This window comes from Protopterus annectens, chromosome 3.part1 (assembly GCF_019279795.1).
Source record: "Protopterus annectens isolate FY-2018-M chromosome 3.part1, PAN1.0, whole genome shotgun sequence".
In the NCBI taxonomy this organism is placed as follows: Eukaryota; Metazoa; Chordata; order Ceratodontiformes; family Protopteridae; genus Protopterus; species Protopterus annectens.
The window spans coordinates 337,522,273-337,666,451 of NC_056732.1; positions in this window are offsets into that span (position 1 = coordinate 337,522,273).

The window sequence follows — 144,179 nt, forward strand, 5'->3', positions numbered from 1 at the left end:
AAAAAGCATTATATGATAAACATCTTCATGCAGGCAACAAAAAATAAAAAAATAGCTTTATTCCTTTCTTATCTATGTCTTAATCTAGCTAGTGAGCTTGAAACTCTTGAACTGCAATACAAGACATTTTTATGTTCAGACCATTAGACTGCCAAACACAAATCAGATATTTGTATTCTGACTTCAATGGCATATTTAACTAGTGTATATCTTCTGCTTATCTGTTTTCAAGACAGTCATACTCGCACATGAAATGAGTTAAGCTGTTAAGTGGCTTTGTACCAACATGCACACAGCTATAGCGGTATATAAACATGGCTAGACTGACTTCTAACTTGTTGACATTTATTTATCTGATAAGTTGTAATACTACCACACATACTAAAAGCATACTAAAAACATTTTTTTTAGAAAAGAGATCAAAAGATTCTTCAGGGAAGTAAATAGTGTGGGAAGAAATAGCCAGGGAATTGTTGTGGCTAGGCTTGTATAGGCCCTAGGGCCAATAGCCTAGTACCAACCTTTGAACCTATGAATTGTCTTACGGTGTCAGGATATAAATTTCTGTAATCAGCTAATCAGAAATTGTGACTGAACATTCCAACAGGGATGATACTTCCTTATTACATCCCTGTTGTAACATGCACTAGTGCACAATGACGAAATCATAAACATCCTTATCTAACTTTAAACAAACATCACATAAACAGGGAAAAAATTACCACATAGGACAGACAATCAGCTCATTACTAATACAAACAATAAAGCGTGCAGCTCACACAAAATATACTTTGAGAAAAAAAAGCTTCTTGAAATAGTGTCGCTTCTGTTAAGGTAACGAGAGAAATCACAAAGTAAACAACGAAAGTAAAACTAAAACAGAAATTAATATGCAGACATATCTTATTAAAATGGTTCTCATTATATACTTCTGCATCCATAACCCTGCAATAACTATATATAAAACCATGAAGAAATTATCAGTCTATGAGAAGAACACTGCTAAGGATAAAGGTAATGGTAAAAGCAACCGTCCTATAATCTAGTCATTCAGCATTTATTCGGCACAAAAGTGCACATGTACAGTCCTTGTGAGTTGTACAAGTGTAATGTAATTGTGTAATAGGAATAATACCCTTAATGGATGGGAGTTAAGCATGAGATTTACTGCTTTGAGGCCTGATGATTTTTTCCCCTTGAGCACAACAAACTTGGCCACTCAGAAGTAGATATCAAGAAAAACAGCTGTATTGCAGGTGAAACAAATATGCAGCACATACAAATATTAGCCAGTACAACACAATCTCACCTAAAATACATAAAAACTGTGTACATAAAGGAAATGGGTAACTGCATGATGAGAGCAGCTGAGAACTAACACACCAAACGTGCACTTGTGATCAGTAGTATGACCCGGAAATAATAGCAGAACTAACACACCAAACGTGCACTTGTGATCAGTAGTATGACCCGGAAATAACAGCAGAACTAACACACCAAAAGTGCACTTGTGATCAGTAGTATGACCCGGAAATAAAATCAGAACTAACACACCAAAAGTGCACTTGTGATCAGTAGTATGACCTAGAAATAGAAGCAGAAATAGCACACTGTAAGTGTATTAGTGATCAGTAGTATGACCTAGAAATACAGAACTAACACATCATAAGTGACTAGTGATGAGTATTACAACCTAGAAATGCAAGCAGAACTAATGCACCATAAGTGACTAGTGATCAGTATTATGACCTAGAAATACAAGCAGAACTAACACACCATAAGTGTATTAGTGATCAGTAGTATGACCGGGAAATACAAGTAGAACTAATACATCATAATTGTACTAGTGATTAATAGTATGACCTAGAAATACAAGCAGAACTAGCACACCATATGTGCTCTTGTGCTCAGTAGTGTGACCTAGAAATACAAGCAACTTTTTACAGAGGAAAAAGGGATAAAGGATGATGCAAAGAAGAATGGCTATAGTGTATCTCACATAATGATGCAATAAGAGCTGTATCACTGACTAATACAGCTCATCTTTGGTTAGACCTGTTATAGCAGTTATTTCTAGTCACATGATACATGCCTTTAATTCGCCACTGAATGCCTTTTGTGGAAAGTGTTCAAAGAGAGAATTTGTTAAGCTGTTCTACTCTGCTTTGGTTGCAAAGCTAAATGGAATGGACCAAGGATATATGTTAGATTGTTTTCTAGAATGTAGTCCAAAAAGGCATGCTGAGGCTTCGTGTTGAGTTTTATTTTATTTCTTGGGTGGTAATAGAACATTTACTGGTTAACACTTAAGATTCTGTGTGTGTATTTTAACTGCTGGAGAAATAAAAACAGGTTAGAATTCTCAAACACTACATTATGTTGCAGGTTATGTACTGTGTTCATCAATGCCTATGTCTGAAATCATACAGACTGACAGTAAACTTTGCACTGAAAGCTGTAAACCATTAGTAAAATATAGACCGACTCTTTCAAGATCTTGGCAAGAAGCAGATCACCTCCCCTTAGGGAATGATGTTGAAGGACTGCTGTTCCTTAATGTAGTGGTATACTCCCATCCTGCCACAGTATATCAGTGTACTGATAATTCTTGTGGCTTTACTCCCATCCTACCACAGTACATCAGTGTGCAGATAATTCTTGCAGTGGTATACTCTCATCCTGCCTCAGTACATCAGTGTCCTGATAATTCTTGTAGTGGTATACTCCCATCCTGCAGCAGTACATCAGTGTACTGATAATTCTTGTAGTGGCTATACTCCCATCCTACCACAGTGCATCAGTCATCATCTTCTTTCGGCTGTTCCCATTAGGGGTCGCCACAGTGGATCATCTGTTTCTATTTCTTCCTGTCCTCTGCATCATGCTCTTTCACACAAACCGCTTGCATGTCCTCTCTCACCACATCCATAAACCTTATCTTAGGCCTTCCTCTTTTCCTCTTACCTGGCAGCTCCATCCTTAGCATCCTTTTCTCAATATACCCAGCATCCCTCCTCAGCACATGTCCAAACCAATGCAATCTCGCCTCTCTTGCTTTGTCTCCAAACTGTCCAACCTGAGCTGACCCTCTAATATACTGATTCCTAATCCTGTCCATCCTAGTCACACCCAGTGCAAATCTTAACATCTTTAGCTCTGCCACATCCAGCTCTGACTCCTGCCTTTTCGACAATGCTACCGTCTCCAACCCATATAACATAGCTGGTCTCACTACCCTCTTGTAGACCTTCCCTTTCACTCTTATTGGTACCCGTCTGTCACAAATCACTCCTGTCACTCTTCTCCACCCATTCCACCCTGCCTGTACTCTCTTCTTCACCTCTCTTCCACACTCACCATTACTCTGAACTGTTGATCCCAAGTACTTAAACGCATCCACCTTTACCAACTCTACTCCCTGCATCCTCACCATTCCTCTACCCTCCCTCTCATTTACACACATATATTTTGTTTTAGCTCTGCTGATCTTCATTCCTCTCCTCTCTAGAGCATATCTCCACCTCTCCAGGGTCTCCTCAACCTGGTCCCTACTCTCACTACATATCACAATGTCATCTGCAAACATCATAGTCCACGGGGCCTCCTGTCTAATCTCATCTGTCAACCTGTCCATCACCACTGCAAATAAGAAAGGGCTCAGAGGTGATCCTTGATGTAATCCCACCTCCACCTTAAATGTATCTGTCACGCCCACTGCAGTCCTCAACAATGTCACAAAACAGTACATCAGTGTACAGATAATTCTTGTAGTGGTATACTCCCATCCTGCCTGAATACATAAGTGTACCAATAATTCTTGTAGTGGCTAAACTACCATCCTACCAAAGTACATCAGTGTACAGATAACTCTTGTAGTGGTATACTCCCATCCTGCCACAGTATATCAGTGTACTGATAATTCTTGTACTGGTATACTCCCACCCTTCCACAGTACATCAGTGTACTGATAATTCTTGTAGTGGTATACTCACAGCCTGCCACAGTACATCAGTGTACTGATAATTCTGACAAGAGCTGCCATAATTTGGGCAGGAAAGAATCACTTGAGGTCATAAAGCTTATTCATTTTTATAAATGATCTTCAGGTCTACTCTTCTAGAAAGTCACCCTGAACTTAAACTGAGGTGTCCATTCTAAAGAGGTTCACAGTGGTGTTCTAGGAAAATTACTTGCTCTTGGGGAGTTTCAAGAGTGAAATATCTGATGTGAATTTTGTTGTTGTTCTTGACTGTATAAGACTGTGGCAGAACTTTCAGAGTTGTTAAGACAGCTGCATTAAAAAGGTATATTTATGTCCTAAAGAACAAATACAATGCAAATTCTTACTTCCCAGGCATTCATTTTCTTAAATCTCTTGTTTTCATTCTGTCTTTATATTCTATTATAAAAATATTGTGGCAGTTTTGAGAGTGCAGAAGAACAGAACAAAACACATTGAAACTGTTAACATACGTACAGAGCAAACAGTTCATAAGATCATAGGAGGTTACTAGGCTATTAGTTCTAGGGCCTTTACAAGCCTAGCCATGTTTTACCCTTGTTTCCTTCATAGACTGAGAGAAATAGCCTATATTAGTGCACAAATGTATGATCAGCACAGACTGCCCTTATCCAAGAGAGTCATAGTGAAACCCCTGGAGTGAATTTACGATTTCCCATCTAATTGTCCAAGTTATGCTTAAACAGAGACATTGAGGAGCTTCGTTTAACTTGAATTGGGAGTTTGTTCCAGAGGAGTTGCAGTCTCTGGGAGACATATCTTTCTCAAGAGGTCCAGCAAGACAAACAACGTTCTCAGTAGAAAAACCACTTTAATGTGAGGAGCAAAGCTTTCGGATAAAATCCTTTATCAATACTGAAAATACAAATGCAAATGCAGAGTATATATAGGTCTAAAAAAGTCATATGACCGGCAGCCAAGAAGTCACATGACCCAAACATTAAAAGAAAACATGTAGAAATAAATAAATATGCAAAGCTAAAAAATGCAACAGCATAATGCATACATGAAAACAAAAAACATTTAAAAAAGGAAGAATGTATATTTTTTATATTTTTTAAAAAAAGCTAAGTTTTAACCTAAAAATCACATGTACAATCATATACAAAAAGAGAAAATCTCATAATCTAGATCTACTCATTCTGACCAAAATAGGTTTAAGGCTGACAGTACTATTCAAACCAGGGGGTGAGTCACCCATCAATCTAATTATCCAGTTGTATTCTTTAATTTCTAATTTGTTATTGATATCACCACCTCTGGGTGAGGGTGAAACATGGTCTATAGCTTTAAATTTAAATACATGCTGTTCACCAAAACATAGCCTGTGTTTATATAAAGCATTAGTGTCCACACATCTTCGGATTTCAGACTTGTGTTCTGTGATCCTATCTTTAAGTTTACGCGTGGTTTTACCCACATAGAAAGAGTTGCATAATACACAGGTAGCAAGGTAAACCACGTGGGTGGTGACACAAGTAGCAGTTACATTGAACCTAAACAGCCTCTTACTGACTGGGTGTTCAAAGATACCTAAATGTTCATCATCATTGTCATCACAGCATGAGCAGTTATAACATTTTCGTGTGCCCATAATGCTGGATGGATGTGTTGTGATATTTGTAGGAAAATCTTTGTAACAGAGGACACTCTTGAGGGTTCTCATGTTACGATATGCAAAAATGGGACATTGCCCAGCATTGCTTTTAACTCTTCAGATGCCATCAAGATTAGCCAATTCTTATGGATAATACGTTTAATACATGGTGTTTTTGTACTAAACAGTAACGATCTTACTTTCATCTCATTCTGGATGGACACATTGGGCAAGCCAACAGCTTGTGTTTCTATGGTGTCATTTAACATAACAGGGCCACCCTCGACTTTCTTTCCTCTAGCACATTTAGTTTCTCATTATTTAAGGTGGTAGCATCATAACCACTGTTAGTGAAATCAGCTATCATCTCATTCAACTGTTCGGAGAAGCTAGGATCTTCCGTGTTAAACCTACTGGCTCTATAAAATTGAGACCTGACAGTACCTCTAAAACATGTGGCGATGCATACTACTTGCATGAGTGTACCTTCCTGCACAGACTTCTTTTCTATGGAGGCTTGTTCTAAGTGTACCACCGTCAAGACTCAAGTTGATATCTAAAAAATTAATAGTAATTTCAGATGAACACATTTTGAACTTCAAAAGATGAGATTGAATTGATGTACAGCATAAAATCATTCAAATCCTGTAACGTGCCCCAAATCAAAAACAGTCGTCCACAAATCGTTGAAAGAACTTTACATTATCTTTATATGGATTCAAACCACTAAATAAATGTTTCCTTTCCCACTGGTATAAAACTAGGTTGGCATAAGTATTGGCTACCGAAGTACCCATAGCCACACCTGTGAGCTGAAGATACAAGGATTCATTAAAAAGGAAAACATTATTTCTCAACACCACATCCATGAGAGTGCATATTTTTTTCAATTTTGTGGAAGTTGGGATCAGGACATGAGAGTAAGAATTCCCTCAACAAATCCAGGCCAATATCAGTTGGAATGACAGTAAACAAAGATACTATGTCTAGGGTTACCAAAAGGTACCTTCTTAGATGTAGAGACGCCTTCTCTATGTTATACCATTGCTTAAGCTTCTGAACAAAATCAATGGTGTCACGTAAGATAGAGTCACATTGACTAAGATATGGTTGAAGTTGATCATGCAAATAAACTGAAAGCGGCTCAGTAACCCAACCAGCACCTGAAACAATTGGCCTCATTGGTGGATCAGTGAGGGATTTGTGGATCTTAGGGATGCCATATAACTGTGGGGTAATTGGGCACGGTACGGTCAAATAATTAAATAGATCTAAGTCTATGTCACCTTGGATCTGTAGGTCATAAATTACCATATTCACGTATGAGATACATTTCTTAACATCCAAAGGGGTGATTTCCTTAAATGCAGTGTCATCACTAAGTAAACTAGACATAGCCAAAAAATATTTGTCTCTATTCATAAGCACAACTGCACCCCCTTATCAGCTTGCTTAATGACAATATTTATATTAGATTGCAAGTCTCTGTATGCTTGAAACTCTTCATAGCTAAGGTTAAAACATTTTCTATCATTATATTTCTTAATATTTATATCAAACATTTGTCTCATTTCTGCTTCACATACATCATGGAACGCTTTAACAACAGGTACATTGACAGGGATGTATGTACTAAGGCGTTTGCAGCCTTGAGTCAACATCTGTGTATTGCCAAATAACAGTTTTAGATTTAACAGTCTCGTGAACCTTTTCAGATCTGTCAGTGTCGAAACCAAATCATCTGCACATGTGGGGATGAAGTTCAAGCCCTTAGAGAGAACAGAATAGTGTGTCTCGTGTAAAATGAAATCTTTTTATTGGAAAAGTTTATTTTAGTCTGCTGCATCTGCGGCGTTTTTTTGTATGCATATGTATTCCCAGTAGTAGCACTAGCATGTCTGCCGTCTGTGAGGCTCTCAGAGGAGCTGGCAACGCCTCCTGTTGACGTTGAGGACGTAGTGCGGACAGAACCATCAGCTCCGTGTACCAAGGGGGTAGTTGACTTTAATTCTGAGTCATTCTGAGTTAACTGAACACTACTCGAACCAAAATCATCAAGAGAGTCCAAGCCATCATCACGAACATGCACAGGGACAGTTACAAAAACGCCGCAGATGCAGCAGACTAAAATAAACTTTTCCAATAAACGCTTCAGTCTGGACCATCCAGAAGCGGTTAGAGAGCATGTAATTAACACAAGAGATTCGTCGAATACACGGAATGAAACACCAAATAGAATGAACAAAAGAAAACTGGATAGCCCTTTAGGCTCAGGCAAGATGAGCCGCAAGTTTACAGAGGTACGTTAAACTTGTCAGATTTCATTTTACACGAGACACACTATTCTGTTCTCTCTAAGGGCTTGAACTTCATCCCCACATGTGCAGATGATTTGGTTTCGACACTGACAGATCTGAAAAGGTTCACGAGACTGTTAAATCTAAAACTGTTATTTGGCAATACACAGATGTTGACTCAAGGCTGCAACGCCTTTAGTACATACATCCCTGTCAATGTACCTGTTGTTAAAGCGTTCCATGATGTATGTGAAGCAGAAATGAGACAAATGTTTGATATAAATATTAAGAAATATAATGATAGAAAATGTTTTAACCTTAGCTATGAAGAGTTTCAAGCATACAGAGACTTGCAATCTAATATAAATATTGTCATTAAGCAAGCTGATAAGGGGTGCAGTTGTGCTTATGAATAGAGACAAATATTTTTGGCTATGTCTAGTTTACTTAGTGATGACACTGCATTTAAGGAAATCACCCCTTTGGATGTTAAGAAATGTATCTCATACGTGAATATGGTAATTTATGACCTACAGATCCAAGGTGACATAGACTTAGATCTATTTAATTATTTGACCGCATCGCGCCCAATTACCCCACAGTTATATGGCATCCCTAAGATCCACAAATCCCTCACTGATCCACCAATGAGGCCAATTGTTTCAGGTGCTGGTTGGTTACTGAGCCGCTTTCAGTTTATTTGCATGATCAACTTCAACCATATCTTAGTCAATGTGACTCTATCTTACGTGACACCATTGATTTTGTTCAGAAGCTTAAGCAATGGTATAACATAGAGAAGGCGCTCTACATCTAAGAAGGTACCTTTTGGTAACCCTAGACATAGTATCTTTGTTTACTGTCATTCCAACTGATATTGGCCTGGATTTGTTGAGGGAATTCTTACTCTCATGTCCTGATCCCAACTTCCACAAAATTGTAAAAATATGCACTCTCATGAATGTGGTGTTGAGAAATAATGTTTTCCTTTTTAATGAATCCTTGTATCTTCAGCTCACAGGTGTGGCTATGGGTACTTCGGTAGCCAATACTTATGCCAACCTAGTTTTATACCAGTTGGAAAGGAAACATTTATTTAGTGGTTTGAATCCATATAAAGATAATGTAAAGTTCTATCAACGATTTGTGGACGACTGTTTTTTGATTTGATTTGTTACAGGATTTGAATGCTTTTATGCTGTACATCAATTCAATCATCTTTTTTGAAGTTCAAAATGTGTTCATCTGAAATTACTATTAATTTTTTAGATATCAACTTGAGTCTTGACGGTGGTACACTTAGAACAAGCCTCCATAGAAAAGAAGTCTGTGCAGGAAGGTACACTCATGCAAGTAGTATGCATGCGCCACATGTTTTTAGAGGTACTGTCAGGTCTCAATTTTATAGAGCCAGTAGGTTTAACACGGAAGATCCTAGCTTCTCCGAACAGTTGAATGAGATGATAGCTGATTTCACTAACAGTGGTTATGATGCTACCACCTTAAATAATGAGAAACTAAATGTGCTAGAGGAAAGAAAGTCGAGGGTGGCCCCTGTTATGTTAAATGACACCATAGAAACACAAGCTGTTGGCTTGCCCAATGTGTCCATCCAGAATGAGATGAAAGTAAGATACGTTACTTCGTTTAGTACAAAAACACCATGTATTAAACGTATTATCCATAAGAATTGGCTAATCTTGATGGCATCTGAAGAGTTAAAAGCAATGCTGGGCAATGTCCCATTTGCATATCGTAACATGAGAACCCTCAAGATTGTCCTCTGTTACAAAGATTTTCCTACAAATATCACAACACATCCATCCAGCATTATGGGCACGAAAATGTTATAGCTGCTCATGCTGTGATGACATTGATGATGAACATTTAGGTATCTTTGAACACCCAGTCAGTAAGAGGCTGTTTAGGTTCAATGTAACTGCTACTTGTGTCACCACCCACGTGGTTTACCTTGCTACCTGTGTATTATGCAACTCTTTCTATGTGGGTAAAACCACGCCAGAACTTAAAGATAGGATCACAGAACACAAGTCTGAAATCCAAGATGTGTGGACACTAATGCTTTATATAAACACAGGCTATGTTTTGGTGAACAGCATGTATTTAAATTTAAAGCTATAGACCATGTTTCACCCTCACCCAGAGGTGGTGATATCAATAACAAATTAGAAATTAAAGAATACAACTGGATAATTAGATTGATGGGTGACTCACCCCCTGGTTTGAATAGTACTGTCAGCCTTAAACCTATTTTGGTCAGAATGAGTAGATCTAGATTATGAGATTTTCTCTTTTTGTATATGATTGTACATGTGATTTTTAGGTTAAAACTTAGCTTTTTTTTAAAAATATACATTCTTCCTTTTTTAAAAAATATACATTCTTCCTTTTTTAAATGTTTTTTGTTTTCATGTGTGCATTATGCTGTTGCATTTTTTAGCTTTGCATATTTATTTATTTCTACATGTTTTCTTTTAATGTTTGGGTCATGTGACTTCTTGGCTGCCGGTCATATGACTTTTTTAGACATATCTTTCTCTCCAGCAAGTCCTGTTTATGTTGCAGGCTAAGTTAAGGTCTCTAGAGTGAATGAGTCTTGTCTCATTAAATTTGTGGATGTGGAGCATTTCCATTAAGGCAGGATCTGAGACTGCTCTGTAGGCCAGGCACAAGTCACCTCTAAACAGTCTCTCTGATGCAGAGTATACTGACAGTGCCTTCAGTCTGTTCATGTAGGTCATATGATGAAGGCCTTGAATTTTCTTGGTGAGGAACCTCTGAGGTCCCTTCAGCTGCTGCAGGTTTCTGGTGAGGTACATACAGCAGGGAGCATTGTACTCTGTTATTGGTGTGATGAGGGATGAGTACTGAGGAGGGGATGAGTACAGAGGAGTTATAACCTCATTTATTTTGGATGCTATTCCCTTTATTATGAGGTGGGCAATGTAAAAGTCCTTCCTCACCACTGTAGACACATGAAGATCGAAGTTAAGGCTGCTGTCAACCTGCGTTCCCAAGGCTCTCACCACTGGGTCTGAACTTAGGAAGGTATTGTTAATGTTGTAATTTACTGGGACTTCACCTTTACTGAAGGGGATGATTGCATTAAGTGTGAGCCCATGGCTTTGGCACCAATCATTTTCTGTGTAAGCCCTTTTTCTAGTACAGTGACATCATTTTGGGTTTCAATGACTGCACTCAGTTTGCAGTCATCAATGAACTTTGTAAGCTACAGGCAATCTCTTTTTGCCTGAACTTCTGAGAAATAGATTCCAAACAAAAGTGTACCTAGCACAGATCCTTGTGTAACAGCACTAGCAACAGGTCTGTTGGCAGAGGTGGAATCCCCTAGTTTGACTATATGCATATTGTTAGTGAACCAGTTGGCTACCCATCTAATGACATATGGGTTTATCCCCAGCTGGGTGAGTTTATCAATTATGCCTGAGTGGGGATAGTGTCAAAGGCCTTGGCTAAGTTGAAATAGGCAGTATGCACTGTTTTACCTTCATCTAAGGCTTTGGTGACATTTTCAAAGAAGTCCAGCAGGTTTAACAAACATGATCTGCCTTTAATAAAACCAAATTTGGTCAGGTCAAGAGTTTGAAGGTCTCTTATATCCATGTTAATTAGTTCCATGATGATTCTTTCCATGGCCTTACAGATAAGGCTGGTTAGGCTTATAGGTCTATAATTCATGGAGTCGGTTGAGGGGACCCCTTTATGCAAAGGAATCACAGTTTCAGTTTTCCATTCCGGTGTGACAAATCCAGTACTTAGACTGTGGGTGAAGAGAGTACCCAGTGGTTCCACCAGCTCCTGTTTTAGACCATTTAGTAAGCAGCCTGGCATGTTGTCTGGTCCCAGAGAGGCTGTGTTTTTGGCCTTGGAGAGGGTGATTTTGACCTACTCATTGGAGATTATAAGTAGAAGACTGATGACAGGTATATTTTGGGGGTATGACTGGTGGGGACAGTGGAGTGAAGTTTTTACTGAAATTATCTTCTAGCAGGTTGGCAATTTTCACAGGTTTCATATGAGTGGTAATGTCCACTACTAGTTCGGCACAAATCTGAGCCTTTCCTTTAAGATTTCGGATGTAGTTATAGAATGCCTTGTGATTATCCTTAGCCAGGGATGCTAATTTTAGTTTCATAGTTAGCTTTGGAGGACTTAACAAGATGTCTAATTTGCTTATTCAAGCAGTGGAGTGTGTCTTTTCTCTGCTGAGACCTTCCCTTCTTGTTCTTAGGCAGCAGTTTCCTTCTCTTGTTGTATAACCCATTTATGCTGGATGTCCACAAGGGTGTTTTTTTTTTTGTTAAGATTCTGATGTAATCCATTCAGGTATGTCTGAGTCTATATGCTTGTATAGTTGTTTATACAAGGCATTAGAGCACTTCTCAGTATGGGAGATACTGCTGTCAGTGGTGAGTGGGAATTTGAAACTATTTATGCCATTGTTTAGGAGGCCACAGTTTGCTTTGGAGACATTTTGTAACCTTTTTGCTTTGAGGGGGCAGTTGTGATTGTTACTTTGAATGAAACAGATCTGTGATCTGAACTTACCAGGGAGGGCCCTGCACATGGGGTGGTGCAGCAATCTCCCATGTTGTGTGTGAGCACTAGGTCAAGCATATTTGAGCCCCTTGTGGGCGTGCCGACTATCTGTTCCACAGCATTTGTGTTAACAAAGTCCAGGAATCTTAGAGTGAGCGTGTTAGTGCTCATATATGTTACCCAGTCAATGGTGGGATAGCTAAAGTCACCCACCATGACTAGGGTGTTTGGCTGTATTGTGAATGACTCAAGTAGGTCCAGGTAGGAGGTGTGGTTTACTTGGTTCATGGTGGAAGACCTATAGCTAACAATGATGTGGAGAGGGGTCTTTCCTACAATTAGCTGGACTAGTTCTAGGGATTCGTACTGTTTAACCAGTCTTGAGGTGTATTTGTCTTTGATGAAGATGGGTACACCTCCCTCTTTAGTTTATTCATGTTCATTTTATGGGCTGAACATGTGGATGGCATTGTAGCCTTGTATGGCTGCGGTACTCCCTGTGGTCTTGAACCATGTCTCTCATACTGCACAGATATCTGTGTCTTCCAAAGTAAGGAGTGCTTTCAGTGAGTGCAGTTTCTAATTTAAATTCCTAGCATTAAGCAGCATAACCTTCAGTTTATCTCTAGAAGATATTTTTACATTGGGAATTTTGTTCTTATAACATTGCCTAAAAAGGGCACTATGGGGTAGGCAAGTACCTTATCCAGTAACCCAAAGCCAAGAGGTGACAAGTGAAGACCATCCCTGGCAAAGCAGCGTGGTCTTGCAACCATGTTGTCCCAGGCTGACAGATTACTGGATCCTCCTGGACTGACAGCAGAAGCTAAGCCAATTGTTAAAGTCAATCATTTTTTGTTTGTAGTGAGGCATCATCCTGGGTGAAGGTAGAATGCTGCTTAGGGCTAGGAACATACCTGCCTGGGACACATAATCAATAAGCTCAGTCACATCACTCTCTTCCTATAGTCCAGTGAGGTACATCTCAAGTCATTCACTCCAACAAGGACTATGATAGAGTCATAACAGTACTTGTTGTTGAAAGACTTGAATACATGCATGGTTTGGCAGATCCTGGCACCCAACAGGCAGCTGTCCATGACCTTCTCCTTGTCCAGCCTGGTGAGTGGGATATCTGTATGTCTTACCATGGATTTGCCTGTGACCAAGACATTTAGTTTTGAGGTATTTTGTCTTAGTGGCTTGTTGTGTGAGACACTGATGTGTGTGTTTATATGTGTAGTGGATGCTGCTGGGACTGCATTGTGTATGGACGGTTTGTTTTTGGGAGGTCTCTACTCTTTTGGTAAACTTCTAGTGAGTACCTCTGCATATGTGAATTTATGTGTTTTGTTGTTGCTTTGTGGAAGTTGTGAAGTGTGCATGCTGACAACCCATTTGGTATCTGATTTGCTGTTTTGTGAGGGAGACAGAGAGAGAGAACTGATTCCAGATTGATAGTATAGATACAGCTCTCACATATTGTATTAGTATGTTGTAGAAGTAATTGGGTTGTCAGTATGGATTCACTTTAGAAGCTCGAAATACAGAAATATTGAAATTCAGTATTTCTAGCCCATAAAGTGGAATCCTGAGAAGAGCGAAAGCTCAGAAGTGCGAAATTCAAAACCTCGAATACCAGAGGTTTTGAATTTCGCACTTCTGAGGTTTTGCTGTGGTTATGGAGTTAGGTAAGTGTGTGTGTGTGTGTGTTAAGGGTTTTGGGTAGGGGCTGTGGTGTGTGTCAATGTCTTTTTTTGCTGAGATGTGTATGTGCGAGGAGAATGTGGCTTGTGTGGTGGTGTTTTGTGTGTGTTTGTATGTAGTGTGACCTCGGAGTGAGAATAATTAAGTAGGGGGGTGCAAGGGGGCTTGCCCCCCTGCTTTTATGTAGTATAGAGCTTATGTTTGTGTGTGGGGAGGATGGTGTGTGTGTGTGTGTGTGTGTGTGTGTGTGTGTGTGTGTGTGTGTGTGGAGTACAAGCGCGAAATTCAAAATCTCCGGTGTGCGAGATTTTGAATTTCACGGTTCTGAGTTTACGTGGTTTTAAAAATTCGACTTTATAGCTTCAAAATACTGAATTTCGATATTTCAGTATTTCGAGGATATAAAATGAATCAGTCAGTATACATGAGGCAGTTGTTACATTGCCTAAGGATGCCCATGTCCATCAGACTGGCTGAAGAAACAGTGGGAAACTGTCCATCCATTATGTCAGGTTTGCTCTGTAGTAAGTATTGGGGAGAGGGCTTCATGGAACTGGCTCTACTGAGGGACTAGTAGAATCAACTAAACTATGGAAGTTTGGGAATAGGTACCTGTGTCAATGCGCTAAAAAAATGTGCAGCTGAGCTGCTGTCCAGACAGCAGTGCACAGCTGTGTAGCACACAGAGAAACAGGGAAGCCTAGAATGGTTCACAAGCAGCTATCGATGGAAACGTTGACTTTCTAAGTCTTTGTGTCTATAACGGGTAATACTAATCATCATTGCACAATGCTCAGCTTAGTTAAGCAATTTTCAAACAAGCTGGCCAATGAAAACGCTGAATACTGAGCCTTATCCAAGAATCCCCAAATCAGATGAGTCATTGGCTACACTTTTCTGACACAAGGGTGCATGTTAGTGCTCAGATAATGCCGAACAGTCTACATTTATCAAATATGAATCTAGCCTATGCTATAAAATATACAAGTACTCGAAAATGCAAATTGCAGGAAAAACTGTCTCAAACAGCAAACAGTTGAAACAGTAAAAGAGCAAAACAGTTTAACATGGCAAAAAAGTTAAAAGTAGATGTCATTTCAGTAATATACTGTTTAAAATGCAATACAGTGAATACAAATACTTATATTTTTTGTAAATTTCAAACGTTGCCTTGGATTTTTGTTTGGATTCACTCCAAAGATCAGAGAGAGCATACCAATCCTAGTGTGTTTCCTGTAAACTGATGTTACTTTGCAAACAAAATGGAATGCTTGGTTAAGAACAGTATTTGAATGTGCTGTATTCTCAAAATAGTTTAATAGTGAATTCATTTTAGAAATAGTCAGTTAAAAAAACTTGACGTATATTAAATGTCAATAAATCTGTAATCATTAGTGATGAACTTTTGTTTATTATGAAACATATCTCTAACAGGTTATGTGGTAGACGAGTTTTCAAATAAACTGCTATGTAACTATTCTCTGAGCCTTTAAAGGACACAACTAGAAATAAATAAAATCACTATGACCACTGTGGTTTGGTAGCATACTTGCCCTTTGTGGGCCATCTATATAGTTTTAATTCTGAGAAAGTTAGACACAGTTGGGCCTATTTATTAATTACTATATAAGTGCATATATCAATAAAAAGACACAGTGGCAAATCCACACACACACACACACACACACACACACACACACACACACACACACACACACACACACATACACATAGATCGATAGATACAAGGATAGATAAGTAGATAATTGTATGGCAGCAGTTGCCCGTAAGTCGCTTAGACAACCATAGCTGATACCTTTAAGAAACAGGATGACATGACTTATGCAAAAACTAGTACTCTGACATTCATTATGATCATGAACCTTGTTTTCTCTTCCCCTCATACATGTACAGCACATATGCTTCTTTTTGCTGTAAAGACTTTAAGGATACTTGAGCTCAGAAAAAGCTTAAACAAGTTGTCTTTTACCAAATGCGGTAAGTCATGGTGTGCTGAAACCTTCCTTCCATATATCATCTGCAGATGAAACTCCCCTTTTTGCATGCCTGTGTTCCTCCTTTTTCTCAGAAAGGCTATGGTATAGTCTAAAGTAACATGGTCAACAGTGACAAATGGGAACGGAAGCCTAAAAACTGTATGTTACGATAGATGTGTGCAGAGTATAGCTCTCATCCTCCTACTTCCAAAATCAGGGACAAAGTTAAAGATAATCAGGGACCCACAACACTTTTTACATACTGGTTCTGTTTACTTTGTAAAGTGACAAAACAAAACAACTTGACTGAACATTTTTTTGTTTTTTGTTTACTAACTGTATTGACTGTTATTATATTTTGATAATAATCAACTATGTTTTCCCAAAAATGATCTCTTCTGGAAGGTTGGGGGAACATTTTGAGCCAAACCTACATATACATCCTCTGTCTTGGAGGGTTGGAGAAATATATCAGCCAAAATAAGAAATATGTCTGAAAATCTGGGGCAGTTAAAAGGTATAACATCAAGATATTTGAAAATCAAAAAAAAAATTTTGACAGACTGGATTAATTTATCTGGCTGCAAAATAATGTCCTTAAGTAGTGGATATGTTACTATTAATTTTTGCAGTAAACTAACTTTGAAATGAAATGGCAGTGACTATGATTTCATGGTCACGTACAATGATAAAAATCCTAAAATACTACTATGTACTATGTAACATACTTATGTTGTTTGCTTGCAAACCTCTCTAAATAGGTATTGAACTGCAGGTCAATTGATTACATAAAACTTCTGTATAACAGGGCTGTTTTTTCTTAAGGTAATATCTTCACTCTAGAAAGCAATGGTTCTTGATAGAGCAAATGCATTTTAGAAAAGAAAGTCAGTATGCGTCTTAATCTTATAAATTAACATTCTGATTTATTTTCTCATGAAACTTTCATTGCAGCAGAGTTAAATTTTAATGCAGTTGTACTGAGAACAACAGACTGTAATATACTGTGAAATACAATTAAAAGTGACCTGCGTGAATATCTGAGGTTATGTACTCAAGAGTCTTGGGTCTCCTACTGACAGTAGGCTGGTACCAAAAGTGCTAATACATACAGTGCTACTTTGTCTCAGCATGCTGAACGTCAGGGGAGACTTTAAATTGAAATCACTTCTGCCCCCTTCTGATGCTGTACTATTGGGTGCCTCACTTAATTTCAAATAATGCAATATCTTTCAAGAGGCATAAAGCATTTTCTTGTTCCCTGTCTAATATGTTGGCTCCCATTATAAAATAATTTTGTAAGTGTCCCTGCATGTGTGTGCTGATTCATGAAATGACTATTGCTTTATACTTAACAGTTATTGAGGACTGCAGATGCACAGTAGAACACAGAAATCAAATGTTTTAAACAGCCAACAGTAAGAGTTTATTTAGGAGTGGTATTTCTGCCTGTATTGTTCAGACATGACAGAAGGGGTATTATATGTTTATCTATGATGCCACTGAAGAGGATAAGTATCAGTGTCAGTGGCAAATACATTGTCAATGCCATTCTGAAATGCATGGATGAACATGATTTTAGTGTGTTACATTACATCTTAGGTTTGCTCTTGAGCACATTACATAGCTATACGGAGAGTTTTACTTAATTCTAAATTTCTCCTGAGTAGAATTTTCCAATAGATAAATATCAATGAAAGAGTGAATAAAGAAGGGAAGGTGTACAAATGGCAGGTATGGTTAGAAAAGTACAGTCAGTCTGCCCCATTAATATTATGTTAGTGGCCAGATGTCTTTCTTTTGGGAAATGCTAGATTAGGAATAGGCATGCTTATTGGGCTCTCCATATGCTTTTCTTAGTTATAATGACTGTTTATTGTATAATTCACCCAATATTACCCAGAAAATGTAAAACTAGATAGTCTTAAACTAAACTCTGAAATACCATGTGTGAGATGTCACTTCGTCCTGTCCACAAAGAATTGCAAAGCTGGTAGAAGATTTACCTATTGAAATAAATATGTTATAAAGCAAGACAATGTGTCATTTCCCAAGCAAACATCTCATTAGGAAGTACTCGAATGTAGCTTAAAATATAACGGCATTAATACCCAAAACATATTGATATCTTATGGTACCTTTTGTTGCTGAGAAAGTTCTGAAGTATTGTGCTTTTGAGCAGTGAAATGTACCCTTACCGATGGGATGTGAAATCTGAGACAGAGTTTTGACTAATTCTAAATTTCTCATGAGTGGAAATTTCCAACAGATAAATATCACTGAAAGAGTAAATAAAGAAGGTAAAGTGGAAGTAATCTTATCTAAGGAAAGCCTTGGGAGGATGCGGAAGAATGACGGAAGAATGAAAAAAATATTAATTTGAACATCGATGTGCTGGCTGGTTTGTCCAGTGATGGAGATGCCTGAACAGAAGGACGAGAGGGACAAAGTCAAGAAGTACAATTGGAACTGGTTCAGGAAAGGGACATGACATTCCAGTGATCAAGCTAAAGAGTAACTACCATCTAAAAATAAAGTGTAGGGAAATAAAACTGCTTCAGTGGAAAATGGCTTGCTGGGGAATAACTTTAGCTATAGCAATATAAGGATAGTCAGTAGTTCTGAAAGAGGAAGAAAGGAATATCTTCATGAATATGTACATATCATTTAAAGTGAGCTGTAGAAATCATACGTTCATAGAAGGTTACTAGGTTAGTGACCTTAGAGCCTTTACAAGCCTAGCCATGTTAATCCCAAGTATAACCATTTGTTCCTTTTTGGGTAGTTCGCAGAATGAATTTTTGAACAGAGTGGGTCTGTGATCAACACCAGCTACCCCTGTCCATGAGGGACATGGGTGCCACCCCAGGGGTGAATTTGCAGTCTCTCATCCCATTGTCTGGGTTGCATTTGAATAGGGTCAGTGAGGAGCTCTGTCTTACTTGAATAGGAAGTCTACTTCAGAGAAGCAGAAGGCTCTGGGAGACATAACTGCCTCTCCAACATGCTCTGTTACTGTCACAAGTTAGGCTGAGACCCCTAGAGTGAGGGACTCTTGAGCCATTTCACTTGTGGATGAGCAGCGTTTCCATTAGGGTGGGGTGGGGTTGGAGATTGCCCTATATGCCAGGCACAAGCCACCTCTCAGCAGCCTATAATATACAGAGTAAAGTGACAGGGCTTTCAGCCTGTCCGCAAATGTCATAGTTTGGAGTCCCTGTATTTTCTTAGTGAGAAACCTTTCAGGTCTTTCCAGCACTGCAGGTATCTGGTGAGGTACATGCAAAAGGGTGCAATATACTCTATTAGTGATCTGATGAGAATCAAGTACAGTGGAGTTATAACATCCCTTGACCCAGATGCTATGCCCTTGCTTATGAGGTGTGCTAAGTAGATGGCTTTCCTTACCACTGTGGAAACTTGATGGTCAAAGTTCAGATTGCTATCAACCTGTGTTCCAAAGTCTCACACTACTGGGTTGGAGCTCAGGGGGGTGCTGTCAATATTGTAATTTGTAGAGAATTCCATTTTGTCAAAGGGAATAATAATGCATTTTTTTGTATTTAGTTTTAGACCATGGCTTTGGTACCAATCATTTGTTTGCGTTAGCCCTTCTTGCAATATGTTGACATCATTGGGGGACTCAGTGATTGCTCTCAGTTTGCAATCATCAGCAAACTTGGTGAGCTAAAGGCCTTCTACTTTAACCTGATTTTCTGAGAAATAGACGCCAAACAGTAAGAGGCTCAGCACAGATCCCTGTGGTACTCCACTGGTGATGGGTCTACTGGTGGAGGTAGTCACCAATTTTGACAAAGTGTGTTCTGTTGGTGAGCGAATTGGCTACCCATCTAACAATGTAAGGGATAATCCCTATCTGGAAGAGTTTTTCAATGATACCAGAGTGGGGAATTTTGTCAAAAGCCTTGGCAAGATCAAGAAAGGCTGTGTGCATTCTTACCTTCATCCATCCTTCTCAAGAAAGTCTACCAGGTCTAATAAGCAAAATCTACCCTTAACAAAGCCAAACTGTGTTGGGTCCAGTGTTCGAAGGTCACCTATGTCCTTGTTAATAAGTTTCATGATAATTTTTTGCATGGCCTTGCTGATGAGGCTGGTTAGATTTATAGGTCTTTAGTTTCCAGGGTCAGTTGATGACCCCCCCCCCTTTATGCAGGGGAATTACTGTTGCTGTTCTACATTCTGCAGGAACATAGCCAGTTCTCAAGATATGGTTAAGCAGAACACCAAGTGGGTCTGCTAGGTCTTGTTTTAGATTGTTTAGTAAACGACCTTGGATGTTATCTGGTCCCATTGAGGCCATGTTTTTGGCCTTGGTGAGCGCAGAGATGACTTGTTCTCTAGAGATACTAGGCAAAGGGCTAGTGTCAGGTATACTTTGGGATATGGTAGGTGGGGATGGGGGGGGTGAGGTTTGTGCTGAATCGGTCAGCTAGAAGGTTGGCGATATCTTACTGTGTAGTATGAGTGATCCCATCTACAAGCAGTCAGCACATAGCTGGACATTCTCTTTTAGACTTCGGATATAGTTAAAGAATCTTTAATTTAAATATACAGCTAGATAAACTACATAGGATAGATATGAAAGCTAAGTTACAGGACACTCTAGAAATGTACTTTGCTGTTTCCATGAATAAGGAATGAGTCCCAGGAGGCAGGTAGAGATGAAAGAAGAGTAATGGTAAAAATGTGCAGTAAAAGTCTTATCTTTTTTTCTGTGGGGTTGCATACACAGCACAGAAACTTGCATGGAGCTAAAGAAGAGCTGAGAAGGGAGGGGAGCCTATGTTTCACTTGCTTTCCAGGCTGACCCCATAGTCACTTGGACAAATCAGAAGATCAAAAGATTAGTCCCAATATTTCATTTAGGCTGCTATTGCAGTGTGCAGGAAAAGAGAGAATGGATTGCCAGAAGCAGATGAAAATAGTGGCCAGTCAAAAAATATAATAATAAGTACTTCTCCCAATAAACTACCAAAAAGGGATGTTTTTCCCCACTAAGTCCTTTGTATTGAAAACCACCTAAACAGTATTGAGCTGTACCTGAACTTAGCCAATCTTTATTACAAATGAAAAGCCCAAGTGCTTTTATTAACATTATGTTGTACCTTTACAATTATTTTTCCTGAAGATAAGTGAGCATTGGGGGGGGGGGGTGGAGCCTAGATGGCAGACTGAAGGCAGCACTTTTTTGGAGTTCCATAAAACTACTTTAAATAACAGGAAAATAATTTTTTTTTCTAGAAAAAACCGTTAGATAACGTTCTTCAACATCTTTACTACCAGTATACTAACTTTGGAATATATTCACCAAAATGTTCCTGTCGGAATTATCTGGAGTTTAAAACTGTTCTGGGAAAGTGAGTGGTTCAAAGAATTCTCATTCAGAAACTACTCTGAGGAAAGAAATCCAGCTGATGTCCTCTACATTACAAGAGTTATCTTTGAAAATGGACAGTTTCAAGGACAATTTAGAAAATCTAAAAGAAAGTTTTCATTAACAAACTGAAACCTTTAAAGAACTACTACAGCAACATCAAACCAAAATATTAAACATTGAAGAGTCATTGTCTGATATAGATGGAAGGCTTAAAGAGGAGAAAATCCAGGGTGAATTTCTTCAGCAACAAAATAAGTGGCTTGCCAACAAGATGGATGATTTGGAAAACAGAGAAAAGAGATCTAATGTAAGAATACTTTCGGTTACCTGAGAAGACTGAAGGTGATGATATTATTTTATTTTTAAATTCTTGGTTACCTGACTTCCTAGATCTAAAAGAGGGTTTCTCATTTGGCATAGAAAGAGCTCATAGAGCTATAGGGAAACCTATTCCTTCATCATCTACATCCACACCCAGATCTATTGTAGTAAAAATTCTTCTTTATCTAGACAAAGAATTCGTTCTTAAATCTGCTTGGAGGAAAAGCCCATTGAAGTATAAACAGAATCAAATCAGATTTGATAATGACTATCCCTCCAGAGTCATTGAAATGAGAAAAAAAGCTTGGCCACTTGTGAAGTTACTCAAGCAAAACAAAATAAAAGCCCAACTTGCATATCCTGCAAAAATAAGGATTTTTTTTTCAAATGAAATGAGGACATTTAATGACAGTGAGGAAGCAATCACGTTCATCAAAAACAACAACATAATGACAGTCCCAGAAGAGATGGATTGGTCTTCAACTACCTCACTGAAAAGATCTCCTGAGAAAAATACTTGGACTGATGTGAAGAAAAAAAAAGCAAAGAATTGATACAAAAAGCATTATTTCTACTGCTTCTCTCAAATAATCTACTAAAACTTGAAACCCTTGCTAAAGGTAAAAAAGTATGTACAGTCTATCTATTTTCTCAATTATTTTGCTATTTTCCTTTCACTGTTTTCATTAAAATCATATATGTACCTTAGGTTTATCTGTTAACATTAATACTATAGACTGATAACAACAGTCTAACTGACATAGCTACTTTCACACTAATTTGGGGGATGGAGAGGTGTAGAGAAGTGATGTTTGGGAAGGGTGTCTGATACATCTTGAATATTGGAAATGTAACAGTGAATCTACATAGGATGTTTTTGATTTCACTGGTATTTTATTGATGAACAGTATCTGAGTTATATGCACATAATTGTTTTAGTTTCATAATTAAGCATGCTTTTAGAATAAATTTGAATGCAGATAGCATTCGTTTAAGCTTATTGTTCATTTAATATTATTAATAACTGGTTTTTGATAGTTTAAATAAAGGGGGTACATTATGTCCAGTATTTTTGTTTGAATTTGGACTAAGTTGTATGTACTTATTCTCAATGACTTAACTTTCACATGCTTTGGTATTTGAAATAAGTTTTGCTCAATATTGGTGCATGCACAGTTGATTCAGGCAATAATTTTCTCGTTTGGAGTATGTTCAAACTTCAGGGTTTTTAGTGCCAATTTGTTGACATCATTATTGGATATCACCATTTTATGGCACCACTAATTGAACCAGCATATTACTAGACGAATGGTCTCAATTTGTCTTATATTGTATGTCTTGTTATATATTTTTGCATTGTATGCTTTATAACAAACTTGGCCTAAGTACATCAGGGCTGTGGCCACATCCTATTTGATTAGCTGACTTATATGCATTGTGTTACACATGTTTCTATCTTTTAGCATTCCTATTTGGATGTGATTTTCATCTTTTTGTGTAATTTGATGACAATTCTGTCGGGCTTATGCCTGCCATAGATTGAGGCCCTTATTTCGATTGAATTACTATACTGCTCTCTGTGAGCAGTTATAGCCTTGATACATAATCTCTCTGGGGCTGGTATTAACCAGTAGTCTATTGGGTCCTTCAAGAAAATTGTTTAACTTAATTTAACTCAGTAATATTGTTCTTCCTAAGTGGTGGATGAACCTGATATAATATTATATAGTTCATGCTTTTGAACATCAGTACATGATTATCATCAGGGCTTGTTTGATTCTTTATAGATTGAACTGTAGGACTTTTTAGTCATTTTATGGTTGTCTTAAGGTATTGCTAAGCCCTTTTACTACATCTACAGGACCCTTTATTTTTCTAAGCTTATTATTAGGTTTTGATGTTGGGTATCTAGCCTCTTTTGATTTTGGATACCTTGGTCCAGCATACTTATAAGATTTTGTATTTAGTATTTGCATTATGACTAAAGTGTCTTGTTCATTATAGTATAAGTTGTTATACTTTCAAAATTGAATATACACCCACTGCTCGGTTCCCCAAAATAAATACACATATTTCTATGTGACCATATATGTATTTTGTTTTTGATTATAATTATCTAGGAGTCTAGCTTTCTCCATTATGTTGTTGGTTTTGGAACATATTAATTGGTCTAGTTACAATACTGCTGGTGCTTCCTGCTGATCCTGTCTTTTCCTTTTGATCTTTATTACAATAGAGAATTGGTATTACTGGGAACCTTCGTTTTGGTACGACTGGGACCTTTGGTCCTTAGCCTTTTAGGAATTTATTATTAGCATAATAGTTTCCTGTGTTTCCTTACATTCATAGGGTGGGTTATTTTCCATTTACATTCGCAGCATGGATCTCAACAATATTTTGTCCGGATTATGTGCTGATCGGCAGGATATAGGTGTTTTTGGGATTGACACCCTACCAAGCAATGATCCGGAAAACTTGGCACAACCACTTATGGTGGATTGTGATATGTTTTTTCATTCGGTTACTAAAGCATTTAAAATACTTAGATCTAACATTTGGCATCTTAAACTGTTTAGAGCTTACTCTACTCAAAATATGGCTCCCAGAGGACTTCGGATACGTCTCCAACCTCTAGTGGGGAGACCAGATGAAAAATTGAATCAAGATTGGAAGGAAGCTTTACAGTTGGGATCCATGTCATTTGTGAATATTCTACTACAATATTATGAAAGAACGGTTGATTTGAACATACAGGACATCAAGACTTTATGTTCAGATGTCAATAAATTCGAATCTTCTCCCAAATATCAAGATAATATTAAAAAACTCTCCCATGAATTGATGGAACATGAGAAAACTATTAAGGAACGTAAAATTAAAAAGTTCCATAGGGACTATTCGGATTATCAACGGGGTAGACCTTTTGATTTCAGTCGGTCTGTCAGGTTTGCTGACACCAATCAGGTCAGGACCGGGCCAAATCGTACCAAAAAGAGACCCCGATCTATTTTGAAAAATAGGGGTGAATCTTCAAATAGTACGTCAGGGGATGACTACTCAATTACTGACAGTGAAGGGGCCTCTGACAGGGGGTCTCCCAATAGGAAGAAAACCAATAGAATTTCCCCTTTAGAAGGGGCAAGGGACACCGGGGGGGCAGGAAGCACCGGAAAACAAACGGCTCAGGTTTCGTTTCAGGGCCTATTGAACAATTTTCTGAGTTAGGGTCCAGTCAAACTCTCAATCAGAATGTATTAAATCTGTCAAATGTTACATTATCTAATGAACAAATAGCTTTATTGAACAAAGGTCTTAATTATATTCCCTCATTTTTTTGTCAGGAATATCACATCATTCAGGACTTACAGGCTTTTTGTCGTACTTTGAATTTAAAATTGTTTTTTGCTGAGGATAGTTCAGGACCATCTGATGATTTTTGGTTTGGTAAGTCATCTTTCCAACCGCCCATGAATAAACATGTCTCCATATTTATGGATACAATTCTGAGGGACCTCCACTTTGAGAACCTAGGGCATGTCATGCTAGGAAGTAACCTTACCATGGATGACAAGTTGGCTTTGGACCAACTATGTAATAACAAAGATATGGTGGTTGTTTCTGCTGACAAAGGGGGAGCTGTGGTGGTTCTTAATACTGCTGATTATATACAGGAAGGGTTGACACAATTATCGGATAAAAAATGTTATATGCATATGTCCATAGATCCCACACCTGTTTTCAAAGAAGAAATTGACTCATTTTTGAAGCTAGCTTTTGAGGAGGGGATTATCAGTAAAAAATGTTTGTCATCATTAATGGTGTCTGAACCCTCCAAACAGATTTTGTATCTCTTACCTAAGATTCACAAATCTTTGATTAAACCACCCGGCAGACCTATTGTCTCTGGAACAGGATCTCTGACTGAACCCTTATCTGCATTCCTTACGAGATACCTTAAGCCACTTTTAGGTTTGATAAGGTCAAGATTGCAGGACACTACCCAATTTTTACAGATTATTCAAGATACTCAGTTGGAACCTGATTGGTACATGTGTACCCTTGATGTTAAATCATTATATACCAGTATCCCTCATTGGGCAGGTCTACAATCCCTTCAATATTGGCTAGATAGGGCGAATCTCTATACACCAGGGTTCAATACATTATTGATTTGCATGTCAGAACATGTACTCAACAAAAATGTTTTATACTTTCAAGGCCAGTGTTATTGGCAGTTGCAAGGGACTGCCATGGGAGCATCTTTTGCTCCCATTTATGCCGATCTTTTCATGGCTTATTTTGAGGAGTACATGATATATGACGCCTTACATAACATCTATCAGGTGGAGATGGACATCTGGCGACGATATCTGGATGACTGCTGGTTAGTGTGGCGTGCGGACTTGGGTTACTTGTACGAATTTGTTGAATATTTAAATGGTAATTTATGGGGACTTGAATTTTCAGTTACACATGACCAAAATTCAATCAACTTTTTGGATGTCACTGTCTCCAGAAATTCTGATCACACCTTATCCACGAAGGTGTTTCGCAAGTACCCACAATATAATACTTTGCTCCATGCTTCCAGCTTGCACCCGCGTCACACTATTAGAAGCATTCCAGTGTCACAGTTCATACGCATAAAACGTCTTAGCTCAAAGGATGAGGAATATCAAGTAGCTAGCATGGATTTGAGCCAGAGGTTTGCCAGTAGGGGTTATGACCATCATGATATCAATTTAGCCAGATGCAGGGCAAATCGTATAGATAGGGAACAACTATTGGAATATAAAAACAAAAATGAGAATACATCTTGTACGCTTGTCAGGTTTATTACGACTTATGGAAGAAATATCAATATGGTTAGGAATATTATTAATAAACACTGGAATATCCTATTGGCTAATGATCGGTTACGGTCAGTTTTGGGCCCACAATGTCGGTTTTCATACAAGCGGGGGAAAACCTTGGGTTCATATTTGTCACATTACAAACACATGGCTAGTGGAGGTACTATTTATAAACAACTTACCTTACAAGGTGATGAACTGTTTGGCTGTTTTCCCTGCGGTCACTGTGGATCTTGTTCCTATATGCCCAAATCTAAGGAATTTTCCAGTCGCAATACTAGTAGGATATTTAATATCAAAACATTTGGTAACTGTAGTAGTGATTGGGTAGTGTACCTAGCATCTTGTTATTGTGGAGCATTCTATGTAGGCCAAACCTCTAGGGCACTCAGATCTCGAATGAACGAACATCGTAGTGACATCAGAAATCACAAAGAGACTAGTGCTTTGTACCAACACACTCTTAAACATTCACAGGCCAGATTCAATTTCATGATCATCGATCGTATTTCTGGCGATAGAAGCAATAAACAAGGTTGGCATGGCCTATTAGACCACAAAGAGAAGTATTGGATAATCACATTGGGGGGTCTGTTTTACCCTGGGCTCAATGAACATTTATAATGGGTTACATACGTAATAGTTGCATAGGCCTATCCTATATATGTATATATTTCTTATACATTTTGTCTATGTTTGTTTTTGTACAATGATTTTTTATTTCTGGGTGGCATTGTTTCCAGATGGGGGTAAGTCCACTTTGTTATGGATGAGCCCTTGTGGTTTTTTTCTGGTAGGGTTTTCCAGTATTACGATATATGACAGATATGACCACCTATGTGTCATACTCTATATGTCCCTAGGTATCTCAAGCAGAGTGGATGATCAGTGCAATCTTGTTTATTGCATTTTTTGTTATTATAGGTACTATGGGTAGTCATCATATGGAGGGCTTGTTCAATATATTGTAGTGTATTTAGATCATTATTTTTGGTCTATAATATGCAGCATTTTTTCTACTAATTTTTGTCTGTTGGTGAATTGTGCTATACACCATACAATTTAATATAGGGACAGTTTGGGGGTACTATATATGTAATGCATTTTTTATGTACTCTCCTTATTTATACTCACTTTGTTAATTATGTTATGTATTATATATTTTTTATATTTGATAGTTTGAGCCTTTCTGGAGGTCTTTTTGAGGGTTAAGCAGTGTATGTAGTCAACATTTTGCCATTCCAAAGAATATTTTTGGTCATGGCTATATTTTTTTCTCTATCATTAATATTCATGAAGTTTGTTGCCTCATTGGCTGAAGATTCCTATATAATGTTTGATGGATGGGACTCTGTTGTTTTGTCCCACACTGAAGAAGGCAACACTTGCCAAAACCGGTCTGTATTTTGAAGATCAATAAAGGATTAATATTTACTCCATTTCTGCTCTTGCTGGTCTACTTGGTGGTTTCGTATCATTAAATCAAGCACAGTCTTTATTTTTTCAGTTAAACTACCCTTTTTCAAAATATGACTTTCTCGAAACTCAAGAGTTGTGAACAACCCCAGGCAAATCCCAGGCCTTGCTTGTCTCAGGACTTTATTTTCTGTGTTCAGAACTATCCAGACCTTGCTGTGGCAGAGGGAAGTCTTACTACCTACCAGTGGGACTGGTGAGCATTGTACTGCCTATCTAACGCTAGAGGAGTGGTTTTCAGCTCTGAAATTGTAATTTTATTAGCTTTTTGGGCTGATTTCTATCCCTTTCAACTTTCTGGCTTAAAAACGCCTGTGTTTGCACATGTTTCACATCTTGCAGCACTACGAGGCTACAGTTAAACTATTCCAGGTGCCAGAAAGTCTGCTCTTCAAATTTTCCCATAAAACTAGCTGGTTTCTCAGTAGTAGCACTAAAATCTGAACCCCTGTGACTAGCACTTGCTCTAGAACTTGCTGGAAAGCACTAGGAAGCCTGAAACTGATACAAGCACTCAGCTCTCTTTGTCAATAAGGAGAAATTAATCATAGGCAATAAACAGCCTACAATTGCAAAGTATCGTGCAAAGGTAAGGGAAAACAGCTCTTAAACTTTACAAAAAAGCACCTAAACAGGCATGTCCAAGGGTCAGCTTCTGGTCATTTCTCCTGTCCACCTGGTGAATCTGGGCATACTGGGGCAATGCGGCAACTGCCTCATGTACACAGACAATCCTGTCCTCCTACCACCCAACACTACAACCTGTGAGAGATGCACTTACATAGCCAAACTGGAAGCAAAGCTCTCTCTGGTCAAGATTGTGCTAGACAGTCAAGCGGAGAAGGCGAACACCTGCATTACACCTCTAGCAACCCATAGACCTTCAAAACCCACACCATCAACACCCACACATAGCAACACTAAACCCACATACGCGGAGGCCCTTAACATTAACCTGCCCAAGCAACAAGGACCTCTGAATCTGAAATGCAAGCAAACACCAGTCACAACCAAAGTGACACATAGCTCACAACATCAGTGTGCCACCCAACAACAGCCCCTAAGGCAAGACAATGTACCCAACACTTTAGTCATAGGTGACTCTATAGTCTGGCACACTGATGTCCCACTCACCAGGCTGAACAAGGAGAAAATTACAGTCAGCTGCCTGTCGGGTGCCAGAATCCGCCACATAATGCATGCACTCAAGTCCCTCCACAACAAGTACAAATACGACTCTGTCATTGTCCATGCTGGAGTGAATGACTTGAGATGTACCTCCCTGGACTACATGAAAAGAGACATGGAAGAGCTCTTGGATCATGTGACCCAGGCAGGTATGACCATAGCCCTGAGTAGCATCTTGCCTTTGCCCAGAATGATACCACAGTATAAGGACAAAATGATTGACTTCAACGATTGGCTAAGCTTCTGGTGTCATTCAAAGGGGATTCAGTATTTGTCTGCCTGGGAAGACATGATCGACAAACCACGATGCTTTGCCAGAGATGGTCTGCACCTGTCACCCCTGGGATTCAGGTTACTGGCTAAAGCTCATGCCACCCCTATAGTGCCTTTATTAGGCAAGGTTCGAAGGATAAAACCACTACTACTCAATGCTAGAAGTCTAAATCTCAAAATGCACTTCTCTCGAGGCACTCCCAAAAATGGAGAACATCGATATCTGTGCAGTGACTGAGACCTGGTTCAAGGCTCCAGAGAGCACCCCTGCAATACCAGGCTACAATTCTTACCACACTTTTTGGCCACAAAACCAAGACCGAAACACTAAAGGTGGAGGAGTATCCATATTCACCAAGGATATTCACACCTCCAGGGTAGTTGCCCAACACAATGCATCTGAAATTCTCCAGGTATAACTAACACTAGGTAAGACTGCAATCCAAATTGTAGCTTGCTACAGATCCCCCACCATACCCCAAGATTCTCACTACACCTTCCTAAACATACTGGAAAATATTAAGATACAACCAAACACCCTAATACTGGGTGATATCAACTACCCTGCCATTAATTGGGAAAACTACTCGGGTACCAACTCCTTTTCCCAACGGTTCTTGGAATTCATAAATTCCAACGCCCTGGATCAACTAATCCATTGTCCCACCAGGGGCTCCAATATCCTAGACCTGGTCATTACCAAGATGGGAGATAGATGCTCCACACCAGTGGTCACCCCCTCATTGGTCAGTTCTGACCATAAGCATAGCACCCTTGACATCCACATCCCACCCCCAGTAAGGAAACCTCCTTAAAAAACTTCTCCAAAGCCAACTTCATGCTACTGAAGTCAGAAGTGGCAAACTTCATAACACCCATGCAGACGGGATCTGGAAGTTCGACTACAGAATCCTACACTAAGGTACTGTATGAGCACATCCACTCGTGCATGAATTGTGCCATCCCAAATAGAACCAAGATGCTCTTCTCCAAAAAAAGGAAGCCAATCTGGTGCTCCCCTGCTATAAACAAACTATACAACAGAAGGAAGAAACTGTTGCAGAAAAGAGGAAAATACCAGGATGCAAAAAACTCCCTCACCAGCCTCAGTAAGAAGCTGAGATCCCTCATAAAATCCTCAAAAGCTAGTTACGAAAATAAAATTGCCAAAGATTCCAAAGACAACCACAAAGCATTCTATAACTATGTCAAGAATCTAAATGGCAATGCTCAGATCTGCTCTGAGCTACAACAGAATGGCATTAAATATACTGATCCCAAGGATATTGCCAATATCCTGGCAGATCGATTTAGTGCCAACTTTACCCCCCTCTCACCCCCTAAAGGGCCCATCTCAATACCAAAAGATTGCCAAATTCTGATAATCACAGCCACACAGGTAGAAACAGCACTCTCCAAAGCTAAGAATACAGCATCCATGGGACCAGATGACATCCCAGGCTGTGTACTACATGAACTACAAAATGAACTGGCACCTCACCTAAGTGTCATGTTTAATCATAGCCTCACCTCAGGCTTTGTGCCCACTGAGTGGCACACAGCTACAGTTATCCCGCTCCACAAGGGAGGATCCACCTTGGATCCCGGGAACTACCGTCTCATCAGTCTGACAAGCCTGATCTGCAAGGGCATGGAACGCATTATAATGGAACTTATAAACAAAGACATTGGCAACCTTCAAACACTGGACCCCACCAAGTTTGGATTTGTGAAGGGCCGATCTTGTCTCCTGAATCTGATTGACTTCTTTGAATCGGTCTCCAGAACTGTGGACGAGGGTAAGGCGGTCCACACATCCTATCTGGACCTTGCCAAGGCCTTTGACACCATCCCCCACTCTGGAATCATGGATAAACTTACTAAGCTGGGCATAAATCCCTACATCCAAAAAAATAGAGGTAATACTCCAGGACAATCGAAGCCAACCAGAAACTAAATACAAGAGGTAAAGTAAATATCCTTTATTGCTTAGAACAGTGAGCGCTTTCGCGTTACCCAGAACGCTTCTTCAGACTTCAATAAAAACAACAGTACTGGCTCTAATTTTATACTTGGGAACAGCCAATCCTACACGTCTTATTCAAAGTACCCAATAGAATTTGATAAAACAATCACATGAATAATATTCATTGAATAAGTCATATGTATTACAGTCTATTTATATTCCTCACAAATCCAATAAAAATATAAAATCAAAAATATATATATGTATATATCAATATTAATTTTTATAAAAACTTTGTTATATGTTCTCTAATATATTCATAGACTGTATAAACAATATAAGTTCTACCATATATATTCTAAAGTACATTAAAAATATCCATATAAAGACATACCATATGAATAACATGTAAAAAACACATCCATATAAAAAGAAAAGTGCATATGTGCATAACTGTATATGTGTGTTAAAGAGGGGGAAAGGGGAGAAAGGGGGGAGATGGAGGAAAGGGGGGGGGGAGGAAAGGGGGGGGAGAAAAGAGGGGGAATGGGTAGATAAAAAAGCAAATTACATATATATGTGTATGTTTAAAAAGAAAAATGGTAAAAATAATGAATGCAAATATAAATAAATGTGAATATATAACATATTAAAATTAGCGTTTATAGGGTCTATCAGCTAAAAAAGGTCTCAGTGACAATTTGTCATTGAGTCCATGGCCTTTGTCCGCTCTGAGCTTGATAATCCATCTAGGTAATATTAGTAATAAAACCGAACAGGAAGAGATTAGATGGATTATCAACATACACATATATATGTAATTTGCTTTTTTATCTACCCATTCCCCCTCTTTTCTTCCCCCATCTCCTCCCCCCCTTTCCCCCCCCTTTCCTCCATCTCCCCCCTTTCTCCCCTTTCCCCCTCTTTAACACACATATACAGTTATGCACATATGCACTTTTCTTTTTATATGGATGTGTTTTTTACATGTTCTTCATATGGTATGTCTTTATATGGATATTTTTAATGTACTTTAGAATATATATGGTAGAACTTATATTGTTTATACAGTCTATGAATATATTAGAGAACATATAACAAAGTTTTTATAAATATTAATATTGATATATACATATATATATTTTTTTGATTTTATATTTTTATTGGATTTGTGAGGAATATAAATAGACTGTAATACATATGACTTATTCAATGAATGTTATTCATGTGATTGTTTTAGCAAATTCTATTGGGTACTTTGAATAAGACGTGTAGGATTGGCTGTTCCCAAGTATAAAATTAGAGCCAGTACTGTTGTTTTTATTGAAGTCTGAAGAAGCGTTCTGGGTAACGAAGCCACTGTTCTAAGCAATAAAGGATATTTACTTTACCTCTTGTATTTAGTTTCTGGTTGGCTTCGATTGTCCTGGAGTATTACCTCTATTTTTTTGGACTTTATTCTTGTATTTTGAGGTGATACCTTACCCTGTTGGTGTTTGTTTTATCAAATAAATCCCTACATCACTCGATGGGTTGCCAACTGGCTTACTGACAGAACCCAGACTGTAAAAGTAGCCAACTCCAAATCCAGCTCCAGACAAGTGACAAGTGGAGTACCTCAGGGTTCAGTCCTGGGACCACTCTTGTTTGGCATCTACTTCTCTGATGTACAGGCCAACACTAAGGGAATCTGGCTAACAAAGTTTGCAGATGACTGCAAACTGGGAGCCATTATTGAATCCCCAAATTATGTGGATATTCTACAAAAGAGCCTTACAGAAACAGATGCCTGGTGCCAGAGCCATGGGCTCAAGCTTAATGCCAAGAAATGTATAGTTATCCCCTTTGGAAAAAAACATGTACCCATGAACTACCACATAGGTGGCAGGACATTAAACATCGAAAGTGTGATGAGAGACTTAGGGACACAAGTGGACAGTGGTCTCACTTTCGATAACCACATCACCACAACAGTCAGGAAATCCTTCTATGTGGCACACCTCATCACTAAGGGCTTTTCATCCAGAAAAAAAGAGGTCATTGTCCCACTGTACTCATCCCTCATTTGACCCATTATAGAGTATAATGCCCCATTTGGTATGTACCTCACAAGACATCTGCAACAGATGGAAAGGCCACAGAAATACCTCACTAAAAGAATCACAGGCCTAAAGCAGATGCCATATGCTGACCGTCTAAAAAAACTCCAGCTATACTCTGTGGCATATCGTCTACTCAGAGGCGATCTCTGCTTAACATACAAGACCATGTCAAACCCTGAGCTGTTGGACATGCTCCATTTAAAGAAATCCCAATCCCTCAGAGCCACACGCTCCAGGGATCTAAACCTTATCTATCACAATGAACAAAACATGCTGGAGGGATAGGTTCCTGACCCAGAGACTCCCCATACTCTGGAATAGACTGCCCATACATGTCAAGCAGAGCGCCTCATTGGCCCTCTTCAAAAGGAACCTTGATGATTGGATGGGAGATAGGAAATTCACCCCAGGGATCATGTCAGTCACCCTGCTAGACAGGGGCCCAGAGAAGTAAATACTGTGGGAAGAAATTTCCAGAGAATTGTTATGGCTAGGCTTGCATAGGCCTTAGGGCCGATAGCCTAGTACCAACCTATGAACCTATGAACCTATGAACAACTATTTCTGTACAACTCGCGATCATGCAAATGCACTTATCGCATTATATTGAATATAGAATGCTCGTTCTTTCTCTCAATCACAAGATGCACTCTTTTCATTTACTTTCAGTATCTCGAATTAGATACATAACATCACGAGAAGGAGAAATAAAAGATTGAAGGGTTAGAGAAGGCTATGATGATGCCTAAAGGTTAAACTTTTTCACTTACAATTATTTGCTCATATAGCATAGGAAATCTTCTTCTGAATAACTTATTGTATACTCCATACTCTTTTCCTGTTAACCCAGTGATTAACATTGCATAATATTGAGGGAATTTCATCCTATTTCATATAACTTCCTATATGAGTCAAAAGAAAAACATGTTAGCGATGTAATTGTACATGCCCCTACACACTTCCTCATTGTCTTAAAGAGACAACAGGTCTCTTAAACAGTTTAAATTCATTGAACATAGAACATTATAAAAGTTATGAAATAAGGAAACTCTAACGTTACTTGTTTCTAAATAAAGGTTCGTTCACCTTCATCAGTCTGGTTTGTGGATTACACTTGAAGAAGTATTATCTGCCTGTTTTTTAACAAAGGACTGCTTGCCTTGCTCAACCTGGTTTAACGTTTACTTTCGAAGAAGGACCGCCTTTTTCTGCGCCTTTGGTAACACGCTTCCCTTCCTGGTTCTTTTTGTAATTAGATATAAACAAAAGATTGTCATAAATTACACATGGCTTGGTCAACAAATAAAATAAGAATGAGATCTTATGGTGCTTGCATGTTATCGCAACCAGATTAGTAACATGGAATAATTTGTAATGGGATTGTGAAACAACTACATGTTTAAGTGGAAAGGGGTGTGTAAAGTATTTGCTGGTATTCAATCACCTGTTATGGCATGTACTATGAGAAAGTTTATGTCGGATGTGTTATGCTATAATTTAGGCATTGCAGGTGTAGAGCTCATTGCTACGATTGTCTTTATGTCTGCTGCTACTTTCAGACAAACCAAACCAAGCAGCAGGACTGCATATTCCATGGTATATTTACCCCTTGAGGGAAGAGACTGTGTTGAAAAGCCACAAACATTTTGTATATGACAGAGTAGATACTTTACCTTCACTACAATGAGTGGCATAATTTCAGAGACCACTTTACTGTCAATGTACCGTAACTGCGACGTGGCATAAAAATGAACCAGTAGTTCTGCTTCAAATATCGTCTGTCTGTGAATCATGAGCCTGTGACTCTTGTTTTCATTAGGATAGAAATTCAAATATTTTATCACTTGCAGTAAACTGTTCAGGGTTCACTTCAAATTAATGACAAACTATCTTTCAAATTGGAGTACCGCGAACTGTAATAAGCAAGGCGCGTTTTTCTTTCACATGCAAGTTGTCTTGTACAGCAGCGTTTCAGCAGCAGTTGTGCAAGCCATGAGGTTTCTTTATGCACAGATTACAGTGATCAGTGCTGTTAAGCTACTTCAGCTGAGTGAACGTAGATATTTTAGAAAATAAAGTTATTCACTATTTGTGGGGAAAGTGATTTGCGCTGCCACATCTTTTGCCAGTCGCACTGCAGGAAGCAGGGCCGGTGTTAGCATTTTGGGGGCTCCAGCAAATGTCAAGTTGGGGGCCACCATAAGAACTTCCATTATAAGTATCATCCTATCAATGCCATCCATCCTAAGCAACCTTTTATTTTGTGCTGCAAACTTTTAGGAGTAGTATCCACAGACAGACCTGCAGTTACAACCTCTTGCATTACAACAGGCCAATGTACAATACTATCACTATGTTGACCTTTCTAACAAAGGGGCAGTTACAGTTACTGGCACTTAGTTGCAACAATGATACATTGCAACAGCTCTATGTACAGGTCTAGACTTAAAATGAAATGATGACTGGGCCTACATTTCAACCCCCCCCTCACACACACACACACACACAAAGCCTCCAGTCCTCTCCTCTGATTCCCCCCCTTTTGGGCTCGCCGTACCATGCACGTTACATTTTTCTTCCTTTTCTCACATTTTGCCTTACCCTCAACTTTTTCAAAAAACCATAACTTTCTATATACTCTGAAATGCATTTTAAAGTGTTTTTTTTTTTTACACAACCTTTTCATCCAGTAATGGCTTGAACAGAAATTGCAATTAAGGAAAGAAATTCACAGTTGCGGTTCTGCTTTAGTTTTTCTTGCATCATTTCAACATACCTTTCCTGAACAAGCAGCACAGTAATAACCATTTAGGAAATAACTCAAATAAACCAGGGCCCAAGAAGCCACAGGTTTACAGATGGTCTGGGATGCATTTTACAGCATTTTCTCAGCAATTTACATCAATGGTGGCCTAAACAAAAATCATGAAAAAGAAAAGAATTTCAGCCTTATTTTTTTTTTCTTTCAAGGAAGACATATGTTGTGCCCAAGGCTTAATTTTCAAAACTGACAAAATAGTACCTTACAGTAAACTAACAAGCCAGTAGTTGTGAGAATACTTAAGTCTTATCTGGGAATACTGCCTACCTCCCTAACCTCCTACAAAAGACAGTCACTCCCTATGCATCTCTCTGGTGTTAGAATGGGATGAAAGCAGAGATTTAAATTGCCTTAGTCATATATTTCAAGTGACTGCTGATATACATATACATACCATGTTCTTCTCCCCTAGACCTCAAAGGAAGCCACATGTATATGTGCCTGATACACGAGTGTGAGAATGATTTCAGTAATATATTCACATTTGTTGCTCCTAGACAGTACACCTCTCTTGCATAAGCTATAGTGACCTTCTTTGTACACATCTGAGGTCTGTGAGAAAGATTGCCCACAGCTTAAACACAAGCTATAATGACTTCATGTGTGCACCTCTAAGGTTTGACTGTGATGAAAATTAAAGATGTAATAACTATGCAATCTCCCGCCCCTCATAACCCATTGCAGCTTTCTGTACACACACATTTGAGCAGGGCTGGTTTTAGAATGGGTGTGGTTGTAAACAGAGGCTATTATCAGCTTTATCCTAAAAGGGTCATATCTCAGCACCATTCAGGTTAAACAGCATATTCAGAAAATTGATACATTTTTCTCCAACCAGCAACAGCTTTGGTGGGGGCCCACACAAAGTCAAGGCTGATTAAGGGAGTCCCCGTTATCCATTTAGACAGTCTGGTGAGTGGTGGCCACCAGATTCCAAGAATATCTACTGGTAAGTGTCTGAATATTCTGTGATATATGGTATGTCTTACTTTCGAAATATAATTATTTGTTAGGTGCATTTTTTACTGATACACAAAAGAATAATGTCTCTGTCCTGGCATTATTCGGTGCATGCACAGACAAAAATCAGTGATATTTTACACACACACACACACACACACACACACACACACACACACACACACACACACACACACACACACACACACACACACACACACACACACACACACACACACACACACACACACACGTGCGCGCACACACACACACACACACAGATAAACACACACACAAGCATGCATAAGCCACAGCAGTACTAGTTTTGTACTTATTTCAGCAAACAGCAATATATTGTGCAACACTGATACTGCCACACCAGATCAGTGACTGCTGTTTAGCAGTCGTCAAACAGCAGAAGGGGTAAGATTTATTTCATTGAGGAGTAATGCATACCTGTCACTGTCCCTGATTTCACAGACCTTCCCTGATTTTGTTCATACTTTTGCTTTGTCCTTCATAAAAAGTCTGATTTCTGGTAAATCATTCAGGATTACAAACATTCAATCAATCCAGACATCTGATTTTTATACTTATTGTCCAAAAATACATGTTGATGCAAAATATGTTATTCCAGTAACTTTTTAAGTTAATTAGAGTAATATTCAAACATATTCTTGATTCTGAGCCTTTATTCTATTATTTGTGGGATTGCACTGAATTTGGAAGCAAAGAAATTGAGAGGTATAGTATCTGGTGTTGTGTTCTGGTATTATTTATAAAACTATCTGAAAGAGAAACTATCCCTGATGATTGGAAGCATCAGCTCTTCTTAAAATCCAAAGTTTGCACTGAGGTAAGTCACTCTGGGCTGCTGATGTCTCTAGTGCTTACCTTGCTCATGTTTATTATCAGCTTCATCCCAATAAGGTCAGAACTCAGCCCTGTTCATGTTAAAGAGCATAATTAGGAAATTAATACATTTTCCGTACTCATTTTTCCCCAACCAGCAGTGGCTTTTGTGGGGCTCCCACACAGTCAAAGATGATTAAGGGGACCCCTGCAGCCATGGATTTTGCAGGGACTTAAAGCTGGCTATGTAGTTAGTTTTAGTGGAGAAAATGTCCAATAGCAGGGTTTAACTAAGCCAGAGGCACTATGTCAGTTGTAAAATATTTAATGGAATTTTGATGCCTGTTACGTAACAAAACAATACTACAACCAGAAATATCTTTGAATTTTAAGGGAGATATAAATAAGAGTTATTACACTCATGATTTATTAAGTACACAAGACTGCAGTACTAGCTTTCATTGGTTTTACAGACATGTTACAAAATATCAGGATAAGATAACTTTGGTTGGGGGCCCCCATAGAGCAGGGGGCCCCCAGCGACCACAGACTGAGATTCAATAAAAAACACACTTGAGTGACACATAATTCCTGAGTAAGTTAGACAAAACATTTCAGTGGAAGAAGGGTTTGAAATGGGGCTTGAAATGGGGCACTTCTCTTACTCTGAATCTGGTTGCAGTAATATGTAAATACCAATCTTACTACATGTCATTAAAAAAGTTATTTTAAATGAACAAGATTAAAAAGGTTTGTCCTTAGATAATGCTGAAGAAATACCATTATGCTGGATTGAGCAATGAAAGGAATTGCAGGATAGCATTGATTGGTATATAAAATGTTATTATACCCTCAATAGAAGAAAAAAGAAAGATAATAAAAGTAAAGATACTACAATAAAAAGTAGAAGCCTGGGCTTATAGTTGATATTACTATTAATATATCTCACAACAATGGCTATAGTGTAACCTATAAGTCAGATACTGAATGAAATGATTGTTCTATAGGGAATCACTAGTTATGGTAGGAAACAGGATTATCTTAACATCTTTTCATGATGTTTTAGTTGGACTATACAAAAGTTTGTTCAAAATGAAATTGTGTACTTGGTTTATCACATACAAATATTTGGACTGTAAGATATAGGAAGTTTACATGGCAAGAAATGACATATTTCCAATCACATGTACTAAACTTAACTTGTCTGGAACATGAAATAACTAATTTAAAAGTTTAATATGCCTTCTCCAGACAGTAAACTATTAAAATACATACAAGATTATAGAAAGTAAAACAATTATTTATTTCTTTTTTTTTCTTAATAACTTGTATATAATATGTTGTAAGCTACATAAATCATAAATATCTACTTAAAGGATAAGAAAGTAGATCTGTCATATGTTAGAGAATTTAAAAAGAAGTAGAAACTGTAAATAACTGTGATAAACTTTATAGTTAGAGTACTATATTAAGGGATATTCCACAATGAGTATTTATTTGTGCATATTATTGTGTTATAAATAGTTGTTTATGCTTGGGAACAATTTTAAAATACATGAAAAATTATTATTTAGTAACTTTATTCACTTTTCACTATCTGCTGATAATATTATTATATTGCAATATTGCAAAGGTTCATCCAGTTATGAGAACCCATCTTTATTCTTAAGAAGTAGTGATTCATATTCATCTTATTTTTTGATAATATTAATTGATAGATTTTTTTTTACTTTAAATGAGACTATAAGGTCTTCTCCAGAGAAACATATAATGGAGCCTCAAACCTCTCATTCAGAAATGAGGGTTAATCTGACTGAACATTTTAGTTCTGTCAGATTGGGAATGTTCTTCATTCCATGTTTGTTAAAATGTTACTTAAAGTCTATGTTTATACACTTGTATGAGATTATTCACTGCACACATGTTTTCTTTCCTTTTTGGCCTCTTTTAAGTTCTAAATTATATAATTAAAAAGGAATCAGTAACCTGTCTTTTAGATTTAATATATGTAAGAAAGTTACACAGCAATTAAATAACAACATATATTGTCAATATATCCATTTCAAATACTCTTTAATTGTAAATAAATAAATAAGATGGACATAATGTTACTCTCTTTAAATGTTAATGGTTTAAATAACCCAATGAAAAGATCCAATTTACTTAAATATCTAAAATTAAATAAAGCACACGTGGTATTTTTGCAGGAAACTCACTTTAAAGCTAATGATAACTTTACATGGAATCCAAATGAATATCTAAGGTTATCTAAACCATCATATAGTAAAAAAACAGAGGAGTCTTAATATTATGGAGGAAGATGTCACTAATCCTCAAGTTATTTATAACTATGAAGATAAAGATGGTCTTCTGTCAATTGTAATAATAAGATTTAGTAACAGAATCTGGACTTTGGTAAATTTATATTGGTTTCCAGGTATAGGAGTAGGAACAGTTAATATAGATCTCAGCAATAAAATGTCTAAGGGTAATTTAATTTTGAGAGGGGATTTTAACTGTACTTTAGATAGTTTGGAGACTACTAATAAAAGACCTTTTCGTATTACGTCTACAGGGAAATCTCTTAAAAAATGGGTAGATAATTTGCAGCTATTAGACTCATTTAGTTTTAAGAAAGATAATTCATTAATATTTTCTCATAGTGATTACAGATTCAATACCCAAACAAGAACTGATAAACTTTTTGTATCCCAAGATTTAAAAATAAAAATATCTTATTTTTCTATAATCCCTTGCCCCTTATCTGATCACAACTCACTCATTCTTGAATTTCAAACAAATTTTAAGAGATTGACTTTCACCAAAAGAATTTTGGCATATATCACTAAATTAAAACAGTTCAAACCATGGTTGGACTCGGAAATACAATATTTCTTAGATACAAATTATACTAGTGACATAAATATAGTTATTTTATGGGATTCCCTAAAGGCATATCTATATGGCAAAATTATTACTTGGTTTAATAACAAAACAAAGGAATGGGAATCAAAGTTAGTTAATATTCAAAAACAAATAATAGAAATCAACTCTAAGGATTTGAAAGATCCAGTTGCAAAAAAAAAAAAAAAGAAATTGGGGAAATTAAATAAAAAATACAGTGATATCCTAACTCACAAAACCAATTTAGCTTTAGAAAAATTTAAACTAAATTCTTTCTCTGTTTCCCCAAAATACATGCACAACCTAGCAATGAAATTAAAACGACACTCCACTGAAAATAATATCACAAATATAATTCATGAAGGGAAAAACAATAAAAAAGTCTCAGATTTAAGTGACATCTTAGAAGCCTTTAAATATAATTTTACAGAACACTACAAAATAAAGATTCATATCATAATAACTTAGACTTAGGCTTGGATTCTTTTAAATTAAACAAAATACCAGAAAGCTTATTCATAGATATTCAAAAATAAACTACTCTTAAAGAAATTAATGAAAAAATTAAAGAAAGTAAAAATAATAAGGCTCCAGATATAGATGGAATCATTATTGAAATTTACAAACTATTTCCAACATCTGCTATAACAATTATGCAAAAAACACTAAATGAAGCATATTCACAGGGCACAATTCCATCTTCATGGGGATATTTGTTGATCACCCCTATTTTAAAGGAAAATAAGAATCCCAACTTATGCAGGTCATATAGACCAATCTCACTGCTTAATAATGATTATAAAATTTTTATGTCTATATTGGTTAATAGACTCAACAAATCACTGATTTATGTCATAAGTGATGACCAAACTAGTTTTATTTATAATAGACATACTCATGATAACACTCAAAGAATTTTAATCATTGTAGACATTTTAAATAGAGACAAACAGGAAACCCTGATAGTTGTTTTAGACATCAAAAAAGCTTTTGATTCATTAAATTGGAACTATCTTTTTAAAATTCTACAAATGTATGAGTTCCCTAAACAATTCATTACTTTAATAAAAAAAAATATTTATAAAAACAATCTGGCCTATGTAAAATTAGGCCCATTTACACCAGAAGCTATTGAAATTACTAAGGGTACCAAACAGGGATATCCTATGTCTCCAATGTTGTTTGCTTTAGCAATAAAACTTTTTTCCTCAGCAATTTGTTTAATCCCAAAATTAAAGGCATTAACATATTTGATCAATTTAATTCCAAAATAATGCTCTTTGCTGATGATATACTTCTCACTTTAATTAACTCAGATGAGTCATTACATGAACTAAATTTACTAGTTGAAAAATCTTATCATATCTCAGGTTTAATAGTTAATAGTTCTAAGTCAAATCATATGTTGTTAAATAAAAAAACAACTCTAATACTAACATAAACCAAATAATTGGGAAACAGGTTTCCTCTTTAAATTACTTGAGGATTGTATTGTGTGAAAATTTAGAATTAACTTTAACTCCTAATTATAATAATATTGTGAATACCCTAAAATCACTAATTGGGAAATGGAATAAATTGTATTAACATTTGAAGATAGGCTGCAGTTAATAAAGATGAGTTTACTCCCAAAAATAAACTACACACTACATATTCCTATAATTTCCAGTAAGAATCTTTTAAAAGAAATAATATTCTTATAAACTTTCTTTGGTACAAAAAGAAATAGAATGGCTTTCTTAGACCTTGGGAAATGGGAGGGATTAATTTTCCTGACTTAGAATCTTATATTAAAGCTTCCATTTTCAAAATGGTTATAAATTGGTTTGATCCAAAATTCTCTTCTGCATGGAAAACTTTACATACTGCTATTTTCCTAAATGAAAATGAATTAATAAAAAACTTACAACTAAATGGACAAAATAAACTCTGCCATATTATCTGTATTAATTTGCAATATAATTCTACTAAACCCACCAATCTAAATTATATAAATTATATTTACAACACTTTCATGAGTTTTGTAAATAATAATATTGATATTAAATTATGGTTAGAGTTATTAATTCCCTTTAAAATTACAAAAAAATGTTTTCAATAACATTCATATAAATACTCTTAATACATGGAAAACAAAAAAATTACATGCTGGTAACAATGTATGAGAAACTTGATAGTCATGGGTGTATGTCAGTTAATTAATACATCTGATTTATCAAATTCAGATTGGTTAGCTCTTAGCAGTCTACTTCCCTATACACATGATCTATGCAGAACAACAGACAACTCTTCCTTTAAATCCATACCTAAACTCATAATTTTTTTTACATGAAGTACTATATAAAGATTTTAATTGGAAAAATTTAACTTCAAAATTATATAAAATCATTATTAATTACAAAGCCAATCCTAATCAGAAGTTTTGGAATTTTATTGCTAAAGAACATCCTTTATTGTTAACAAATGAGAATAAAACTAGTCTTTTATATTCTGTTAAATTAACCTCCAATATGCAAGTTTGGACATTTTTTTCGTGGAATTTTCTGCATAGAGCTTTCTTTACACCCAACAAAATTGCCAGATTCAACAACTCTAATGATACAACATGTTGGAGATGTTCTTCAAAATGTAAGGCTGATGTAAGGCTGATTGGTCTCATATTATGTATGAATGTACTCACATTAAGAAATTTTGGGAAGATAGTGGTGAATTTCTACAAGCCATTTTTACAGATTCTTTTATTTTGTCAAAGTCATTAATTCTTCTGAATCTAAATGAAACTATTGTTATGAAAAAACAAAGGCCTATATCTTCTTTGGACTACAATGGCAGTTACTAAGAAATGCATCACAAGAAAATAGAACTCCTACTCCATTCCAACTCTTGATGATTTTCTAACCTTATTGAAAGATGTAGCACTGTTGGAAATAAGAGTCAAGGAAATGAGAATCTTTCCTAAGAAATGGATTAATAATCCTTGGGAGAAAGTTCTCACCCTTATTGAGACACTTAAAACAGACACAATTTCACCTACTTAAAGTGGAGAAAAAGTAAAACGACCTATTCTAACAATGTGTAACTCTCTTTGTTTGTGTATATCAGATTGTTTTTCCTTTTTTCATATTTGGTTTGAGACCATTTGTACATTTTGTAAATAGTTAATTATAATTTATTCTTGCTTGAAATGTAAAAGTTTATTATTATTTTATTTGGAAAAAAATAATAAAATTATTTGAGTAAAAAAAAGATAAGTGAGCATTAAGTTGTGCATTTATAGTTGTTTGTCCCAAATACCATGTACCAGAACCCTTTCTAAAATAAAGTATTATATATTATATTACATTATATCATATTACATATTCTGACAGATTTCTATTATTTACTTGCTGCATCTACTGCATTCTTTCATATTTCTATACTCAGTTACAAAAACACTTCCCCACTCCAATACTTAGTTACCTTCTACTCTCACACCTCTCATCTCTTTTTTTTGTTCACCCCCCCATTTTTACTGTCTTCCTTTCCATACTGCTTCCCATTTCTGTTTTTAATGCAACTTCTTTTACCTTCCCTCACCACTACCTAGAATATCCATTTTGCTATCTTTTCCACCTGTACTCAGTTGATATCTCCTGATTTCCATGACTTGGCAATTTCCATTTTCAACCACATTGCTATTGACAACACTTTTCTCCATTCTTCTCTATGTCATACTCTCTGGTCTTCATGCATTCCAAATAAACATAATACCCACCCCCCTCAACCCCCTTTGTTATATAATTGGCTTCATATTTCTTTCATAATCAAACATTCTTTTTGTACTACTTTATAACCCTATCTTATATGAATATCATCCCCTTCCTTTTCCTCACATCCCAAAAATTGGGGATTGTCTCACTGGCCTTCCTCACCAAAGTAATAATGTTATGTGCTGATCCCTCATTTATCCTGATACTTTCAAGCCTCATGCAATTTCTCATCCCTCTCCCACACCTTACTTTTTAGCTCACCTCTTCATTAATCTATCAGAACTAATTTTTTCTCTCTCCTGCTCTGTTTACATATGTACCCTATCCGCACTTTCCTCATGCCACCATAGTCATAACCTTTTCCTTTTGCCCAGCTCTCTCCAACTTTATTCTGCTCTTTTTCCCTCTCACTGTCTGCTTGACTACTTCTATGTACACTAATATATTTACTTCTTCAATCAAAAACATCTCTTATTTGTTCAAAAGACCTAAATTGACTCCTCCTTCTTGCATCTGTTCCAGATATAACAATCTTTTCTATTCCCAGTCTCAGCACCTTACTAAACACTTGCTGCTGTCCATCACGTACTCTCTAATCATAATTTACTGTGGTCCTCTTAGACTTACCTATGCCTTCACAAATTTCTACAGCTCTACTTTTGTTACCCAGTGTCTTACTTGCTAAAAGGGATGTTTGGCCAGCAAATGGACACTAAGAGAAGTACTACTTGGACACCAAGTATTGCTAAAGAGGAGTAGAAGAAAGAATAAGTGAGAAAGTAGGCACTGAGTCTGGAATAGGGACAAAGCAGGTATTGAGAATGGAAAAGGGTAAAAGTGGTCTTTGGGTCTGGGATAGGAAGAAAATATGCATTTTGTCTGGAATAGAGGGAAAGCAGGCATTGAATATGGGTCTGGGATGGGGAGAAAGCAGGCATTGGGTCTGGGATAGGGATAAAGCAGGCATTAGGTCTGCAACAGGGATAAAACAGGTATTCTGTCTGAGATAGGGAGAAGGCATGTATTGGTTCTGGAATAGGGAGAAAGCAGGCATCAGGACTGGAAAAGGGTTAAAGCATGGATTAGGTCTGTAATTGGAAGAAAACAAGCATTTTGTTTGGATTAGGGTTAAGCTTCTCAGGTGAAGATGTAACCAGTCTGGGAGAAAAGGGTATGGAATCACTGAGCAAAAAGCATTTGTGTGTGGAGGAAGTAAAGGAATCAAAATGGCAAAATAACAATTTGATATGCATGACATAGAAAATGGCCTTTTTAAAGATAAAAAAATGAAAAATAAAAGTGAGTCTCACATACAAAGCATCAGAGGACAGTGTATGCACGGTAGTAAAACCTAAAGTAATGTAATTTCTAAAAATGACAAAAAATATCTAATACACAAATGTGTAGGGATACTATGAAATGGTGTAATCAGAAAGTGAAAGAGATGCATGAAAGAATGAAAGTAGCAATCATAATTGACTACTCACTATCATAAGGAGGATAAATATGAGTCCCTGAGAAGTTTTGCTCACTTTATTCTTTGAGAACAATAAGAGAAATAGGTAGCAAAGTGGGAAAGTTCATTGTTTCTCAAAATGAGATTCAGTGAAATATGAATGGGGGCACAACACAGGTGTGATGGTAATAAGGAAAATGTTAGAGGGTATGAAGAAAAGAATCACAAATGGGTGGGTAATATGCAAACATCGTCTTAACTCATTAACACCTATGTGCTGTGGAAGGTCACACCTCTAGCAGCCTACTCATAGCTTGTGTTGCTGAGCATTTTCTGAAAAATAAACTTAAAACCCATACTATAGATAAATGTAAATATTTTCTGAACTGTAAAAGCTATTAAAACCTCACAAATAACAATGTTATCAGTAAGAAATATTCTTTACAGTGATGATAATCAGTGTGTTCGTAGTCATTCCATAAATACTATAATATATTGTAAGATAGAAGAACCCCAATCTATAGTTTTTGCTAAACTTTCACACACAAATGCTCATATATTGGAAACTGTACAACATAGGCATATACAATTAGCATATTTGTGTTAGCCAGACATTAGCTTTCATGTGACAATAAGAAGTTTCTCTGTGAGTACATTTTTATGGAGATATTTACAGAAATATGAAAACATGTACTTAATTATGTAATTAGGAATATAAATAACCCTGAGTATCTCTAAAGAAGTGCAACTGTCAACGATAATTTAATTGAACAACACCTAAGGTTTCACCTGATATCATGCAATAGTTTGTAAGTCACATGGATTTTGACATATCATGTATGTATGGAAATATTGTTTATGTTCATAATTAGTAACAAACAACTAAGAATATCTCATGCATAGTGTAATATAAATGGTGAATGACAATGTATTCCCTGTCTCCTGCCATGGCATATCACACCATACCCCTCAATAACATGTGAGGCTCTCAGAAAAATATAAACACAAATATGAAAATATGTGTAATGAGTGGTAGAAAAATATAAACACAAATATGAAAATATGTGTAATAAGTGGCAAATAGTGATTAATTTCTCTACTGCAGCACATTCTAGATTAACAATACTACCCATTACTAGCTGGCAAGTTGCTTAGTTAAAGAATTCAGACCCAAAAGAAGGTCTGGATGCCATAAGGAGCTATGGGTGTAAACTGGAAATGTACACAAAAGGTGTTTTAGGCTTGAAAGATTTATAGCTATAATGAGGATCCTAAGAAAGTCTGGGAGAACCTTACAGTTAGAGGGAATGGAATGATAAAAGAGCTATAAAGATAACTATGATAAAAGTATTATACCAGACATTAAAGGCAGATGAATGAAATGGAAGGTAATTAACTTAAAATATGCCAAACAAAAAACAGCAACATAACTGATGATGAATGACAAAGTCACCAAAATGACAAATTATTTTCTTTATGGTTAACTGACCAAAAAAATGATAAGATATAAGTTATGCCTGAACTGTAGTGCATTATTATAAACAAAGGGAATAATACTGAATACAATAGAGTAGGAAGTGGATAATTTATTTTTTATGCATTGTGGAGAGTTTGTTTGATCATGAGTGCATAGCACAAAAGACAAAAAAACAGGCCAAACTAAAAATCAGAATGAATTGCAGTCATTGCCATTGTCTTAATGATCTTAAATCAGTTAAACTCCATCTTTTCTTTTTACTTAAATTATCAAACCATCTGGCTTTACTAAAATCTAAATTCCTAAGTTTAGCTTCATATGTAGTCTGAAGAAGTTGCACAATTGGATATGGTAGAGGTGTAAAATTAGATGCTCTAGGGGTAAGAACTTTTCTGTTTCCTTTGTTGACCCCATCAAAATATTTAAATTAATGTGTCTCACAAAAACTGAAAAAAAAAAACTAGCTATAAAGAATTAACATTACACACACCGGATGGAAGAAATGGTAATTCATATTCAAGTCATTTTAATTTATCATGTTTTTGATCTGTCCTTGAAATATTTATTATGTTTGCATTTCTTTGTATGTCTACTTGAAATGTTTTGTCTTTAGATTAACCACTTTCTCTTCATCAGTAAGTCTCTGTTGTCATGTTCATAGGTCAGCTGATTCAAAACAAATAAATTAAATATCTGGGAAATCTTTTGTAATTTAAATAAGCCGGGGAAATAAATTTCTGTAACTGAATTATTTTTCTTTACATTAGAACAAACAAGAACTTCACATCAGTTATCTTTACTTCATTCTGCTTGTCACCGAAAGGTGAATCCATATCCAACACATCTTATCTGAGAGCAGTTCTTTAGGTATAAATCCCTTTTAGATGGGTCTATATTAGATCAGCGAACGCTTAAACAAGCGAACACTGATTGATCGACCTTATTTTAGAGAAATTTAAAAATATTGAAGCAACAGAAACTCAAATTTTTTCCTGTTGCTTCGGTATTTTCAGTGCTGTGGTGGAAAGTTATGGGTCTGATTCAGGTAAGTGTGCGATTGTGTGGATGTGAGTGTTAGGGTGGGTTAGGTGAGTTAGGATTAGGGCTCAGGTTAGGTATGTGTGCGATTGTGTTGACATGAGGGTTAGGGTGGATTTAGGTGAGTTAGGGTTAGGGAGCGGGTGAGGTGAGTGTGCGATAGTGACGGACCTTAGGGTTAGGGTTTGGGTTAAGGTAAGTGAATAGTTAGTGGTGTGTGCATAGTTTAGTGTAGGGTTAGGTGTGAGATTTTTGGTGTATGTGTGTGGATTTCTGTTTGTTTGGTGTGCTTGTGTTGTGTATATGTGTTTTGGATCAGCGATTTTTTTCGAGATTGTAAGCTTTCGCTTACATAAGGTCGATCAATCAGCGTTCGCTGATCTAATATAGACCCTTTTAGATCATCATAACATTACTGACGTTCACATAGTCCTTTGCAATTCATAAAGGTAAGAACTTCTGTTCCAAAAGAACAATGAGAAGGAAATAAATAAGTGTGATTTGGATTCTTTAGTGTTGGCTTTGTGTTTTGTGCCACTGCACACAGTTTATTTGGTTGTTAGCACTTGGTTTTGTGTATGGCTTTATCCACTTAGGTAACAATGCTTTCACACTGTACTGCCTTCATTAGACTGAAGGGAAGCTAGTAAGAGAGTTACAGGAGCTCAAACAGAGGCCAGAGGTAGGATGATTCAAATGATGAAGCAAATGATGGAGGGTGTTTAAGTTTGGAAAAAAAAAAGCTCTTATTTCATGAGGGAAGCTTAAATATGATTCCAAAAGGTTGTTGAGAGGTTGGAAGTAATAGACTGATAAATTTAAGCTTGAAAATGGACATTAAAAAGATTTTTGAAAAGGAAAAAGAAAGAAGTAGAATCCACTGAAGAAAATAAGAAGATTTATATATGGTCATGATTGTTAGAAAGAACAGTGGACCCTAGTAAGAAGGATTGATAAGGCCACTGTATGTAGCACATAACATGTTACACTAGATGTATTTTTTTGATGAACAGGAAAATGGCTTTCATGATTTCTGTTAAAGTAAAACAGTAAAATCTGTTTTATGAGGGTAACATGCATGAGTAGAGAATCATCTAGTGACATGTGAGTTGTATTTTTGTTGTTTGTAAACGATGCTTTCTTCCTACCCTCAAGAAACTTGTGCTTATCTGCAGCATGTGAATTGGTTGGGATAAAAATGGCACCTGCTAACCAGAGTCCAATGTTTCTTTCCAGGAAAAGAGTGGCTTGATGTCTGCGGGTAAGGAAGCCTTACCTACATCATGCAGTGGAATTTCAATAAAAGTGGTTCCCAGGTGAAGGTGTAAGGAACTGAATGATGAACTACTTGACGGATGCAGTTGCAGCAGTACTGCAAGTTTTGAACTGGGATGTGGTGTTGAAGGTAGAGTTAATCACATAGTTTAAATTTTCACAGAGCCACATTAGTTAATTAAGCAAATTTTCTAGCACATAGCACTTGCATTTACATGAGTTTAATTCAGATGGTTCTGTAATCCAGCAGTTCCAACCTCTGCACTTTTTACAAGTGTAGCTTTTCTATATTGTCTAGCTGCTGAATTCAAATGGTTACGACTACAACCAACTAGCATGCTTCATCCCATGTTTCATGGTTTGATTCTCTCAAATTGAATTTGTAAAACTTTGTGTCTTTGAGCAAATCAGTTAATCAGACAGTGCCTCCAGGACCCCCCATGACAAGGGGCACATGTGCCATTGGACTTAATCAGTAAATTAATAAATAAATACAATGAGTCATGTAATGAAGCTGTCACGTTACACATCAAATTATGCTTCTGTCTTCACTTGTGAGTGTGAGTTTATTTGTTAACCGGATGAGTGAACTGATATTTTGCACCTGTTCCAATCAGGATACAGACCACAAGGGCAAAAGTAATACAATATTAATATATGTGAGTAATTTAGAACAGCCAGACATCAACCAAGTTTATGAAAGGTGGGAGGAAACTAGAGCACTCTGATATAGAGTGAACATGCAAAACACTGCACAGAGGCCAGAGGTTAGGAATGAACAACTAAGCCCTGCAGCTATGAGGTTATCTTAACACTAAGCTGTCATTATAGCCATTAGGTTTGGGTTGTGACTGTGATAGAACTGGCAGAAGTGAAGTTCTCTTAGCATGTGACAGAGTCAGGAGTTTGGTAATATGGAAGGATCTAGAAATATAGCCTCTAATCCTCTGTGTTGGGAAGAGTCAGTTGAGGTAGTCTGGGCATCATGTACAGATGCCTTTTGCCACATTGCATGCAACATGAGCCATGCATAGCCCAATGGGAGGAAGCCCTGGCATTGCATTGTTTCCGTCAGTTGGACTGGGATTTCCTGGAGGTCCCACAGGATAAATTGGAGACTTTTGGTGGGCATCTGGCAATTTGGTCTACCCTGCTCAATCTGTACCTACTGTGGCTCTTAGTAGAACAAGCTATTTAGTAAATGGATAGATGGATGGAATGACACAGACCAAAGCTGTACTTGAGCTAATAATTATGAGGAGAATAGCCAACCAGTGGGTGGGTGGGGAATGATGGCATGGGGTAAAGGAAAGGGATATACTTAGTAAGTGGAAAAGCTGTAATTATTTTCTTTTATGGGTGTAAAGGAACAATTATGCAGGAAATGCACAATAAATATATATTTAAGAGGAAGTAGGAAGAGAAAACAGGAAGTGCAGGGTCATCAATGGAATATGAGAACAGGGAAATCAGATGAGGCCAATGGAAAAATAGATGGGAGCAGACAGGGTGTGGGAAAGATATGTGGAGAACAGAGTAGGATAACTGCAGACAGACACGATATAGATTTATATCCAGAGAAATCATAATGGAACAGGGATAGCTTATGTCATGTCATGTTTAACTCATCAGCCACATAGGACTGGGTATTGGTGCCTGACTAGTTAAGAATATTCATATCCAGTTTAGGGAAAAGACTTACATGAGCAGAAATAAAGGCCAGAGGTAGGATGATTCAGAAGATGAATGAAAAGATGGAGGGAAATTAGATGGAAGAAAATAGAGCATTAAATTCCTGACTTGTAATTTGGCAGGAATTTCCAATTCAGTTAAAACAAAAATGTTTAATAATGGAATGGTTAGTGAAGGTGATTGCAAGTTTAAAATAAGAAGCAGAAATGAAAATTAGATAAGTATAAAAACTGTTTAGAAGAACATATCTAGACAGAGGCAGAGCATGCTTAGATGCGGTTTTGTTTCAAGTGGGGTTACAGCTGAAGGGGGAAAGGTGGTTAGTAGAAGTACAGATGGGAGAAGCTTTTTTTCAGGAAGAAATTATGGGGGAAAATGTGGTGAGTAGGGAGGCACAGTGACATTATCACCTCACAGCAAGAGGCTCTGTTGTCTGTTTCTTGGCAGAGGTGCTCTCTGTGTGAAGTCTGCATGTCTTCCATGTGTTTGCGAACATTTTGCTTTTTTTTCCTCCCACCTTGGAAAGACATTCATTAGACTGATTTGTGACTCTAAATTCTTAGGAGTGTGTTGGGTGTGTGAATGTTAGGGACAAAAGGAAAAGAAGTGTCATGTTCATAGGTTCATAGATAAGTACTAGGCTAACTGCCATTTTGGGCCATTTTAAGCATGGCCAATTACCCCATGTGAGAATCAAACCCTGTACCTTGTGTCTGTAAGGTAAAATAACTTAACCATTATGCAAACCACCCACCTAAAACTTAGCCAATTACCCATTGTAAGAATCAAGCCTTGCACTTTGTGTCTGTAAGGTAAACACCTTAACTATTATGCCAAACTCCTACCCTTTGCAGTATTCTTTCATTCCTAATTATCTAGCAAACTCTTTCAATGGTGGCAGCTGTTCATGGAAACTCATACACACAGATTGATGGAGATAATATAAATGTTCCTGGGAGTGTCCCTGGAATGATGAAAAAGGGTTTAACACTAGCTTCTTTTGGGAATAGGAAGAGATGGAAGGAGTACTCTTCAAATAGTTTAGTGCAGAGCCAGATCATGGTCAAATGTGGCTCCCGCAGCCACTCCAGTGACCCATAACTTGGCTATCTCTTTCCAGTTACCAAAAACATTGCTTAAAACAGTCAGTGTGCAGAGTATTTTCTTCTTCTTTACTTTTACAATGATTACAGAGATGTGGATTTACTTTAAAACTTTTATTTCAAATGTTATAGCACAAACACTGATGGCTCCTTGCAAAAAAATGAAACAATTGCAAAGTGAAAACAGACTCAGCATGAGCAACAGTAAACTTTTCCATTGAAATCACATATTGAAAATGCATTTAGCCATTAACATTTTATGCATACCTTTGTCTCCAGGCTGTTTTAAAAACACAGGCCCCCTACATACACTTTTAGAACCATGCAACAATGCATATGTGCTTTGATTAACCTTCCTGATTGTTTCAAATTATATTCTTGTTTAATACAGCAACATTTGTTAGAGTGCATTTTAAGTTTATTATTTTCAACATTTTTTTCAAGCAAGCAGTGAACAAAATATATGAAATAATAATGATAAAAGTACCCATTTCAGAACATTTGAACCATGAAAGGCCACATTATCTGTACTCAGTAATTGCTGCCACTAAATTGACTATGTGCACATCACATGTCTAATTGTGATAAAAATGGCCACAGCAAAGTATTCCAATTTGCTTTACAGAAAGACATACTAGTCCTGCAAAGACAAACTAATGACTTTTTAACTTTACCAACTCAGCAGGGTCAGTCATTTTTATCTACAGACATCCCCCAAATCCAGCAAATATATCTACATTAGTGAGTGCATCCTTCTAAGATATGTGTCAATAAATAATAATAGTAATAACAATGACCAAAGTCATATTTGAAATTTACTACACAGAAACACATAGTGGAGAAAGTATACCTAATTAATTTACACTCACATGCATACTTGTCTTGCAAAGCCAGATTAAGGTACTTTCATACATAGATAGCTGCTGCCAGCTGTAATAACCACTTTGTTAATGGTCTACGCCTCTTATTTTTATGAAGAGATAAATTATATGTACTTTATTTGTGGCTTTGGATGAACTACATTAAACTGTATAAAGATCACTAGTATCATACTGTTAAGATCCAGCCAGATGTAACACAGTTTGAATAGAAGAGTATTTACAAGAGCATAACAAATATTAACCCACCTGATAACATATATGCACAATCTCTACAGAATTAAAAGTCATCTGAATAATTTCACATTAGAAAGAGATATTACTAATTCAGACATTGCTGCAGGCAAACAACTTTGCATTTCAGTGATTCACCTACAAATGCAGTGTCTGCTGCCCTTGAAGAATTAACTGCCAATATTGCTTTAAAAACTTGTGTGCTGGTGATATTGCCATAACATTGCCAGACTAGATCAGCTATGCAATAGAGGATGGCTAGCAAACAACAATAACAGGTTCATAGTTACTAAGCATGCAGTCCCGGTGACCATTAAGGACCCTACCCTAAATTCCCAATTGCTACAAAGCATTATCTGGTTAAGTGACTTGTTATGTGCCACATAGCAGGTAAATTAATCTGGAAAGATTCAAACCCTGCACCCTTGCCACAGGAAGCAGATCACTAACAAGATGAAGCTTTAATCCTCTGCACTAACTGTCATAGTAGCTGTTTTTGTCTAAATGTAGAAATCCTTTACAATCCGATCTTGTAGAGAAGAATGTCTCACAGCAATATTCAACAATGACTACATAATGGATGCTGAAGGCTAGACAGTCCTGATCATCACTCTAAATAATGCAGACTAAATGACTCGACTAACATCAACCCTTTTGAATTGCTGGAGGCTGTAAAGAAGGTACTGCAAAAATATGTTACTAAAATGCAACACGGTTAGCCTATATTACACAATCCAGACATATTAATGAATGAATGCATTCTTAGTGCAATGAATAAAGCAAAACAATTACAGACAATATAAATGCTGCAACTGCTTTGGTTCAAAAACCTACAAGTCATACAAAAATATGAAATATTACTGTATAGGGCATACTTTTTTAGGGGGGGGGGTTATGCTTGCAGGATGCTTACATCTCATGTTTGATCTCCCTATATCTTCTCTGTCAGTAAGAATAGTTATCCACTCTAACATCACTCAGTACAGGTCTGACCTGCTTGAACATGTAATGATGCTGTATTGTTGCAGCATACACCTCCAGAGCTAATACAGCCAGATCATGGACAAACGAGGCCCTATACAGGATAATGAATCAGCACCCCACTAGCAATAACTGTATCCCATTACTCCGCTGTCTCTATTCAATTACTATAAACACTTATAGGTTCATAGGTAGGTACTAGGCTATTGGCCCTAGGGCCTATATAAGCCTAGACCTAAAGGTACCCTGGCTTTCACCACCCATGAAAATTATTTTCTTATTTACTTTTCAAACCTATCAATTTTTCTTCTTTGCTTTTACAATTATTACAGAGATGTAGGTTTTATTTAAAGCTATTATTTTAAATATATCCATCCATCAACAACCTTTTTTTCCCATTTTTGCACATGGGGTCAGAGCGTCACTTCAACAGTGCCAGTCAAACTGGAACCAAGGGTTACACCACCGGGTGGCTAACCATGCCATGGTAGTTATTTTACACCACACACTCACATGCACACTCACACCTATGACCAATTTATAATGTCTAATCCATCTATTGCATGTCTTTGGAATGTACAGAAAAAAATATGTATAGCTATTTTCTAAACAAAACACTCTCACATAGAAAATAGACTTACTATGAAAAAAGTAAACTTCTCTTCCCTTGAAAGTCATATTTAGTGAAAATGTAACTAGCAACCCTTTAAACTACAAGAGATATCCTGGAATTCATACTCAAATAGCATATAGTGAGCCACTAATTAATGTCTATGTGAAGGGTGCAGGTGTTTTGCTAGCAGTCTGAAACAGCCCAGCGGACATGTGGCCCTTTTCAGGAGCAGACTAACAGAGAAGACAAATGAAGGATGCAGAAATCAAACCATGTACTATATATTGGGTCTATATTATAACAACAAACGATCAAATGATCGAACGCTGTTATATCGACCCCTAAACAAAAAAATAACACTAAACACTAAATAAAGTGCGGGGATTTGCACCCCCACACCTTTGAGATTGCACTACAGTGGGGGAAACGGCACCACCTGGACAACGGCCCAGCAAATTTTTTTCCCTGGGGAAAAAAATTGCTGCCCTGGATGTTCACTATTTTGTGGTTCGATGTTTAGGGGTCGATGTAACAGCATTCGATCATCTGATTATTCCCTGTTCTAACGTAGACCCATATAAAGCAGCTCTTTAACAGCCCATAACCCTACTCATCTGTACTAAGTGCTAGACAAACTGTTGTAGCACAAACACAATGTATTTCACATCTACGTGTCTACAAAAACAAACTAAATTATAAATGTATTCATCATTAAAATATTAACATTAAACTCATAGACTTCATGTTGTCCAATTTATTGTAGCTAAATAATAAACACACTGTCAGCACTAAGTAAATCAAGTATCACATCTAAAGAATATGACTCATGTGATGGTGCTTCTGTTTGCTCCAATCAATGTCCTTCCTTCCTTTACACTGTAATTATTATTAATGTCAGAGGAGGTGGAAGAAAGCTTAAAGTGAAAATAAATGCAAAATGGCCAAAGGTACCAGGGAAAATGTTTTATTAAAAAAAAACAAAAAAAACAAATGCAAACCCTTCATCAGCTTTAACTGAAAGTAAAAGGAGTGACTCCATTTATATAGTTATATGCTCAAAGTGTATCACATAAATGATCAATTAATTCTTATTCAGAAATGGGAAAATAGTGATCTCACAGTTCAGGCCTGGTAAATGATTCTCTAATAACTTTATATGCCATTTGTGTTTTACCTGAGCAACTTATAACCTATAATTGTATCCTGCTCACCCCTCTTCTCATTCCACTTAATTCTTGCAACACAAATAAAACTGCATAGACATTCAGTAGAATAAACATAATTAACTAAATCTTTCTTATGGATATAATAGTAATGTCTTTCAGATTTTCCTGGTTACTAATTGGCAGTAGATTTTTACGGTGCTGAGTTGCCAGCCCGACACCCAACCTTCAATGAAGGCACACCTATTCATGCATGCACCTACCTGCATGTCTTTAAACATCACTCGACTGCGGGGAGGACATGCAGACTCCATACAGAAGGAATATGCCACAATAATTTTCATATATTTTATTCTTAATAATTTTGTTGTTTTTCCCACATATGATGCAGTCCAGAAACATACCACCAAACAATATACTAATTCTCAAACTGCTGTATATTCCCATTCCTCATTGATACAGAAATTATGGAATTAGTGTATTTCATCAGGAATGTGGGAGGTGTAGTCCCCATATTGGAAGTTAATTGTGTAACATTGAAGTTTTTTGTGACTTGTGTTAAATCACTCTCAAATGTTCATATTTTCAGGTCTTACACTATCAAATCTCAATCTTCAGCCCTATTACTTTCATAAAAATGACCTTAGGCTATGTCTTTACCAGACGGGTGGATATATATGTATTTCATAAGTATGACGGTAGCATTCCAAATTAAAATGTTAATATCTATTTTCTTATGTTTCAGTGATACAGGCTAGAAATTAACAGTTGTTAAGTCAGATTGACCAAACAGATGATGACAGCTTACCACGTTTTGTGGCATAAAACAATATAGCTCTAACTGCAACCCAAACAAAACTGACTTTGATTAGTACCTCAGGTGTTGAAGGAGCCAGGTTCATCCATCTTGGGAGTAGTGTGGCATTCCAGCTTGCTATACTCTGGACATTTATTGGAGGAAAGTGACTTGCAGGCACTAGTACAACATGCGATTGATCCTTACTAGGCACATATGTGGTAGTCTTCTTAATGCATGTGTTGGAATGTGCAGACCCTTAGGAGAAGGCATTGCATACCTTCACATCACATATCAACAAACATTCATGTACCTTTCAAAAGAAGGGGTTATGATTATGTCCTGTAAAATTCTGATAGTACCTGGAGGATATTCTAATATGACCATCAATCACCCCATAGGGAAAACATGTGTCTGGCTGATTTGCAGTAGGATTGATTGGTGCCAGGCACTGGGAGAAAAAAATACAAAAATGCTAACTTAGGACAACTAGGTCATCCATTACATCCGACCTACAGGATAATGTCAGTACCAATGACTGACCATGACTCAGGAACCATAAGGAGAATGTCTATGATAGCTACTGTGTGGACAAACACAGACATTTTATCCATTTGCATATCAAGAAACCAGCAATATACCTCAACAGTTTAGAATGTGTTCACAATACATATGTTGCATTGCTATTGAGGAAGAACTCTGACATCTGTTTGCTATGACAGTAGCCATAATATGCATAGTGGTTATGATGGGTAACAGTAATCATAGGTACTCATGGGTCCTCAACTATAGATGAACACATACCTTGTCACAACAATAACGTGTGCTATCAGACTCATACATCACAATGGAGTGATGGAATATCCCAATGATCTCTACAATGTCACATCACTCTTTACTGCAGCCCTTCAGTCCACTGCAGCTTGCCATGTACAGGTACATATTACACTGTTTACAGCTTCCCTTGCAATGCTAAAATATAATATTCATCAAAGCAACTTGCCATGGTACCTGAATGTCAGGTGTTGTACAGCTGATCACACATAGCTGCATGTTGTATTGGTGTGCCTTACATTATTGTCTGTGCTTTGCACACTGAACCACTGCACTACCATACAGCCTCCACACATGTCATATTGTGTCTGCGCCGCATACACTATATGTGGGTAAACACTTCCAGTGACCAATGGAGATCGTGCACATGTTGAGGGGATTGTAACTTTTCTATATTGAATTCATGCAGTTAGTTTGAAGGACATTTTGTGAAGATGCCTAAAAAGAAACTCACCCATTCTTATACCTCAGCCTGGAGGTGACAGAGACCAGACTTTCTTTGAGATGTTGTCTGCCCTATTTGGATAGACTTTATAAAGTAGTGCCATTAAAGCAGACATTGTGTCTCTCCCATATGAGCAGGGCACTCTCTGAACGAAGTTGTGGGCATTAACAGACATGGACAACAGGCCACTCTAAGCAGTCTTAGATGTATGGAAGGAGCCTTGAGAGATTCTGAGTTTTAAAGGGGAAGGGGAGAGCACATTCAGTGTTAAAACAGCAGTGGGTGACTGTCTCTGAAGTGAATAGCTATGTGTTGCTTTCAGTTGTGCTTTAATGTTGTGCCGTAAAGAGAACCAGCATAGCAATATCATCCACCCAAACTGTATGGCACACATTTATATGTCATTGACTTTTGAAGTAGACTTTGTACTGTTTATAATTTCACAATACGTTTATTTAACAACAGTGAGTAATACAGCATTATGTGACAATCAGCATTTGAAAGATTTAGATAACAAACCACACAGTGGATTAGATCTCTTAGTCTTTTGGAGAGTGCATTAACAGGATATACCCAGACGTCTCTGTTGTGCTGTCATAAATTTGCAGCAATACCATTAACAGTATGTTACAAGGAATTCTGGCATTTAGAAAAACAAGGCAAACCTCATTGGTCTGAGTTACTTATTTTTCAGTATACACAAACCACATGCAATCATTTTGTGAGCTACATGTCTAATATGATGGAAGTTACCTTTAAATAATTTACAGCTGGCTGTTTTAAGAGCTTCCTGAAATTAATATTTTGTTCAAAATGTAGAACTTTTAATGCTGTCTTGGTTTTCTCATTTGACTTTTGGAATCTTGTATGCAAAGCTGAATCCTACAGCCTTTCTGATTCATGTCTGCTGTCTTTATGTCATGTTAGGATTTAAACTGTCATGCAATTAACAAAACTTTAAGCAAATCATTCAAATACAATGCAGAGTGATAGGACTGTTCTTCCATAACTAAATAAAAAAAGAATTAACTTCTGATGTAATATGCAAACAGATATGCACTTCTCTAGTCTTTTGTAGTTTTTTCATAGTAATTATAGAAACTGGTATTTTCTAAATGTCATTTCTCATAAAGAAAAAGCAGGCACACCATAATGGCATGCACTAATATTTGCATACTACACTTTGCTAACTTTTTTATGATGTGAATTGCAAATCAGCTCAACTGTATTTGTTTTTGTCTATTTGCATTATATTAACTTGTGGAGTACAGAAGTATAAAAGTGACTGCTTATTTGGTGCAGCTGTTCAAAAGCCAAAATGACAGACCAAGAGCATTGCTGATTCCAGTAATGTCATTAAATTGTTCATAGGTTAGGTTCATAGGTTGGTACTAGGCTATCGGCCCTAGGGCCTATACAAGCCTTACCATAACAATTCCCGGGCTATTACTTCCCAGGGTTACCAGGTCACCAGGTGTTTGTCTTATGCTGTGGCCTGTCAGTTAGTTCTGGACTTTGAAGCTCTGTTATGAATAAAAACATGGGAGAAAAAGTGAGACTGAGACTGACAGTAGTACTTTTTCACAGCTTGTCATGTACAGGCAGAGACTGCACTGCTTACAGTTGCAGTTGCGACACTAAAGTATAATATTTATCAAAGAATTTGCCACAATACCTGAAATACTCAGTCCATTAGATAATGAAAGTTCACAGGCTACTGAAGTTGCTTAGAATGTGGGGTGAATGAGGTGGGAGGCATGACTACAAATAAGAGGGGCAGTGGAGATAGAGAAGTCAGTGAACTACAAATCAGGGGATACATGGATTTCAAAGTTTTGCAAGAGTTTGGAAATACTGTAATTAGTTGAAATGATCCATGACCAAGTCCAAAGGCAAACAAAGCAGCAGAAAGCAGCATTCAGCATCAGTATAGTATACAAAGTAATGTTCACTATTCAGAGCTGTGCAGTATATGCATTTACATGTAGCAATTAAAGTCTCTACCAACAAAATATATGAGTATGGGGAAATCAGGGAGGTTCCCATGGCCTAGTGCACTGAAGTATACTTGTCAGAGTCAAAGCACTATATGTATACACACAAGCACACACACACACACACACACACACACACACACACACACACACACACACACACACACACACACACACACACACACACACACACACACACACACACACAAACAATCACATGCACACACACACACACACACACACACACACACACACACACACACACACACACACACACACACACAATCACACAAACACACGCAAACATATGTACACACGTAGAAAAGCTACATGCAAACAGACAGAAATATACACACACAAACATATGTACACAGAAACACACATGCAGACAGACAGAAACATACACATACACACACACACACACACACACACACACACACACACACACACACACACACACACACACACACACACAAACTGAAACAGTCACAAAAATATACACTCACATACCCAAATAGAGACAGACACAGAAACACACAAGCATGCACACAGACAGAAATACACACACACACACACACACACACACACACACACACACACACACACACACACACACACACACACACACACACGCAGATGCACACATGCACACAGACCAGACACAGGAACATAAATATACACACACACACAGAAACAGTCACAAATGTACACACACACACACACACACACACACACACACACACACAAACACACACACACACATACACACGCACACACAGTCACAAAAGTACACACACACACACACACACACACACACACACACACACACACACACACACACACACACACCCAGACAGACACAGAAACACACAAGCACATACACAGACAGAAATACACACACACACACACACACACACACACACACACACACACACACACACACACACACACACACACACACACACACACACTACTTGTACACACAGAAATACTCACACAAACTCACATACACACACAGATCACCCTCAATGACCCAGAACCACCACTCCGGCTATCTGGAGACACTGGAAAACATGAAGGTCCTACCGAACACCCTGATATTGGGCAATTTCAATTACCCTACCATTAACTGGGAAAACTACTCGAGTACAAACTCCCAGGCCCAGCGCTTCCTGGAATTCATCAACTCAAACACCATGGATCAGCTTGTAAACTCCCCTACCAGAGGTGAAAACATATTGGACCTGGTCATCACCAACATGGGTGACAGGTGTTCCACACCAGAGGTCAACCCGTCATTGATTAGATCAGCCCATAAACTAATCACTCTGGATGTCCACACCCCAACATCACCCCCAACTAAGGAAACCACAGTAAAAAGCTTTTGTAAAGCAAACTTCACCTTACTTAAGACAGAGGCGCTAAGTTTCACAGCCCCCACGCTAAAGGATAATGCTGCCCAAGATGCAGAAACCTTTACAAATGCACTCTATGAGCACCTGCAAGGATGCATGGATCGTGCCATCCCTAGCAAAACCAAGACTCACTCCTCTAAGAGAAGGAAACCAGTCTGGTGGACCCCTGCCATAATCAGGCTATACAATAGAAGGAGGAAACTAGTTCAGAAAAAAAGCAAATCCCAAGAAGGAAAGACATCAGTGATCAGTATCAGTAAAAACTAAGATCCCTCATAAAATCATCCAAGGCTAACTTCGAAAGAAAAATAGCCAAGGATTCAAAAGATAACCACAAAACCTTCTTTAGCTATGTTAAGAATCCAAGTGGCAACTCGCAGATATGCACTGAGCTAGTTCAAAATAGCACAAAATATACTGAACCTACTGATATTGCCAGCATCCTGGCAGATAGATTCAGTGCAAACCTCACCCCCTTCTCACCCCCAAAATGGCAACAACAATACCGGAAAAGTGTAGTGTCCCAGAAATCACAGACTCACAGGTGAAAACAGCCCTTTCAAAAGCCAAAAACACAGCGTCAGTGGGGCCAGATGGTGCCCCAGGCTGCGTCTTGCAGGAACTACAGAATGAACTAACTCCCCACCTAAACACGCTGTTCAACCTCAGCCTCTCCACAGGCTATGTGCCAATAGAATGGCGCACAGCAACGGTTATTCCACTCCACAAAGGAGGGGCCACAACTGACCCTGGTAACTATCACCCCATAAGCCTCACCAGCCTGGTCTGCAAGGCTATGGAGCGCATCATCATGGAACTCATTAACAAAGACATTGGGAACCTCCAAACACTTGACCTGACCCAGTTTGTCTTTGTTAATGGCAGATCATGCCTACTAAACCTGGCTGACTTCTTCAAGACAGTCACCAGGGCCATAGATGAGGGAAAGGTGGTTCACACAGCCTACCTTGACCTCGCCAAGGCTTTTGACACCATTCCGCACTCGGGTATTACAGAAAAACTCACCAGCCTGAACATAAACCCCTACATCATGAGATGGGCTGCCAACTGGCTTACAGACATAACTCACACGGTAAGAATAGCGGGCTCCAGGTCTGACACTAAACCAGTCACAAGTGGTGTCCAGCAAGGCTCGGTCCTGGGACCCCTACTGTTCAGCATATACCTCTCAGAAGTACAGGCAAACACAGGAGGACTATGGCTAACCAAGTTCGCCGATGACTGCAAACTGGGAGCCATAATTGACTCTCCAGCTGACACTGACATCCTCCAAAAGGGCCTTACTGAGACGGACACCTGGTGTCAAAGTCATGGCCTCAAGCTAAATGCCAAAAAATGCATAGTCATCCCATTTGTGAAAAAGAAAACACCCATGAATTACCACATAGGGGGCAGACCCCTTAATGCAGAAGAGGTAATAAGAGATCTGGGGACCCAGGTAGATAGTAGTCTCTCCTTTGAGAATCATATTGCCAAAGTAGTTAGGAAATCCTTCTATGTGGCTCATCTAATTACTAAAGGGTTCGCATCTAGAAATAAAGAGGTTATAGTGCCCCTCTACTCATCACTCATCAGACCCATCATAAAGTATAATGCCCCATTTGAGATGTACCTCACAAGACACTTACAACAGCTGGAAAGACCACAAAAGTACCTCACCAAGAGGATTACTGGCCTCAAACATATATCCTATGCAGCCCAACTGAAATAACTCCAGCTGTACTCAGTGGCATATCGCTTAGAGGTGATCTCTGCCTGACTTACAAAGCCATGTCCAACTCAGAGTTGATGGACATACTCCACCTAAAGAAATCGAAATCACTACTTTAGCCACATGCTCTAGTGTTCTAAACCTCACCACAACAATAAATAGAACATGCTGTAGGGATAGATTCCTGTCACAGAGACTCCCCATGCTTTGGAACAAAATTCCTAACTACATTAGGCAGAGCCCCTCACTAACACTCTTCAAAAGAAACCTTGATGAGTGGATGGGTAACAGAAAATACACCCCTGGGATCACTTCATTGGCTCTGCTTGTCAGAGGCTCAGTTAATTAATCAATGGGGTAGCGAAAGCTGACACACTCAGGCTAGGCTTATAAATGCCCTCGGGCAGATAGCCTAGTACCTACCTATGAAGCTATGAACCTATGGACAAACAGAAACACATGCAGAGAAACACACACACACACACACAGAAACACATGCACACATGCATAGAACCAAGCACATGCACACATGCATAGAACCAAACACATGCACACATGCACAGACACAGAAACACACATGCACACAGAGAAACACACATACACAGAAACACAGAAACATACACACACACACACACACACACACACACACACACACACACACACACACACACACACACACACACATACATGCACACACACACGCACACACACACACACACACACACACACACACACACACACACACACACACACACACACACACACACACACACACACACACAGAAACAGGCACAGAAGTGCACACACACACACACACACACACACACACACACACACACACACACACACACACACACACACACACACACAGAAACAGGCACAGGAACATCATTAGCATGTGTTAACTGAAATTCAGAAACAGCAGAATTGACTGAGTTAAGGAACCGAAATGGAGGACTGGGTCAAGACTAGATTACTGAGGAATTCTACAGTTTCAAATTTTAAGACTGTTGGCAACCTTAACAAGAAAGCGTATGTGAGAAAAATAATTAGGTCAATTATATGGTTCTTCACAGATGCCATATGAAGTAACAGACTGAAGAAGAGATCAAATGAAATAGTCTCATCTACAATGCACCAATTAGCTGGATACCAATTCCTTTAAGCATATTGCATTATATGTGTTGTCAGCAGATGGAGACAATAAACTTATTTATGGCCTCCGAAAGACATGTGTGAATGGGTGTGCCTTCGCTGAAGGTTGGGCGTTGGGCTGGCAACTTGACACCATAAAAATTCTACTGCCAATCATTAGTGGACCAGAGTTCCGCTGTGGCGACCCCTAACCAGGAAAAGCCGAAAAGACAAACAAGTATGTATTTTTTAAGTTCCTTTCAAGTATATAACTCCTCTCCATCCCCACATTCCTTCTTGCATGTTTCCGCCTCTCCCATGGTGTCTTGAATACCTGACTGTGCAGATTTACTTTCTGCCACCCATTCTGGTCATCCAGTCCTTGAATCCAGGACTGTACCTGTGAAAAATACTTTAAGAGATCTAGAAAATAGTTTGTCCCTACAGTATGCAATATTATTACAAATAAACCTGCTTGCAGTCATTTTTGTGTGCCTATATCAGATGTTGTGTTGATAGCTGGTCAAGATACCACAATATAGTGATATACATATATAGAATTGTTGTTCTAGACCACTATAGCTTAGTGATCGGGGCTATTTTGAAAGATCTGAGACAGACTTAGGTGAAGTCAATAGCTATTTTGAAAAAGGTGATAATGAGCTAAGGCAAGATCAAGATCCATACGCCACACTCAGAGACCAATACTTAATGAAGATATTTACAGACAGCTGTAAGCGAAATCCTTTCACTTCTAATCAGAAGCCCTCCTTGTAACTTTCATATAATCCATAATAGCCCTTCTGAATAAATATTAATATTCTGATTTAGTCATTACATAATTTGCATTCTAAAGTAATGTAAAATATATTTTTGAAATGATGGTGCTATATACCTTAATGGGTGGGGTCTTTCTCTTTGTTTTAATTTCTCCTTGTTTTATAGTTGTGTTGCTTCCTCAATGTTTCTGTGTTAATTATATTAATAAAACATTTGTTAAATATGACATCTTCTACAGACATCTCAAGAACTGAGATTATATGCAATATTATACGCACTATACATGAGGTGGGTCTCACTTTGCAATATTTGCTGTCCCCTTTTCAAGCTGTATTTCCACCTTTTTTCTCTTAAATATATTGTAACGTGTTATTCTAAAAAGAAACATATACTGCTATAGGCTTGTCTGCAAGCTAACAGTCATAGGTATTGCAAAACAGTGATTGCAGGACAGCTGAAAGATAATTTGTTCAACTCATATAATGTCTAGGGCTCCTTATACATAGGAATTAGGGAAACACAAATCAGTGAGTGTATTTTTATACAATTATTCCCAAGTGGTAAGATCTACAGCTTCACCCATCTTTAGTGTAATGATCCCTTTGCCAGATTCACTATTGTATATCCCATATTTTGATGTCACACTTCTGACTGGTCTGCTATAATACTTAGAAGGCCTTACTGTTTCCTCAGCAGCAGGTCTTAGACCCTAAACAATTACTCACACATAATTATGTTTTGTTGTTGACAGATTCTTTGCTGCACTGTAGTATGAGTGGTGAGTTTCACTGTAGTATGAGTGGTGAGTTTCACTGTAGTATGAGTGGTGAGTTTCACTGTAGTATGAGTGGTGAGTTTCACTGTAGTATGAGTGGTGAGTTTCACTGTAGTATGAGTGGTGAGTTTTGCTGTAAGCTTGTGATGCAGTTTTAAAGGTGTTTTGCTCTTTTCTTCTTTGTGGTGTGACCACAGAGTTGTTATATATAATTTAATGGGACGTAGGGGGGCAGACGCCTTCCATATGGAGGTCTCACACACACAAAAAAAAACATACATAATATACTGTTTTTGTGTTTTTTCCGTTGTCAGTTTTGTAATTTATCTTTTGGCAAATAGTGATTTTAAATAATGCGTTTTGACAACTCATAGGTTCATAGGTGTGTACTAGGCTAATGGCCCTGGAGCCTTTACAAGCCTAGCCCATAGATGTGCCCTGGCATTGTGCTGCCCGACGTCAATTCGCAGTGCCTCTATCAAGTAGAGCCACTGGAGTGATCCCCGGGTTGAACTTTCTATTTCCCATCCACTCATCAAGATTTCTCTTGAAGAGGGCCAGTGAGGTGCTCTGCTTGACATGTATGGAAGTCTATTCCAGAGCATGGGCAGTCTCTGGGTTATGAACCTGTCCCTGCAGCATGTTCTGTTGATTGTGGTAATGCAGTTGAGGTCTCTGGAGTATGTTAAACTGTTAGATTGGTCTTAGATAGTGGTATGCAGAACTGGTACTTTGGTCACTTTCCTCTGTACTGGACTGTATAACAGAGTTTCAGCTTATCACAGTTGCTATTCACAATACTCATTCTATTAACAGGTAGAATTATTATCATAACCGCTATGCCACTGATACGTATCTGTGTATAGCATTTGTTTGCATTCAAGAAGCAGCTGTCCTGGTCTTCATTCTGTGTTCTCATATCATCCATGATTGTAAAATAATATCAGCTAAAACCTCAAAAGTTCTGGGCTGGTGTCAACAATCTTCTCCACCCAGGCCGTTCCGCCACTCCTACCCCATCAGCTGCCCTTTATAAATCTCCTGTAGAAATTGCAAACAGCTTCAACTCCTTCTTTACTGAAACTATCCAGTCTCTAGCTACCCATCTCACTCCATCAGACACAAACACCAGCTTTGGCATATCGAGCCTTGATCCACCCAGCACCCAACCCACCTTTACCTTTCTAACCGTACCTACCAACCTGATTCGGACCTTACTCAAAAAGCTAAAACCTACTACACTAGCTGCCAACCACCTCGCAGCTGAATATCTTCAAAAAGCAGCTGATGCCATAGCACTTCCCATTTCTGTTCTGATCAACAGATTCATCTCAGAAGGATCCATCCCAGCAATATGGAAAATATCACGTTATACCTCTCCATAAAGGAGGAAGTTCCACAGAATTATCTAACTTTAGACCTATAGCCATTCTTTCACCACTAGCTAAAATCATGGAAAGATGCATACACAAACAAGTCATGCACTTTCTTATTCAAAACGGAAAGCTCACCAACTCTCAGCATGGCTTTAGGCCATTCCACAGTACCACCATAGCTCTTCTGTCTTTCTCTAATGTCATCAATCTTCATCAGAACAATAACAAACTATCTTCAGCACTCTTCCTAGATCTCTCAAAAGCTTTTGATATGGTCAACCATCAGCTACTGCTCAATAGGGTCTATATTATATTCTCGAATGTCGATAATGTCGAATCTGACATTGTCGACACGAGAATATTGCACGCTCATAATCTTGAGCGAGTAAAAAAACAAAAACAAAAAAGAAAAAAGTACCCTAACGAGTTTAAGCAGGGGGACAAGCACCCCTGCACCCCCCACTACTTAAATATACCGACTCCGAGACCTCACTACATTGCAGTAAATGGAAATCTCCCCTTATGGAAATTTCTGTTTACACGCTCGAGATTCTATGTGTTCGATAGTCTCATGTCGACATTGTCAGATTCAACATTGTCGACATTTGAAAATATAATATAAACCCGCTTAATACCCTACAAACCATTGGTTTAGACCAAGATGCAATACAATGGTTTTACCCCTACCTAAATGGTAGACAGCAGGCTCTCTTATGGCAGAGCTGTCATCCCTACTTCCTCTAACCCTAGGTATCCCACAAGTGTCCATACTAGGTCCCCTTTTTTTCTCTATCTTTATCAATGATCTGCACACCACCATCCCAGGAGCCACCTGCATCCAATATGCAGATGACTCAGTGCTAATATGCTCCACCTCCTCTCCTACACAACTTCTAACCCTCACCCAGACCACTTTCAGCATGGTAGAAACATGGCTAGCTAATCACCGCCTGCTTCTAACTCCTAATAAAACCAAGCTACTACTTTTCTCCCCTAACCATAGAATTTCTCCTCCTTCCTTCAACATCAAATCTAGCAATGACACCATTATCTCCCCTGATGACCATACAAAGCTTCTAGGCATAATAATAGACAACAACCTTAAGTCTGATAAACATGTAAATCACACTATTAAGTCTGTCAACAAAAAACTTGTCTCCCTGTACAGAACGAAGCCTTTCCTCACCCCCCCCCCGTAGCTAGGGTAGCTATTGCAAGATCATACCTCCTCTCTACCCTTATGTATGCCTTCCCTGTATTCACCAACCTATCCAAAACCAATCTCAACAAATTATCAGGATGTTACAATCGCATAGCCAGATTCGCTACTGGCATGGCTTTTAGGATCCACCATAGCCAGAACCTCAAAGCACTGGGATGGCTAGAGTATCTGGGTCTATATTATAACATCGAAGTTTTAAAACTTCGAATGTTATAATATTGAACCCATTCAGTCAAAAGACCATAAAATCGAACAGTCAGAATAGCGAATTTTTTCCCAGGGAAAAAAATTTGCTGTTCCGACAAACATGCACACAACACAAGCACACCAAAATAAATAATCCACACACATACACTTCACAAAACCCTACACTAAACCATACATACACTACTAGCTATCCACTTACCTTAACTCAATCCTAACCCTAAGGTCCCTAACTATCGCACACTCACCTTACCCGCTCCCTAACCCTAAAGTCCCTATCGTACACTCACCTTACCCGCTCCCTAACCCTAAGGTCCCAATCGCACACGCACCTTCGCTCGCACACTTACCTTAACCCAGTCTGTAACCTTCGCTCTACAGCTGAGGAAATATCGAAGCTGCAGTAAATGGCCCACCGAATACTTTCCCTAGGAAAGTATCTGATATTCTGCAGCTTCGCTATTTTCAACGTTCGGTGCATAGGGTTCGATATTATAACAATTGAAGTTTTAATACTTCGATGTTATAATATAGACCCGAGTATCCTACCCTTCTATGTTTCAATCAGCTTTTAGTAGTGCATAAAATACTCCATCAACCTGATAACACCCCTGCCCTCAAAAATATAATCACCCCTCATAGTGCCCCCAGGCCATTACACTTAGCTAATAAACTATTGATACTGACCCAAAAATCCAACATCTCTGCAGGTGATGCTATATTTGCCAACTCAGCCGGTAAAATCTGAAATCTACTCCTTACTACCGTTACTAAGGAAACCTCACTACCCCTATTTAAAAGAGAACTCAAAAAATACCTCACATCTCATTGGCTGTGCTCTTGTTCTTAACCTGACTAACAACTTCACTAATACATTTCTTGCTACCCAACCTACTGTTTAGCCAAGTATCTATGCCTCATAGCATTTGAATGTCTAACCATTGTGAATTATGAGATCTGATTGTATTCTATGTTCACATACGTCTCTGCCAGTCAGATGTAAGTCTGCACATTGTGTATATTGATATCTGTCAGTGAGGTATGCACTGTCTCTTTTTTGGTATGTGGAGCTATTCTCCCCGGGCCTCCGCTGAAAATGGATATATATCTAGTCAGACTATCCCGGTCAACAAATGTAAAATAAATAAATAAATAAATAAATAAATACAAGTACGAGCTAGGAGCGTCAGCCTGGCTAAATTGCAAGTGGTGCAACTGGAGAGCGATCCACTAGAAATTAGGGTTGTTGAATTTATATTTCTTTATGTTTATACTTGGAGATATTCCGTTGTCCAGTTCAAGTGAAGACGGACATATACTCAGAATTTTTGATGGTGGTCAAACCATATTTATTAGCTGTCAAATTAAAGATCAAGCTTGCATTTAAGTGCTTAAACCTAAGAACCATTGCAAAGAAATAAAGAATACATTAATAATTCATGAAAGAATGAAAATAAACAATAAACCAGCTAAGTTTCATATACCTGGTCATAGAGATTAAGTTCTGATCGACTTCTTAACTTCTTAGACATTTGGTACCATTTTACAACATGGGGTAGGTAGCACTGTTGATTCTGGTGGTAGTTTTCCTGCACGGATACCTACTTTTGTGACATCTACCTGACTACTGCATATATCTACCCTGATGGACGATCGCTACTCTGTGGAGCTAATGTAAAATGCAGTGATATTATTACCTGTTGGCACAACAATTTATAGTATTTCTGTGCTTGGTACTCTGCATGGATTGTTGATTTGCAGACTAATAATACTTTCTGTCTTACATGTCCTTCCAGTGCATTCAACTATAGGAAGGATTATTACCAGGACTCAACATATGCTATAAAAGTATTTTCCCTACATAACACAATAGTTAAGGAATTCTATGTATTATCAGCTTGATACATCCTACACAGTAAGATGTACGAGTGCCCTAAAAACATAAATACTCAGACTACATGATGAGTTTTCTTTTATCATGTTTGTTGTATTTGCTGAAATTAAATATCTACCATTTATGATAATATTCTATCTTTTCTTTTGTTTGCATTTATTGTTCATGTGTTTAAGCTTAAAAAAATTAATTTAACTTACACAAAATTATGAGTTTGTGGTAGATAATTATTTTTCTCACTTAACTTTTTGCTCACAAAGCAGTTTCATAGTCCTCTCAAAACGTATGTGGTATACAATCTTCCCCTTCAGTTTTATCTAACTATTTTACAATCTACATATAAAAAGTAATTAACAAATCTTTCTCCATGCATCACAGTTGCCTTCCACCATCATTATTATAATAATAATGCTTTTCAGTGTCATTTCTTTTTCATTCTGTAAATTGCACCCCCACTTCACCTTGACTACACCCTTTATGAATATTTTCCATATCTCCATTCTAGTACTTTGCACTATGACTATCTATCTATCTATATATATATATATATATATATATATATATATATATATATATATATATATATATACACACACACACACACACACACACACACACACACACACATGTGTTTTAGGCCCCTGTGAACTGTACATCAATGCCATCAATATACTGCAGATGCTATTGTTTATAGACTAGCACTTAAAATTTCTGGAGCAGCAATCTGCATAGCCCAGAAAAATAAATCTGTAAGTCTGAGATCAGAATCCATTTTTTTTTCTTACCTGAATTTATCTGACAAGCATTTCATATATCCCTTATGAAATTGTAACTTTTATAGTTATGTTAAACAATTACTTCAGGTGACCATTATCATTAACCTTACTGAGGAGATCTCATGTCGTCAACACTATGATCATCTAGAGGAAGATCTTTGACTAAGATCACTGCTTCAGAGCACTTACAACTTTTGTATCACAGCTGGGTATATCCCTAATGAAAATGTCTGTAATTACTTTGTCAGATAATGCACAGCCTCAGAAAATTCAGCTACTACATTGCAAAAGGAATTATATTCAACATAATGTTCTCCATTGAACTAAAATTAACTACCTACCCTGCAGGAACAATTCCCATTCATACCTGGGTAATTCGACATTGATCTTTTACAATATCCATTTTTGACATTCTCTGCTCCAGAATCATAAAGGCTCCCTTGCTTATCTCAGAAAACACTCTTTATAACATACAGAACCTTTTTTTTCAGTTCCTGACAGGCTCTTCCCAGTATTTTGTTCATAGGACAAAACCAAGCAATACCTTTACTTGAGTATTTCCCCGTGATGTAAATGTATTCAGGGACATGTGCAGTGATAATTATATTGCTTTATATGATTTAGGAGCTTGCATACACATGACAGGGACAGAGTGCTGTTCACCATCATGAGGTTGTGTGAGAAGGATGTGAAAAAAAATTACATCCAAAAACACAAAATTCAGCTCTGCTTCCACCGTTAAAAAAATACTATGTTCACACATGCAAAAAAAAAAAAAAATATATATATATATATATATATATATATATATATATAAATATATATATATATATATAGATACACACACACACACACACACACACACACACACACATATATACACACGTATATATATATATATATATATATATATATATATATATATATATATATATATATATATATATATATATATATATATATATATATGACTCCAGCTGGTATCTGTTATCCTAGTCTTAGTCACTCAGCTGTCACTGTCACTCTTGTTTGTATCCACAAGGTCAGTTACCAGAGCCACAGATGACTGCTGCAAGATTCATAATCAGGACCAGAGACTATCACAGGTAATGTGTACAGAGCAGCAGAGAATAACTGCCTGATTACCTGAACCCCATAAGCATAGTATACTAACTTGCAATGATCCAATTCAGGAAGAGTACACACTTGCACACTTCTCAATTAGCTCAGCAGTGCCTATGTGCATCACTCTGTTGGCATGCCAGCCTCACTCACCTCATACGGCATGTTGTTTACACCCTGTAATGCCATACCTTTACTTATAAGTTGTACCAAGCAGAAGGGCTTCCTCAAAAAGGTGGACACACGGTGGTCAAATTTCATACTACTATTTATCTCTGTACCCAGAGCTGTTACCTCCGAGTCAAGTCTTAGGGGTGTGCTATTGATGTTGTAATTTGCAAGGGTATTTGACTTCCCAAAGGGTATGATAATGCATTTTTTATTTAGTTTTAGGCCATGGGTCTGGCACCAATCATTTTTCTGATCTAGATCCTCCTGAAGGATATCTACATCATTGGGAGATTCAATGATTGCCCCCAACTTGCATTCGTTAGCAAACTTTGTTATCCAGAGGCCTTCCACATTTGCCTTGACTTTAAAAAAGTATATTCTGAATAGAAGTGGTCTCAGCACTGAGACTTGTGGCACACCAATAGTAACTATTCTCTTGCTGGATCTATGTTAACCACATCTGTCTTGTCTGTGAGCAAATTGGCTATCCATCTGGTGATGTAGTGATTTATGCCCAGTTTTGTGAGTTTATTTATAATACCTGATTGGGGAATTGAGCAAAATGTCTTGGCCAGGTCAAGGTAGGCAGTATGTACTGTTTTACCCTCATCCGTGGCCTTAGTGACTTTATCAAAGAAATCCACCAGATCCAGTAGGTATGACCTGCCCTTGACAAAGGCAAATTGGGTCAGGTCCGTGTTTGGATGTTTCTTATGTCATTATTTATCAGGTCAATGATTATTTTTTCCATGGCCTTACTTATAAGACTAGTCAAACATATGGGTCTGTAATTTTCTGGGTCTGTAGATGGTCCCCATTTGTGCAGAGGGATGACTGTCACTGTCCTCCACTCTATCAGGACAAAACCAGTTCACAGGCTGTGGTTAAATAGAGATCCTAATGGACCTGATAAGTCCTGATTTAAGCTGTTTAAGAGGCAACCTGGTATATTGTCAAGTCCCACTGAAGCCATGTTTTTAGCTTTAGAAAGCACAGTGGCAACCTGTTTTTTTGGTGATAATTGGCAGTGGAGTGGTGGAAGGTATTTCATGGGGGAGAACTGGGGGTGATTGAGAAGTGAAATTTGAGCTGAATTTGTTGGCCAGCAGATTTTCTATGTCATCTGGCTGAGTATAGCTGATGCCATCTACAACTGATTCTACACATTGTTGGGTGCTGCCCTTAAGACTGTGGACATAACTGAAAAATGCCTCATGGTTATCCTTAGCTTTGCAGCTTGACCTGGGCTTATTTCAGTCCATTCTGCTGTTTCTGTGCAGTTGTTTATATGGTCATACAGGACTTTTGTGCATGCCTCTGCATATGCATTCTCTTACATGGATTTGGAGGAGTTTGGAAACTAGCTATGCCGTCTCTTAATAGGGAGTAATTTACCTTAGAGAAATTCTTAATGTTTTTGGGATTAGGTGGGTGGATTACATTTAGGTTTATTTCAAGGGACACTGCTTTGTGATATGATCTTACTAGTGTGGACATCAAACTAGGGGGGTGCAGCACTCTCCCATATTTGTGAGTACCAGATCTAGGATATTTGTTATCCTAGTGGGAATGCAGACTAGCTGCTTCAGGGCATTTGAATTTATAGAGCCAAGAAATCTTTTGGCCTGCATATTAGCATTCATGTATGCCTCCCTGCAGCACTCTCCCATATTTGTGAGTACCAGATCTAGGATATTTGTTATCCTGGTGGGAATGCAGACTAGCTGCTTCAGGGCATTTGAATTTATAGAGCCAAGAAATCTTTGGGCCTGTATATTAGCATTCATGTATGCCTCCCATTTAATGGAGGGGTAGTTAAAATCATCCATAAGTATGGTATTAGGCTGAAAGGTGAGTGATTCTAGTAACTTCAGGTATTATGTACGGGTTTCCTGGTTCATGGTGGGAGACCTGTTGCTAGCAAGTATATGGTAATGGATTTTTCCCATGGTTAGCTGGACATGGAGTAGCTCAAGAATGTCATATTGTTTGACCAGCCTTGAGGTGTGCTAATCCTTTACATAGATGGATACATCTCCACCTTTTGCTCTTTCATGTTCAGTGGATAGTCAGAATGTGTTACAGACATTATAGCCATGCATTGCTGGAGTGCTTTCCATGGCTTTGAACCATGCTTAGGTAACTGCACAGATGTCAGTGTTCTCCATGGTGAGGAGAGCTTCCAGCAAGTGCAGTTTCTTTTTGAAACTCCTAGCATTAAACAGTAGCACCTTCAGCTAATCCTGAGTAGCTTTTGTTATGTTAGAAGGTTTCTCTGTTTGGTAATGCCAAAAAGGCACTATAGGGATGGATAATATTTTGACCAATATCGAAAAGCCTAGAGGTGACAGGTGAAGTCATCCCTTGCAAAGCAGCGTGGCCTATCAACCATGTCCTCCCAGGCTTGATCATGCCTCTCTTCATACTGTCCAAAGAGGTAGGTCACAAGTCATTCATGCCCACATGGACTATGACTGAGTCATACTGGTGCTTAGGGGTAAGGGACCTGAGTGTTTGCATGATCTGGGGAATCCTGGCTCCTGAGAGGCAACTAACTGTAATCTTTCCCCTTTTCCACTCTGGTAAGAGGGGCATCATTGTGTCTCTCAATGGAGTCTCCTATAACCAGAATATTGGGTTGTGGAATGTTTCTCCTTATGGCCTTAGGAAGATGAGACACAATGAGATGTGGCTTTATGTGTTGTGGGGGGAATTGCCTTATTTGTGTGCATGTGGAGTTACTGAGGACTGTGCCTGACAGGCCTTTGAGGTTTGGTTAAGTTATGTGTTAGCACCTCGCATATTTGGGTCTATGTGCTTGGTCCTCTGTGTGTGATGTGTGTGAGTCGCTGACAACCTGTTTATTGTTTTTTGTGTCTAGCCTCCAGTGTCAATGTATAACATCTCTCATGTATTGCATTTGTCAGTTAAAGAAATAAGTAGTTGTCAGCATACATAAGGCATTTGTTACATTGCCTCAGGATGCCCATATCTAACAAGCTGGATGCACAGATAATAGAAAAATGTCCATCCATGGTTCCAGGTCCTAATGTGTATTTGAAAGGATCGGACTGGAGGGTGTTTATAATCGAACAAGTGAGGGGTGCTTGATGTAATCTGCAGCTAATCTAACCAGCAATGCTGCCAGCACCAAACCGAATGCTAGCTAAGCCACAATAGTCCTGAGTGCTATAACAAGCTAAGGTAGACCTACATTTCCTTAACTAAATGCGTAAATGCTACTCACTGTGCAAACTAGTTGCCCCTGTGAATAATGTGGTATTGAGGTAATATTCTGATGTATTATTTATATGGAAATTTCCACTTCTGGTGATTGCATGTATACAAGGCACCAATAAATGTCACTGCATGAAGAGCAGCTTCTTGCAAATGCGAGCCTTATACATGATCAGTAAAAAAGTTTTACACTAACTGTGCCCTAAGGTCAATAAGGTGAGCACACAATGAGCTTTCAACAGCAACTCCCAGCTCAAATAGGTGAAATCAGCTCTCTCTCTGGCCATACAAGTGCAGACTTTGACCCTCTTAACGTAAAATGACTGGTTTGGGGCCCAAGTGTTAAGTAACCTCAAATAAATGCCTAATACTAAGAAACACTAGATACAATGAATTTCAGTGCTGTTTCAAAATGCAACTTTAAACTTTAATGAAGTGCAAAAAATAATAAACAGCACAGCAAACTGTCACAGTGTAATGAAAATAAGCAATGTGTCCAGATGTTTGCATCTGTGCAGGGCACTGGCACACCAAGCAGCTACATGCAAATGTGTCAAATTTATACCGGCACTAGAAATACAGAAAACTGACTACTAAGCTCTCTGGCAGATGAACTGACTACACTTCGAGCTGTTTTGTGTGCTTCCCAACTCAGATAGACCAGGTAAATACCTACTGCCACGAGATGAATAATCCCAGTCCTCCTAATGTAAAAGCACAGTAAAAGCGTTCGGAGTGAAATGCTAGCACAAACAAAGTTAAGCCTAAGAAAGGCACTAAGTAATTCAGTATAACAGCAGTGTACTTTAAACAGCTTATAAAGGTGTGAATTTTCAACAAAAGTACTTCACTTTGTAGAAATGAGCCAAGAGTCACTCAATTGTACAGAATTTATAAAGGCACTAAAATTGGAATCATTCTATAGAATGATTGCATATGCAATGAGTCAGTTTGGTGTTTTTTGTCACAAAAGGTACAATTAATTATGGCTTCTAGTATGAAGACTTGCAACACCAGGGAGCACATCACAGATGCTCACTTGCACAAGCTTGAAACCTCCTAGTAACATATAAACAAATAAGCAACTTCAAAACACATTTTTCCATGAACCAAGCCCCTCCCCGGACCTGCACTTGGGAGCCAAACCTCCAACACCCCTAAATTCTATATTCAAACCCCATAGTCACACAACAGTGGAAAAAGGAAGAAGTCCCTAAAATAGCAAATAGTGGTGTCAAGCAACCACATTTTTTTCTTATACACAACTGATAAATTGATTTAATAAATATGAAGCCAAGAGTACAAACAAAGGCTCCTTTTAAGGGTGTGATAACTACAGAAATGCATAAGAAATTAATAGATAATAAATCCAATGAACAGAATAAATAAAGATAACAGCAACCCAGTACATATTTAGGCAAATCTCTGGTCGCTTTATTACTATGAGATAATTGGTATGTACATCACAGCAGGAATAAGTTTGAAACTTCTAATCAGAATGTTTATCTGCACAGAATTTTTGTGTTACTCCACAATGACAGGTCCATTTTGAGTGAAGATAGTCCCAAGTACAAATCTGGACCAGAGCTTGAGGTATGGATACAAAAAGTCTATGAGCCAACTTAAGACTGAGATGTAGTTTGTACTATTTCATAACATGAGCAAGTGAGAGGTGCTTGGGGAAATTTAGTAGGTTATGGGAAAATTTTGGTTGAAGTAGGGACAGGTGCTACTTGAATTCAAGCTTTTGCAAATTATGAAGTGAGGAATATGGGTGGATTTTACCAGTAATCTGATGTAGCTCTAGCAATCTTAAAGCAGGAGAGATGGTAGGTCAGTGAATGTATGTACAGACAAGAGAAGGGGTTGATGTTGATACATGGCCATAATACAGAACTGAGAACTGGGAATAAAAAATGGTTTAGCCATATAAAGATATCCATTTTTGTTCTGGTTTGTCCAAGTTAACACAGTACTGATACATATATATATATATATATATATATATATATATATATATATATATATATATATATATATATCATATGTCAGTAGATTGCAGTGGTTGGTCCCAATATTTTGGTGGAAGTAACTAGTTCCATAATAAAACAATCAAAATGACACACAAACCCATATGACGATAGAAGTTCCAGAAGATGGCATTGTTTGGTCTTACCAGGCATTGTTTGGTCTTACCTGACCTAATACCTTTGCTATAATTCATCTGCACGCAGAGATCATTATTTTCATTTGGCATCCTTCCAGTTAAAAATATTTTATTTTATTTATTGATTGTTTGTTAACCAGCTAAGTGAACTGGTGATGAGACCCTTTTTGGCCATGATTTGTTCAGAAAGCACAATATTTAAAGCAGTTAATCAGTATAAGAAGATGTGTAAATAAAATAAAAAAGTTGACATACTAAAAATAAAAAGTGGAACCACTGAACACAGGAAAAAGAATAAAAATTAACAAATTAAAACAGCAGCCTCAACATTGGTATTGAAATAAAAATAGCAGATTAATGATGTTTATACAAGTGCACCAATCAAATTGCAATAAATAATTTACTATACACGTGTGACACTATAGTGTCTAATACTGTTGAGATGAGCGTTTGTAACACTGACATCTGTAGATACCTCTCAGATGATATTTTAAGTTTTTAATATAAACAAATTTTACTTATTCCTGATGATGACAGGCAAACTATTGTAGCCTGCTGGTGCAGTCTGTCCAAATGTCTCGAAAGTATGACTTTGGTTTTGTTAGTGTTGTGTTGCTGCACCTCTGCAGGTTAGAGCTGACAACAGGCATCACAATTTGTGGAGAGGATGTTAGAATCATCAGCAAAATGTATCAGTTTGACATTACCACAATGTGACTACCAGCCCATTAACGGATACACTGAGGAATAAGACACCACATATGAAACTCAGAGAAACATATAGGTTCATCAGCAGGGATGGAGAAAAAATGCTTCATCATACCAGAAGGATTACAACCTACCTTCATAACATAAAGTAAGTCAGCTACAGGCACTGAGGTAGAACCCATGTGAAGATAGACGTTCCAGAAGATGGCATTATTTGGTCTTACCAGATCTAATACCTTTGCTATAATTCATCTGCATGCATAGATATTCATTGGAGTCAAGCAGAGCTGTGCTCATACCATGACAAGGTCTAAATCCATGTTTTGTGCTACACATAAGATTATCAATAACAAGGCATCGATGGTGCTGGATATATATTTATATTTACTAGAGTTTTTGGAGGGGAAACAGTAGGGTACGAGGACAATAAATGATGAAAGCAGACAATGTAGTTTCTTTATGTTCAAGAGGGGATTGTTTTGAGGTACTCTTCCTTATCTGATTAAATGACTGATCACTACTGACCCAGGGTAAGCTATCCACTTGGCTACAGTTCCCCACTGTGTGACATTGAGTAAGTCACTTAACCAGACATTGCTTTGAGACTATTGAGAATTTGCATTAGGCTCCTCAATGGTGTTGTGGATGGTACGCCCAATAACTGCCTATGTAGTGTTATGTATTCTTGTACTGAGGAGAATAAGTTGTGAAAGACTAAACATCTATTATGTTGGCTAACTATACTCATCCTCTGATGACAAGTCATGTTCACAGTCAGACCATTTACTCTACATGTGATGGAGGATGAACTGCTCAGCTTGTAGCTACTCAGTCATATCTGGCCAAAAGAAGGGTCACTGTTTGAATGGGGTTTCAGTGCAATTTGATGGGGCATTTCTCCTTTCCCCACTGTTGCATGATTGTGTATTTAATTATTATAAGTTTGAAGGGACTGGGGGAATTCCCCCCATGGCTTTCCTACTACTAAAATGTATATCAGTGTTTGCTGGCAGCTTGTAGTGGTAGTGTGTTCTTGATCAGTTATGGCTGAGCAATAGTTTTTTTTTGATCAGTCATGTGGTGATCCTTCACAGGGGAAACATCAAATCACAATATACTGAGTTCATATTTGATTTTGTGTATTAGCTAATGTAATAACCTTTCAGCAAATTCTTGAGATATTTGCTCATAGCTTACACATATAATGGAAACAAGTCACAAGAATGCAGGATAGAAAGAGTCTGTCCATTTTGGACTTACTATTACAGTTTGATACAAACCTCATTCTGGAAAGTGGACATAATATTCACAAAAAATAGTAATTAATAGGCCAACACAATAAATATATTGTTGCACTGTTTAGACACAGACAAGGATTCTGCAGCAGGTCCAATGTTTCATAAAATAATTGCACTCTGCTGCAGCTGTTGAAAGCTGTAATAATATTTAAAAAGTTCAGTTTAGACTTGCAAGAAGCATAAATATATAACTGCTTACCCTACATACTTTGAATCTTTAAAAAAATGGAAAGTTGCATGTGTTCCTAAGAGTGAACCCATTACATTGAGTAAAAAAATAATAAAAGTCGAGCATTTCATTTACATTTAAGCTAAATCGCTACTAATTAATGTGGAAAAATGAGTAAATCTTTGTTAGCATCATCCTGTGTAAAGGTGCAGCTCCAGTTGTAACTTTAACTTTTAGTAATGGTGTCTATGATAATTATTATCTATCTATTGAGTTGTTAATATTGAGTTTTTACGTTGGTAAGATCACAAAGTCCCCAAATGGGAAAATGTATATAATTTCCATCCATATATACATAAATCACATTTTTTGCTTTTACTCCACTGGTAATGCTGCTCATTTTGTGTCTTTTTCTTCTCTAGTATTTTGGGCATGCCTTCATTAATCCATGAGTAGAGCTGTGGGAAACGTTTAATAGAGCTAAAAACTAACAAGATTATGCAAACAATGGGATATAGTACAGAGGTAAGAAGTATTATAGTTAGATGTCCCCTTGCTAAAATATAAGGTTTAGAATGAAATAAAACTAAATTACACTATAAAACTAAAAAGTTACCCTGGCAGAGGTATATAATTAATTATTAAATGACTCCTCATTAGTATTCAAAAATGCGCACACTGATTGAGCAGCCCAACCAGTGTGCCTGTTGTAAATCAAGTATATACCAATAGAAAAAAGTCCGGCCACTGAAGTACCATTCAGCAGCCAGACTTTTCTATTGGTATTTGCTATGAAGGACACAGCAAAATACAAGAAAAATCAAGTACATTCTGCAGAACTAAAGAAACAGAAAAGTGCCTGATTTTCCTGTGCTGTCCCTCCTAAAATCTCGACTAATTATTGTACAGCTGAACTGTTCTGATGTTCACAGAATGTCCAGATTTTTTCCTCAAAGTTTTGGTATTTTCCTGATTAAAAGATATAGTTTTCTGGCAAGGCACAGGGGATTGAAGTCATTAAATACTGACAGACATTTGTGCTTTAGGCTTGATGGGGGTGCCCCCTGCACCTCCCCATGTGGGGGCTGCTTCCCCCACACCCCCTGCTACTGCAATATATTAACTCTGAGATTGTACTACACAGAACAAAATAGCAAGCATACCATTCTGCGCTTCATGACTACATGTTTAAATTGTAAAAAACTGTCCTCAACCTTCTCTTAAAAACACTACTTCACTGTTAAAATATTTCATTGCTATATATCTCTCTTACTTACCGGAGTTTCATAGGTAACCTCAATCATGTTCCCTTCTTACTTGCTATACTACAATATAGCACATCCTAGTGTAGTGTAGTGTGATCTCAGAGCTGATATATTTAAGTAGCAGGGGGTGTGGGGGTTGCAGGGTGGCTTGCCAACCTGCTTATATTTGAAGAAGTGTAATATGGTTTGTTTTTTATTTGTTTTAGTATGTAGTTCTGCTGGAATATAATAAATGTTGCTTTCCTATGTTTTTTCAATGTCATAGGCTTTCGATCTTCTAAAGTGAATCCATACATGTATATATATATATATATATATATAGTCCCAAACACTTCCAGCACACAAAATAGGAGGCTACACGATGGTTAAAGCATTTATTGCCAGCACAGTCTGCCCCACAGACCAGTTTCGCTCAAAAGCGTCATCAGTGTGTACTTGAACGCATATGCGTCCTAATTTAAATAGTCATACATTTAAAGTGACGTGTCCACATTAACATCATTACACAGAAACACAGTGTTTAAGCAGTATCCCCAATATTTAAAATATAATACATGTAAATAACAAATGTGAAACATTTGCTAAACATCATGCAGCAAAAAGTTCAATAGGATTGAATCAACACCCATTCATATACTTATACCTACAATATAATATTTTGCTGCAAATAGTTATATTTAAAAAATATAGAATATCACTGCTTTAATTACGTATACATACACCCTATATACCCACCTACTAGAGATAGAAAAAATACCCAACATACTCCTGGTAATACCCTAACCTCAAACAAACAATAGACAAAGGAAAATGACCTTTACTATCTTTCTCCACTGGTCATTGAGGCCAGGTTTAAAAAGAGCCCCTAAATTAACTATCCATCTTCGCTCCTTAGATGTCAAAATATTGTGCCTTACTCTTTCATTAGTAACTTGTGTGGTAATCATATCTATTCCCACAAAGACAAAATGTGCTGTAGAATGCACCAAGATGTGTTTGTATAAAGCACTACTTGTCCTTTTGCATTTAATGTCACTGATATGAAGGGCTATCCTCTGTTTTAATGAACATGAGGTCTGTCCCACATAGAATGCCCCACACTGACATATTGCCATATACACCACCCAGGAGCTTGTACATTTAATAAGGCTCTTAATATCATACACTTTCAGAGTATTAATAGATGTAAAGGAACCTGTTTTAGACATCAATTTACAATATTTACAATGTCCACAGAATGTGCTACCTTTTACCATAGAACTAACCTCAACCTTAGGGTTAAACCCTTTCTTAAAAGATAACAAATATTGCCCTACAGACTTTCACTTTCTATATCCAAACTCACATCTTGAATTTAACACGGTAGAAAAAAATGGACCCATATACAATATATGCCAGTATTTAGAAATAACCTCCTTAATTTTAAAAGTATTACTAGCATAAGTCATAATAAACCTAATGCTCATGGACTGACCTCTCCTGGAGCATTGAGTATCTTGTAACAAGACCCCCCTATCTACATTTTTTATCTCATTATAGGCCTTATCTGCTATCTCTTTGTTGTACCCTCAGGCCAAAAACCAATTTTTTTAAATCAAGAGCTTGCTTATTATATTCACTAGAATTGGAACAAATTCTCTTAATCCTCTGGAATTGTGCCACCGGAATATTCCTTATAGTGTGGAATGGATGACAACTATGGGCATGTAAAATGGAGTTTTTAGAAAAAGGTTTTCTGTATAATGTTGTAACTATTGTGCCATCAAGCACCTTAGTAACATTAACATCTAGGAAATCAACTGTAAATAAATCAAGTTTCCCAATGAATCTGATACCATGCTCATTAGCATTTAAGTATCTTTTAAAATTTTCCCATTCCTCCAAACTGCCCTGCCACATGACCCAACAATCGTCTAAATAACGATGCTACATAACCAGTTGTGTCGAAAAAGGAAAACCATCCATGTGAATATATTGTGCCTCAAGATATCCCATAAACAGGTCGGCATAAATGGGGGCAAAAGTAGCTCCCATAGCAGTACCTTTAACCTGTAAATACCAGTGATTATTATACATAAAGGCATTGTGCTCCAGCACAAGCTGTAAAAGGGTTAGTAAAAATTGCATCTCAGCCTCAGAAAACAAACCAGATTGTACCATCCAATAATGAACCCATTTAATACCCCCTTGATGTGGGATACTCGTATAAAGGGACTGTACATCCAAAGTTCCCAGTTGTGAACTGTTAGAAAGCTGCAAATCTTCCATAAGCTGTAAAAATTGTTTAGTATCCCAAATTCTGGCTCTAACTAGGGACAACAAAGGTTTAAGTTTAGATTCAAGATACTCAGATAGGGGTTGAATCAATGAACCCCTACCAGCCACTATAGGCCTTCCTGGGGGGTTGTATATAGTCTTGTGGATTTTAGGAACTAGATAAAAATACTGAAATGTGGGAGTATCTACTACCAATTGTTCTACTAGATCCCCACTAATAATACTCTGTTATCTAGCATCCAAAAGAAACCTGTATGTCGCAGATTTAAACCCCTCACTAGGATCCATAGGTAAAGAGCAATAAGAAATAGGGTCACTTAACTGTTTTTTAGCTTCTGTTTCATATTGTAACTTATCCCAAATAACCACAGCCCCTCCTTTATCAGCCCCTGTCACTACTATGTTATGATTATTGACAAGAGACTTTAAGGCCTGACGTTCATCCAACGTCAAATTATAGGAAGAACAACTAAAAATATCAGCCTGATTCACCTGTAATTCCTGAATCACTAATTGTTCAAAAGTCTTAACAGCACTGTGGTACAAAGGTTGAAAATTAGATTTCTTAAAACGGAAGGTGGCCCCTTCCTTAGCAATATCATGCCCTGATTGATGAGCAAAGTAATACTTTAAATTCAAATTTCTACAAAATTGTTTGAGATCATTTATTATATCAAAATGTGACACAAAAAAAGAAGGCACATAACCCAAACCCTTATTTAACAATTTTAATTCACTGGCAGTAAAAACATACTGTGTTAAATTGACTACTAACTGGTTCACATCACTATCATCATTAATATTTTCTATTGTTGTCCCAGGCAAAACCGAGTCTGTAGGCCCTACCAACTGGCCCGAAACCGTTGTTCCATATAATCGTTTCCAATGTTTACGACCCCCCCCCCCCTCCTAAAGGGATTCTAGTTTTTTTAGCAACCGGTGACCCAGATAACACCAGATCACCTGGCTCAGTCTCAATGTCCATATTTGAAAAACTAGATGAAATTTCTGATGCACTAGAAGTGGGTTTAGGCTTACGTAGAATAGACCGTACCCTCTTACGCTTCGGTCTATTCTCATTCTGATCATCAAAACGTACACCTTTTTTATATCATTTCCATGTAAACACCATGTCATTTTTAAAATCATTCATGTCACGTTGATATTTTCTCATTTTTCTCCCCTGCAACTCTTTATCATATTTGTCCATATCGACCACGAATTGTGCATATAATTCTTGATAATCACTGGACCCAGCAAAAGAAGAGGTACGTTCATGGCTGACCTCTAATTTAACAAATAAATCAGGTAGCTGTTTATCATAGTATTCAACCAGTAACTCAATAAATATGTTAGAAGCCACTAATTGTACCGCTCGCCATCTCTTCATAAACTCAGGATCCTTCCCTCCTAATACTGGTTCAACCTGGACCCTTAGGCCACGTGGTACTATTTTAGCTTGCAAATAAGCTTTTAACAATTTGCCATACCAATGAATGTACCTTTTTCGTAATGTCCCCCAATTGCTTAAACTGTTGTTGCATGTCCAGCTGCCCCATAGAAGTAGAGCGCTCATCCACCATGGTTGATTTGGTAAAAATTGAAAAATCATCCTTATCAGCAGTCAAATTATCCATAAACTTTTTAAAATCAGGATGCACTGCCATATTTAAAAGATTGTATTCAACCTTATCATGTACGCTATCCTCCAACCGACTGAAGTAATCCACAACGCCTCTATCAAGCCCCAATAGGCCTGCGACTGGTAACAGCACTCCGTGAATAAGCAAACTACCAAAACGACAAGGTGCACGTAAACCAGACCTGGTGCACGGAAATCCAAAATCCAATAGTCCCAAAACACTTCCAGCACACAAAATAGGAGGCTACACGATGGTTAAAGCATTTATTGCCAGCACAGTCTGCCCCATAGACCGGTTTTGCTCAAAAGCGTCATTGGTGTGTACTTGAACGTATATGCGCCCTAATTTAAATAGTCATACATTTAAAGTGACATGTCCACATTAACATCATATATATAAGCAATATAGGATGAGAGCAGAGTTGCCAGATTTCCGACTTGCCAGGTAGGGACAAAGTGAACACTAAAAAAAAAAAAAAAGGTCTTTCACTGTAAGTGAAGACTAAAAAAAAAAAAGTCTTCCTCATCTGCATTAAACAAAAGTAGCAAAGTAGCTCTGTGTTTAGGCCAATCAAAAATAAATGAACACAGATCTACTTCTGTTTAATGCGAAACATCGCAGTTCCGCATTAAACAGAAGTAGCTCTGTTTTGTGATTTTTTGATTGGCCCGTATACCGGTATACAGGCCAATCAAAAATTGCTAAAAACTGAGCTACTTCTGTTTAATGCAGAACATCGAAGTTCCGCATTAAACAGAAGTTGCTCTGTTTTGCGATTTTTTTTTTATTGGCCCATATACTGGTAAAAAAATCACTAAACACGGAGCTACTTCTGTTTAATGCGGAACTGCAATTTCCACATTAAACACAAAAAGCTCCGTGTTCAGCGATTTTTGATTGGCCCGTATGCCGGTATACGGGCCAATCAAAAAAACAAAAAAAAAAACAAAGCTGAGGCTGCCCGGGATTTAAACTGACAGTGCGGGACTCGGGATCAGGCTACTGATCTTGGGACAGTCCTGCCCAAATAGGGACATCTGGCAACCCTGGATGAGAGTCACGTGACTTGGAGGTTTGGCACTTGTGACTAAAGGTCTGATGAAGAAACAGCTCTGTGTCTGTATTGCATGTTTCCTTAGGCCTGCACATCTTGCACCAGCATTTTAAATATTTATTTGTTTTTGCAGATATGATGCCCTCCAAGCTGGATCTAGATTCCCAGTGAAGCCAAATCCTTTGCTTTAATGCTTGATAGCTACACTGTTCTTTACTGTGCATGCAGGCAGACATGCATGTTGTTTGAACATTTCATTTTCAAAAAAAAAAACAAGTTTGTTGCTCAAGACTTCAGCCTTCTGCGTCTCACTCATTGTGTAATGAAGTTTGACAACAGATTTATAAAAAATACAAATAAAAAAATTAATTTCTTGCTGCATCCCAATTATCACATTTTATGATTAAAAATTAATTACCTGCTTGCTCCTTTAAGGAGGAAGAATCCAGCTTTAAGGTAGCCAAAAATCTTAATAGGAATTAACCGGTATCTCAAGTTCTGTTATTAAAGTCCTATCTGAATTATTGCTGGTATTAGTGTAGTATCAGAGTCTCCCTTCTGATGTTAACTCCCTCAGTAGTACATTATAGACATAGACTTTCAAATAGAATTGATCAGAAATTGCCTTAAAGACTGGCAGAGGTCACTTTTATGTAACCTGTAAGAAGCAGAACAAAATGCTAATTTCTGAATAATTCTGAATAATTCACATTTTGTAAACCTATGATCGCACCTTTTTCAGGTTCACAGCTTTGCACACATATGCATGCTTATATACACATGTATATACATATTTGCTAACTATGTCAGTGAAATTCTGGATATGACATAGAAGAAGTAGGATGTGGAATAACTCTCATTGGTTGATGCATACAGAGGTTTGAATCCAAAGGGAAGTATATTTGCATTTAAGTCACATTAAGTGATCATGGCAGCATTATACTGTTTTATTCTAGCATGGTGTTTAATAGCTAAACAAGAGAATTTTAGTAAAATAGTAGCACTATTTATAAAATTTCCATCCTTGCTAGATTTCTAAGAGGTGCGGTCATCCTCCTGACTCCTCTTGAGATAGAGTTGGATACAAGCCTCTTAGCAGACGCACTAGTAAAAGTTAAGATGGCAAGTTGAATGAATGATATATGGATAATAAAGAAATACCAAGATATATCACCAGTCCACATCACAGCATGGAACAAATGTTTCATTATTAGATGCTTGCAGACATTGGAGATAAGAGGAAAAAAGAAGAGAAGAAAGAAAGATAAGGAAGCAAAGTTAAAAGGCATTTTCAATGGAGTTAGGAAAGATGAGGAAAACGGAGATGCAGTCAGGGCTAAAGTAAGAAAGTAAGGAGCATTAACAAAACAGGGAAATACTGGCCAAGATAAAGAAGCAAGGGTAATTAAAAACGAAAATAGTGTCAGTGCTGAGGGTTTTAAAAGTGTCAAAAAAGAGCTTTATATTTGATTGGTGGCATTAAATCTCCTAGCAATGACTGCAGAGGCTGAGAATATGAGTTATGCACAGCACTATGGACCAGCATTTTTTTAGAAAGACAGATACAGAAGAACCATTTATAAGGTCTCATTAGATTAAATATTTAGCAAGAGAAATCAGGAAGTCAGATGTAGAGTAAGCAGAAATCAGAAGTACATGTTGCCCTTAAGGTAGTAACATGACTGCACTCAGAAAAAGGTAAGTTATTTTGCCCCCCTAGTGTGAGAGTGCAGGATTTGCTAACACGTAATGTGCAGTCCTGTGTTGTATACACTTGATCTGCTATAGAGAGATAGCCAATGGAGAGCACATTTATTACAGAATATGAGCACGCACTGTTAATTCTGTTTGAACAATACAAGAACAATTAAACTGAAGGCAAAACTTCAAAAATGCTTTATTTATTTATGTACTAGTTTTATATTATACAAAATCTAGGTGATACTACATGTAACCAAGTTGGCTTTTTTTCAGTTTGGAAAATAGACATTCTGCAGTTGTGATACAAATTTGATCATAGCTGAATATAGAGCTGAAGCTATTATATGTATGGGTTTCAAAGTGCTCATAACTTTACTTATTTTAATTATTGACGTTTGTTTCACTGTTCTTCGCCTACAAATAGCTTATTATAAGGAGTGAGCATTGCTAAGCTTCAGTGTGCTTATAACGGCTATACAGCTGGCTAGGTCAAGCAAACAATAATAGTTGTTTACTAGAATATGAAATACATTTGGTAATAATTAATTGTGTTAATGTCTGCTTTTTTTTAAACTATGCTAATATCCAGTTCTATCTAAAATCTTTCAGTTAAGCTGAACATTTTGGAACACCAGTTTGTTAGAAAGCAACTCATCTGATTGTTCCTCAACCCCTCTAGCAGTCAGTGTAGAAGTGTATTAATGTATCTTTTTATACTGCCTGTTTGTAGAGTTTAATTTCATTATTACAAAATATTTTATAACTCATACTCTTCAGTTATGAAATCAAGCATACTTTTTCATGGTTAGCTGTTTTTGAGGCTGTGTAAATAAATTTTCAGTTCTTCATGAAAAGCAGAACTTGAGAATTTTAAAGAACTTATTCTGGAAAGCCAATCTTTAGTATTTATGTGTAAGTCTCTAAACATGGCAGTAATTTCTCATTTTCATCCTTAAGAGAATTAAAGGACTGCCTAGAGTGCAGTTTTTTTTCAGGTCTGAGTTTTTGTATAAGAATTTCCCAGAGTATAGCTTTTGATAAGTTCAAGATTTCATATAAGAATAATTTAAATTTATGATTAAAAATTCCTAAACAAATATTTTGACCTCCACATAAGCTGGTAACAATATTCCTCATGAAGTGTTGAGATTAAGGATATGATATTGGAAGATTTCAGCCATGCATTTTGGACATGTCTAGTACTCATATCCTTCTGCAAGCAACAGAGGAGGTTTCATGTAATATGGAGCAGAGATTACTAGTCACAACTATTAAAAATGTTTAAGGCTCCTCATCAACAAATGTCAGTAATGGTTTATAAAATGGTGTGGCTTATTATGACTACTGATCAGCATTAAAGGCCTGTTGTGGAAATCCAATGAGCCTCATTCTGCAGCACCCAACAGAGTAATGAAAATGGGTTTATGGGAATGAGGGAAGGCTGAGATAAGGAAAGCTCTGAACAGCTTTAATAGGTATGTACTTACTAAAACTGAATTTCATCTAGGAATGGAATGGAATGGACTCTGAAAAAACATGAAAGCCAATAAATAGTTGGATTCCTTTTACTGTTTGGCCAGAAAAGGGATATCCGTACTGTTTGCTTACTTGTTTGCAACCACGTTATACAACCTATAACACATGCATGCAAGATAGCCACATATATATGTGTATGTAATAGACATACGATAAGTACATAGAATAGCAGGGAATTTTTTAGTATAATTCTTATACTCAGCATTATAGGCCTTGGTAGGTAACTGCATACTACATGAGTTCTTCTGGGTCTCTCAGGAAATGGATACATGTAAAAAGAACTTAAGTGAAGTCAAAGGTAGCAGATGGATTATTAGGATTTGTTTAGATGAATATATGTTATTAAGGCACTTTATGACAAACAGGATGTTGATCTTTGATAAGTTAGCCTACATAAGAATTTTTCCCTGTACTGTTAAAAGTTTAAAACCTTAATAAGGACTAAGTTTAAAAAAATGTGACCTGATTGTTGTGGCGTTGTGTTTTGAAGTACTTGTGGTGATACTGGATCACCATCAACATTAGTGCAATCAGTGTGAGACAAACATTAGTGCAGTCAGTGTGAGACTAACCGTATCTTTATAAACATAAATGGGTTTAGCCACAAAGCATGGGGCAATACTTTGTTGTACTGAACTGCGTATGATCCTGACAAGATACCATATTGATCTACTCTATGTCTGTGTGATGTTGTTAAAGAAAATACATGTAACTACTGCACACAGATTGTGGTCACTTGAGTGTCCGGTGTCTTCAGAATAGCATGGAAATAACATGGCATTAGAAATGGGATGATTTTTAACAATGAGATACAATAAAATGCTACAAATTCTGCAAGGAAAACGGCAAATTTTCTGATCAGTGAAAAAAGTGCAAAGAGGATCTCTACCTATAGTTTTACCCACATTTTGACATGGTATACAGTTAAGCAGGTTGGCAACTGATGCATAAGAGGATAAAGAAGCTGAAATGAAAACATAAAAAAATAGTGCATCAAAGCCATTTGACTAAGTACAATCATCAACAGGCCAACAGTTCTGCATGCCACAAAGGGGCAGCAAAGTCAGGTAGAGAGGAAGATGAGCTACTAGTAAACTCCTTACTTTCTGCAGTGGACAGAGACTGAACCTACTTTTAGTGCTTTTATATTTGGCAAGGGATGAACTTTAACTTTAAGGCAGTGACAAAGCCAGATGAACATTTTGTGCCTAAAAGAAATATAATACGAGAAACAAGATGCATCCATAAATGTGCCGAGAACAGGGGAGAGTCTTTGAAATCATTTGTGACACATTTATAGTTACTGGTTGGTGACAGTAAAGGAGAGCAAATATAAGGCTGGGTTGCCAGAGATTCATGTTGTCATCAGAGGCAATTTCAGTGAGTAGAAAAAAAAATGAAAACCGTTCACTGAAACTACCTTCAATGAACAATTTAACAATTTTATTTTTGCCCCTTATACCTCCCGGACTTATATTACCAACTCTGAGGTAACACAACAGTGGAGAAAAAAAACCAAACTCCACTGTCATCAAATGTAATTTTGGCGACCAGCACTCTGTCTTTTTGCTTTTGCTGAAATTATGTTCAATGACCCGGCATGCTCCTGTTTGTCTGAGACCTTGCAGACTATAGAAGGTCATAAAAGTTACAACGTGACTCAATTTCCCCTTTAGAGAGAGAGCTATACAAATTGATCATCAGTCTGAACAAATTAAAAAGCAAGGTTCAATATGAGACTGGTGAGAGATGTGAATTAAAATGGCAAAAAACATGCAATAAGCAAAGCAGAAAGCCTGGAGGTGGCCTGTATAAATATGGGAATGAAACTAAAAGTAATGAAGGTAACCAGAAAAGAATACTGTTTGCAGCTGTGTACATAATGAAGCAAAAGATGCCAGAAATGTAATAAAATAGAACATTCTGTCATTTTATGTAAAAATGTTCATAAAGTTAGCAGCAGAGGCTAAAAGTGAGGCAAATAAAAATAAAGATTTCTTTTTGGTCTCTTTGTTTAAGAAATTGCAAGAAACATCCTCATCCCAAAACCTTTTTCGGTTGACAGTTCAAAACAGAGTCGCACTACGTATTAGTTCAACACTATTAAAATAGTTGCTTTGGACTACTGCTCCTGCTCTGGACCACTGCCACACACTAAAAACAATGTTGCAACTGGGGCCAGACTTATAGGTTTGTAGCTTTATAGGTAAGTAATAGACAATCATTCTGCAGATCATTACAAGCTGCCCAAAAACCTGCATTCAAAAGTTCCCTCCAGCCTCAAGGAGGCCAGAACAGGATAGACCAGAAACAATGTTTATATTGAGGGTGGCAAGGGTGCTACTCTGCTTGATAAGTAGTGGAAATTTGTTTCAGAGGTAAGTGATATGTTGGCATTATGAATCTATTAAACCAACATGTCTTGTATATCTTGTTCTGAAGGTTTAGTCCCTTTAATTGGTACTTCCGGTACCATTTGTTCTGAAAAGGAATAGGATGTCAAAGGGAGTTGTGCCTTTTATGGCTTAAAAGGCTAGATACAGATCTCCATGGAAGAGTCCTGATAACTAAGATTTTTAAGGCCTCTGATCTTTTTACTTATTAATCTCTGAGGCCTCTCAAGTTGACTGGCATGTTTAGTCAAATATATGCTAAAAGATGCATAGTATAAAATAATGGCTCTAGTAATATATGTAAAGAGGAATTAAGTCTTCTTTGTATCTGGTGGAGACACCTGTGGAAATTAGATGAGCTACATGAAAGATTCTAACCACATGCATTTTGTCAGACAACCAATTAGCTCTCTACCTAACTACATTAAGGATTTACATACAGTTTTACAAGTCAATATGAAACAATATTTCTATTGAGAACACAATTTAAATCAAATATAAAAGGTAAAGGCACTAACCAGACTTGGACTAACTATCTGGAATCATCTACCAAATGAGGTAAGAAAACAGCGGACACTAAAAATCCTTAAAGCTAAATTAAATAACAATCTACTTAGCGAATCAAAATATTCATATTTTCATGTAAATGTATTGTATAATGCACCAAATTTATCACATTTAAATGTCGTACTTGATAAATTATATATTGACTACGTTACTGAATGCATAGCTGTAAACCACCAAAACAATGCACCTGTTTTTGTAATGGTAATTGGGTCTATATTACCATCTCGAATGGCAAATTCAACATTTTTACCATTCAAGATGGTAATATAGACCCGCCTGAGTCATGGCTAAAATGAGTTAGTAGACCTGCCCAACTACCCAGTTACTGAAAAAAGTAAGAAAGACAGAAAGAAAGAATGTCAGACCCAAAAGAAGAAGAATGTCTTATCAAACTTGAGAGGAAACTAGTACATGAACCGCAGGGAAAAGATCATTATAAGATGCCTGATCAGGATACTGCTCCTCAGGTCCTCAGCTGGAACCATGATGACTTGACAACAGCTGAAACCTGGTCCTTAAATGTCAGTCTGTTGTCCATAATCACTTCTAGATCATTTACCTTTGTCTCAAAAGACAGATCATTATCGCAGTAAGAAATATCTGGAGACAAGACAGCCATAAATAAATATATAAATAAATATCTAGAGATAAGACAATCCCTGTGAGTAACATGCACCACTACGACAGCTGCCTTGATGGACTCAGCTTAGTGCCAATTACTTTCCATGCAGTCATGGATGATGGACTCTAGATCTGGAACCAAGTGATTAAGAGCTAAGAGCAAACACAGATTCTCTTATATCTTTCAGTCAAATAAAATCCCCTAGTAGCAATAAATAAATGGTAAAAAGCAGAGGACCAAGAATAGGGCCCTCAAGTACTCCACAAACAAGAGAGTGGGAGAAAGATGAATTTACCCCTGACATTACCCTCTGGGTATATTCAGAGAAGTAGGAGGGAAACTAAGATACCATACTAATTCTCCAGATGGTCCAGTAAAATAGTATGATCCACCAAATCAAAAGCTAATGATAGAGCAAAAAGGGCCAACACAGAATAAAGATGTCAATACCTCACAACTAGAAGGTCATTAAAATGACTCTAGTAAGATAAATCTCAGTGGTTTGCCTTGGCCTAAATCCAAACTGAAATGGGTAACTGATGTCAAAGAGGATTCTAGCTGGAGGTACATTACCTTCTCGAAAACCTTACCATAAAGAAAGGTTCAAGGCTGGATGATAATTATTGAGACTGTCAGCACATAAACCTGCCTTTTTGTTTAAAAATGGGGTAGCTAAGGCCACTTTTAATTGTGCAGGAAAAAGCTCTTCCTGATTGAGGTGGAGGAAATCTAGAAAAGAAGAGGACTGATGACCTCTAAGGATGCAATAACAAACTTAGTTGGACATGAATCCAATGAAAAGTGGATCATTTGCAAGGTTCTCATTTTGGTTTATTTAGCCCTCCATTGTTTGGGTCCATCTTCTCTTTAAGATCTACTAGTAACTTGCTTAAATTTGTGCTCACAGGCTGAAATCAAAATTCTACCATGATCAACAAATTTAGATAAATATAAAAGCAAGTAATTAACTAAATAACTTAACTATCTACATATATTCATAAATACGTTTTACTGGAAACATGACCATATTTCAGTGGTAGCATATTTTCAGTATCAGAACTTCTAATTTTCTGGATTTTTAAGCATGATGTAATGCCAGTGCAGTGTAGATATGTTGTGGGTATATACTGCATTTCTCTCTCTGTAAATAAACTGCATGTCTATCACTTATATAAGCCAAGTGAAAGTCTGCATATAGTGTGTACATACATGACACAATCATATTTCAAGCACAGTTTTTCATTTTTTAGTAAATGTTACAAATGTATATACTTGAACAGATATGTGTGCACCACACTTAGATCATGATTGAGTTTACAATCATTTCTGTTTCGAGGATTCAAGGGCCATTTTACTCTTGTTAATAATTAATGATATTTGATGGCATACTTTCAGCAACATAAAATGTGGCTTTTTATTAATAACTGTATGATTTTAATTAGCATTCGATGCTAGTCCAGTAGTGTTTTGGACATATACAGCATGCCCTCCATGAAACTCAACCTTTACACAAGTTGAGTAATAAGAATTTTCAGTGTCATACTGAATTTGGTACAGTAGTGAAGGTAAACTAGGCAATCTCAAATTCACAGACATTTCTCAGTAAAATTGTGAGAAGTTATTAATTAGGCATAGACTACTCTAATTAGATTGTATTTCCAGGTGTTAGGACTTATGAACAGCTATGTCCCAAAACTTACATGGTTATTATATCAATATTTTGTCATTTCATTTCTATTAGTTTTAAACACCACTTTACTATGAATCTACTTTTACACTTCTCTGTGTCATGTTGCACATTTTCATCAGTGCATCATTTAATTAGACACAGTGTTTTATGCAGAGGGGCTCAATTCCTAGCTAAAATGGCTCCTTTGTCCATTTCACTTAGTCAGTTATCAAACAAAATAAATAAACAGCGAGAAAGACAGACGGATAGAAATGGTTAGATGGATATATATTTATAGATAGACATTCAGATAGAGAGATAGCTACAACTTTGCAAACTTTGTCCATGCAGACATAATTTGCCAATGACTTATACAGATATACATATTTTAAATATTAGCTGCAGTGAAACATTTGGGCAGCCTGTCAGAGATGGTACCTAGATTGTGATTTCAGGTTTAGAAGGCAGTCATGCAGCTTGGTGTGGCTAGTTTGACTTTATCAGTACCAGTTTCTTGGGTCTATCTTTAGCCATCAAATGGCTGAACATTGAACCCTATCCACTGAATGTTCATTTAGTGAACATTCATTTCATAAATGGGGAAAGTAACTAGTTGACCACCACGTCCCCGTATGCCCTTTTCCCCACTGTAGTGCTGTCTCGGAGTTGGTATATATAGTTAGGGTGAGTGTGCGGGGCAAAGCCTCCCACGTTGAGGGGTGTGAGGACAAAGCTTCCCATCTGGGTGGGTTTGAAATACTGTGGTGGGGCACACAGGGAAGTGGTGGCTAACTAGTTACTTTCTCCGCCAATGAAATGAACATTTGCTGAATGAATGTTTAATGGATAGGGTTCAATGTTCAGCCATTCAATGGATTCAATAGCTGAACATAGACCCCAGTTTCTTTGGTTGGTATATGGCAGTGAAAGAAAAACTTGCATAGACAAAAGTATATATAGTATGTATAAATATATATCTTTGCAGATTATCACTGTGCAATGGAAATAAAGTTGTAATAAGCAGAGAAGTAATAAAATAAATATTACAGACCACCAAAAAGTAACTCAAACTTCATTTCATGCATAAAATGCCATAGATGTTTCACAATAAGTAATAGTCATTTTTTATATTATCAAAGAGCAAAACATGCTAAGACTGTAAACTACTTTTTTCTGAAACTGTTATAATAATAATAATAATAACAATAATAATAGTAATAAAATGGTATGCGTGCACGTGTGGTTGATGCCAGCATTTCAAAAATAAACATAAAAACACTGCAAAAATATAAAAAAAAAAGAGTGCAAAAGGCAACAGATCCCTTTTGCAGTCTGATCACTGAAACCCCACCACATATTTAGACATGATTTGTCTGAATATTGTTAGTGTTATGGAAAAGGTTTTTCTAAGGCAATGTGCAGGAGTAGGATTAGGGGCAGGGGCAAGTTAGGATTAGTAGGCATTAGTAAACTGGGCAGGTGTGACAAGTTATTTCTTCTGTTGGCCCCGTTCTCTGTTGACCTTAAATAAAGACCTTCCAAACCTCCAAGCTTATCCATAAGTAAATCTTTCTAGTCACACACAAAACTTGTTTCATAAATTACAATAATGCTTTTAAAAAGCAGTTGTGTATATGATTTCTATATTCAACAGTTTTATCATCCCTTTTTATTTCGAGGAATTAACCTTTGTCAAGTCTCACTGTGTTTATTTCCTGTCCATAAAAATTCTTCTATGTGCCTATTTATAATCCTATAAAATTCTGAAGTCAGGCAGACAGGAATAGCCTGAGAGCTCCATAGAATTTGAGGTAAATTATCAGCTGCATTGCCTATATACATTGCAAAAATTCCAACAATAGGTTCTTACACATGACCAAGCAGGTATTACACTTTGCCAGTAAATATACATGAGCTAATTATGTCATGTTTTGCGTTCATAAAGGAAGCAGTGCCCTGAGTAGTTAATGGTCATATAGTCCCGACTTGTCCTATAAATATAAGTGCTCATCCTGTGATCTACTGAATGATCATAGTTAATATACAACAATTTACTTTTTGTCAAATGTATTTTATATATTAACATGGACCAAATGTATCCATTTCCATGAAAACAGTATTCAGATTTGTTCCTAGCTGCTGAAATACACAATCAAATCATCCACATAAAAAGTGTATTTATATTTCCAAATCCCATATCTATAACCTTTCCAGTTTGCTAATCTGAAGCCTTATGGCAAGTGGTTCAACATACAATGCAAATAAAATTGAGGAAAGAGGACAATCTTGATGTGTCCTTCATGATAACAAAAAAGAGGGAAAGCACCATGTACCTGTCTTCATACAAGCAGATGCTCCTTCATAAATATTTTTTATGTAGATAAAAAATCCGAAGTAAACCCAAACATCGCTAAAACTAATGACAAATATTGCCAGGCTACTTGATGAAACACTTTTTAGCATCTAAAGTTAAAACCAATGAAGAATTCCTGTTTTCATATGCATCATCCTAATTATATTATTAAATGTTTGTTTCTCTTGAGTAAATCCATGCTACTCCTCCCCGTCAGCTGAGGAACAAAATCATGGCATTATTGTAATTAATAATATATAATCTAAAACCGGTTGATATAATGAAGGTGCTTAGTATCATTATCAGAGTTTAGAGTAAGCAATACCAACGTTTTCTTTCAACTTTTTGGAACCCCTCTGTAAGATTTTTCTTTCAACAGTCTGGCAAAATCTTCAATTTTCCTAAATTCCCAGTTAGATCTTAATAGATACGCCATCAGATCTGGGAGATTTTCATTTTTTTGTTATTTTTAATACAGACACAACCTTCACAACTTTTTAAGTGACATTGTCTGACAACTCTAATGTTCAATTAATTTAGGGATTGTTACAACTGCCAAAAATATTGTACTGAACATACACATTTTGGTCTCTATTTTCTGCACTATAAAGGTTCTTATAATAAGCCTGAAATGTGTCCAATGTGCTTAGTGGATGAGTTTCAACTCTCTTTGTTGTTAATCAGTCACCATACAAGTAATATTTTGAGTATCTAACCAGGCAGCCAATGATTGTTCTGTTAGCGGAGAGTTGGTGATTTATCGTAAGTGTAAAGCACAAACTGCCAAAGTTGTTAGCTTTCCACTTATCACTTTCCACCTTATGCTCAAAGGTGCAACAATCTCATCTGTTGGTGCACATCTAAGTGCTCATTTCAGCTTGTATCAAATGTCCTCACATTTCCCCTCCCATTTTGCTGTCTTGATTCCAGTGTTCTTTTCATCTCTATCATTCACCATTTGCTTAACCAAGTCTCTTTATAATATACCTTCCACAGTTACTAATTCCTCATGCCATTTGGCACCTGCCTTCTCCTCCTCCTCCTCTCACCTCCTCTCATACTCTTTAACTATTTTTAAGGTACCCCATCCCTCCTTGTTTCCAGTGGGAGATTCTCCCCACTTCACTCAATCTTCCTTTATGTTCTAGACAATTCATCCCACCAGTCACCCTTATTGCTCTCCTCTGCCCTCTCTCCAGTATTGTCATATACCTTTCTCTGTAGGACTTACAAAACTGCACTTGCTACTCCAGCTGCGGCACTACTAATGACTGGCAGAATGGGAAAATTACCTCCCTGTTCCTGGTTTCCATTCTCAGCTAATGCATTGCAGCACTCTTTTATCGTCAGATGCTGACTTTGCACTCTGCAGTTCATTGTCCATTGATGCTATTGCCACCACACAGATATTTGACCTGGTCTGCCTGCATGATCAGCACTACATAAACCATACTTCATCCCTCTGTATTTGTGTCACATGCACAACACTTTGCAATAATCTGCAATAAGTGTTAGCTGCCACCTCTCAACCCATCTGCTAAGCCTCCTCCTAAGCCCATGTTTCCATCAGCCACCATCACCCTGATGTTGGGGTTATCTTGTAAAAGACTGATGCTGTTCTCAAAAACTGCTGCATGGTTGAACCAAATACATTCACAAATACTTGGCTCATGGTAGACTTCTACAGCATACCACTAGTCACCTTCTTGTGCCCCAACAACAGTGCCCTTCACCACTGACACATTTTATGCTGTTATCTACACCACAAGCTTGCTCAGTAGCTCTTTATGTGAAACTGAGCCAAAACTACTGGTTTCTTACCTCTGGAAGGTTAAGTAGAAAGGAAAGTGAGAAAAATAATGAACTGGGGAGATGTACCTCAGGAGAGACAGCAATTATCCACACATTTTATGAATGTCAATGTGCAGAATATACAATGAAGTATTGATGAATGAATCAAAAAGAATAAAAGAGTTCATAAAAATTATTTTGACTGGTATTAAGGAGAGAAAAGGGGAATAAGCAGAATATGAGATGGTGAAACGCATAGAGTGAGATACAGCTGCATTACTGGCGGAGAACAGATTCTAAAAGGAAGATATTAGCAAGAGTAGAAAAATATGAGGCCAAAACTTGCATGTCTACAGCAAGTGGTGTTTAACTTTATTTTTATGATTGTACTCATAAAGATACACAAAGTAAAACATAATGGGCATTTAGACGCTATATAGCTAAAACACTAGTATTTACTTGACGGGTAATTTGCATATATCCCATAGGACTCCACTACAGAAGGTTTAAGGTATTAATTATACAGTGAAGAATTTAGCTTGGCTGGGTCTTTTCTTGTAGTTTTTACTGAATGATTTGTTTGTGAGATCATTTTACTCTTTAGTTTGAACATTTTGGCAAAGGGAATTTTGGAAGGAAGGTGAGAGAAACTTAAGAAGAGAAGGAAAGCACTAGAATACTATAAATCTGAGTGGGTGAAGAGAGGGGTTTAATCAGAAGTACATGGAAGGAGTAAAGCAAATTAAATGGGCTCATTGTGAGAGAGAAGTACCTGCTAGGGGAGAAGAAGAATGGAGTCTGACAAGAAAGTGAAAGAAAAAATACCTGAAGTAGAAGTTTATAAAAATGCATACTACTTCAACTCTATCTTGAAAGTCACAGAGCTGGGCCTGCATGTTAGAAGACATTGAAAGTGCTGTTTTTTAATACATAGCTAGGTCAGAATTCATTATTTCATGGGCTTTAGCTCTATGTTTTTCACTCATTCTCTCTCTCTCTGCCTCACATTTCTAACAATAAGGGCAAGGACAGCCAGAATGGTGGTCCTTAGGAAATTCCAAGAAAGCGTTGTAACAGCAGCCTTTAGCTAAGCATCAGTGGGAGGCCATATTGGCAAAAGGCTTTCCATCTTAAAATTGTATCTATAAACTGATGTGAAAATTAAGTCTATATCATTCATTAAACAGTGTTAAAGATTGTGAAAACTTTTTCTCTCTGAAGATTCTGTACTGTACCTTCAGAATATGCATTTTAGGCCAGGATTCAAAGTGAAAGGGTTAGGGCAGGATGGAGAGATATACTGCTGCCTTTTTAAAATATCCTCTTCATTTCTAAAGTACCTAGAACTGATCACTTTGTGCATAACTCATCAAAATAATCCCCAAAAGTTTTAGTCCAGTATAAACAAACTCCTTTCCCCTGGACGCTCTCACACACCTACCCCTCTTGATACTGATCCTAATACCCCCCTTCAAACTGCCAATTCATTCAATACCTTCTTTACAGAGACCATTCAATCTCTAGCTAGTCAACTAATCCTGGATAACTCTAGCCCTTCTACTACCGGATCATTTTCTCTACCAACTTTTAAACTGCAACCCATCTCTACTACTTTCATCTGTAAAATCATCCAAAAACTTAAACCTAGTACCCCTTCTGCCGACCAAATACCATCAGAATACCTGCAAAAAGCAGCTAAGGTAATTGCATACCCTGTATCCATCCTCATTAACAGAACCATTAAAGAAGGAACCATTCCTGACATTTGGAAAATCTCCCATATTATTCCCCTTCATAAAGGCGGCAATTCAAATGATTACTCTAATTACAGACCAATAGCTCTATTATCTCCTCTATCTAAAATAATGGAAAAATGCATTCACCAACAAGTACTACACCATTTATCTCAACATAACATAATAGCAAACTGCCAACATGGCTTTAGGCCATCACATAGTACCACAACTGCTCTACTATCTTTTATAGATACCATCAACAGAAACCGCAATAACAATATCCTCTCATCTGCTCTATTTATTGACCTCTCAAAGGCTTTTGACATGGTCAACCATGCCCTCCTCATCAACACTCTAGAATCCCTTGCCTTCGATCACCTGACTATTAAATGGTTCAGATCCTACCTTAGCAATAGGCAACAAGCAGTTCTCTGGCAAAACAATATATCATCCCTCCAGCCAGTAACCCTCGGAGTCCCTCAAGGCTCAATTCTAGGACCACTGCTCTTTTCATTATTTATCAATGACCTCCATCTAGCACTCCCACAAGCCACCTGCATTCAATATGCAGACGATTCTATCCTAGTATGCTCAGCAAACTCCCCTTCAGAACTACACTCTCTAACCCAAGATGTATTTAACATAGTAGAAACTTGGTTTACTAAGAGACGCCTCCTTCTCAATGCTAAAAAAACTAAGCTCCTCCTCTTTACACCCACCAATAAAACCTTACCCATTGATTTCTCTGTGTCCTCCAATAACAGCACTATCATACTTCCTGATACAACCACCAAACTGCTCGGAATAACTATTGACAATCACCTTACTTTTGATACCCACATAAATAACACTATCAAAACTGTCAATAGAAAAATTGGTTCCTTATACAGGATCAAACCTTTCCTCACCCCTATAGCCAGAACTAAAATTGCTCACTCTCACTTAATATCAACTCTTCTGTACGCTTCGCCCATATATACTAACCTAAAGAAAAATAATCTTACCAAACTAACAACTTCTTATAATAACATCGCCAGATTTGCAACTGGCAATCCCTTTAGAACCCGCCACTGTTTGAATCTAAGGCAACTAGGCTGGCTGGAACTTCAAAACCAACTGATAGTATCCCATCTCACCATTGCCCACAAGATCTTCTACCAACCCAACAACACTCCTATACTCTCCAATCTCATCCTCCAGTACAAAAATCTTAACTCCCTGCGCTCTTCCAACAAACTCCTTGCCTGCATATGCAAGTCTAACAACCTGGCTGGAGACTCTCTTTTTTCTAACACAGTTGGAAAAATCTAGAACCTACTGCCAAATGAACTAACATTACTTTCTTCCTTGCCTCTATTTAAACACAACCTCAAAAAACACCTAAATTCTCACTGGCTATGCCCCTGCAGCAATCCTGACTAATCTTCTTCCTCTCGTCTTCTTTTTCTAATTTCACCTCCTATTACTTCTTATTTCTATTACTCTTACTTCAACTACTTATACTCTAAATTGATTGTTACATGCTCACTCCTTGTTTGACTTACTAACTGTTGTTCCTAATTTGATATGCCTAAAGAGTAATTCCTACTCTATATTATTACTACTTCCTACAAGGCATACTTTTTAATTTTAAACATTATTTACTTGTAATTTTTATTTTTATTTTTATTTTAATCCCTTTGGATGATTTTCTAAGTTGTATTACTGCCAGAGCTTTTCTCCCCGGGCCTCTACTGAAAATGGAAATATATCCAGTTAGACTAGCCCGGTTAACAAATGTAAAATAAAATAAAAATAAATAAAATAAATAAATAACATCATCATATTTTAAATATCTGGATGCTTTATCTTAATTTAACCCTTTTGAAATGAAACAGCGAATTGATTCAGTGAGCATAATTTTATGTTCATCGTTCAAAACAGACAGTTTAAACTGAATGGTCTTTTTCTCTAATTATTACTTGACTGACTTCTATACACCTGCTTTTTGCTCACACTAGCATGCATATAGCTGTGTTTATTTTAAGTTCATGGCAGAGCAAGTCCTTTTTTATAGGAAACATGTTATTTTGGGAGACAATGTATATTATAAGCTTGTTATTGCATTTTTTGCTTACCTGCACTTTAAAGTCACTGTTTGTTGTTTGATTTAACTGTTAAGGCTGCCCACTCAAGTGTGCTAGCCTGTGCAAAGCATTTATTGTGTTTTTCTGCCTCTGATACTGTCCTAAAAAAAGAAAAATATATATATATATCTTTGTTTTCCCGCCTTTACTGTGCTAGAATAGTCCTGAATTCAGGTTTTGCTGTATTCCGGACTTCAGTACAAGTTCCTGTGTTGCCCATATCCTTACTTGGATAGGAGGAAGCTTCTCTGTTCACCAGTGAGAGTGGGGAGCTTTGAGCAGGATATCTGTCCCTGAAGGAGTGGTCTCAGCCCAGTAACTAGTTGTTAATTGGCCATTTTGGGCTATTTCCTAGCTCTTTCAAGTCCCCTGCTTTAAAACCTGCTTTGGCGCGGCTTTGCGCGATTTTGCGCATAGAGCAGCATCGGGCAGTGCTTAAACGGGTTTAAACTATTTCCAGCTCCACAAAGTCTGCTCTTCACTTTTTCCCCTTAGAACTGCTCTAGATCACAAAATAAACACTCTATTTTCTTTCTAAAGCCCAGCACTTGCTCATATAAGTAAACTTACAGGTAAACACTAATAAACATAAGCACTACACCCTCTTATACTCCTTTTAAGCACTTGCTCCCTATTGGTCCTTTCTGATCAGTCAATGAGTAGTTCCCTATACTTTTCAGGCATGTCCAAAAGCCAGTTTCGGGTTTACTCCCCAGTCCATCTGGTAAATCTGGGAATCTTGAGGCAATGTTACAACTGCCTTATGTACACAGACCACCCTCTCCTCCTCCCAACAAGCTCAAACATATGTGAGAGATGCAACTATATAGCCAACCTGGAGGCTGAGCTCTCTCAACCCAGTACTGGCACAGCCGGTCAGGAGGAAAAGGTAACCACACACACACCGGTCAGGAGGAAAAGGTAACCTGACACACCACAAATTCAGTTCATATAGACCCATCACACCAGCAAACCAAACACATAAACACGCAAAAACATACTCGGAGGCTCTAAACAAAAATCTGCCTAAGCAGCAGAGACCTCCAAAGCAGACATCCAAGCAAACCCCACCATGCAACAATACCCACGTAACACATAACTCACAAAGTCAGTGTGCCACACAGTTCCCACTCACCAGACTGAATAAGGCGAAGGTCACTGTAAGCTGCCTGTCGGGTGCCAGGATCCGCCACATAACACATGCACTCAGGTCACTCCAAAGCAAGTACAAATATGACTCCAACATTGTCCATGCTGGTGTGAATGACCTGAGATGTACCTCCCTGGACTACATGTAAAGAGACATAGAAGAGCTCTCTGATCATGTAGCCCAGGCCGGTATGACCCTGACCTTGAGTAGCATCTTGCCCTCACCAAGAATGATGCCACAGTGTAAAGACAAAATGATCAATTTTAGCAATTGGCTAAAGTATTGATGTCATTCAAAGGGGATCCAGTGTCTGTCAGCCTGGGATGACATGCTCGACAAGCCACGTTGCTTCGCGAGGGACGGCTTACACCTGTCACCCCTGGGTTTTCGAATACTGGCAAAGGCTCTTGCCTCCCCCATAGTGCCTTTTTTAGGCAAGGTTCAAAAGACAAACCCACCTCCATAGACAACACAAAGAAAAAACTCAGGGTAATGCTGCTCAACGCCAGAAGTCTAAACCTCAAGATGCATGCACTTGAGTCTCTCCTCAGTATGGAGAATATCGATATCTGTGCAGTAACAGAAACCTGGTTCAAGGCTCCCGAAAGCACCCCAGCACTACCAGGTTATACTTCATACCATGCTTTTTGGCCACAAAACTCAGACCGAACCACAAAAGGAGGGGAAGTATCCATATACATCAAAGATACCCACACTTCCAGGTTAGTGGCACTGCACGAAGCATAGGAGACCATCCATGTGCAACTAACAGTGGGCAAAACTGCCTTTCAGTTTGTAGCCTGCTACAGACCACCCTCCCAAACACAGGAACCCCACTTGGCTTTCCTGAAAACACTGGAAAATATGAAGGTCTCTCCAAACACCATTATATTGGATGACTTAAACTACCCAAACATTGATTGGGAAAACTACTCAAGCCCAAACACCCTCGCCCAATGGTTCCTAGAATTTATAAACTCAAATGCTATGGAACAACTGGTCACCACTCCCACAGGAGGGGAAAACATATTGGACCTGGTCATCACCAACATGGGGTCTCTATGTTCCACATCAGAGGTATACCCCTCATTGGTAAGATCAGACCATAAATTAATCTCACTGGACATCTATATTCCGTCCCCACCCCCAGCCAAGGAAACCATGGTGAAGAACTTCTCAAAAGCAAACTTCACACTTCTCAAAACTGAGGTGAAATCTTTCAAAGGCCCTGGGCCAGTGGAAACTATGGCCAAAAATGCAGAATCCTTTATAAAAGCATTCTATGGACACCTACAGGAATGCATGGAGCATGCTATCCCAAATAAAACCAAGACTCACTCCTCCAAATGCAGGAGACCTGTCTGGTGGACCCCAGCCATAAATAAGCTATATAACAGAAGGAGGAAGCTACTACATGATAGAGCAAAATCCCAAAAAGGGAAGGCGTCTCTGATCAGTACTAGCAAGAAACTACGATCCCTCATAAAATCATCTAAGGCAAGCTTCGAAAGAAAAATTGCACAAGATACTAAGGATAATCACAAGGCCTTCTTTAGTTATGTCAGGAACCTGGGAGGCAACTCCCAGATATGCTCTGAGTTTGTGCAAAATGACAAAAAATACACTGAACACCAGACATTGCCAACATCCTGGCAGAAAGGTTCAGTGCAAACTTCTCCCCCCCTTCCCCTCCAAAAGAGCAAATGTCTATCCCAACAGAATGTAGCCTCCCTGTGATCACAGATGCATAGGTGAGAGCTACCCTCTCCAAAGCAAAAAACACAGCATCAGTGGGAGCAGATGGTGTCCTGGGCTGCATCTTACATGAGCTCCAAGAAGAACCAAACCCTCACTTAAAGACACTGTTCGGTCTCAGCCTTACTACAGGATATGTACCCAAGGAATGGCGTACAGCAACAGTGGCCCCGCTCCACAAAGCTGGTGCCACAACAGACCCCAGAAACTATCACCCTATAAGCCTGACCAGCCTAAACAAGGACATTGGGAAACTCCAGACACTGGATCCTACCAAATTCATCTTTGTTAAGGGCAGATCTTGCCTCTTGAACCTGGTCGACTTCTTTGAAACTGTTACCAAAGCAATAGATGAAGGGAAAGTAGTCCACACTGCCTACCTGGACCTCACAAAAGCCTTCGACACAATACCCCACTCGGGCATCATAAATAAGCTCACCAGCTTAAATATCAACCCCTATGTCACAAGATGGGTTGCAAACTGGCTCAGGGCTAGAACCCACATGGTCAGAATTGCAGGTGCCATGTCAGACTCTAAACCAGTTACAAGTGGCATCCCACAAGGCTCAGTCCTGGGACCTCTCTTGTTCGTTATATATTTCTCCGAGGTACAAGCTAACACGGGTGGACTATGGCTGACAAAGTTTGCAGACGACTGCAAACTGAGCACCATAATCGACTCTCCGGCTAACATGAGCATCCTCCAAAAGGGTCTCACAGAGACGGATAATTGGTGCCAGAGCCATGGCCTAATGCTAAATGCCAAAAAGTACATTGTCATCCCCTTTGGGAAAAACAAAGTGCCCACAAATTACCACATAGGTGGTAATCCATTAAGTACGGAAGAAGTAATTAGGGACTTGAGGACCCAAGTAGATAGTAATCTCTCCTTTGACAATCATGTTGCCAAAGTAGTTAGAAAGACCTTCTATAAAGCCCACCTTATCACAAAAGGGTTCACATCTAGATCAAGAGAGGTCTACTCATCATTTATCAGGCCCATAATTGAATACAATGCCCCATTTGGGATGTACCTTACCCGACACCTGCAGCAACTGGAAAGACCCCAAAAGTACCTCACCAAGAGGATCAAGGGACTCAGACAGATGCCCTATGCACTTCGGCTAAAGAAACTCCAGCTCTAACTCAGTTGCATACCGCCTACTCAGAGGCGATCTGTGTCTGATGTATAAAGCCATGTCCAACCCAGAATTAATGGACATGCTCCACCTCAAGAAATCCAAATCCCTTAGAGTTACATGCTCCAGGGACTTGAACCTCAGCACAGAAATAAATAGGACATGCTGGAGGGACAGATTCATATCCCAGAGGATCCCCTTACTCTGGAACAAAATCCCAATCCATGTTAGGCAGAGCCCCTCACTGACCCTATTCAAAAGAAATCTTGACGAGTGGATGGGAGACCATAAGTTTACCCCTGGGATCTCCTCTGTGTCCTTGCTAGACAGAGGTACAGTAAACTAACCTTAATATAGCTACCTTCTGTGACCTACTATACAGAGGCACAGTCAAATAATCTAAAAGGGTGGCGAAAGCCAAACACACTCTGTCTAGGCTTATAAGTGCCCTAGGGCAGATAGCCTAGTATCAACCTATGAACCTATAGTCTATTTGCCAGTAAAGCTCCATTGTGACCAGTGCTCCGTTAGTCAGGTGACACATACACGCTACTGTATTTTACTATCAACATTTTGCCTTTGCAAGTAAGTGCAAACCTGCAGTCTTCCATCTTCATGGTGACACAGAAAGACCACAGCTTTACTGTTACTCTTTAAAGACTGTACAAATAAAAAGGGGGAGCCTCCATCTGTATGTTAGTGATGTAACATAATTCTTAACCAGTCACAACTCTGGATCATAGTATCATAGGATCATAGGAAATTAATAGGCTAATGTCCCTATGGCCCTTACAAGCCTAGCAAAGCTCTACCCTTATTTCCATGATCAGCACTTATTGCCCCTGTCCAAGAGGGACACAGGTGGAACCCCCGAGGTGAATTTACAGTTATCCATCCAGTTGGCCAGATTGCGTTTGAAGAGGGCCAATGAGGTGCTCTGTTCAATATGAAGGGGGAGTCTGTTCCAAAGATGTGGTAACCTCTGGGAGAGAAAACTGTCCCTCAAGCAGGTTGTGTTAATGTCACCTACCAGGTTAAGGTCTTTAGAGTGAATAACCCATGTACCATTTGACTTACAGAAATGCAGCATTTCCAGTAAAACAGGGTCAGAGATTGCCTTGTATGCAAGGCAGAGATCACCTCTGAGTAGTCTGTGTGAACCAAAATAAAGTGACATTGATTTCAGATGATCTGCATAGGACAGATGTTGAAGACCTTGAATTATCCTTGTGAGGAACCTTTGTGGTCTCTCCAGTTGCTGCAGGTGCTTGGAAAGGTACATACCAAAAGGGACATTGTACTTATTGGCCTGATGGGGGAAGAGTGCAGGGAATTTATAACTTCTTTTTTTCTGGAGGCAATGCCCTTACTTATGAGATGAGCAATATAGAATGCCCTTCTTACCACTGTGAAAACATGGTGGTCAAAGGTAAGGTTGATGTCAACCTGTGTGCCCAGGTCTCTCACCACTGAGTATGTACTTAAGGTGTTGTTATTGATGTGGTAGTTAGCAGGAACATCACCCTTACTGAAAGGGATGATAATACATTTTTTTGCATTGAGTTTAAGGACATGACTTTGGCACCAATTATTTGTTTGTGTAAGACCCTCTTGTAGGATATTGACATCATTTGGAGATTCTATAACCACTCCCACTTTGCAGTCATCAGCAAACTTGTTCAGCCATAGACCTTTAGTTTTTTATTTCAGCGATTCCAAACATTAGAGGTCCCAAGACTGACCCCTGTGGAGCACCACTGGTTATAGGTCTGCTGTTGGAGGTGGGATCTCCTTTTTTGATAATATGGGTTCTATCAGTGAGCCAGTTAGCGACCCATCTAACAATATAATGGTTGATACCCAGCTAGGAGAGTTTGTCAATGATGCCTGAGTGTGAGATAGTGTCAAATGCCTTGGCTAAGTCTAGGTAGGCTGTATGCACATATTTCCCCTAGTCTGGAGCCTTGGTGACTCCTTCAAAGAAATCCACCAGGCTTAATAGGCATGATCTCCCTTTGACAAATCCAAACTGAGTAGGATCATGTGGTTGGAGATTTCCTATATATTTGTTGATAAAGTCCATGATGATCTGCTCCATGGCCTTGCAGATCAGGCTAGTCAGGCTAATAGGTCTATAATTCCCGGGGTCAGTGGAAGCAACACCTTTGTGCAATGGAATAATGGTGGCCTTTTTCTATTCAGCTGGGATGAAGCTGGTGCTTAGACTATGATTGAAAAGAGTACCCAATGGTGTTGATAATTTTTGTTGGAGCCCATGTAGGATGCAGTCTGGGATGTTATCGGGTTCCATAGATGCTGTGTTCCTGGTCTTATAGAGGGCATAAATGATCTGCACTTTAGAGATACAAGGTAGGGGACAGGTGGTAGGGATGCCATGGGGTACATGTGGCAGGGATAGGGAAGTAAAGTTTCCACAGAACCTGTCAGCCAACAGGTTAGCTATGTCCCCAGGCTCAATATATGTGGTATCATTAACTACCAGTTTGGCACAAATCTCGGCCTTTCCTTTTAGGTTATGGATGCAACTAAAGCATGCCTTATGGTTGTCTTTAGTTGTGGTAGCTAATTTGGATTCATAGTTTGCTTTGGAGGACTTCACAAGAAGTCTTATTCACTTGTTTACACTGATGAGGGAGTGTTTCCAGTTTAGGCTTGCTCCCTCTTACTCTTAGTTAGCAATTTCTTCCTCTTCTTGTAAAACCTGTTAATGGCAGTTGTCCACCAGGCATGTTTGCTCTTCCTTGAGGAGCTTGTTTTGATCCTATCAGGTATGGCTGAGTCAATGCAGTTTTACAGGTGTTTGTATAAAGCACTGGTGTAGAACTTGGCATAGTTGTCAGTTCCATCTGAGGGGGAGGTGCAGATAAGCTATTTATACCATCCCATAAGAGGTTATAATCTGATTTGGAGATGTTTTTTAGTTTGGTTGCTGCTGGGGGGGGGGGGGGGGTTCAGGTGTGATAGTTACTTCAAATGAGGCTAACTTGTGGTTAGATCTCACCAGGGAAGATCTCACAGTGGGGGTGCTACAGTGGTCCCCCATATTGATAACCACCAGATCCAGGATGTTGGTAACCCTTGTGGGGGTGTCAACCAGCTGGTCCAGGGCATTGGAGTTAACAAAGTCGAGGAACCTTTGGGCAAGTGAGTGAGTTGGAGCATGAGTAAATTACCCAGTCAATGGTTGGGTAGGTAAAGTCACCAAAACCTTGGTGTTTGGATGTATGTTGATACACTCAAGTAGATTCAAATAGGCAGAGTGAGTGTCCTGATTCATGGAGGGAGTCCTGTAGCTGCTAATGACTTGAATAGGTGTCCTACCAACAGTTAATTGCAGCCGGAGTATCTCCAGGGAATCATGCTTTTTGACCAATCTGGAGGTGTATTTATCTTTAATGAAAATTGATACACTGTCTCCTTTAGTTTTCATGCCTTCAGTTTCTGGTATGAACATGTGGAAGGAGGTGTAACCCAGTATGGCTGGGGTGCTTTCACAGCCTTGAACCAAGTCTCCGTGATTGCACAAGTGTCTGCATCTACAAAGGTGAGGACTGCTTTCAGTGAGTGCAGGTTCATGTTAAGACTCCTAGCATTTAGAAGCACAACCTTGAGGTTTTTTTTAGATGGAGTTTTTGCACTGGAAATGTTGTCTTTGAGACACTGCCTAAAAAAGGTACTATAGGGGTGGCAAGAGCCGAAATCCCAAGGGTGACAGATGAAGACCATCTCTGGTAAAGCGTCAAGGTCTGTCAATCATATTATCCCAGGCTGACAGATACTGGATCCCCTTAGAATGACACCAGAAACTGAGCCAATTATTGAAGTCAATCATTTTCTGTTTGTATTGAGACATCAGTCTAGGTGAAGGTAAAATGCTGCTTAAGGCTAGGGACATACCTGTCTAAGACACATAGTCTGAGAGCTCAGTCATGTCTCTCGTCATATAGTCCAGAGTGGTACATCTTAAGTCATTCACACCAACATGAACTATGACAGTGTCATAACAGTACCTGTTTTTGAGAGAGTTGAGTGCATGTGTGATATAGCGTATCCTGGCACCTGACAGGCAGCTGAATGTGACCTTTTCCTTATCCAGCCTGGTGAGATGGACATCTGTGTGTCTCACAATGGAATCACCTATGACTAATATGTTTAGTTTTGTGGTTTGCCTTAAGGGCTTGATGGGTGAGACACTGGTACATGAGCTATTATGTGTATTGTTTTCTGCAGAGAAAGTATTATGTGTAGCGTGATTGTGTTTGTGTTTGGGAGGTCTCTGGTGTTTAGGTATGTTTCTGGTGAGGATCTTCGTTTATGTAGGTATGTGTGATGTGGGTTTGAGTGGAGTAGGAGGTGAAGTGTACGTGCTTATAACCCGCTCATTGTCATATGTACTAACTGGCGTGTGAGAGAGCATGCATTCAAGGTTCTTAATATAGCTGCATCTCTCACATGTTGAGTTTGGGAGTAGAGGATTGTCAGTGAACATGAGGCAGTTGCTACATTACCTCAGGATGCCCATGTTGACCAAGCTGGCTGGAGAAACTATGGGAAATTGTCCATCCATAGTATTAGGTAAATTTATATGGTCAGGAAAATGGTTAGTAGATGAGAGGTATGTTGGTATCTCTGAGACTAGGCTTCGTGTTCCACCTGATAGTAGAGCAGGGCTGCAAAAAACCTCTGGTGGACCACAAGCTAAGTGCTAAGGCAAAATTTAACAAGCAAAATGTTTGCATTTAAACCACCAATGGTGTCCACCGCTATGCAGCAGTGCACGATGGTGCTCTACACGCAGACAAGTGCAAACACAGGCCTTAAACAAAACAAGAGATATCCCTTTTAACTCAAAGTAGCCTGATTTATGTAAGGCAGCTATAAATTGTTCTTCTTGTGTCATTCATATAAAAAACTACTCTGTAGTAGCTCCTTTAGGAAATTATTTAAATATTTTGGTTAATTTAAAAATGGCTTTCTCCATTAAGAGAAACAGCTGTACAGCCATGGTGTATGTGTAGGTAGGAGAAGTAAAAGGCCTGGGGATACGGGATCTTTACCAAGTAATGCTATGTTGTAGATGAAGATGAAACATTTTTGATATATCTTATTTAATGGATGCTTGCAGCAGCAATGTGGCTCTGTTACAGTATTCTCTGGCTATTGTCAGTTGAGAGGGTACAGAAATTGTACCAGCCAGCATCTGAAATGAACCTTTTGAAGCACACAAACAAAATGTCTTGTGGTATCTAGTCTGAAGAATTAAAAATAACTTTGAAAATGAGTATTGTCATTTATGAATTTACTTCGCAATAAACTGCTTTGCACGTGCTTCTCCATAAAATTCAACTTTAAAAAATGACAGAATTTGAAATTTCTAAATGCAACCAGAATGTCTTTTGATATTGCATTGTCTGTGATATAACTGAGTGATTTTTCAGCAGAAAGCTCCTAAAATTAAAGCTGAACTTTACAAATAGCTTCCTAATAACGACTGCCCAAATCAATGGGGCTCTGTGAATATTCTGACACTGTTTAAATGGGTTTGTATCCTCACCATTGAGATCTGGTGATTCAGCCTGTCAGACTGCAAATGTGAAAATATCACCTCTCACCGAGCAAAGTCCAATATCTCATTAGAAATGAAAATAGAAGAGAAGGGAAGCACAAACGCTGTCAGCAGCAGTGAGGAAAGAAATTAAACCTCTGGAGGCCTGTATATCGTATACAAAAGATTATGCACTGCCAGGCTGTATAAATCATGCCAAGGCTCTGGGGCTGCAATGGCTTAGAAAATAAAAAAGCATAAAAGTGTCATACTGAAATACAGTCACTGAGAATTCTTTTATGATGGGGCTAAATTTGCCTGAGGTTCTCGCAAATTCAGGGGCTGGCTTGAATTGTTTATTTCCTTCCTTTCTCTGTCACTCACAAAGTCCCAGTTTCCACATAAAATTACTCTAAACAATGCTTATTATGAAGGCATAAAAAGTTAAAATGCAGCTGGTTAGATAGCCCCTGGTTAATTTCTTTATCACGTGGTTCGTAGTAGAACCAGTCTATCTTGAGCTCAGTTTACTATCAATAAATTTTCTGTTAAGTACAATATGAGGTTACAGAGTACAATGCATTTCCTAAAGGATACTGAAATTTATCTACTGCATTTGAAATGGTGCCAAGCTTCCTATCCAGGTTTTCTACGTCTTGCTTGTAGATCATTGTTTATGTTGTTCGGTGCTTATGGAAAGGAACTGATAATATGCCCTTTTTAGTCATAATTATTCTTGAATTGCAGAATGGAGGCTCCACAGAGCCTGGTTAGAAACCAATACTCTATACATATTCATCTGTGCAAAGAAATTATTAAGTATCAGGAAACATAAACCCACTTATGGTATTTCATCTTGAAACTTAATTTCTTCCTTTACAGTTTATGATGAAGACACAATTATTGAATATCTGGGTTGAAGATGCAGAACCAAAATTCTGTTTTCTCTACTGGAATTTGTCTTCTCCTAAAAGGTTTTTTTTTACTCACATGAATTAGTTGTTTATTTGTTTTTTTTTTTATTTATTTTACATTTGTTGACTCATTTGTGCAACAACCTATGACAAGATAGAAAAGCAAGAGAAGTTAGTTTGTATGTTCCACACTAAAATCTAATTCACAATGGGACTTGAACATAATGTGACAGTGTCATAAAATCAATCAAAACCACAAAAAAACTGTAGTACTTAACATTTTTTTTCTTTATTGCCTGATTGTAATAATACATTTATACTATATAATAAGCAGTTTCATAGCTTTTTGGTATGTGCCTGAATTTAAATATGAATTCTAAATTTTAGTGGGTGCTGCCAGCCGAGTCTCAGCTAGGAAGAGGCTCTTTCTCGAAACACTTATCCTTAACATCTTGTAGCATGAGTTGCCTTGCTTTTATCTCTTGCATCTATGCCTTTCTAAATCAGTAAGTCAAATGCTAGCATAAGCAGTTGTATTTACTGCTTAAGTCAGTTCACAAAGAATGTGGAAAACATTACAGTAAGGATAAAAAGCAAGGAGAAGCATGTAGGTTCATTGCATTGGGTATGACTCACTGGGTTAGTCAACAAACTTTTATTAATGCATAATACACTCTATACTCCCTTGGCCTGTAGATGAACACTGCTGTCTCAGAAATCAGTTTTACATAATTAAACAAAATGTGTTTTCAAGTCACAGGGAGTCTAAGTAATGAAACAGAACAGAGCATTTAAAGCAACAAACATTTGCATATAAGTCAAAACATGAATTCTATTCATATATTATTGGTTTTACTAATATAATATATATATATATATATATATATATATATATATATATATATATATATATATATATATATATTTAATTTGTTTAGTCAGAGCAATGGTATTTCTGCCTTTTTTTATATAATTTTTTAAGTAGCAGATGTGCATTTAATAAATAAAATGTAATCATAATATCTGCACATTAAGAATTATGGACTCCGTCTAGGGTGTACATTTTATTACCTCACTGATAAGGTTCTCTGCATCTATCTACCCACAGTTCTTATACATTCTTGAATTTTCTCTGGGAATCTAAAGCTGCATGAGCAAAGTAGATGATTTTCAACACATCTACGGATGTACTGAAGACATCCGCAGTGGTACAGCAGTAGTGTTGTTGCCTCACAGGAAGAGGTTCTCCCGTTCAATTCTAGGCTGAAGTGTGGGAAGTGCTTTCTGTGTGGAGTCTGCATGTTCTCCCTGGAGTTGGATGGGCATTTGAAAGACATGCGTAAATGGGCGTGCCTTCGTTGAAGGTTGGACATCAAGCTGGTACCTCAGCGTTCGTGAAAATCTACTGCCAATCATTAGCGGACCAGAGTTCCGCTGTGGTGACCCCTAACCGGGAAAGGTTATGTAAGTGATGACAGCTATTGTTACCCCAAGATGGCAAATGGTATGGTCTCTTCTCACAGTTGTAGACTCCAGTAGTCTGGCCTGTTCTGATGCTGCCATCCATCAATGTTGCTTGGTTCCACCTGAAACTTAAGGCTATTGAGCTGAGTTTGTTGCCATATGGGCTACTTGGATACATGAGATGCTGCTTCATCAATAAGATTACTGTTACTAATTCTGTACCATATGCACTATCACATAGTCTTTGAATTTTACGTATTGCTTTGCAAATGGGAATTCAGACCTTAATGCAAAATATGACCATTTGGCCTGTTTAGTTTTCCCATTTCACTGCATTTTGGATAATTTATAAATCCTGCTTAGCAAGCAGTTCATATTGTTTTCTTACAGCTAGCACATTTTTTGGTATGTGTTATGAAATCAATTATGTATGTAACCTTTTTGGAAATGCTGTAGTTTTTATGCTGTAATTTTTTTCTGTTTACTTGGACATATGTGCAAGCAACATCTCAGTTTTCCAGCAGGGTGGTGCACATGTACTAGAGCTCTACTAAGCCCTGACATAAACCTGTATTATCCAATAGCAACATTAGTTCTAGACTGAGATCTGTTCAGTGGTGCTGACATCATGCCTGCTGCACTTGGTCAAACTTCAGAAAGATGAACCACCCCGATGACAACAGGGCATGCTTGTCTTTCTGAAGTTCCACCAGTTGCAGCATATCAGTTGGCATAAAAGTGTTTTTTCCCTAGTAACTGCTGGCAAGAAATAAAATATTAATAAAACTTTCTGAATCACAGAAACAAGATAAGATGGCATGCAAACACAAATCCATCAACCATCAACTCACTGAATTTTCTGTAATGTTCATTCAGAGCCCTGTCTCACAACTGAGAAACAATCATAACTGGTAAGTTAGTCAGCTCCATGCAAAAACACAAAATCTGTTTTCACAGGAGATCAATCCCCTACACACTCATGTGGAAGCCTTTAACACCCACATATATATGTATGTGCTTGAATGTTTGTAGATATATATATATATATATATATATATATATATATATATATATATATATATATATATATATATATATGGGTCTAGGGCACTGGATCAAGCATCCAGTGCCCCGACAACCTGTAGATCAGCATCATGACTTAAAAGTCATGGATATCAGCACAATCTGTACATGCTCCAGGGATTTCTCCACAGTGGACTAAACCAACAACAAGTATTTCTGCAGGAGGGCATGCCCACCTGCACCCCCATACCCCCTGCTAATTATATCTAATAACTCTGAGACTGCTCAATCCTCAGGAAAGGAAGCATTCCCCTTCTCATTCCCCTTCTTGGGGATTGTCAGTCTCGCACACCTGTCAACCCTCTGTCTGTGCTTACCAAATGGTGTCACCCTACAGATTGTCAGACCACTTGCCTTCGCTTCAGCATTCAGCACCCATTTATATGTGTGTGTGTGTGTGTGTGTGTGTGTGTGTGTGTGTGTGTTTGAGTGTGTGTGTGTGTGTGTGTGTGTGTGTGCGTGCGTGAGTGTGTGTGTGTGTGTGTGTGTGTGTGTGTGTGTGTGTGTGTGTGTGTGTGTGTGTGTGTGTGTGTGCGTGCATATATATGTATGTAAAGAATTAATTCTACAGTTTGCAACTCTGGAGAAAAGGCAGTAATGCTATTACTCATCCATTAAAGAAGGAAAAGGTTTCCAGGAGTTGTAACACTAATGTACAGTAACTTAATGAGTTGTTGTTTGTTGGGATATAGTTTGTTAGCTTGTAGAGAAGTTTCATCCACTTCTATCCAGCACAGTACATGCTGCCAAACCCTAACATGCAGCAGAGACCAAATAATGTTGCAAAATAAAGTGTATCTGCATATTTGTTAGGGTTATCTGAATGATATATGCTTTTTCATCTGCCTAACATTCATAGCATAAATCTTCATCCATCCCCTGCAATTTGCAAACACACTCCATAACCTTTACTGCAAATTGGAACTAACACTGGGCATCCCTAATCCTCTAAATTTTCGCTGTACATATCCGCACAATGCTTGAACCTGCAGGTGTAGCAGTTTTAAAGTTAACCCATAGAAGACAGTTTTCTAGGTTGCCATTATGTCTGACAGCAAGATGACTCACCACAGTGATTTCTCCAACCACTGGAAAAATCACTGCGGTGGGCCTTTCTCCGAATCAGAAAGGGTTAGTGTGAGGTGTTGGCCACTTGTGATAGAGCTTACCAGTTGTGGTAACCCCTCCTGAATCCCAGGGATATATATTTTGCCATATGAGATAATATGTACATAGGGTCCCTCCTCAATGGGGCCTAATTTCTGTCCCACTGTTTTCTTGTATTTGTAAAGTTCCTTTACACAGTGGTTGTTTTTTAAATTCCTTCTAAGTTAGGCAGGTACTTATATATATTTACACACACACACACACACACACACACACACACACACACACACACACACACATATATATATATATATATATATGGGTCTACCTGAAAACGCCGACGAGATAACCGACATGAAAACACAGAAAAAAAAAAAGTTCAAAAACACGAAACTTTACATGCCCAACAAACCAAAATCCTGACAAACAATAAAACAAATACCTTTCCCAAAAAACACACACTCAACACAAGCACACCAAAAACCTTACAAACCTGCACTAAATCTTATAAACACAACTATCTATGCACTAACCTTAACCCAAACCCTAACCCTCAAGTCCATCACTATCACACACTTACCTTACCCGCACCCTGACCCTAACTCACTTAACCCGCCCCTAAACTCCATCACTATCGCACACTTACCTTACCCACACCCTGACCCTAACGTTCGTCCCTATCGCACACTTACCTTAACATGTCGGTGTTCTCAGCTTCGAGATTCTCAACTGTCGTTCTTCTCCGTTGTTGATCTTCTGGTGTCAATGTTCTTGTTGTCGGCGTTCTGCATTGTCGGCATTTTCAGGTAGACCCATATATATATATATATATATATATATATATATATATATATGGTTTACTATTAAATGTTCGAATGCACTCCGTGCGAACGGCGACCCCATCGACGCTTGCGTTCTTGAACCGAAACACCGAAACCGTTTCGATAGCGAACCGAAACCGCGAAACTCCGACGATCGACATTACCGGCCGCGCAACACCTCCACACCCATGCTACCATGGGTCGGATGGGGGCGAGATTTTGCCGTTCGCACATCTGGGCGTCGGTGTAGTGACGTTCGCAGTTCCGCGTTCGGGCAATGCGCGTCGCACAAAACGGGATCGACAATTTGATAGTAAACCATATATATATATATATATATATATATATATATATATATGTGTGTGTGTGTGTGTGTGTGTGTGTGAGTGTGTGTGTGTGTGTGTGTGTGTGTGTGTGTGTGTGTGTGTGTGTGTGTGACTCAACAATATGAGAGACTTATATGATAAATATGAAAATATGAAATGTATTGATATATATTGATATATATTTTTATAATGAACTGTGCAGATTTCTTCATGAAATGTACTGATTATCCATGAGTTTTTATGAAATGCATCGATCCTTTAATGAAATTGTACTGATTATTTTATTGGATGTTATTGTTAGTATAAGCCTTTCATATTGTTGAGTTAGTTAACCAATTAATTAATTGTATGTATTAACTTTAGTTATGAATTAACATTTAAATTGTGAGGGAATTTGTATTTTTGTTTGTGGTTAACTTGAATTGTTAATACAAGCACTGGGTCACTTTAAATTTTGGAAGTTGGAGTGACTGTTGGTGCGAAAAGATATTTAAATAGTCAGAAAAACAGTTGTTAAACATTCTGATGAAGTCCACTATAGAGTAGATGAAAGCGCTTAATGGGAATGTTTTGTGTTTTATCTGATCAACTTGGTCCGTTAAAAGAAGTATTTTCGCTAACTTCGTGCATTGGCTTTCATTTGAGGGTTGCACGCATCTGTTTCCGTTTGCTGTTTCAGCTTTTGATTTTGTGGATTTATATATATATATATATAGATAGAGAGAGAGAGAGAGATAACAGGCACACACTGACACACACACATATCAGTGCAATCATTTGGACTGAATCACATTTCATTGAATCACAATTGACTGCTCAAATTTGAATGAAAGCATATTTGACCTAAATCTCATTTCACAGAATCACATTTTACTGAAAAAAAACTTTATTACACCACAGGACAGCATCAGGAAATGGCAATAATTCTAAAAGCTGAAAAAACTTTGTGCTGCCCCCCCCCCCCACACACACATACACACACACACACGCACACGCACACGCATACGCACACATGCACACACACACACACACACACACACACACACACACACACACACACACACACACACACACACATACACACACACACACACACACACACACACACACACACACACACTCTCTCTCTCTCTCTCAAAAAATAGTCTAAAGCTTAGTCCATCATGGGTGCACTTAGTTTATGCCCTCTGTCTTGTAACACTAATTGTTTTTTTTTCACTTTTAAAACTACGAAATACATCATGCTCCTACACGTTTATTTTAATAACTAGCAGTGCATTGGTGAAGGTAAATTTCATATACTGTAAACAATTATGTCTGGGTTTCTCCAGTCATACCCATCTTTTATATTGTTACGTATCCTTTGTTGATCAGGTTAGTCCAACTAGTCAAATGGCTTCTTTCCAGGGGAGACTTGAGGTAGTATTTTGTCCTACTAGGGAAAATTTGACTAATAGATCCAGGAACTTTCTCTACTGTTTTCAGTAGGTGCTGTGGAATCTTTTTCATCCACCTAAGGTACCCCCAACTCAAGTAGATGAGGCCATAGTTCAATGTCCCATCCAAAGGATGACACACAGAGTAGTGTACTATCCCCCTTATCCATCTACCTGTAAGGCAGACCACAACCTTCTGTACCACGGGCTAATGTGCTACCTGTTGTACCACTGCCACTACTTGTTTTATGCTGTTCGCAGGGATGTCAAGTTTCAACTCTCAAGCTTTGATTTACTCCTCTCTCTCTCTCTCTCTCTCTCTCTCTCTATCTCTCTCTCTCTCTTTCATACTGAATTTCTTGACATACATATCTCAAACACATAACAAGTTTGTTAGTATTGAAACTCCAATTATAATCCCCTATCTCACGTAAACAAAAAGATATACAGTTATGCATAGTCTAGTAACTGTATAACAATGGCCACAATTGTTTACCCTGAGCCCCTCTGATGTAACTCTTCAATGGTTGTCTAGCTAGTTGACAGACCGATATGAATCTGTAAAATGGCTCTCCTCCATTCTTACCTTCCAGTTAATGCCGGTGTGTCGCATGGCTCTATCCTTGGTCACCTCCTTTTAAACATTTTTATTAAAAATCTATACACATCTTCTCAATAAACAGTGTTTTATAAAATATGCAGACAATTCCACCTCATCTGCTCCACTGACAGCTGCCCTATTTACAAACTGTCACCCAGTGCATCTTTAACTCTGTGGAAAGCTGGAGGTTGTGACAATAAACTTCTACTTAATCCCCCTCCCCCCCCAAAAAAAGGTTACTCCTATTTTTCCCAAAATTCCATACCCACTAAAAAGAACGTCAAACTTTTATTGCTGAATAACATTGAAATTAAAGTGGTTTCCTATTCTAAGCTGCTAGGTGCAATAGTAAACTGTATAAAAACACACCACAATGCTCCCGCCCACCTTCTTATTCCCTTTATAGGTTTTACCTTACAATTAACCGTTCTGCTCTTACTTGTTTTTCTCCTTTTCCCACCATTCTCTCCCATTGCCTTATCCATTTCTGTGCCGTACAAAAACTATATCATGTATTCTCCTTATTCTGCATCTCATCTTGTCTTCCATCTACTTCACTACTTAGACTCTATGATCTCTTCCTGTGTACACAATATACTTATATACTTAACAACAACTGTTTCCTACCTATTTCTTACCCACTGATAATTGCTTCTTACCTATTTTCCTATAACTGCACCTTACCCACTATATACACACACACACATATATATATATATATATATATATATATATATATATATATATATATATATATATATATACCTACATTTTAAGATGCTCTGTAGAAATTAATCCATTGCTTTTGCCAAAATGTAGACCCAGTTTCAATACTGTGTATATATATATATATATATATATATATATATATATATATATATAAAAAATTGCTGTTTTAACTTGTATTCCATATATCTGCAATTTGTTCTATGTTTCTTATAACTGTTTGTACACATTATATTGTATTTGGATCTTATGACTTACTTATATTTAATTTCTGTATCTGTGGAGGTTTTCTCCACAGGTTGTATTTGGATCTTATGACCTACTTATGTTTAATTTCTGTATCTGTGGATGTTTTTTCCATAGGTCTCCGCTATAAATGGGTTAATTTGCCAAGTCACGCATTCCTAGAAAATAAATGTCAATAAATACATAAATACTAAACAGTGATACACCTGAGTGAAGGCACAATTGATGAATAGTGCTCCTGTTGGTAGGTTTTTCTCCATATTTGGTTAGGAACAAGGCTGCAGATATACTAAAAATATTTATGAACCCTTGTTTTCATAATTAACAGTCATTAATAAAGGAAGATGTTTGTTAATGCAATAGTTTTTCTGCGATTTGTTTTAGTAATGTCAGCTATTGGTCTACAATGCTCAGGGACGAATGTGTTAAAAATCTTGGGAAATGGAATGATTTTAACACTTTTCTGGAAAATTGAAATGGAGCTATTGGCTTGGCTTAAAATGGCCCACAAGGGCAGCTAACCTAGTACCTACCTATGAACCTATAATGCAGAGTCATTATTTGTAGGCTTATCTTGTGCTTTTACTAAAAGATCGTATAATACTGTAGCTAACATAACTCTAAACAGATACGTTGGTACATTATCCAGAGTGTTGAAATCAGAAGGTTGGGAGATGGGAAGGTGAGAGGGAAGTGAGGGTTTGGGAAGACTGGAAATGTAATATCTCTAATCATTTGGTTGAAATGAGGGAAGGTGTAGACATCACAAGATTGGAAACTAATTTAACAATATGCTTATTCTGTTTACCCAGTAGTGATTTTAGTTTTGATTAATTTACTCTTAGATTAAAAAGGAATGCCTTTTGTTTGGTACTGTGATAGTCTGATTTGGTTAATCGTTTATTATTAGTAAGATATATGTTGCCTACTGACACATAACATCATAACTTCCCTAAGTTTCAAGACTGTATCTCTTTGTTTTCATAGCTGTTTTAGGTCATACATTAGCCATGGGCAGGTGTTTCCCCTGAATATCATTGTTTATTTCATATGGGTAATAATGTTGAAGTATTATAATGCAGTATCAGCATTATCTTTATTACATAGGTAAGACCAAACAGTGCACACTTGGCAGTTAACTAGGGTGACATCTTTTTTCAGGAAGAAATCTGCAGCTGTTTACTGTAATAAGGAATGGAGTATTTGAAGAACTTTACTTCGAAGGGAGGTTGATGATGTCTCAACAGATGCATGTTGGGTGCTTGTATCCAAATGAAGGAGCTTTAGAGAAAAACTAGTTAAATTGAGAGAGGTAAGAAAATATAGCTAGATTGTAGGTCCGTCTAAGAGGGTCCCTTCATTTATCATCTTATGATATTTATTTACTTATTTATGTATTTATTTATTTATTTTGCAGCAGTTCTGGATTTTACATAGTAGTCACTGTATTGTTTCATCCAAATAAGGAAAATAACATTTTATTTCATCTGCATTCCATGGAATGTATTATTTTATCTGAACAATGACAATTATATTTCTATCTTAATAGTAGCCCTAGATTTTCCTTTTCAGCTACTATGTTTGAAATTATAGCAGCAGAAAACATTAATTTATGTGAACCCAATGATGCTGCCAATAGCACCTGCAGTCTTATTTCGTCTTGTTTTCTCTGATAACTCAAGGGCAAACACTTAGCGGTAAACAAATCTTGCCAGCTATAAGCTATAGACATAACAGCAACCTATTATTTTCTTACAAGAGCTACAGCATTCCTCTCATCCTACACAGACACACATGTATATTTAGCAGTACAAAATGACCATCTGCAAACAGGCTATCAAAAAAAAAAACACTGATCACTGCTACTGAATTCCCTAGGTACATGAGAGAAAGTCGAAAGATAGAAATGTGAATTATGTGACTGTGAAACTGAAACATTAGAATTAACAGAACAAAAATCAGAAGTTTTGTAACCCTTGTTTAATATATAAATATATCTTTTTTTTTTTGCTTGTAGCTCCTTGTATCCCCAGTGGGGAAAGCTGTACCATCTCACAGCCCCATTAATTAAATATACTAACTGTGAGATTACATTATTTTAGACAGACAGGAAATGCCTGAATTTTCTGTAAAACCAAATATTCCTTTTGCTATGATGAAATGTAATTTTTGATTTAGTATATTTATTTAGTGAGAGCATGAGATAGTACCCCACAAATGGGGGGGGGGTGTGTGTCTTGAAAGCTCGGCTCTCCTGCAAAAATGGTAGCATTTAAGTTTTATTTAGTTTTTAATAATACACTAAATTTATATGTTGAATTATATCTTTTACATTTGATGTGGTCTGCAGTTTCCTTTGAATGTTGCTCTAAACTTAAATTTATGTATTTATTTCTCTAAGGATTTGAAATATTTAGATATAGCCAGTCAGACATGTTTAAATTAATAAAGGGACCTGTCAGTCAAAACTGTTTAAATAATAAAGGCACCTCAATGTGATAAGACAGTCTGTTTAATTTCTGTAGCCAGTTTACAATTTAGTACACAAAGGCACATTAAAAAAGATATTTGCTTTTCTGCAGTTACAAACTGAGGTACGCTCATTATAAGAAATGCCACCTGTTTCTATCTTGTTAAACAGCTTTTAGTAATTTATAATTGTCTTAACTTACAACACATTTATGAGATACTGCAGGTCATATCAATGTTTGTTATGCAGCTAAGTTGTGAAAAATATTAATTCAAATTGTAGAACATGAGGTCAGCAGAGTAACAGTGCTGCTTAAAGTCTGCAGCTGCATAACTAAATTATAAACTTGGATAAAATGAAATCAGCTATCTGCGTTGGCATTGCTACTGGCTGTCACGTTCAGAACATTTGTAATGTATAGAAGCTTGTGATGTTCACTGGTAGTTTCTATGGTAGAAACTCCTTGCTGTGAAATGCGGGTATTTTACTTGTAATGTGCGTGGCTTTCAAATATCAAAGTTGTTGAGATAAATGTTTCATTGTGAGTAGTAGAGCACTCAATAAAATGAATAGCAATGGTTTAATTTACTAAAATTTGTCACAGGTACCATATGAACTCAAATCCAGTCCTTGTGGGTCCCCATTAACATGAGATCAATTCAGCTTATAACCAGTATTTGTAATTTTCCATGAAAACTAAATACTTAACATTTATAAACTGTCTATCGTTTATATATTTGGTTCTACACCAACAACTTATTTCTTACTGATTAATATTTAAACTCATTCACCTTGCTTCCCAAGGTAGAGAGGGTGACCTTGATGTATCAAGGACAGAGTCACGTAGCATGCACTGCATATATCATGTATAATTAAGCAGCTGTCCCAGATGGTATTTTGAAAGCTTTCAACAGCTGTTCCCCTCAACTCCACCAATCAGAACATATAGTAAAGCTGAAGTGCAATCCCAAATAAACAATAGATTAATTTCTCTAAACACCCTGCCTACAAAATGTAACTTCCCTACTCTTCTTTTGCATGCTAGCAGTACAAAATGTCATGTCTAGAGTGGGCTCTTCCACCCAGAATTCCCCCTGCAAATATAAACTACTGTTTATGTCTAAAGTAGACCACCCCCATCATTCCCCCTTTGATAGAATTAAAAATCCTTTGCATCATGAACAGTTATACGTTTGAAGGTTCATAGGCATCTACTAGACTAATGACCACTAGAGCTTTATAAGCCTAGCCATGCAAACAAAATGTGACCCACAAGTTTTATGTCTTAGACATCTTTGATGTGAATTACCTGCTACCTATATCCATCACAGAAATAGGCACCGGGCCATCGGTGAATTTATGTCAGCTAGAGGCCTTTGACATTGGCTGTGACCTCTAAGAATCAGATACCAAGGATCAGTGGGCCCGACACAGAGCCCTGATGCACTCCAGTGGTGATCAGCCTCTTTGTAAAGGTGGCCTCACTGATTCTAACCTCCTGGTTACTATCAGTGAGCCAGATGGCTAACACGCACATTATAAAGTTCCATAAGTTTGTTAACAATGCCTGCATAGGGTACTGTATCAAATGCCTTAGCCAAATCAAGGTAGGCAGTATACACCACTTTACTCTCATCCATTGCCTTCATGACCATTTCATAGAAGCCCCCCAGGGTCTGTAGGCATGACCTTCCTTTGATAAAGCCAAACTGGGATGTATTCAGTGTCAAAGGGTCTCCTATGTCTTTGTTGATTATTTCCAAGATAATTCTTTCCATGGCTTTGCAAATAAGACTAGTCTGACTAATGGGTCTATGGTTTCCTGGATGTGTTGATGACCCTCCCATACGAAGGGGGATGACCATTGCAGTCCTCCATTCTCACTGGCACAAAGCCAGTTTTGATACTATAATTAAATAATGACTGGAGTGAGTGGGGAGTAAAGTTGAAACTGAATTTGTCAGTCAACAGGTTCGCCATATTGCCAGACGCAGTGAATATGCATCATTAACCGTCAAGGCTGTGTTCTCTGGGTTCAGGCTGAGCACTGTATTTTGACAAACTATCACTTAATAAAAAGTAGTTTGCCTTGGAATAGTTCCTGACTATTACTGTGTTTATTGGTGTTACTGAGTTGATTATGATTTTGATTTTAAAGGAGACAGCTTTATATTTGGCGCATAATAGGTAGAATATGACATTGGTCGGTGCAATATTACTCTCATATTTGGGAGCATGAAGTCCTGTATGTTGGAGCCTCTGGTGGGTGTATGCACTAATTGGTTAATGGTGTTTGTATTTACAAAGTCCAAGAATCTCTATGCCTGCAAATTTGAGGCAGTGTAGAAGGATAATTAAAGTAACCCATGAGTAGGGTGTTTATTTGGATGGAAAGTGTCTCTAGTAGGTCCAAGTATGTACTGTGAGTTTCTTGGGGCATGGAGGGTGATCTATAACTAGTTAGGATGTGGAATGGGATTTTATCTATGGTTATCTGCATGGAGAAACTCCAGTGCATCATTCTGTTTAACCAACCTAGAGGTATGCTTGCTATTGTTGTATATCAAGACACCTCCACCTCAAGCCCCTGTCTGTGCAGCTTTTGGTCTAAAAGTATAAAAGGCACTGAAACCTTGCACTGCAAGGGTATTCTCTGCAGCTGTCTCTGTAACTGCACAGATGTCTATGTTCTAGACGGCTAAGATTCTTGAAGGGAGTGTAGTTTGTTGAGGCTCCTGGCATTGAGCAGTGGCACCCTGAGGTTTATTTCCACTGATTTTGCTCTGTCAGTAGGTTTGTAAAAAGGCATTATGGGGATGGATACATTTTTAGCAAGTACTTGAAAGTGTAGATGGGACAAATCGAGATCATCCTTGGCAAAGCGATGTGGTCTGTTAGCCATGTCCCCCATGATGACAAATATCAGAGCCCCTTAGAATGACACAAGAAGCATTGCCACTTGTTAAAATCAATCATCTTTAGCTCATATTGTGGTATTATTCATGGTGAAGCTAATAGCTGACATGCTGCTCAGTACTAGATTCCCACCAGTGTCTGTCACATAGGCCAAGAACTTCATAATGTCTGTCTTTATACAGTCTAGGGATGTACATCTCAGGTCATTTACACCTACAAGGACTATGATGGACTAACACTGTTACCTGTGGTGTAATAATGTGCTGGTATAATTTGGTGTATCCTGGTTCCAGAGAGCAATGAACCGTTATTGTCTCTTGTTCAGCCTGGTTAGAGAGGTATCAGTATGTCTTACAATGGAGTCCCCGATGACTAGAGTCCTGGGAAGTGTGTTAACTTGCCTTTGTTTTTGCTTCTCCATTTAGTGCAACTCGATGTGTGGTGTTAGGTGTTGTTTTTGCCGAGTTCTTTTGTTTTTGCTGAAGAATAGCTTTGCCAATGTGCAGCCTAGGTGATCTTTGTTGTTTAGGAAGATTGCATTTATGTACATTGGCATACATTGGTCTGTGTGTGTCTTGTGAAATATGTGAGTTGTATATTATGTGTGTGGTTTTGACAACTTGATATGCGCATCTATGCAAAAGTTTAGTAGCCTTCAGTTACTTTAAGGATTAAATGATTTATCAGTAAACATGATGCAATTGCTACATTGCCTGAAGATACCCATATCCACCAGGCTGGCTTCACAGATGTTAGGTAACTGAATATCCATGCTGTCCAGTCCTTTAAAGGGTGAACTATAATGAGGTGGGGGTACTGGGGATTTACAAAAGGCTATTAAGGGTGTTTTAATGCGGCAGACTAATACTGGTACATTACTGGGACAGACAAGGTTACAAATCTTAACTTTTACTAGCTTTGGTGACTATAAAATACTAAATCCTACTTAATCTAATGGTATTGACAGACAGTGAGTGACCTAGCTATTCTAAAGTTGTCAGTACTCAAGGTATCTATGCTTACTGTTTTACAGGGTATATTTTTATGGACAGCTCTATAGGGAAAATTTGCTTTCTAGTTTTTTTCTTTGGTACAGGGCACTGTTAACGACAAAATAACTTAAAAACTGCCTAGAAATCTCTTACATAAGAGCAGCAACAGTGAGAGGAAAAAAAGAACACTTTTTTTGGTTCAAAAGTGAAACCAATGCACAGATAAGGCAAGATATCAGCAGTGAATACTTGGTATATACAGGAATTGTTGCTTAATTTAAGTGTTAAATTAAGGGTTGGGAGGGTGGCCTAATGGTTAAGGTGTTTTCCTTACAAACACAAGGTGCAGGGTTGGAGTCTCACAAGGGATAATTGGCTAGGCTTAAAATGGCTCGCAAGGGCAGTTAGCTTAGTACTAACCTATGAACCATGTGTGAAAAGTACTTAACTTTACCTAGATGGCACTGCATGCATGTAAAACACTTCTGGAGCTAGGGTAAGAAGCCAAGCTTTGCTGAGTTCTTTCAAAATGGATGTCAGTGTTCACCTCTCAAGCTCCATAAATTCTGCTGTGAAGGTTAATTTCTTGATACCCATTTCTTAAACATATAACAACTTAGTAATGATTGGAGATCTGATCATAATCCTCTATATAATGTAATGCTTATGTCCAAGACAGACCAGTCCTCCTAACTAGTTATAGCATAATGTAATGCTTCTGCCTGGAGTAATTCTGGTCTTTCTTCTTCTTATTAAAGGAAGCATATAATATAAGACTGCATCTTCTTTTGACAAACCTGCCACTGTTGTATAAGCATAAGCATATTGCCCAAGGCCAGCAGTCCTTGAAATTTCCTGACTCATTAAGACATTGCACTTAATTAATCTTTCAACAGTTCAACAGCCAAATGCTGATGCACCTATTATGACACAATTTATCTCATTCCATAAGAATAAGATTGTCAGTAGTATGGTTATCACTAATTACTGTTTACACAGGTAGAACAGTATTATCATTATTACTAGCACAAAATCTAGCTCTGACATCTTTTCCCACACTTAAAAAATGTGTATGTCTACAGTTGATTTTTTGTTTGTTACCAAAATCTGATGTATGCTTTACCACAGATTTAGGCTTTTAGAGAGACCAGTTGGCATAATGGTTAATATCCTTGCCTCCCATGCACAGGGTGCAAGGTTTGATCCTGAGCTCCAGATAATGCCTGTTTGGAGTTTGCATGTTCTCCCTGTGTCTCTGTGGTGTTCCTCCCACCTACAAAAAATTGCATCTCAAACTCATCAATGAATGCAATTATGGACAGCACACATGGTGCCATATAGGGGGGAGTGTTGTCCAGACCAGCTGCTTTGGGGTATCTATTGTGGATACATAGTATCCTTAAGATAGAAAAACTCAGATCACAATCTGCATGCTGTGGCAGGCTAGCCACTCAGTGTAAAATATGGCTCTAGGTGATGCAGTCATGTTGACTAATGCCACCAAATGGGCATGAGTATTTGCCAGTGATAACTGGGTTGAGAACCTGGCCTATTCTGACCTATGCCAGGGACCCATGCTAATGGTGTGAGGGGTGTATTTGCCCCTATTGACCAATGTGTGGCCATCATAAAGCCTAGCAGCCCTGGGTCAATAAATTACTGGCTGGTGTCCAGTTGACCAGTCTGGGTTACCTGTAATAGCTCTGTTAAGAGAAAGCTGGATGTAAAACCAATCAACCTGACAAACATGAACTGAGAATAGATACACATAATGTAGGTTCATTGATAGGATGCAGCTTGGAAGTAGATGACATGATACTACTGAGGAAGTTGGACATCCTATGTATCCAAGATAGAAGGGCAGTTCAGCAAAATCACTTGGCTTAGGATCCAGAGTCTACTACTGAGGAGGAGGACAGGCTAGAAATGGTGTGGGAATGGTAATGAGAGAGACGCTTCAGAAGACAGTGAGGGATATCATCAGAATTAGTGGCAGATTTAAGGCAATCAGACTCCAGTTTAATGATATGGCAGTATTCATGATCTCAGCCTATGTCCTACTGCAGAGTTGTGATAGTGAGGAAATGAGTGCATTCCGACAGCAGTTGCAGGACTTACTAGATAAAGCAGGACAACAAGAATTGATGTTGATAACGGGTGACTGACTACACATATTGGGACAGACAGAACAGGATATGAGAACTGCCTGGATCCACATGGGTGGGGCAACAGGAATAAAGAAGGAGAGGCCATTCTACACTTCTGTCTGGCAAATGGCTTGATAGTAGCCAACACATGGTTCAGAAAGAGAGACAGTCACATGATCACATACAACAATGGCCAACATGCAACTTGGGTAGACTTCCTCCTAGTAAGAATAGGCACCGGGTTAAAATCAATGATTGCAAAGTCATCCCCAGTGAAACAGTTAGCCCACCACTGGTTGCCACAATCAGCTGCAAGCAGTGGTCAGAGAAAGCTCTAAGGTCAACAGAGACCACAGTGTGAAGTCCTGGAAGATGACTGTAGAGAAACTACAACAGTTCAGGGAATTACTCAGAACTGTATCACCCCAAGAAGAGGAGGAAATAGGTGGACTTGAAGAAGAATGGTAGCACCTCCAAAACAGCATGTGTGAGGACTACAGAACAGATATGTGGCTGAGCCAGGTGTAGAAATAAGGCTCATAAGGAAAGTCCAGGAAGTCATCCAAATAAAAAAGGAGTGCAGAAAAAAGTGGGCGATAGAAAAGACCAACCAGGCTAGGAAAGAATACTGGATGGCTAACAAAATGGCTAAGCAAGGAGTTGCAGTAGCAAAGAACAGGGTTTCAGAGGCAGTCTACCAGCTTCTGGAAAGTGACCCAGTAGGTGACACAAAAAAAACTATATTAGGTTGCAAGGAATAAGGGATGCCAGCAACAACCTGCTCACCAGTCCATGGGACATCAAAGGCACATGGAAGAAGTACCTCCAGTAGCTTCAGAATGAAGAAAACCCCACAGAAGCTGTACTGCCTCAGACACAGCCTAGAATGAGAGAAGAAGAGAAGCCCACCCTAGAGGACACTCAGGAGTGGTAACAGAATTGATAAGAAAGTTGGATAATTTGAAACATACATTTCTGAAAAAGGGATAGGGTAGAGGCCAAGTGAATGGCATTTTAAAATAAGTGAAGACAGTCGAAGACTGAGAAGCTCCACAAATATGGGCACATTACTTTGTGATTTGTGATTTCCTTGTGTGAATTGGGCCACTCAGTCTAGCAGAAAGGTTTTAATATGGGAAGTGTGTACAGTGTAGGTGAGTGGGCCATAGACAGTGTTATTAACCATGGGAAGTGTGTACAGTGTAGATGAGTGGGCCATAGACAGTGTTATTAACCATGGGAAGTGTGTACAGTGTAGATGAGTGGGCCATAGACAGTGTTATTAGGCATGGGAAGTGTGTAGTGTAGGTGAGTGGGCCATAGACATGGGAAGTGTGTACAGTATAGGTGAGTGGGCCACAGACAGTGGTATTAAGCATGGGAAGTGTGTATAGTGTAGGTGAGTGGGCCATAGACAGAGTTATTAGGCATGGGAAGTGTGTACAGTGTAGGTGAGCAGGCCATATACAGTGTTATTAGGCATGGGAAGTGGGTACAGTATAGGTTAGTGGGCCACAGACAGTGTTATTAAGCATGGGAAGTGTATATAGTGTAGGTGAGTGGGCCATAGACAGAGTTATTAGGCATGGGAAGTGTGTACAGTGTAGGTGAGCAGGCCATATACAGTGTTATTAGGCATGGGAAGTGGGTACAGTATAGATGAGTGGGCCACAGACAGTGTTATTAAGCATGGGAAGTGTGTACAGTGTAGGTTTTGTAGGTGAGTGGATCATAGACAGTGTTATTAGACATGGGAAGTGTGTACCGTATAGGTGAGTGGGCCACAGACAGTGTTATTAAGCATGGGAAGTGTGTATATTGTAGGTGAGTGGGCCATAGACAATGTTATTAGGCATGGGAAGTGTGTATAATGTAGGTGAGTGGGTCATAGACAGTGTTATTAAGCATGGGAAGTTTGTAGTGTCAGTGAGTGGGCCATAGACAGTGTTATTTAGCATGGGAAGTGTGTAGTATAGGTGAGTGGGCCATAGACAATGTTATTAAGCATGGGAAGTGTGTACAGTGTAGGTGAGTGGACCATAGACAGTGTTATTAGGCATAACTGGAAGATACCCTACAGGAGCCCCACAATACCAGGTGCAGCCGGTCATTTACTGACATTTTTCAGTCATAAGAAAGAATTGAAAAGCTCATTGTTAAAAAGGCATTGAGAGGTAGAAAGGGTGCCCCTCTGTAGTAACACTGTCATGCCTGTAAATGCAGCATTTGCAAAAAATTGTAAATTCATTGCAAACTGTCACATTTCGATGGATATGATGTTGGGAAGACCAATGGAAGTGATAAGCATTAAAAATGTGGGTTAAATAGTTAATGATGACTTCTTTGATACGTATTTATGACAACAGAATATCCAAAAACATTTAGTATATGCCATTAAAAGTAAGTAAAATGTAATGCTTTATTTAGACATCCTGGCATATATGTTCATTTTTATAAACTTTTGTGTTTGTATTTAGGATATAGTCTTCCTCTAGTCAAGAGTGTGAGAAGAGTAGGAAACTCTGATAGGTCAGACTGGCAGCTGATATTCCCCAGGCTTAAATGAATACTAGTCATATACCCCTACCTCATGCTAATCCTTAAGCCACTATTAACCATGCAAGTCATTGCAATCTTCTACAAGGACAGCTTAAGCAATGAATCCCTAAGATATTGCACATACTGTAACATATACATTTCAGTGCTCTTTCACTTTATGACCTCCATTTCCCACTGTCCATTTATTGTCACTATTATAATTTCTCAGTCTTTTCTGATGTGAATTTTTAGTATGTCTGTTCACTGGAAATGTGTGATTGTTTTAGTCATTCCTACTAATTATGTTAGTTTCTACTACTTCTTTGTATTTGCTGTGATTGCTCCAAAGAGTCCTATAATTTGTATTGGATGTTACCCAGGCTGTGCCTGTAAAGTCAGTTTGATCAGTGCACTACCCCAGTAAACAAATTTGAATAAATGAAATAGATTAAAACAAGGGTCATGCTGCGTTTTATCTTAATTGTTTTCAATGATGTTCAAAGCTCATGTGTTTTTATACAGGGTGAGGGGGAATCGCTTTTAAAATACTAAGAAAAATTACACTGAAGTAGAGAACTTTCTCAACCAAGGGACAACCTATATGACTAGACCAGTTAATGGATTTTAAGAGCGGGTTAAATATCCTGGGAAATGAATTTAAGACTGGGTTAAATATCCTGGGAAATGAATTTGTTTAAGGCAGGGTTAACTATCTTGGGAAATTAATTTGTTCATGCTCATGGAATGTGGTATTTCTGTTCTTTACTGATTCTTTATGGCTCCACATCACATTTATTGGAAATGGTTCTAGATGGCATAGATTTTATGTTTGTTTTGTAAGAATCTGATCGGGTGTACTCTCATGGCCCAAAACATTTGTCCTTTTGGGTTTAAGCAAGATAACCTGTGTGAGTCCATACATCTTCAGGGCTGAGTGATTGGAAATATCACAAAAATTCTCTCATAACTGAGTTCTGACTTAACTGGTGTATAAAGCCAGTGAAGGGCTTTATCAGTGTCAGATTATATGTACAGCCACACAGACATTCACACACACACACACACACACACACACACACACACACACACACACACACACACACACACACACACACACACTTTAGATTCATTGTTCACTAAAGACTGGCTAGGATATTAGCAGTATGATTAGATGTTGGCTGCAAGAAGAGTGGCCATTTTCAATATATAGCCTAGGCTGGCAGGATGGCTGAGGTGGCAATTACAGTTGAGCTTTCCAGGCATTCATGTGTTACTGTGGACGACCACTATGTTTTTCTATGATTCCAGAGAGTGTGTGGTGCCGGAGGAGTGGCAAATTATATTTACTTATGCAACTGTGGGTGCTGTTTGCAGTGCAAGAAAGGGTATGTTGTAATAGATGTTTCTTGCAAGCTAGAGGAGTCAAGAGTTAACCAGGAGAGGTGAAACAGACTAAAGTATGCTGACCAGATCTAGTAGGGATACCAAGGATGGCTCACGGGTAAATGGCATATATGAGGTATCACCATTCTTGTTGCGTTCTTCTGGTGTACTACATCTTACAGTTATCCTCTCTCGAACGAAAAGAAAAGAAAAATAGCAGAGAATGAGGTAACGTACATGATGTACTAAGATCAGAAGCAGCGATCCCAGGGCTACATTCATTGCATACCTTTCACCTTTATGTACCTACAGTGGCCTTGCTAGTGAAAATGAATCATACAACAACTGCTGAAAAATTAAATTACAATGCCAACTCAATATATTATCTAACAACAGTGGTCAATGTAACAACCGGGAATTAAACACAGTATTGCAAACATTAGACATTAGGTAACACAATCAGATAAACAGTACAGAATTTAAAGTTTTATCAGCACATAGCTTTCTAAGACTAAGAATTTTTACAGGCAAACAGCACTACTCTATGCATGAAAAGGTAGCATAAAGCTGTTAAGCAGCACTCACCTAAGTTCAAATTTTCTTACAAGAGGTGTGGATACTTAATGGAGTGGTAGTATTAATTAACATAACAGATATCTTTCTTCGATAGTTGTGGTCGCAATTCATGCATTATATATTTATAGTCCCTAGTATGCCCTCAGACAATATATGAACAGAAGCACTGATATTATGAATCATTAGTAACAGGCAAAAATTTTAAATAAATAAGAGAATAAAAAGGTATTTTCTAGAATTAGTGGATTTTGCATCAATAAATAATTGTCAATCAATCCACAAATGAGCAAAAAGGTCTGCAAAGCACTAAAAACAAATAAAAAGTAAAAAAGAACCTTGGAGGATCCACAATAAAGCATAAGAACAGCTGTTACTTCAGATATTTATTAAAGGTTTTCTCTCCACAGTGTAAGACAATACAGCACATAAGCACATAAACGCTCCATAGAAACAGTACGTTTTCATTTTAAAACTTCATCCTTGATAAATTTGTTTTGATTGGATCAGCTTTGATTGACAATCTTTTAAATACCTGTAGTATGTCAACCTGCCCACATCCGATGAAGTTTTAAAATTAAAACGTAGTATTTCTGAGCGTTTATGTGCTTATGTGCTGTATTGTCTTACACTATGGAGAGAAAACCTTTAATAAATATCTGAAGTAACAGCTGTCCTTACACTTTATTGTGGACCCTACGAGGTTCTTTTTTACTACTTATAATTGTCAAACAAATATACGTATGCAACATTTTGAACATATTAATAATGTCAATGATTCCACATTTCAACATATGATAGAATATATACTAATTTTAAACATGACTATTTTCTTTAGTTAGTTAGGGTTACTTCAACTGAGCCTGGGGCCTATTTTCAGTGGAGACCTAAAGAGATAAGCTCCACACAGTTAGATAGAATTCCAACAGAAAAGAAAAGAAAGTCTATATATGAAAGTATGAAACAGAAATCTCAATAATCAAGCAATCAATTAGAAAAACAATTGCTATGTACTACTACTAGTTCTACACCCTGGTTCTAAAATTAGACTACTACATAACATTGACAATTGCCCTGATATACAATTACTAAATAGTATTGCAAAAACTTCCTTATTTACAAGTTTACAAAGAAGTCATTGGTAGAATCACATTTCAAGGAATCTGCATATACCCAGGAAGAAGTAGAGAAGTAGGTGTGATTAGTGAATAAAGAGATTAGAAAGAGAAGGGGTAAAGTGAAGGTTAGGTAGGGTCTTAACAAGGGCAGGGGCTCATGTTTGCCAAGTATTTTTTCAATTCTTTTCTGAAATTGTGTTGAATTTGCCTGATGTTAGGGGGAAGTTAGGGGGGAGTTTGTTCCAGGGTAAGGACACTGTATGTTTGTAAAGTAGCTTCCCTATGTTCTTATTAGGTTTATAAATGTCCAGAAGGAGCTGGTCAGAGCTGCGGAGAGTACAAGAAGGAGTGTAAGGGGATACCAGAGAGGACAGATAAGGGCAGGAGGAGGGTTTGTAGGATAAACAATAAAGAGCGAATGGTTTGTAGTTGGGATAGAAGCAGCAGTTAAGGGAATTCTAGCCATTGTAGCTTTTAAGGGAGAGGCAGTGATGCGAGTTATATGGTAGGTTGCAGGCAAATCTAGCAATTTTTTTGTAAGTTTGTGCTAGCTTGTTTATTATAGAGGCTTGTAGGTTAGTAAAGATAGAGTATAGATGGAGGAGGCAGGGAAGAAGGACCACTTGTGCCAGAGCAGGTTTAGATTTCCGGAGTTAGGATTTTTTTATTTCTGTATAATAGTCGTTTTTTTTTTTATTTGTCTTTTTAATACAGTGCTGAATATGCAGGTAGAATTTTAGTTTGTCATCAATTACGGTGCCAAGGAGTTTTGTGTGAGGATCAGGTTTAATGATAGTGTTATCTCTAGATGTAATAGTGAAAGCAGATTTATGGTGGAAGAGAGATTTAAGAATTAAAAGAAGGAGTTTGGTCTTTTGGGGATTAAGGATGAGATGGTTGTCAGTAAGCCATTCCTCAACAGTGAGAAAAGAGTTTTGTATAGTAGACTGAAGGTCAGTGATGTTTTCTGAAATTGTGTTACGAATCAAATCATCAGTGTATTGTATAAGTGAGGACTTAGACTAGGATTTGTAGAGGCTATTTGTGAATATGTTGAATAGTAAAGGTCCTAGGACTGAGCCTTGGGGGAACTCCAGTCAGAGTAGGAAGGAGGGGGGGAGTAGGTGGTTTGCCATCTCACTGACTGTTGCCTGTTTGAGAGGTAGCTAGAAAACAAAAGGATAGTAGAGGAGGAGACGAGATCAGATAATTTAGTTAGGAGCTGAGAGTGGAGAAACAGTATCAAATGCTTTAGAAAGATCAATAAATAAGCAAGATGCTAGCTGTTTTTTATCACTGTGCTCTTCTACAGTCTGAGTTAAACCGAGAAGTACAGTGGAAGTACTGTGATTTGGTTTAAATTCATGTTGGGTGGGGGTGAGAAGGTTTTCTTGAGTTAGGTAGCTGATTAGATGTGTATGCATGCATTTTTCAACGATTTATATTTTTGTAGTGATACAGTAGATTTTGTTTTAAGTCATTGTTTCCAAATAGCGTCTCTTTTTTTATAAGGTTGTGCGTTTCCTTTGTGAGCCAGGGGCTTGATTAGCTTTAATCCTTATTTTTCTAAGTGGAGCTAATGAATTAAGAATTTTTAGGAAGGTATGTTTAAATTCTACTACAACTTCATTGATGGAGAAGTGCCAAAGGTTGGACCAGTTTACTAGTAACAGCCTTTGACTGAAAGTTTTCAGCATGAAAGGAGGAGAGATCATGGTAGTCTCTTTAAAGGTGGGATCTGAGGGTTTGCAAAGAGTGTTGACGCACAAATATGGGAAGGTGATCACTGTGAGAGTCGCATATGTAAGTTATGGCTCCACTGTTCTTAGGAAGTTTTGCAAGATGACAACAGTGCTATGCAAATCTGTTGTAACCAATGTCAGGGATATCAGAGATAATATATATATATATATATATATGGTTCTACCTCACTTCAACAACATGCCGGAACATCGACATGGAAATCGCGAGCCCCAGAAGATCGACAGCGCAGAAGACTGACGCAACGGGACCTAGAAGATCGACAAGCAGAAGACCGACCCGACGGATGAAAGCACCAACGCCGAGGATGCCGAAATGGGAAAAGGCTGTGTAAGTATGCGGTAGTGACGGACGTTAGGGTGCGAGTAAGGTAAGTGTGGATAGGGGTGGGTTAAGTGAGTTAGGGTTGGGGAGCGGGTCAGGTAAGTGTGCGGTAGTGATTGTGTTTGGGTTAGGGGCGGGATAAGTGAGTTAGGGTTAGGGAGCGGGTCAGGTAAGTGTGCGGTAGTGATTGTGTTTGGGTTAGGGGCGGGATAAGTGAGTTAGGGTTAGGGAGCGGGTCAGGTAAGTGTGCGGTAGTGACGGACCTTAGGGTTAGGGTTTGGGTTAGGGTTGTAGGTAGTTGTGTATGTGAGGTTTAGTGTGGGTTTGTAGGGATTTTGGTGTGCTTGTGTTGTGTATGTGGTTTTTGGACGGGGAATGTGTTTTGTTTGTTGATTGTGTTGTGTGAAGTGTATGAGGTTTCGTGTTTGTGTACCGTCGGTTATTTTGTTGTCGGGCATGTGGAATTTCATGTTTTTGTACTGCCGGTTATGTGGTTTCGGTGATTGCGTTGTCGGTGTTTTGGTGTTTCGTTTATGGTAGAACCATATATATATATATATATATATATATATATATATATATATATATATATATATATATATATATATATATCAATGCCAATATGTTTGGAAAAACCACATCATACATCTCACAGCTAACTCAATATGTCAAATTTGCAGTCCATAGTAAAGTATGTTTCACCTACCAAGTTGACAAATAATAAAACAAATAACAGCAACCAAAAGTCAACTGTAAAGGTCCCGTCAGGGAGGTGGAGTATGAGCATACCTGGTGGGGCCTGAAAGATGGTGAACTATGCCTGGGTGGGGTAAAGCTAGAGGAAAATCTAGTGGAAGTCCATAGAATTCCTGATGTGCAAATCTGTTGCCCAGTCTGGGTATAGGGGCAAAAGAGTAATTGAACCATCTAGTAGCTGGTTTCCTCCAAAGTTTCCCTCAGTATAGCTGGCACTCAGCGGATGCAGTTTTATCTGCTAAAGCAAATGATTAGAGATCTTGGGCCCAAAACAATCTCAACCTATTCTTAAACTTTAAATGGGTAAGAAGCTTGACTCGCTGGCTTGGAGCCGGGCGTGGAATGTCAGTGTCCATTCGTCCACTTTTTGTAAGCAGAACTGGCTCTGTGGGATGAGCTAAATGCCGGGTTGTTTTAAATGACAGGTGATAGCTTTAATTTTTGAGGTTGTATATGTTTTTGAGATTAAGAAGACCATTGATGAGCCTAGTACAATTTCTCAATTGGCTCAAAGCATCATCTGGTGAAGTGACTTGCTTAAGGTAACACAGTAATTTAATGTAGGCTGAGGGAATCAAACCATGTACCACAGGAAGCAGCTTGTCAACAGCTCATAGACTTAACTTTCTGTACTAAATGACATTTTCTACATTTATCCCTTATTTTGTTTAACTATTCATTTCTTTTTATTTGAGTATCTGACACATTGCATCTGACAAATTTTATGCATTATAATAATAAACATATTTATTATATTAATAGGGTGACATTTCTTTAAAAGCTAAACATTCAACATTCTGTTGATTGGTTTATTGAGGTACTTATAGCCACAGAATAACATTATTTTAAAAGTATGAAACTACTTTAAAGGCAGGTTAATGCCGTTGCAAAGAAAGATATTTTTACCAAATGAAGGTGGCTATTAACATGTGTTTTTTGAGCTTAGGAGGTAGTAAGGTGAATATTTCTCTAACACTTTTCTTTTAATGATGCAGTATGAAGATATTGTTCTAATCTCAAAGCCATTAGTTCATGTCCCAATTTTGGGTGTGACGTGGACTCTGGCACTGAATACTTTTCTACCTTTATTTTATTTACCCTGTTTTATTTCAGGTATGTCTAAACTATTAACATTGACTTTCATTCTGGTTATATTTTCCCTCTACAGGAGTAATATCATTACACTGTAGTTCACATTTTTGTCTTTCTGTATTGAGCCTACATACACGTATAAACTGACTCCTGATAATTCCCCTTAAAGACATGTAGGCTGTGCATACTTGTACGGTGCAAATACTTATTTTTATCTGTGGGTTTTCTATGAACTGAAGTTCATATCCTACCATCCTGTGTACTTAGAGCAATGTCCAAAAACTGTACACACTCAAATGAGAAGTGATCTGATAAAGGGAAATTGGTTGTACTAGATATTAATTCTTTATTTACAGTTATTCCTGCTGATTATGGTGTTAACTCGATACGGGAATTACTTTGTATATACTCACAACTTTCAGGCAGGGAAATAGAAACTATTTGTGAACTTCTAGATATAGTATTGACTTATAATGTTTTTGTGTTCAATAACAAGTTTTATCATCAGAACTCTGGTGTTGCAATGGTAACACCGGTAGCGAACACTTATGCCAATTTGGTATTAGATAAATGGGAAACTGAATATGTGTACAATGCTCCTAGAAATTATAGCTCTAAGATTACATTCTTTAAAAGATTTGTGGATGATATTTTTTTCATATGGGAGAGTAATGAACATGAGCTTAAAGAATATGTTAGTTTTCTTAATGATAGTACTGGTTTCTTACACTTCACTTTGACTTACTCATTTGAGCGTGTACACATTTTTGGACATTGATTTAAGTACACAGGGTGGTAAGATACAAACTTCAGTTCATAGAAAACCCACAGATAAAAATAAGTATTTGCACCAAACAAGTATGCACAGCCCACATGTCTTTAAGTGAATTATCAGGAGTCAGTTGTATGTAGGCTCAATAAAGAAAGACAAAAATGTGAAATACAATTGAATGATATTTTTGGAGTTTTTTCAAAGAGGCTATGATTAGAATTTGTTACTTAGTATCAAGAATGAAATTCTTGAGGAAAGGACACTAGGTGTTACCCCTTTTGTGTGGTAAAAGCATCACTCAAATGCCTTTGGTACGTGGTGATAATCAATCCATGGTTTTACGCTATCCCACGACTTATAGTAGGTGCAGTGATGGTGTTAAGAATATCATCAACAATAATTGGTGCATCCTATGAAGTGCTACTGAGCTATTGAAATTTATTGACACTAAACCCAGTTTTTCTTATAGAAATTGTGAAAGTCTCAAAAAAACTTTGTTATAAAGATTTTATTTGTTCTAGCAATGATTTAATATTTGCTAGGAAGGGCACTATTCCGTGTTACAATTGTTGTTGTTGCTCATGTGTAAATAGTGAATTAGATTTTGTTCATCCTACTAGTAAGAGAAAATACAGGGTAAAATGTTTTGCTACATGTAATTCTTGTAATATTGTATTTTTAGCTGTGTGCTGGATATGTCCAGCATTTTATGTAGGAAAAAGTACTACACGTCTTAAAGACAGAATTATTGGACATAAATCAGACATTAGAAGGAATATTATGACTAATTCACTAGCACAACATATAAATGAGAATGGTGAACAACATGACTTCACTTTTAGGGTTCTAACTTCTGTTCAAAAGTCAATTAGAGGTGGTGACTTGAATAACAAATTAGAGCTAAAAGAATATGAATGGATCACATTGCTGCAGGCAGATGTGTTTCCTGGTATTAATAAGTTAAATAACTTAAAACCAATGCTTAAGTACAGAATGTTATGTTTGAAATGATTAAATGAGCAGACTTTGTTCATTTTAAAATTTTAAAATAATATGATGATTTTATTGGCTGTGATTGATTGATTGAATTGTTGGTTCTGGATGATATTTAAGGATTGTAACTAATTCAGTTTTTATCTTGCACTGAGGAAGGGTTGTTATACCTGAAAGCTTTGTTTTACTAATAGATGTTTTACTTTGTTTCAGTTTGTCTTGCTGCTATTGTTTGACTTCTAACTGCAACTTCATCATTGGCCTTGGTTTTCATCATATCATTGCTGTACAAGTCCATTGAGCGTCTTTGTATTTACACAGCCATCTACAATTTTCTGTTCTTTAAGTGGTTTGTGCCTCTATTGATTGTACCTGTTTGCTTGCATTTTGTTGCTTGAAATGGGTTCAAGCCTGAAGGATTTATTGGCCACACGACCAAATCCATTGTTTGCCCTGAATAGGGACTCTGTGAGAACACAGGAACCGGAAGCCACCAACTTTACTGATGTTTTCCACCAGCTCACTAATTTGGAGAAGATGGTAAAAAGGTTTAAAGCCTTGCAATGGCAACGTTTTAGCTTTGTTGCCTACCTAGTGATGGGAATTGTTCCCCGAGGCTTACAAGTCTTAAATATGCCTTCATATGGGAACACCTATCCCTTGCTATTAAAAAAATGGCAGGAAATGAATCTCAGATTGAGTTTAGAATACATGGTCTTGATGAACAACTTTTTTGAAGATGTTGAAAAAGATCTATGTAAACAAATCACTGAAATGAAGGCTTGTATTTCATCTATTGCATCGTTCACCTCCAGGGTTGCTGAATATGATAAAATGCTACAGAGGGTGCATGACTATGATTGTCATTTGGAAATTGGTAAAAGAAAGAAATTGAACAGAGATATACATGATTTTTCTAATGGTAATATATTTTCTTGGACAAAGAATAATCCTAAATTCAGGACAGATAATAATAAGTCCATTGAAGCCACAAATGTTGTAAACGAGAACTGTTTTCATGCATCTAATATGTGTGTAACAAGTGACTCTACTGTTCCTTTAAATTCAGTGGATAAACTAACTAATGAAGCTCCACATTGTATAAATGAAAAGTCTGCTTCATATGTGACGTCAGCAGGTTTGAACAGTATGAGTGTGATGATGGCATCAACTAGCTCCTCTGCTTCTAGTAAAGAACCTGTATCTAAATATAAGGTTTTTCAATTAAAACTGCCAGAGGAGATAAAAAACAGTAAAAACTGTAACAGGGAACAGACTCCAATCGAGGGGTCGCTCCATTCAATGGAAATGCAACAGATCGCCAAGTGTAATAGGAAACGGGAGAAACAGCAAGAAGTTTCAACAAAGACATTAACATGGACAGTAGGTACTAGTCTAAATCCCAATGAATCTTGCGTTGTCAATATTTCAAAGTTGTTACTTGATGATTCTGCTATACTGTTACTTAGTAAGGTCCTCAAATTTATACCATCTAGTACAGACTCTGTAGTGAATGCATTAACCGACTTGAAAACGTTTTGCCGCAATTTAAATTTAAAATTACTATTTGGTAACACTCTCATTTCAAGTGGTTCTTTGCATAAATGCTCTAGTACGTTCATTCCTACAAGTCATCCTGTTATAACTGCGTTTAACAACATATGTGAGGTTCAGATAAGGAAGTTTTATGATAGCAATAAAAATTATAGAAATTTTTTTAACTTAACATCAAATGAAAGTCAAACATTGGGTTGTTTATGTAAAAATCCCAATATTATCATTCAGGAAGCAGACAAGGGTGGTGCTATAGTCATTCTAGATAGGATTGACTATTTTCAAGCTATTGAATGAATTGTATCAGATACTACTGCCTTTAAGGAGATCACCATCACAGAAGTGAAAAGATTGATTAGTACTATAAATATATTTGTTTTTGACTTACAAGCAATGAATGATATTAATTGTGAATTATTTCAATTCTTTACTGTTCTATGCCCTGTTATTCCAATTTTATATGGCTTACCTAAAATCCACAAGTCTATTTCACGACCA